Source organism: Tinamus guttatus, unplaced genomic scaffold (assembly GCF_059628265.1).
Source record: "Tinamus guttatus ecotype Peru unplaced genomic scaffold, ASM5962826v1 Tinamus_guttatus_pri_ptg000188l, whole genome shotgun sequence".
NCBI classification, from domain to species: domain Eukaryota; kingdom Metazoa; phylum Chordata; class Aves; order Tinamiformes; family Tinamidae; genus Tinamus; species Tinamus guttatus.
In genome coordinates, this window is record NW_028288722.1 from 1,414,286 (window position 1) to 1,537,877 (window position 123,592).

The 123,592-nt window shown below is 47.8% G+C and overlaps 1 long non-coding RNA gene across 2 annotated transcripts; it reads right to left on the reverse strand.

The window, feature by feature from the left end:
• Nucleotides 1-5,863: 5,863 nt before the first annotated feature.
• Nucleotides 5,864-113,799, reverse strand: LOC148594915 (uncharacterized). Of its 2 annotated transcripts, XR_015913295.1 has the most exons (4): nucleotides 113,694-113,769; nucleotides 104,867-104,964; nucleotides 81,256-81,321; nucleotides 5,864-5,929 (listed from the first exon to the last, which is right to left on the reverse strand). It is a non-coding gene; the product is annotated as an uncharacterized LOC148594915 (long non-coding RNA). The 2 variants fall into 2 exon arrangements; XR_015913294.1 differs by lacking the exon at nucleotides 104,867-104,964 and having other exon boundaries at nucleotides 113,694-113,799.
• Nucleotides 113,800-123,592: the final 9,793 nt, after the last annotated feature.

Below are 123,592 nucleotides of genomic sequence, written 5' to 3' on the forward strand. Positions count from 1 at the left end.
CGCGCGGAGCAGCCACCAAAGAGCGAAGGGGGAAGCCTGGATGTGCTGTGGCACCGGTGGGAGCCACCACCTCCATCACCTGCCTCAGCGAACGCTGCTGCTGACCGATGGTGTTTGTGCAAAGTTGTTCCCACAATTTATCTTCATTAATTGGATTAACTAATTATTTTCCCCCATGAGCAGCAGTGGGAAACTTGGTTGCTATCATGAGCGAGCAAGTTTGAAGGCACGTGCCAAGTCTGCTGCGCTGTGCCAGGTCCCTGCTCCATGTTGCAGGGCTCCTCGGGGTCATCCTCTGGGTTTCGCATCTCAGCATCCCAACCCGGAGGGAGCCGTGTGTTTGCGGGGCCTCGGCTGCCCGCACAGCTTCCCTGCTCCCGCCTGGAGCGGGAGATGGGATAACAGCGTTCCCTGTGCTAACGCAGCGCCCCGGATGGGCTCCGGGAACCAACGGGCTTCCTGGAGGCAACTCACACAACACAAGGAGCCTGTAGCAGAGACGGGAAATCCCGGGGGCTTCCAGGCTCTGCGAACACCCGTGAGAGCCCAAGGCCTTCGTCCTTCCCCAACGCAGAGCGCTGCGCGGACAGGGCCATGCAAGGGCACACACGAGGTCTCCCCTTTGGGGGTACCCGCTCTTTCTCCCCAGCACACGCCTCAGAGCAGGACTGCATCCTCCGTCCCCTCGAGCACCGCAGCCGCCCCTGCACCTTCGTCACGGAAAGCCACAATGTCAAAGGGAGGCCGAGAAGGAAAGGGCCAACAGACAGTTAATAATAGACACCATTTGCAATGTACCTCCTAAAAAATGAATGTCCCGAGGCAAAGGATCTAATTTTGTGTTTCCCTTCAGAACATCCTCTGAACGCGCTCACCGCTGGAGGAGGGGAAGTTTCTGTTCCAGCAATTCGCTTAGGCTTAGGGCGTGTGACACTCATTCACATGCACAGAATTTGAGAAAGAACCTCCCATTAATGCAAACAGGAATTACTCGTGTAATCTTGGGATTAGCAGAGCCCTAGGAATTATTTACATTTCCTAAATGAAGGAAACTGTGTCAAGTGGGTAAGGCAAAGACAGGGAGTGGAGGTGCTGGACCGCGACCCGCCGCCCTAGGAGAGCAGTCACCGCAGTGATTTGTCCTCTTGCGGGGGGTTCAGTAGAGGTTGTGCAGGGTGTTTGGTATCCTCACACAAAAACTCCTGCTGAGGTGCAAGGCAGGCCGACCGCAGGACTCATTTCCAAGCAGGGAGTAATACAAGCTTTGGGCGTTGAATCCGTGCCCACAGAATTCCTGCACAGGTTAAATCACAGGCTCCAACTTGTCACTCCCCACAGAAGGTTCTCTGAGTGGTAGGACTAATTAAGAATAGTTGATTCTCCACCCCACAGCCCGTAACGCTGAAACTTGTAAGACCATCACAATCACTGAGCTCTCCATGAGGCTTTCCAGTCTTGCTCAAATTGCCCAAAGTCTTCAAGGAGAAAGGCAAGGAAGAGAAGCACAAGGGACAGCCCCTCTGTCCGACACAACAGCAGGTTCCTCAGAATTTAATTTCCCTTGGAAAGCAGCCTGGGATCAAGGATATCAAACACACAGCAGCTGCAAAAGCAGCAAACGAGTGATTTTTTTCTCCCAAACACCACTGTACTTTGCAGACTTTGGTCATCAGACACTGCAATGACAGGGAGCAAGGCAGTCAAGACCCCCTCTTTGACCAAATATTATAATAGTAGTAGTAACACCACCAGCAACAACAGCGGTTACTATAAGCCACCATCCTCCACACTCGGGATGATCACGAGTCAGGCTGCATCTCCAAACTAAGACATCTCGTGTGCTATTCTCCCTCCCCTCCAGACTAATAGCGTACAATGTATGCCTTCCACATTAATGATACGGGTTCAAGGGGAAAGAGACTGCTCTCCCGTTTCGCTGACATTACACTCTCCTATGTACCCACCAACATACCCTAAGGCAACAGAACTCGTAATAGGTTCCTCTAACTGCCTCCTGCATCAAATTTGACACCGCGTGCTTTCTTCTCCTTTCCCATCGCTCACCTTATAACTCTGTCATCATCATTGATTTTGACTTAAGGGAGGAAAAAAAAAGGGGGGGAGGGAGGGGGGAACCCAACAACCTCTCCCCATGCTCACGCAGCACCAGGTTAGTGAGCAGGGAAGAGGCAGGCACAGGGCCTTGCTCGTGTTTGGCATCTCTCGTCTCAGTTGTGGAGGGACAGCGGATGCAGGGTGCTTGGTGGCTCTTTTGTGCTCATTTTTCCACTATGGATCTGTCAGTTTTTAGGAGGTGCGGCTACCCCAGAGAAGCAGAGGAGTTTTCTGAGCGGAAATCCGGGGGACAGTGACAGGGTTACAGCCCACAGAGCAGCAGGGGACACTTGTCCATCGATTAAGCTGTCAGGTGGTAACTGCTCTCATTCACCCCCTGCCAGGGAGGGGGGACTGCGGCTGTGACAAGACCCCAGAAGGATTCCCGACATTCCCAGCCTACCGAGGGCTCCTGTTACGGATCCCCGCCCGCAGCTCCGCTGGGTTGTGGGTCTCAGCCAAGTGTCTGTGGGCGGCCGCCTGCCCCATCCCCACAATGGAGCAGAGCCCTGTGGGACGCCGGCGTGGCCGCACTGCGACAGCTCCTCTGTGGCTGCCAGAGGGGCAGGAGCCACGGGCTCGAGCTGCAGACCTGGCGTTGGGCGGGTATCTCCGTGCTGCAGAGCAGGAGCCCTGTCGCGGCCCACCAGCACGGGGCAACGCGGGCTGCCCGTGCGGAGGGGAAAGCGCAGGCTGCTGCCCGCAGTGAATCCCCAGAGCGCGGCTGACCTGCAGCTGGTGCTTTCTTTGACTTATGTCAGAGCCTATTTATGTCCTCTGCTTAAAACAATCCAGCTCGTGGCAGCACTAAATGAAACTGTGTACCAGCCAGCAGCTGTTTGCCTGCTACCTGGAATGAGTTTCACTCCAGTTCTTTAGCAAGCAGAAATCCTTTTAACCATCACCACTGCCGGCGCCTGCTCGGCGCTGCACTGGCCGGTGATTCCGCAGGGAGCAGCGCTCCGCAAGCCGGGGGCGCAGCGGGAGCCCCGCAGTGTTCCTGCAGGGTCACGGCCGCTCCGCATGCAGCAACAAGCCCGAATGAGGGCTCGGGCTGCAGCTGCAACTCGGACACTGCAAACTCCAATGCAGGCTGTAAAGCAGAGCTGGGGGACAGAGGGCTTCAGATGTCCTCGGGCGTTTTTACTGCTGCGTTTCTAGCTGTGGCTCGAGCAGAACCATTACAGTGAAACTGCCACTGGCTGCTTACCTTGAAGCTCTTGCTACTGGTATCACCGATGGAGCAAATTGATCATATCAACAGAGTGAAAGGGGACTTACTCAGGGAAAAGAAAAAAAAAAAAAAAGAGACGGACCCCAAACCCTTCCTGCAGCTCCTACCCTGACAAGCCTCGCAGTGGAGGACAGCTAACGAGGCGGGCTGCGGAGAGCAGGAGCGCTGCACGAGGAGCTGAGAACATTTGCCCAAAGCCATTCGGAATTCATTAAACAGAACAGCGAGCGCTGGGCTGCTCCCCTCGGAGGCTAGGCACGAGGCCACGTGACCTCCTTGTCCCACCAAAAACTGATGATCACAGCTTGACTAGCGAATATCAAACGCTCCCAACTCACTCCTTGCAAACAATCTGCAGGCCAAAAGCAATTTGAAGGACTTATTTGGGAAATAATTCTAAATAATGAATGAATGGAGAAAACTGCAAGCTGCTTACAGATAACTCACCGACAGAAAGCAGCTGAATTTGCCGACTAGATGATTCACTATTGATTATTTCCTCGGCTCCAGCCGTAACCTTATTTAAAGCATTAATTAAGGCAAGCATCCATAGTTCAGCATCTTCTAATCTGCTACAGGAGGAATAGTGCTCTCAAGCTCAGGCTCTCCTTCCCTGCCTCTCTTTGCCATCACCCCTCTGTCTACAGAGGATTCCTGAGCTGCTCTGGGCTCCTGCCTCGCGGTGAGGGGAGGCAGGGGTCAGTGAGCAGACGCCACTCGAGAGCCTGTCTGAAACCCCCTGATGTCCCCGAGAGCTAATGCAAAGGGCTCTGCAGGTGCCACATCGCAGCCCCTGAGCGTGTGGCACAGCAGGGGAGGGCGGCTTCCCGCCCGGCTCTTGGTGGGATTTCAAGCAGACAGCTGCCCCTTGGGATAAACCCTTTAAAGGCAGCCAAGGCCACCTGGCTGTCCCCTCGGACCCCTGTCCTCGAGTGCCCTGCTGCCAAGTCTGCCCACCGTGTCACTCCAGGGGACTGCAGGAGAGGGTGGACAGGAATAAGCGGGAGCCTTATTATAGCACCCGTACTGCTCACTTAGCGGCCTCTGACCCAGGCAGAGGCTTGGGCTGGGAACCCGCTGCCCTTTGGCTATCTGGAAAACGGGTGAATGCCGTGTGGCACCTCAGCATGCCGGAGCTGAAAGCAGTACATAAATGCATGCTCTAAAGAACACCCCAAAACGGCACTATCCATGCAAGGGTCCACCCGACCACTCTGAAAATGCTGCAAAGCTCTGCACTGCCCCGGGGCGCCAGCTCTGACCTGCCTGTGGCAGCCTCCAGCAGCAGGTCCCAAGGCGCAGAAAAGTGCAAAGACCCTGGAGTTACTTTAAGAAAGAGGAACCTCTGTTTCAGTTGGATCAGGAGGCTACAGGTGCATCCACAAACTGGCAGAGCAATGACACGTGCACTTAATTTGAAAAACATCAGCAAGTGCATCCCCCTTCCGCCAGCAGCCTGGGCACACGCGTTGGCGTCACTGAGGAGAGCACAACATGAGCCTGCGCTTGCAGCATGTTACTGAACTCTGGCTAATGAAAGGAAAAACTGCACCTTCTGCAAGGCACAGGCACAAAAACCAGAAGGAAAGCAAAGGCAGCAACATTTTACCTGGCCCTGAACTCCCCTGACTGGATTCTGCCCTCTTGGTGACCACTGTGAGCTGCCCTGTCTTTTCTCCAGAGTCCTCCTCAGCTCCCTGACCCCCAGGCCCTTCTCCCCAGCTCGCACCCTCAGTGCGGTGTCCCCCCTGCACCATGGCACAGGCGAGCTGTCCCCCGGCTGCACGACCCTGCCGAGTCCCAATCCGCACGGCCCATCAAGAATAAAGCAAGATTCCAGTCAAAGCCCTTTCCCCTCACTGCATATAACCAGTCACAAGCTAAATGCATCTCACAGGACTGAAGCTCAAGATAAAGCCAAACTTGATCACAAACCAAGGAAAAATCGTTGGAGCTATATAAAAATGCAAACGAAATACAGCCTTGTCATTTAACTTTTAACAACACCAGTTTTGAACAATTTAAACTCCTCTAAAGATTGTTTTGGCAAGGAGGCACAAAATGAAAATGATTTCAGATCAGTTTTGCAAAAAAAAACTTGTCAAGATTTCAAACATCTGGAATAACGATTTAAAGGATGTGTGCTACAATATTCAGTTTCTCCAAACCCAGGTGTTCAGGCTGAACCCTTCAAGGGTGCCACGCAAACACGATGCTCCTGCAGCACTTGCAGCTGCATTATCTCCATACACAGCAGGTACAGAGACTTGGGAAGGAGCACTTCTCTCTGCCCAGTCTTTGCATTAAAAGCATGCAAGAAGGAGAAGGGCGAGCATGGGTCTTCAATGCCAGCATTTGGGGAGGCAGAGAAATCTGCTTTGAGCTTGTTTTTAGTCGAGCAATGACCGCACTGAGCTGGTCTGTCTCTTCCTGATCAGGTCCCATGGAGATGCACAACTCCTCCTCAAAAACACAAGCAAACATTTCTTACAGACATTGTCCAAAGAGAAATCCCTACCTGCTCGTGACTTCTTCAATGGCTGCTTTCTGGTGCAGGCTTATCTGATGGTTTATTCTTTGCTGAAAGACAGAGAAAACAAAAAACAAAAGCATCTCAAAGAGCAGCTAAGCTAAGAAGGATGTGATGTCCCCTCATAGTGAGCATCAGTGAATTTCATATTTACATTTTTAACTCTCCATTGCATTCAGAACACACTTAAAAGCCTGAATAATTCTCTCTACCCACTTTATATTATTTTTTCATTCAGCAGACTCTTCTCTTGCCATGAGCAAGTGTATTTCTAATTGGCACAAGGGAATAGATTCAGTTAAAATAAGTAGCTCTGCTTCTTGGAGCAGTTGCTTCCCCTGGCTTTCTAAGCCCCCAAACCAATGCAAAGCTTTTTGGGAGTTGAAACAAAGTTTGCACTAACAAGGATATAACAAGTGCCTTGAAAAAGATGCATCAGAATTAGAAACTGTGCAAGGGCAATCAAGGTGGTGAAAGACAAGGAATGGCTTTTGCAAAAGGAGAGAGAAAAAGGGTATATGCATGTGTCACTGCACCCGGCCGCGCACGTGGGTGCATGGTGCAGGTACTGTTTTCCTTAGTTGATTTTCCCTTTGTTGAAATATAAGAGACTTTCCTTTGGGAATAGAGTGATCTGAATCCTCGTCCTTTGTCACTGTGAAGTTCCTATATCTGAATTTCTCGTAATTCATTGTAAAAATTCTCAGCTTTGTTACAAATTCTTTGCATTTCCTGCCAAAGCTAGTTTCGCTTGAGAAGGACAAAGACATCAGGGATCCTGCCTTTATTTCCTGGCTTTTGACACCGTCCCTCACAAGGGGACCAAGGTTTTTGACACCGTCCCTCACAACATCCTCCTGGGCAAGCTCCGGAAGTGTGGGATAGATGAGTGGACAGTGAGGTGGATTAGGAACTGGCTGGATGGCAGGGCCCAGAGAGTGGTGATCAGCGGTGCAGAGTCTAGTTGGAGGCCTGTGGCTAGTGGGGTCCCCCAGGGGTCAGTCCTTGGTCCAGTCCTGTTCAATTTATTCATCAATGACCTGGATGAAGGCACAGAGTGCTCCCTCAGCAAGTTTGCTGATGATACCAAACTGGGAGGAGTAGCCGATACCCCAGAGGGCTGCGCTGCCATCCAGAGGGACCTGGACACACTGGACAACTGGGCCGTGAAAAACCTCATGCAATTCAACAAGGCCAAGTGCAAGGTCCTGCACCTGGGGAGGAATAACCCCAGACACCAGTACAGGCTGGGGACCAACCTTGTGGAGAGCAGCTCTGCAGAGAAAGACCTGGGTGTCATGGTGGATGATAAGTTGACTATGAGGCAGCAGTGTGCCCTCGTGGCCAAGAAGGCCAATGGAATCCTGGGCTGCATTAAGAAGAGCATCTCTAGCAGGTCGAGGGAGGGGATCCTGCCCCTCTACTCAGCCCTGGTGAGGCCACATCTGGAGTACTGTGTCCAGTTCTGGGCTCCACAGGACAAGAGGGATGTGGAGCTGCTGGAGAGAGTCCAGCGCAGGGCTACAAGGATGATCAGGGGCCTGGAACATCTGCCCTATGAGGAGAGGCTGAGGGAGCTGGGCCTGTTCAGCCTGGAGAAGAGAAGGCTGAGAGGGGATCTAATCAGTGTATATAAATACCTCAAGGGAGGGAGTGCAGAGGACGGGGATGGTCTCTTTTCAGTGGTGGCCACTGATAGGACTAGAGGAAATGGCCAGAAACTGAAACATCAAAAATTCCATAGGAACTTAAGGAAAAATTTCTTGCCAGTGAGGGTGCCAGAGCACTGGAACAGGCTGCCCAGAGAGGTTGTAGAGTCTCCTTCTCTGGAGATCTTCAAACCCGCTTGGACGCAGTCCTGTGCCACGTGCTCTAGGTGACCCTGCGTATGCAGGGGGGTTGGACTAGATGATCTCTAGAGGTCCCTTCCAACCCTAAGCATTCTATGATTCTATGATTCTATGATTCCTCCAAATACAGAGTTATCTAGCGGGCGCCTGTGCAATGCCGATGTGCTTGGTGGAGTTCATGGTGATACAGCTCAATGCTCCACCTAAACACCTTTATTTAAAAGGCTTTCTAGGAAGTCTGGACTTCCAAAGCTTTACTGGATCCCACTGGGCTTTATTTGCCCCACTTCTAAACCCTGGCACTGCCATCCAGTTTGATACCATTATTTGGAAGCAGTAGCATAAGGAGACAACATCTTGCACATGTTCCACATATGGAAGCAGTACAGAAAAAAAAACTTCGGCTTCTGGCAGAGGAATATCTTTGCCATCACCCCAAAACATTAAGAAATTTGCCAATGGTTAGTACAACCGTCACAACTGCCAAAGTGAAATTTCTAGGCCTAAAACATGCTGTCCCTCTCACTGAAACAGAAATACTTTGGCAAGGAAGCGAGCTTTTTGTACCAGATGGACCCCCTGGTATCTTGGTAAATCCGGTTCTTAGGCTTTGCCACAAAGAGGCTTAAAATTAATTAGCAGATTTTTTTTTAAGAGTTTTGTGTGCAAGGAGTGTGTGAGAAAGGATGTTTATTAGGAGCTTTTCAGTACTTATAGGCCAGGATGAGGAATTACCATTTGTGAGAGAGTTGCCTTTATAATGGCCATTTGCAAATTGTTAAAGGTTAGGAGCAGACACTTCTGTAGACTTCCAAAGAGGAAAATATTCTGCTGTCCCAGTCAGTCGGGACAAGGGAAGTCCTTGATTTTCTAAAGGTAACCACACTTCCTAAAAAACATCTCTCCCCTTTGGCCTGACCCCCCAGCAGCGCGAGGGAAGTGGCCGGGTGACAAGAGTGGGGACAGGGCAGGATGCCTACACAGACACTTGTTTGGTCTGTAACAGCAGACCACATTGATTGCTCTGCAAGAGCTGCCCCTACAGACACGGTTAAATGTTTTAAAAAAGTCATGCCCAGCAAATACCTCAGTAACATTATTTAAACATTTGCTTCCCTATTGATTCATGTTTGCAGAATTGTTTTTCCAAAAGAGCAAAGGTTGCAGAGCCTTTGGAGGGAGCAGAGTTTTTAATGCAGACACGTGACTCCCCAGCCTGCAATCTGTCCTTATTATAACCTCATCAGGAGCCAAGTAGAGGCCACAAACAAATCACCAAAGCATTAATTTCTTAATAAGTTTGAAGAAAAAAAAAAGACAAATAAAAGAAACACAGATAAAGTGCTAAACTGAGAGGACACATTCACCAGCTACAATTTTCCCTCAGCTCTGGAGAACGAGGTGACATCCCTCAGTTGCTGCAATGGGACCGTATGACACCAGTAGATGTTATTGGCACCAGCAGAGCTCTGGTACCCCCTCAGGAGCTCGCAGTGACAGGACATAAACACACGGCAGTGGAGGAGCAGAATTACAAAATATGAATGAGCAATGGTGCACGGCCTAGGGTTTGTGCATCTTGGTTTTTCGTAAGAATTCACCGGGGAAGGTTTCATTGCACTGGCAACAGCAGTTTTCCAGAAAGAGAAGTCTAAGTTTCTGCCGCTCTAGCAATCCCATCCCCTGACTTCTTTACAATTTTTAATAATTCTTACAAGTGTTAATTGATTTGCTTGCAAATCTCTGGTGACAAATTGCTAGATCTCAACCAGATTAAAGCAGCATGCCGTGTCATAAATCCGTGCCGCGTGCGCAGGCTGCTGACAAGAAACAAATCCCCTCTTTTGCTATAAAACTTTCCTAATTCAACAGTCTTGCCTATATTGTACTACTTTCTTCAGGATTCCTACCCTTGATATTCCTGGGGAAATTTCCGTTGGAAATGGGGCAGTTGTTGATTTTTTACTGATACTTTTGGACGAACTTTGGGCCGCACTGAACAACCCTTGGCGCAGAGCTGTGACAGTCTGCCCACACGTTCACCAGTCTCACAGATCAAGCAGTGCCAAAAATGGGAAATTTAAGGAGAAATAGACTTGATTAAAAATGTTTTTTCAAGGGCTCAGAGGGCTGGGAACACAAGAAATCTTAGGTGAGAAGAACACACTTTGTAAAGGGAAAAGAAGTCTGAGTAAACTGGGCCCCCTCTTAGCTTTCCCAGGCTTGGTTTAAGATGACAGCCTAATTTAAATCTTAGCTTAATTCATTAGAAAGACAAATCATGTCTCAAGATTTTCATAGACATTTGGGAAAAGAAGTTTGGTTGCATGGAAAAGCCAGGTTCCCAGGACAGCCATCATTCCCCTTCCCTACTGCCCAGCCCCTAGGAAAACATTGGGGTCTGCCCAGCAAGGTGCAACGGCAATACTACCCTGCTGAAGCAGGTTTTATTCTGGATATTCTATTTTATCCTAAAAAAGGTGGATTTCATGTGAAGATGGCAGAGCCGGGGTTATTTGCTGGGAGGAAAACATAAGGAAGATAAACTTCCCAGTCTAAACCACACAGAAAGTGTTCAGGGATTAAAGGAATTTTTCACCAACAAGACTGCTATCCAACAGCATGAGAAATAAGCAGGAAAAAATATCCCAAAGCCCGGAATTTTGGTAAAATGCTTTTCTGCCTCGTGTCCTACAAACTGTCAGCACTAGGATGGAGAACTGCAGTCAGTAATTGCAAAGGACACTGCTTCTTTCTTATACCATCTCTGTCTCTAAGGCAGAAGGATGTCAAGTTAATTAATTATCTCCAGCATCAGTTTACTTGAAGATCTCTTTTTCCAGCAGTGCATCAAAGAGACTGATAGAAGCCTTGATTAGAGGGATAATGAAGGAAATCTCTAATAGATTATACCACTTCTACTCTGTCTGCAGCCATTCCCAAACTGGCTGCTTTTGCAGTACTGGGTTTCACGTCTGGAAAATTTAGTAAGTCTGTAAATCCACCTCAAATGCAAAATGTATGGAAAAATTCAAGTAACCGCATGTTTATCATCTTTCTGTCAAAGGTCTGGAAAAAAGAGATCGTACCATATGACTTTCAGCAAAGTGGACATTCTACACGTGTCCTGTCACATCCTCTTACTCCATGCAGCTAATCTGTATTTTGGAGTCAATTCAGAAAATGATTGAGCAAATTTGCTGGACTAATGCACCGCAGTAGCAGGACAAGAACAGGGATGTGGAAGGAGAACACGCAGGGGAAGGATGGGTGTTTCTGTGCCCACGTGGCCATCGGCACCAGCGAGCCTTTCCCTAACGCTGCCCATAAGCAGGGGCCAGGTGCAAGATCTGTTTTTTTTCTCTCTGACCATTCCTGCTTCCCTCTGCAATTCCGCATCCCCCTGAGCCTTGACCAACAATTGCCATCAGAGCCCTCCTCTGTCCCCTGCCATCTCTCTTGCACCGGTTCCCCATGGTTTTTGCCTCCACTTGTGAAGACCTCGGAGGACTTTAATGCCACGTCCCTCTTACCCAGACCGTGCATGCGCTGCCACATCCAGCAGCAAGGAGAAATGAAGTGTCAGGCTCCGATACGCCGGCGCGTGGCTGATTTCTATCTCGTCCAGATAAACCCCAGGCCATCCCCAAGAAATCCCAGTGGCACATTTAAGCAATCTATTACTTTTCAGATGAGACTCCAGATTTTCCCCCCACCACACTCAGCGTTTGGTGCTTAATAAACTCTGGGTGGCAACAGTTGCACTGGCTCAAGGATGCTCAGACACCTCGGAACCGGTACCTGCAGAGACAGGCAGGGCGAACGAACGGGGTGCTAGCAAATTAACTCATTAGCGTCATAAAAGAACCACGGAGAGAGACTATCGTCACTGCCTCACACCTCGGGGACACCCCGCGCTTGTAAACGAGCGCCTGGCACGTTGTGTCCGACAGGGAGCCGGCTCGGCCCAGCTCCGGCTCTCCCGCTGCAAAGGGCGGCCAGGGAGCCCGAGCGAAGGAGGGAAGGGAGCAGAAAGTGTTTTCTGGGGTTAACTGTCCCAGGCTGAAGTAAAAGCAATTTCCTTCGGTCTCCTGCCATTTCCTTGTGGAGGCTTATCATCTCCAGCTGGGACAATATAAAGGCCCATTTAATCGAGATCCATTTAACACTGAATCACGCTAACAAGATTACTTAGCCTGGGCTAATTCTGCATTTGCTGAAGTGCAGTATCCAGGGTGAGTAATCTCTGTGTGCTGGTGGTAGGTTCAGAGACAGGTTAGCCAGTGGCTTAGCATCACAGACAAAACATGGAAAGCACATGGAAGACCATGACAATGAAATTCCAGCCAGTTTAGCCTATCGGGCTATTTCCTTTCCCCTGCTCGGTGTTATTTGAGATCAGTGCAGAGAGGGTTTCCTCATTACCCCACAGGAACCGAAAAGGGGAATTATTTTCTTTGTCCTCACAAGCAGCTGAGCAGGCAATACAGCAAAATCCTCTTCAGTCATTATCTGTTAAGTGCATAGCATCCTTTTGTGAGTTAAATGACACAGTATTTCTTGCATGGGACTGAATTCAAAAGGTTTTGCCTTCCATCAGGAGATAACTCAAGATTTGAGTGCTAATTGAATACATTTATATGCACACAAGTGATAGGCATTCATACAATTTCTTAAAGTAGATTCTCACCATTCAGTCATTTAAAAATATAGCGCTGAGGGCTCTATTATTTATGATTATTAAATCACAAATCTGAGTAGCAAAATACTTCACTCAGGGAAAGTGTGAAGAGGCTGTTTCAGAGAAAAATGTTCTTTTCAGAACTCACAGAACACCGTATCATTGCATGATGATGCTGATAACTAATATTGTTTTACATCTAAGGCTCTCAAAGTGATTTCCTCAGGTAAATGGATTAATCGGCCCTTTGGATGTTCCCAAATCCTCCAGCCAGCCAGGGTTGAGGCCAAGGTGTTGCAGTGGAATATTCACTTCTTCCTACACGCTGGCACGCTGTGCTCGCAGCTCAGGATTTGGGATGTCCTCTGCCATTCACTGCCTTGGGTTTTAGTGAGACGGGAGCAATGCATTTCACTACCGTCACTTCAGGAGGGACTCGTATCGCCTTGTGCCAGAGGTCCGCAAGGAAAGTAACTCCTTGAGTTAGGCTCTTAAATGCGTAAGTGGAAAGAAGTAGGAGTGATTTCTCTGATCCATTTTAAGCACACCCCTTAAGCCGAGAGCAGTTGCCTGCTGGGGCGCCCGTTTCTCTCCACTGCCTGTAAATGAGGTCTGAGCCATCGGTGCAGGTGCCAAGACCTGAGCTCCTCCTCTCCAACCGGGTGAGACGATTCTTACAGTTTTCCTGGGTAACCTTTTGGAAGGAGCTTCACAGTTTTTGCCAGGGAGTTTATTTGAACCATTTGGGGAACTTCCCAACTTTTCACTTCTGTCCAGTAACTTCTTTTTTTTTTTTTTTTCCTCCATTTTTGCAGATAACCCTCCCCGAGGGCTCGGTGGGACACGCTTGGTTCCTGCACGGGACGGCCTGGGCAGGAGGGCAATACCCAGCCCTTCAGCCATGCTGGGCAGGGAGTTTGGGGAAAATTTAAGATAAAATAATGGCACCTATGGAATGCGGGTGACTTTAGGGTATGGCAAGAGCAGGGCAAAAGCCTTCAGTATCATAATTTACGTTCATGCTCTAACCCCCAATTGAATCTAGCACTAAAGGCCTTGGGAGCCTACACTTCATTTTCAAAAGTGATTTAGACACTGCAGAAACTATATAGCACTTGCATATATGCTTTCAGGCCCAGATATGCACAGGCACTCACATACGTAACGCTGCCACAGGTGTGCGATATACCCCATTCCAAAATGAGATTAAATGTTTATATCAGAGCTGGAATCAAGCCCCATGTGATTCTGGCCAAATGGTGAGGTTACTTTTGAAAGAGAGCTTTCTAATGAATTTTTATTTATTTTTCCCCCCTGCAGTACAGAACTGTGCTCTATGCAAGCTTTCCTGTCTTCCCATTGCACTTGGGTTTTTCTACTGCACCCAAATCATGGGCAGGTATCTTGCTGGTAGTCTCTATGCGGGAGATTCGTATTTTTGATGCCCATCTCATCAGCACCAAATGTCCTAGGAACTGCCAACTAACACTGAAGTTCTTTAGAGAAACAGGCACGCGCAGGGCACACACCTGCACAGGGCTTGCTGCTTTAAGAAAGTAAGTGGATCTCTGCCCAAACAAAATATACAGAAAACTTCCCAATTGCCCTTTTGGCTTTATATACAGCATCAGAATGCAGGAAAAATTTTAATCTTTAAAATCAGCCTCAAAAAATAGACCAAGCCACACTAGAAATGCAGGGGGCTACATTCAGCAAGCACTCAGGAGGGTTTCCAGCTATATAAAACCCATCACACATTCCTTCAAACAGCAATCTGCTCGCCAAAGCCCTCCTGCTTGCATCCAGCCAGGCCTGTGCCTTGGATACTACAGGAGGAGCCAAGAGTCTCCAATTCAATCTCTGATCCAGGCAGTCACCGTTTCTTTCTGTCCATCTGTTGCACAGGGGGACCATTTTAGCAAATGACTTGGAGCAACGAAGCCCAGAATCTCCAAGGCAGGAGCTGTCTGACTCTCACTGCAATCAAGGCGTTGAAGACTGCTCAGTGCTTTCCGATCCAACGCGACGCCCGGGGAAACGGCCATAGGGAATGGGGGTGCGTGGGTGCTGCTGGGTGCCCCTCGCAGCGAGGACGAGGGCGAAACGCCTCGCGCCGAGCACCAGCACACGCCATGGGAAACGTTATTAACTTGGCTTTAATTACAAACTAATTTCCTCCTGCGTAGCCAGTAATCTCAAGCTCGGTGGAAGCCACAAGGAAACAATACACTCCATTGGCGAGCGCGGGGAGCAAAAGCAAACAGACAGACCCCAGAGCTTCAAAAGCAGTTGTGTATTTAAATTAGCCAAATGCAAACAACTCAACACATTTGCTTCAAGGCAAGCACAAACAGTCTCCTTTTCCTTCATACTAGGTATTGCATTTTTAAGGCTAACTCAATTTTTACTAGGGAAGCCCTAATAGGTTTTTATAATAGAAACTGGCTGCACCTAAAATATGCAAAGACACCACCGCACCGTAATAAGCTGGTGCTGTAGGTTTCTCACCGACTCGAGCAATGCTGAAACCATATTTAGCAGCTGACAGATTGCAACGAGAACTGGGGGAGCATGAAGGCTTGTTAGCAGCAAGGTTTCCCCAGCTGAGCCTCAGACACTGATTGGCAATTCCGATCGTGGAGCTCGTCCCGGTGGAGCCTCCATATGTTTCTTCCCCTGGAGGAGCGATGAATGTCAATTCACCCCTTGGGGGGCATCAGGCGAAAATCCTCCAGAGGGTGAAACGAGAACTGACAGCGACCGGCCACAGGTGCCCTGCCGAACCTCCAAGCCTTGGCCAATTCTGCTAAGAGTGAGGAAAAACGAAGCTATGTTTGTCCCATTTCCGTATATGTTCCCCTCTCAAAATTATCTATATGGAGACACAAGGACTAACATTCACTCATATACCATGAAACACAAAAATGAATGTCTGCATTGGTAACTCATGAAGATACTCAGGATTTCCCAAGAATTCACGGTAGCGCCCTAAAAATACCACCCAGCGTAGCCCCAGTGAATCAGATTTGTATATTCACACGTGTGTCTGAAGCCAACCACTTCTTCCGAGCACTCTGGCGGCAGCTCTTACAGGGCTTTCCAAATTTTTAATTAATCTTCAAGACACCTCCATGAAGTTGACTAATATAATTAAGTGAATCTTCCATATGAATAAGCTTAGGAAAGGTGAGATAAAATAGCAGAGCAAAGGCAGAAAAATTACCTAATGGTAAAGCAGGTCACAGGACACAGATGCCATCTCTGCTGCGTTTAAAAAATACTGCCTTTCCCTTCCCATCTCTGTAGTTCATCACGCCATTATTTTCTCCTGAAAAGGCTAGTATGGACTCTTTTATTGACTAGAAAATGCAACTTCTTTTGATAAGAAAGTATCAAGGTACAACTGAAACCTCTAGTTCACACAGGAATGTTTTTGTAGGTATTGAGATCTGCTGTGCATATACATGAATTTGACTATTAAAGGGGAACTATAATCCAGAGATTGCTTTTAAATAAATATTCTGAATTTAATGCTCTAAATTTTACCTAAGGCACCCTAAAATTGTCTGAATACCTCCTAAGAACAAACACTGGCTCCTAAGGGAACTGGAAGAAAGATTCAAAAACAAAAGCAGTTGGGCCTTGTTCCTTACTAAGACTCCAAGCTCATCAGGTTTAAAGGGATAATCATGTGCTTGAGGATGAGCAGGTATCCAAATCTCTGCAAAAATGGGGCATTACTTAGGAAGATCTTTTGCTTGGCATTTTTTCCCTGAAAGTCAATGTTTAAAATGGAATTGTAAAGTACTCGGATACAATAGGAATAAAATGGAAGAGTCCCTAGCTTGGAACTGAGCTAGACCTGGGATGTTTCACCTTCACACTAGCACCGACCTTCAAAAGAGCCTTTCCCAGGCTGTTCATCATCAGCTTCTCCATGCCTAAAGAGCTCTTACCAAGGGCATGCTTCATTTTTGCCCGCATCCCAATGACTTCCTGCTGCTCTAGCAGAGCAGTACAGCCCCTCATTGCTTAGGAGCACTATCTTCCGCTCCAGAATTTAACAAGTGCTTGAGAGGAAAACACTGCTGCAACACTCAATTAACTACATCAATTAAGGTTCGATACATCCAGGGCCGCTGCTTGCCCTAGTGAGCTTTCCTACGGGCAGACAGCAGCCACTTGGCTGCATCACTGACCCCTCTCCCACCTAGAGTCTGGTGGAATCACAGCAATTTTGGGATAAATCTGTGAGAGGGGCGAATCCATGCGACTATGGGAAACTTTGTGTGAAAAGGCGTATTTTTTTTTTCATTTTTTGTTTTACTTCATCCATTTTCTCTCTGTTTTTCCAGGTCCCCAGTGACTCTGCCATCAGCCTGTAACATGTAGGAATTCCTGCATTTCATGTTTCGGCTGTACGAGATGTTAGCAGATCCTTGCTGCTTTGGTGCCGTCCCATAACTGAAAGAGCCAGCAATGTATCAAGCTCGGAGCCTGCAAACCCCACCAATAAGCACTTGATTCCTTGGGCATGATTTTCCACCTCCAGCGGGGGCTGGAGGAGCCCATATCAAGGTTATAGTGCTGAAGCCAACACGTAGTGCAAGCTCTTTAGGATAATGCCTACTAAACTACAGTGCACTGTTACAAATTAGTATCTCAGACAGCTTGTGTCTAGCAGAAGTGTACTTAATATGCAGTGCTGTCTGTTTATATGTATTTATCTTCCAGTAAAGCTACTTCAGGGGAAAGAGAACTACAGTCCAAAATGACTACACGGGTTTCTCTCCAAGTCAACATACACAAATCTGTGCCTTCCCCCAGGAAGACATTTTTTCTGTGTCGCCAGCAAGGGATCTTTCGCTTGCCTCAGATTGTACTTTTGGCACATGACAGAGACCTTAACAGCTCCTGCAGAGTTACTGTTTGTGTGAGGCCAGTGTGAGACTCGTCCGGCCTCTCTCTTTAGATTTAATTCTTCACGCTTTGCTGTAGTGCATTAAGAATTAAGCTTTCTGGTCCATTTTAAATAAATAAATACAAACCATCAAATTCCAAGAGCTTTCCCTTTAAATAAATACCAAAGGGTTGAGTTAATTACTTTCTGCCAAATTCCCTCATCAGAAGCAGCTTTGCCAGGCCTGGCCTGAATGTGATCTGGAAACAGGCCTGTGATCTCCACCTCCTTCCATGCCTTCACCCTTTTACATGAAGTCTGTCTCATGCCTGTTGCATCTCCTGCCTAGAGTGCCGTGAGGTGCTCAGACACCTGGATAGTCAACTGTTTATCACATCATCTTGGAAGCTCCTGATACACCTCCCCCGCTGCTGGCACAAAGATGTTGCTGATGATCCAGAGTTATCTGTGTGCATCCCGCGAGTCTCCCCAGTGTGTTTCTTCTTGTTGCACGGAACCACGTTTCTCTTAGTGCTTAGTCTTTGAGGCTCTGCAAAGTTTCCTGGCATCTGCTACTGCTACCTAGAGCAAGCAGCCACCTGTGCAGGGGTTTTTTTGAATTATTAAAATAGAAGCACTAGGCATGGTTTACTTTGCATAAAGGTTATATTAAATTTTGGATGAACGTTCGGATCCTTTGTTACTTTATGTCAACTGGATCAGCCACTTGCTAGTCTAGAAATCGTCTCCTAAGACCCAAAGCAAGTATATTCTCCACAGATCCTCCAAAAACTTAAGTTTAGTGACCTTGATTGAATTACAGAATCATTTGAATGCCTCCAAATACTTCTGGTAAGCCCAACATGACTGAGAAGCAACCCATCCACACTTCTCACTGCACCAGGGAACTCAATTTGTGTCTTTTCACATCCCCACTGATCCCTGCTTCTCTGCCAACCTTCACGTTGGCATTAACTCAAGCACAGTTCACGTTGCTTGAGTGCTCATCTAAAATCTCAGATTGCAGAAGCCGCTGGGGATATGAACTGGAACCCGAAGCACCGGTATTTCTTGCTAGCTCTTTTCAAAGACTGGAAGGACACCACTGCTGACCATACCGATGACTAAACGGGACCGGGGTCTGGCCATTTGCTGTCTTTGCCTTTGCATGGGGCAGGAGTGTTCCTTACCCTGAGCACAGGTGCCCACAGCAATCTGCAGCCCGTTTTGGTACCTTCACGTGCGACGCAGCGCACCAAACTCCACCTCACTGAGAACAAAAGCAAGCTCGGACAGAACAACACACGAAATGCAATAACCATCCATAACTACCCCCAAGGATAGTTTCTAAAGAGGGTAGAGCAATAAACAGCACTTCCCCTCTTCATTACACAACTCCAGCAATAACTATGATGAATGGCAATGAACAACTAGGTTTCATTGCTAGATTTCCAGGCTGCGGTGTCCAACAATAGACACATAATAAAGACAGATGGCAGTGGATTAAGTCTTCTTGCGATGCAGCCATTACTGGTTGTACAACTGCATCTTTCCCACTAAAATACAGGCAGCCCCCAGCCCCATGTGGCCAGCGAGCAAGTGTTCCTCCTTCGGAGAGCTGGGGAGGTTTGTAAAGGATCCGCAAAAAAGGGAGATTTGGTTCAGCTCAGCAGAACCAAATGAGCAAGAGATAGCAATTCTGATGTTTTGTTTTGTTAAATACGTAGAACACTCAAATGACATTCAAGTAGATTTTACACAAAATATTCAGGGTGTCTTTCAACCAATAGCATTAGTTGCTTGACTTCTGCTTTCTTCTACTTCGGAAACATCAATAGGAAAAAGAAAAAACAAAATTGTTACTGTTTTCATGCAGAACAGATTTTTTTTAAGTTGATGTATTTTCCCCACCGTTTACACCCATTTAGCAAAAATAATCAAGATTACTTTACCACAACAAGCCTACCATAAAAAAGTGCGATAATCGGTGTACATTTGATACCATCCTGCCATTGCTGGGAAATGCATTCCAAGTTCTGCTGTTTAGTTCAAACAACAGAAGAAACACGGCCTGGAGGACTGGGCAGGGAGGACAGCTGGGCTCTGCCTGCAGCCTTGGCAGTGATTTGCTGGGTGCAAATTTAGGAAATCCACTCTATTCCTCAGCATTAAATGGGGCGATATCCTGCAAAAACATAACGGGGTGGGGGAGGTGGGGGGGCGGGTCTTACCAGAACTGATTAATGGGATTTGTAAAGCATTTTGAGATCTTCAGATGGAAGGTGCTATACAAAGTCAAAATTATCATTGCTTGGGGTAAGTCAAACTTGTAAGCAAAGCTAGTTCAATTATTCATTGCAAATTCAGGCCTTTCTTCTGTTTATAAGTCCACCGTAACCAAGCTTAATTTCTGCAGATGTATTTGCTATTCAAGAGCATTTGCTTGCTTGAATAATTTTCAGCCTGAGTTTTGGGGAAAAGTGTTTAATTTGCCTATTCATTTTCTGTTACTCCGGATGTGCGATGGGCTACATAAGTCAGCACGTTATTGTTCCCCTTCCCTGACTGAATGGTACAAAGCTTTTCAGATGGGAAAATAATGAATAACCAATAATGAATATTCTTGTTTCCACACGCGAACAGATGAGTGCCTGAACAGCACCAGCTCTCCCACATTCTTGCCAAGAGCTCCTCATTCATGACCATGTTCTCCAGCAGAGAAGAGCAGGCACTGACTCAGCCTAACATCTGGCCATGCACAAATTCCAGTTTTACCATCTTACCAGGACTACCCCCTGGCTGGAAATACAGAGGCGGACGGTCTGTGCTGAGCCAACATCTATACAAAGATGAGGCAGCAAAAAACAGCGAAAGCCCCTATAAAAAGTTCAATTAACCAACTGCAGCTACTGACACACAGCACTTTGGTTTTCTCTACTGTTTATCAGATAGCATCTCCTGGGCGCTGCCGTTTTCCCTGCGGGCTAGGATAAGCCCTGTTCTCATGGAGACTCTTCTATAAACTGTGTCCTATGAGAGAGGTTTGGTCTACAGCAACGCGTTAAGAGCAAAGCCTGTGGGCCTTACAGCACCTCTGCTCCATCCATCCCACAAACACCACGCAGCCTATTGTACCCTCAGGAAACACCACGAAACTGCCTCCTCATGAAACCTTCTTGCCTGCCGAAAAGCGGAAAACTCAAATTTCCACAGAACCGTTCCCTCTTGGCTGTTTTTGCTGACCACGTCACTCCTTTGCATGTAATTATTTTGGTATGCTGGTGTTAATGATGTGTCCGGTTCACTTAGCCTGTTCATCAGTATTGCTGGTCATTTGCTGTTTCTTTGTTTGTTGCCTCCCAAAAGGTCACTACATCATCAGCAAAATCAAGCGTGATTCATCCATTATGTATCCAGCCCCGTTTGCTGCTCACCTGTCCCTGATTTCAAGGCCACACTCCATCCCACATCTCACGCTTATACGCACCTCCGAGCCCACCCCTGCAGATGGAAGCACCTACTGGCATTTCAGATTTATTAGCCAGAAATGATGAATTGCAGAAATGAAGCTCGTTGTGTGACATACAGAGGTTTCACATCTTTTTAAACAACCTGCATTTCTGAACCCGGTCCCATTCATGCTTTGCCTTGTATTGACAGAGCAACTATTTATAAGTAAGTTTACGTGAGGCATGACCTGTCTTTAGCTCCTTGGGCTGAACTGTGGCCTGCTCTAGGCTGACGGTGTGAAGACAGCCTACATCTGCTATTTCCACAGCCTAACCAGTTGTCAAGTGCCCACCAGGGTTTTCTGCTCGATCACATTATTGACCATCTTCCTCAGGAGCACTATTGCAGAATAGCGTCCCCAAGGGCAACCACGCGGATATTGCAAAACGCCCAGTGCAGAATGTGGAGCGCCCATCGCCCCTCTGCCTGGGACACCAGCACCTCTCCAGGACGAGACCGCTGCTGCTGCCGGAGATACGCACAGGCCTAAAGGACCTTCGAGGAGCTGGGGCACAGGTGACGCGGGAGGTTATCAAAGCTCTGTCCGCCCCTGGGGAGCCTTTAAATCGCAGCCCCGGAGAAGAGCAATAACCTTTCAAAGAAAACACGACTCCTCACACAAAAGGGAAGTTCTCACCTAGAAATAAAGGCAATAAAAAGATGCTCCTCTGTGCCCAGAGGGCATCGAGCGGCCTCCGAGCAAGAGGGATGGCCCTGGTTGGCTGCCAAGGGGGCGAGGGCAGTGCCAATGATTCCTGGTGCGGGAACGGTGATTGTCCCGGAGACGCCTTCCCGCGGCACCGGGTCACTTGGGACAGCGCTCATCTCCTGTCACCCAGCGCTGCGGCTCAGCCGGCGATATTCATCATCTCTATTGCTTTTATTGAAAGGAAAGCTGGAAAAGCACCTTCGGCTCGCACGGACCCGTCCGCACAGGAGGAAGCAGGGAGGAGGGAAATGCCACAGCCACGCTGGGCTCCCCCGCTATTTGTCCTGGTTATCAGACTGGAAAAGATCACCAATTACCCTCTTCCCAACCACCACTGCTCCTGCCAACAAAAGATGAAGAGCACATTTATTTCTCTTAAGTGAGATCTTTTTGTGACACGTAAGGACCCTTGTATACATGACAATTATTTGTAAAAAATGTCTCTCTGTCTACAGCACATCGGTAAATGGATTTAAGCCCATATAAAGGACGTAAAAATGGCTATAACCGCCCCAGTGCAGCTCCCTGGAAGCTCTCAATGGTGTTTTTTCCACATATATAAAAGCCAACACAAAACAAAAACGCCTGTCAGCAAAGAAAGGTAGGTTTGCCTGTCCGCACCTAACTAGGAGGACTTAATTTTATTTATTTTTATTGACAGTTCCAACAACTATTTCTCAATCATAAAAGTAAAAAGCACAGGCTCAGCTAGTCAGCCCATCATTCCTATTTAGCTTTTTATTTGTGCTAGGAACTCTTTGGAGAGGCAATATCTTGTTTGCAGAGACACCCTAGTGGCAACGTGACATTACTCAAAGCACCAAATGAGGCTCGTGCAGACAACGCAACCTCCTTCTCCGGCACCTTGAGCTGGTTACAGATGTCCCCATGCAACGTGGAGCCCTGTGTCCCCTCCTCCCCTGTCCCCATGGCTGCTGGCTCCTGCCTTTGGCATTGAGGGAGGGTGAGCAAAGCTTCGCTTCCAAAACAAACCCTGTCAGTGTCTACTGGGTAATTATTGGCCAGTGCATCTTATTATTATTATTTTTACTATTTATTTTTGACAGATGTCCCCTGGGGTTCTGCGCTGCTGTCATCCATCAAGACCTGCTCTACAAGGCACTGCGGGCTCCATCCGTGCCTGAACTGTAGAGGGGCTCCTCGTCCTTCCCTCACAAAGCGGGTTCCAGGAGCCAGGCTGGCGCACGCAGTTGGGAAGCAGAGCATCCTGGAGGGGCTGACACCAGCCCCGGCTGCTCAAATGCTCAGCCCTCAAACCCAAGCCCTCCATGAAGCACAAAGCCCGAGAAACGGCAGCTTGCAGCGATGCATTTGCCCGGCAAAGTGGTGGAATCACTACCCCAGCAGTGCTCAAGACATGTGCAGATGGGGCACTTAGGGACATGGTTCAGCAGGAGGGTGTTGAAAGGCTTACTGTTGGACGTGACGATCTTGAAGGTCTTTTCCAACCATAATGATTCCGTGATTGCTTTTGGGCAAGACTTCTTACTGAAGAGCCCACGCCGGCCCGGCGCCTCCGCGCGCGGGCGAGGAGGCGGCTCCGCTCCTGCCCGCACCGTTGCCCCGGAGCGGCAGGCGTCTGCGAGCGAAACGCGTCCCTGTGCGCGGCGCGGTATTAGAAGCACATGTCCTGCACCTGCACGTCCTGTTCGCACCCCGGCCGCGATCCCGGGCAGGCGGGTTTGCTGTTAACCGTCCTAACGGGCAGCCTGCGAGGCGGCTTGCTGCCCTCGCCTCGCTTGGGCATTATCTGCAAAGATGCAGACTGCCGATTCGCGCGTCTTCCCAGGCGAGAGCTGCCCACACTCAAAAGAAATGGAGAGCAGGCGAGGGAAGGTGCTTTTGGCCCAAGCTCAGGACAGGCCGATTAACCGCATTTAACTCCCCCTGAAGGAATAACTCCCTTTAGCAGCTTTCGGGCAGGGGGAAAAGAACTCATTTCAAGTTAATTACAAATTTACTTCTTTCTCTTTCTTCTCTTCCCACCCCTGCCCCCACCCCCCTGGATAAAACGAGGGTAAAAAGCCCTGCAAATGGCAATATCCAATATTCATTAGTGGCTTGTGAGAGAGCCAGAGAGACACAACTCATTACTGGGTTCTTCACCTTTACCCTTGACAATGGTTATTTACATAATAACCTGACCCTTAGGTTACTGTTCATTAACAAACACATGTGCAAACATAGAAGCAGCTGCCTACGACTCATAAATATATATTGTTAACCTTGGCTTAGAAGACTTACTTTCACTTACTAAAAAAAAAGTGGGGGCAGAGGCACTGTTTTGCATAGCTATTATGTTGTAACCCCGGCAAATGGCACGAGGAGCCGGAGGCAGGGAGCAGAGCGCCGGGCGCGCGGACGCGCGCGCTCAACGTGACGCTGCAGCCAGCTCCGCTCCGGCGGGCCCGTCCTTGCCCCCAGAGCTGCATCTGCTCCTCGGCGCCTTCACAGCCGGGCTCGGCGAGCAGCCCAGGCTCACGGCCCGAACGGAGCCGCTGTGACGTACCGGCTGCGGGGCGACGCGCTGTCCTCATGGCACGGACGGGCGCCCGGACCCCCCGCTTGGCTGGGGTAACTGCTCCCCTTAGGGATGAGCAGGGAGCGTTGGCAGCAGGGGAGATCCAGTCCTGCTCTTACATCCCCCAAATCCTGAACGGGGAGAACGCTACCCGACGGGACCATGGTGCGAGGCTCAACGCCAGCCTGGGATAAGGAAGCAACCCCCAGACCCAACAACCAGGCACGCACACAGGGTTGATGCCCCCCAAAAATTCAGCAGGAGGTTTGCCTTGGATAACAGACACAGAACAGGGAATAGCTGAGGCCTCACAGGCCTATATTGCAAATTCTGCATGCCCGTGGTAGAACTTTAAAAAAAAAAAAACAAAAAACTGATAAATATTTTCTCACAGAGAGAATGGATCGGCCTTAGGTTTGATGCCTGGGAAACAAAGGAATTGGTTTATGAGAACTTAAATGAGGATAAGGTGCAATGGAAACAGAAATTATGTCTAGTGTTTCCTGAGTACAAATGTTAATTGCGTTTATCTATCAGAATTTGAATTAACAACTCAGGCTGCAAAATGTTGCAAGAAAGCTAAACTCCTCCATTATAGACAGTCTGTGTTATCCAGCACAAATCACTCGGATACCTTTTTACCTATTCACTCAGTATCTCCAAACCAATTACTAGCTTACAGTTTGCAAAGCAGACTGACACTTGGGGTTTCAGGCAGGGACTTCCTTCAGTCCCACTACCAATCCAACTATGTTTTAATTTAGTGAAGAGGGAAAGCATATAATTTTTTAGCTCCAGGGAAGCCAGAGGCAATCACAAATATCCCTTGAGCTGAGTCAAATTCTTCAGTTTAAAGCAGCAGCCAATTCTATTGCAATAATTGGACTTTAGTGTCCCTTTCATTTAAAGAAACAATAGCTGATCTGGAGAGCTGATCACTTGGACACAGGGCTTTTCACCTCTGGGACTGGAGTCACGGACCTAACCATAATTGGCTGAACTCAGACTACCAAGTGCTTCATGTGCATGGAAATAATAATAATAATAAGCAAAAGCAGGCCAACACGCTGGAGATTCCTCCCCGCCGCCAGGCTCCTCTTCGTATTCATCATCTGGACAAGGGGACATCAGGACAGACCAGCAAGAACAGCAGCTTCAGGCTGTTAAACAGCAGCCAGGCTAGAGCTGGAGCTGCTGGGTAGGACAACTGCTGCTATGAGCACAAGCGAAGTTGGACATGCAAATCCATACGGCCCTGTATAGCCCTTCAACACTAAAGGAAAAAGACCAAAAACCTCCAGCTGGAAAGACAGGCGAAGAGAGAAGTCCTCGGAGATTAAATGAGCAGATGGAAACTGCTGTCCTAAGATAAGGCTGAGAATACATGTGAGATAGGAAGCGATATCAATTAAGCTTCTTGCAATATTAGGGTAATATCTGAGCACAGACCGCTGCTGACGCCGGCAGCTTCCGAGCCGAGTGGGAAGGACCGAGCGGGATTTATTGTGAGCGCTCGGATCAAGCGGCGACGGGCAGAGCTGCCCAACATGAGGCGCTTTCTGCACGGCTTTCTGGACAGCGACGGGAGCCCTTCGGCCGCTGCCTCTGCAGGGACACGGCGCCCGCCGGAGAGCGCGCGGCTCCCCCGGGCTCTCACCAGCAACCCCGCTTCCCTCGGCGTGTGCAAATGTCAGGCCAAAATTAGACACAGTAGTGGTACTTATAAATCCAAGTTAGAAAATGCCATCATGTATTTTTAATCCGGCCGCCTCGTCACCGCATAATAAAATGAAAGGATTGCCGAGTTTGACTGGCATTTGTAAGTAGCATGTGAAAGGGGCTAATAGAGGGAGAAAATTAGCTGCATTTATCATCTTAACTACATTCATATTACACTCACGATCCAATTGTTTAAAAATTGGGCTTTTAGAACAGGTCCTATTGAAAGTTTAAGCATTCCAAACAACTGCGATTTATTCTCAGAACAAACATTACCTTAAAAAGATTTATTCTGTAGCCTTCATGAATTATAAAAGGAATGGACTGTGCTGTGTGGGTTTCTGGTGAGGATAGCCAACACCGGGCCAGTCAGAACACAGAATTCCTGTTTTAGAGCAAGCTTTGGTGTCACGCTCCAAAAATTGGACTCAGAGCCCATTCAATATTTGAAAATTTCCCACAAAATGTTCCCTTTGCAAAAAAAAAAAAATTAGCTTGACAAATATTTCAAAATGTTTACATTTTAAGAGATCTTTAGAACTTATTTTGTCCTTCTAAGCTTTGCGTTATAAGTCGCAGCAATGACCAGTATGGTTTAATGACATATTAAGACACGAAAGTTAAAACGCTATACTCTTAAAATAGTCAGATCAACTGCTACGCAGTCCTCACTGAAATATATTTGATCGTCTCATCCACAGCATTTCCTGTTTGTAAAGTACTGAAAACTCAGTACTGTCAGTGAAGGAAAATAAAATGAAAATCCTGAATGAAAGAACTTCCAAATTTCCATCACTGTGCCACCGAGAAAAAAACAATCTAGAAAAGCTTAAATTCCAAATAGCACTACATGTCAGGGCTCCATAAGAATGATTACACAATATGCATTAAAGTATCTCGTTTTACATCATACAATGGCACCACAGGCATTGTTCCAGTGTGTTGTCCTTATATGAAGCAATATAAAAATTCAACAATTCTATGCAAATTTAAGGATTCCAGATTGTCATAATTTTCTCAAATAATATTGTGCTTCATGCTAATTTTGCACGGAAAATGGAAGTGAGGCTTCCCAGCATAAAATATAAAAATGTACCTTAACTACAACTTTGACTATGTCAATACGGCACAGACCAGTGAATAAAGACCTGAACATGACCCAGAACCTTCTGGCCGGGCTTTCTGCTCCAGCCTGTGCTTCGGGCACTGCGTGACCTAGGGATGTTGCTCTGACAACTTTGCTCCCCGTGGCCATGTCCCGAGCCCAGGACTCGGTTCACGCTGCACTCGGTTCACTGCACCCGCAGAAGCAGGTACACTCCGCATGCCTCGCTGCAAGCAGGAGAAAGCTCTGCTCTCCTACGTTGTTCATGATCCGATTTTCAGCCTGGCCATAGCTCTGTTAACCCATGAGTGAGAAGACCTGTATTTTAGGATTTAGAAGGGTATGTTGCAGCCGCTGCGGCGGGTAGCAAACTCCAATCCCCTACAATATTTTCCACGGGCAACATGGAAAACCTTACTCCATCAGAATTTCTTGTTGCTACCAAAGGACGGTGGCACGACCCCTCCAAATTGCTGCTCAGTGTCTACCTGAAGACCTCAGTACAGAAATAAAGCAACTGTTCTTTGCTACTGCCCAGCCATGGCATGAACTTTCATGAATCGCTCAAGATCATATGCTTCCACAGAAGATTCCCACTTGCAGAGTCCTGATCGCTGGTCCCCCAACACCAGTCCCTGGGGTGCCTTCCTACCCCAATTAGTTTTTATCATTCCTTTTGATCTTTTGATGACCTAAGAATTTATTCTGCTAGCAAGACGCTTCCTCTGCACATCAGCAGCGGAAAATGGCGTGGGGACGCCGGAGTTTTGCTGCCCGCTCTTATAATATGAGCTCTGGGGACATGTGGGCTGATGCTATCTGTAAACAAGACCAGCAAGTCTGTAATTTTTATCGGTGGATGAGCAGATGCAGAGGCATCTTGACGCTGAATGTGATCCTCTAGAGCAGGTTACTGACGCGTCTACCGAACTTGGGGCTTTCGCGAGTGCAAGGCATCCAGACCTGGCCACTGATCGAGAAGAAACATCCCAACAACTGCATCATGGCTGGGGTAGGGCCACCTCCTGCAGACCTCGCCCGTGACCCTGCCCAAGTCATTCGCCCTCTCCAGGAACAGCATTGCCCTTTCTCACAGGGACACAGAGAAGATCCGTTTACTAGAGGCTGGAAGACCGTTTGGAGAGGGTCAGACCAAGCCAGACTGCTTCAGGAAAGCCACCAACGCAGGCAAGACCCAACTCGGCAGCCCTAGGGCCCCTCAGGCAGCTTCCTGTCCCAGCCAGGATGGCACTTCCTACCTGAGCAGAGCCTGAGGAAACACCTGATTCAAGCAGAGCTTGAGGAAACACCTGATTCCTCTCGCTGTGTGCTAGCAGAGGACAACATCTTAGAGGCGGAGTTGGTCTCTCCTTCAGATCCACCACATTGGGTTCTGCAGGAAGAGGCCCCGCTCCACAGTGCGAGGGGTCCTGCAGCTGCCGAGCGGGGAGGCTCCCCCTTACCCTCTCCCCAACGCCAGCCCCACCGCCCGGCTCTCCCAGCTCTTCATTCACGCTTTGAGGGACCAATCTGCTCCCTAATTAAGCCGCAGCGTACGCCCGGGCGTGAGTGAAAGAGCGCAATTAGCCCTGAGTCATCGCTTGCATTCATTTCCCCGCTGCAAGCTGCCAGGCCTCCCGCAGCAGAGACGTTGCTCGATAAGCAACGCGCTTCCTGCCGGCTTGCTGGGAGGAGCCACTGACCCGCTCCGTAATTACTCATGCTAACAGCTTAACTAACATGCAAATTCCTGAGCTGAATGACAGGTAAACAGTGCCGTGGCCTGCCTCCACTGGGGGGGAATGGAGGGGGGAAAAAATGAATGGGAAAAAAAAAGCGAGGAGGCGGAGTGACACAGATGTAAAAGCTCGTGTCAGCTCCAGATCTAACGTGACTTCAAAGCGCGACATGATTCATTAGCCTTATTTCATGCCCGGGATAACAAAGTTGTGGTTGCTGCGTTAATTGAGGAGGGCGGCAGCGGGGGGACGCGGTGGCAAGGAGCAGCGTGGAGCTCTGGGCCTGTTGTGGGGACGGCTCTGCGCGCCCGGGCTGCCCTGGCCGTGCTTTTCCACGCGAAAGCACCACCTTTGACGGAAAGAGGCCTCCACCATGGGCGCTGCACGCTGCCACCCTCCTGCAACAGGCCCGTGAGCAGCTTCTCTTGGCCACCCACAGTTTGCTTTTACCAGTATGGGGAACCCTCTGAAAGGAGCAAGACAAAGAGGTTGGAGCAGTTTTTAAGCCAAAATCCCCAGCTCTCATCACAGAGACCCTCACAGACATTGCCCGGGTTGTCCCATGTCACCAATAACCCAGGTGCTACAGCCAGCCCCGGGCTTCAAAAGGGGCCTTCTCGGGTTTAAACGAAGAGGCTGATGCGGATGACAGGCTCTATATTGAGGGAGGTGGAAAGGAGGAAATTGCAAGGCTGAGTTTTAGTCGCATGATCTGAAGTACCCACTAAGCCAGACAGCTCCCTCATTTCCTGCCTCTCGCGGAGTTCCTGCCCTGAGGTTTGTTGATGCTGGCCCAGGTCCAGAAGCAGCACAAACCCCCATGCGACACAACACGGCCAAGGGATGCTAACAGGGTTGGAGAAGAGGCAAGGGGGAAGTGCAGGCCCTGCTTAGCACCCCTGAGAGGGGCTGCAGCTGAGGCCGGCGGGGAAACGGCACACAAGGACGCGTGGTTTGGCGGGCGCGGGCCTGAGGGAGAGCGTGACCGTTGCTGACGCGAGGCCTGGCCCGGGGCGAGGGGGCTGCCATGGTGAGACGCCCTGGTCGCTGTGCCCGGCTCCCAGACTGGCCACGCGCGGCGAGCTCCGGTTTGACCAGGAGAGCCGTGCTCGAGGCGGCGGCCTCAGCGCCACCTCGGCTACCGCGAGACCATCCGCCCTGACTCACTAAAATGAGTTGGTAAATAAGGAGCCAGCCTGCGAAGAGCAGGGTGTCGATGTGATCTGTCAATGAGGAATGTCAACAGTGCCCAAGCAAGGGCCAGCAGTGCCACCACGACCGCATGCCTGGAGCTGCCACTGGCCAGCTCACCGCACCCCTTCCCGAGTGGATTTGTCCCTCCCGAGCATCCCTCAAAAGCATCCACCAGCCGTGGAGACCAGCTAGGGCACAGGGAGCCCGGGAGGGGACCCCGGCCGGCGCGGGCTACTGGCCATCAGGGCTGCTGGCAGTTGCATCTTCCTTTCTATTTTAATTTTGGGGAAAACCTCCAGCATCAGCGCTCTGCGCAGAGCCTGCTCGCGGCTCCAAAAAGCACCTCTATTATTCTCAGGCCATTTGGTAGCGGTTGCCATGGAGATCAAAAGCAAAATGGCATGCAAATCAACACGCGCCCCGCGCTCAATAACAACGCTAAAAGGGCAGCCGGATAAGACGGCAAAAAACACTTGAAATGCTTCAGCCCGCGCTGCTGCCTGTGATTACATCAGGAAGGGAAGAAAAATGCCCTAATGGATTACAGTGAGCAGGGTAAAGGACTCAGAAAGACAAGTCGCTTGTGGCCTGCCCGGTGCCTCAACACATCCTCATGCGCATGCTCATGCCCACATACATGCACATGCTAAAGCGGAGCAAAGAATTTATAGTGAATAATTTATGCACCGGCTCCCTCTCTCCTCTTTCTGTTTGCAGAATAGCCATAGGCAGCTGCCAGGTTCCCTGTGCGTGGTGGTAATCAGCAGTATCTATTGCAACCAAAGCTCTTCCCAGCACTTTTTTGCCCCCTTCCTCTCTCCAGGAACTGGTGACACACGCAGCAACTCCAGCCTGTGCTGCTCCACTGCGCGTGGCCCAGGAGGTCGCTCCCAATTCTCTGCTCTGGGTGCAGGGATCTGTCCATGCAACTCACACGAGGCAAGTCCAAAAAGTTACTCCTTCCGCATCTCCCCCAGCAGCAATTCTCCACTGCTCCACAACTTGAGGAAAACAAGCTCTGTGCAGCTCTAGTCGACATGCCAAGATGTTAAAACCGGCACCAATTTATTTGCATTTTTGCGCTCGTGTGTTGCAGACAATAAACAAAGATAAACACAGGGATGCCAAGGCCGGCAGTCAGAAGCAACGCTGTGGCGTGCCCTGGCCAGGGCTGGCTCCTCATGGCTCAGCATTACCTGCTACCAAACAGCCTGTCACTCCACGGGCACACAGGACCCCAGCCCCTGCCAGAACAGGGCAAGCAGATGCTCACTTAACGCACAGCTCTCCAGTATTTTGGTTGATTCTTGTTGTTATCGGGCAGACTTGAGCCTTTGCACAGACAGCACTAAAGACAGAATTACTCACTCCTCACAAGGCCGAGTTGCAACTACAGCACCCCGTGATGCAGAAACATGAATGAACGTGTTCATTCCCCAACACAGCAGGGAATATCAACACAGTGGCCCCTTATTTTTAGAGAAAGGGAACAAAGATTTGAGAAGAGAGTCAGAGCTTTTGGATATCTCATTCTCCTGTTTTTTCCCAGACACACGTTAGCAACAGTGGATATGTCCAAAGGACATCTCCTGCTGGCTTCCAACTTCGGCCAGCAAAGGCCAGCTCCTGACAAATTTCGGAAGCCCTTCCTAAAAATATAGTGGATACGTTTATGCGCAGGGACCTCAGACACTGCTGGATGTGACCCAGCACCAGGAGGTAGCTTGCAAAGGAAGGGCCCAATTCATCCTGCTCGTCTGAAAGATATTTTTTCTTGAAAGAAATTAGAAGAAAACTGGGAAGAACTGGGGAAGGTTGTCTAGGAAGAGCAGGCCTCTGCTGCATTACCCTGTGCATGCAGAAGTGCATGTTTTTGGCATTGCAGTAGGAAAAAAAAGCATGAAAAGGGCAAGCTGAGTGGGTTTAGGCCATTCAGTCTTTCACAATGATGAACGTTTGGCTGGCAGCACTTGAGCCACTTGGGCCGACTGCGACCCGCACCCTCCTGATGGAAAGCCACATGCTGTGGTCTGCTAACCCCTCATTACACAAACTATTCCTGCCCAAAAAGTCTTTAACCTGAGTCGAGCAGCTGTCCTAGCTTGAACGCTGGGCTCTTCGAGGGGCACGAAGCTTTTCTGCGAACCAGGTTCATGCGAACCAGGCTGTGATGCCTCGTGCGGGCAGCTGCAGTCCTCACCAGACCCTTCCACCTCCCTGTGGCATTTTGATGTCCCCGCTTGCGCTGGCCTCTGCGTTACCGAGGGAGCTAATTGGGGAACGTCTCCCTCCCCTTCCCAGCACTGGAGCCCCTTGCTGAAACTCAGCTGCAGCGAGTGAAACACACACCTTCCTAATTACGTTTATTCACAGAAATCAAAAGGAGAGGGAAGCAGTTGAGTAAAGGTCACATTAATAATACAGGCTGAAAGAAAGTCTGCGGGTATATATTTTTCATTAAAGACACATTTGACTGAAGGGGACGGTTCCTTTCAGATTGACAGTGCTTCTCTGGGAGGATCATCAATACAGTCCTCGAGACGCGGCTGTTTTTCTTGTCACAGCTCGCTGTCTGCTGCAAAGCTGCCTCCTTGCAAAGGAACACCAACAGCGTTCCACACACTCCTACATTGCCAAAGTATTTCTTCTCCCCTTACAGCTGAGAAATTTGCATTAACCTCCACTTCTGCACCCAGCGGGGACTCCCATGATGTCCCCCTTCCCGTGCCAGGCCCAGCCACGGCGCCCACGGCCGCTGCTGCAGGGAAAGGCCAGGTCTCGGTGGCACCTTCCTTGGTGGCTATCCCTGTCGCTCAGCTGGGTGCTTCTGTCAAAATATCCACCCACCAAGGAACATCTTGGGCAGGAAGGGGAAGATAACCTGTATCCAGCTGCCAGGTCTGCGCTAAAACAGCAGATCAATAATCTTTTCTTTGCCGTCTTTGAGACCAGCCAGCCCTATAATCAGACCCCTCCACGGCTGACACAGAGTCTCAAGTGAACCGAAAGGACCTAGCGTACGAAAGGTCATTTGTGGCTCATTTTTCTAAGCACAAAATGGCAATAAGCTGAGATTTAGGAAGCTATTTATTGGATTTGGGTGGCTGATACTCATTAATGTCAAGAGGAATCCAGAGGACAGCTCTGCAAAGCTCAAGCTGAATTCTTTATGCCACACATCAACTTTTCAAGGCACTTCAAACACGCACACGAGCAACATGCCTTCCTTGCCTCCTTGTTTGTGTGTTTATTCCAATTCTTTCCCAAAGCAGGCATATTTTCCTCAACCCCACAGTGCATCACCTCAAGACCACTTCAAAGCTGGACGATCCTGAATTGGTGCAGGGAAGCCTAGCAGCCGCAATAGGTGTCGAAAGCTTCCATCAGCTACTTAACCTGACGACTAACGCACACCGTCATCTCTGTCACAGCTGTCTGAACAATACATTTGCCAATTAAGTTAATACAGTCAAATCCCCTGTCTTCACCAGAAAGGGCAGAGCAAATCCAGGTGAAAGGATAGTGGAATCTTACAAGTCTCCTATGTGTCATGCAGCAGAAGAACAAAGGAAAAGAAAAAAAAATAGGAGAAAACCAGTGAAATCCACTACTAATTACTGTAAGGTATTAAGGGCCTTGTTTATACTTTGGTCTGCAACTCTGCAAGGAGGAGAATGGTAGGAACATGTCTAGGAACGGGTGCGTGATCTACCTGCCTGCCACGTGGTTTCGGACGCTGATCTGCTATGAGGCTATGCTGGACTATGTGCATTTAAAGTCCACTTGCAGACCCGATTGGACTTGCTGAAGGGCTTCCCATATGCTGAGCTCTGTGATGCAGGCACGTAGAAGTGCTGCAGCAGCTGTAGAGGACGGCGAATATAAGCAGAGCGACAAATAGCAAAGATGGGCTGCCCTTGAGGTGTAAAAGCTGCTCCTTAAATTAAAAATTACAGAGGCATCCCTCAGAATCTCATTACGACGCAGAGCTGAAATAGTCCTCGGTGTGTTTATCCACTCTCAAGGAATTCGCCTGGAACATTTCAAGAATAAGAGAGAGTCCAGTTCCAGCACTCCAAAACACTCCCACAGTATTGGGCCAACCTCCAGGAAAAATTAAGAACTGATCAGAGAAGAAAAACACACAGGAACTTGCTCTGTACCCAAGTGTCTTTGGGAGCTCCATCAGGGTATTCGTCAATGCTAATTGTGGCAGAGAGCAGCTAGCTTCCCTACTAGCCCTCTAGTGAAGGCGGCAGCTTCTTTCTGGAGTTGCTCCTTGAGAAAAAGGCTGCAGAGCCTGGCCCTCCTGGCATGCACAGAGATGTCTGAGTGATAACCCAGTGTCATTAAGATAGGAACTTTCAGCCACATGCTCTCACGCATGATCCAAGCCTTTCCCAAGACTTCCAGCCGTCCGCCGTGCAGCAGCAGGGACATGGCCTCCTGGCGTCCTATGGAAAGCAAAGCCAGTTGTCCTGACATTTCCTTGCTGTTGCTGGAACACAACCAAAGCCTGCGGGGAGATCAGCAATTGAAGTTAAGACTATATTGTTGAGCCATAGCTGCCAATGACAGGTTATTTCCAAGTCATCACCACAAATCTCTAAACTCCTTTCATTTTGCTAAATGCTCACTTCTTGCCATTCGTGTCACAACAAAACCACATCTCTTAAAACCAGATTTATTTGAAACCCTGGCTGGAAACTCCACAGCTTTTGTGTCTGGGGAATCGAAGTGTCAAGAGAAGTGTTTGCTTCTTCTTTGCGAAAGGAAAGGGCGGCCCTGGCTGCATGGCAGTCCTCAGGGACCCCCCGGGCAGCCCCAGCATGTGCCTCAGCCGCGCACGGAGCCCGTCACTAGTCCCATGGAGGGACACGGGCAGGTCCCTCATGTCGCTGTTGCAGAGCTTTCCGGGCAGCCACAGGCAACATCTCTACTCCCTAATCCCACTGGCAGAGCAGCAGCCAACCCTCCCTGGGGCTCCAGGCCAGATTCTCCACCTTGTCCCTGGGGCAGATCCGTTTTGCTTATACTGAGGAGGCCCTGGCCACACCTGGAAGCCAGAGCATCAGCCTCCCGCTGAGCATCCTGCTCCGCGAGGCATCCTTTGTGGAAGAGGAGCAACGAAAGGTGCTGCCTCCTGCCACCTACCCAAGGGGACACTGTGGGCAGTCCTGGCCCTGCCCAGGCCCCCGCTGCTCCCTCATCCCACAGTTAACAGTATGGGGAAACAGGGTGTTCATTCTTTTCCTTGGCTTCCCATTAAAATAGTCCCCTAAGCCAGCCTACCCCCACAACTGCCCCACAACTAAGATTATTGCTTTTATGCAGTTGCACCTCTGCAGGGGTATCCTACTCATTCCCCTCGTGCTTGGGCTGAGGTAACACACACTAATTCAGACACCAACCACAGCTGCATAAAAAAAGAACAAATTAGGGAGGGACTGGAAAAGAGCAGCAAAAGCAATCAAGAACAGTGGCAAATAATACAACCAGCTGCAACAAGGGGTTGACAGAGATGGCTTTTACTCTACAAAAGACTGAAATGGAATGGGATCATCCAGGTTGCCATAACGAAGCAAGTAGATAACTGTTTTCCATGTCCTGAGGGGTATCACAAAGCCATCACCTTAATTTGCAGAGAAGACTTAGAGATAAATGTGTCTATACAGCACAGATATTCACCTGCCTACTAAAAATATATATAATGACCTTTCACATATATATTAGCTGAATAGTTAATAAATACAAAATACTTTAATAACTCTATGAATAATAAATATTTTAATAAATGCATCTTCGTGTGCACACATACACGTAGGAAGGAAACCCCACTCTACTTAAAGACACTGGTCACGTCCCAGACCCAGCTATGGGACTCACTTCTTGGAAGGCCTCTGAGAGCCGCTCAGACAGACGTCTGCCTTGGTGGCCTCCCCTCCCGCAGGCACCGCTGCAGACTCCTACGAGATTTCTGTTTACGTGAACTACCCATGGCAAGACAGGTCTTCACGCTCAGTTTCAGCCCCTGCCCAAAACCTGGGACACGGCAAACTGCTACACAACCAGCCTCAGCTGAAAGGGTAAAGAAGAAGGGACTGTGGGTGAGCACCAACAGGTCTTGATACAACCAATTATGGCCCTTAGAGGCCAGAGCAAGCCCCTCTGTGGGGCAAGCTGAGCCTGCGGAAGGGATGCTGCAGGTCTGGGGGCACCAGAGCAAGGAGAGGGGCTGGTGACAGGCCCTGCTGACCCACTTGGTGCCAGCAGCGCCGGGGACGTGGACAAGGCAGCAGCTCCCTCAGTTAGGGGCACCCGTGGGGTGAAACCCTCTCTGCTGTCCTCTCTTTTGAGCCAGGGGCAAAACACCCCATAAAGACTCTCAGTAGGGAACAAGATGCAATAAATAATGGAGGCAAAACACATCCAATGGGGGCGGGGGTGGAAATTTCAGTAAAATATCACTAACCTATCTAAGAACTGAAATGGAATGAATTAGGAGGATGGTTAAAACATGGGGCTCATATATAACAGCAGAAGGTCTCATATTTATCAAGAGATGTGACTGATTCGCTGCACGACACAGGGACATCTGTCAGCTCCGTGAGCTGCGATTAGCTGCCACACGCTCCCCAAAAGAGGTCACGGGAAACGGCGGGCTCTGCCCTAGCGAAGGGGGAGCTCCCGGGCTCCGCGCTTCCATCAGGAGCAAGCTGGGTCTTCGACACGACGGAATGATCTTGTGGAGGGATGGCCTTTGCGGGTCCTGTAGCTTGTCTTGTGGAATACCAATTACAGCCATTCCTGAAACACGGCAGGGCACTGCCAGCTCACCTCTCCCCCAAACACCCAGCCTGGCACCAGAGCAAGATTCTTTATATATATATATATATATTTATATAAAGATTATGGCTTATAAAGTTGCTTTGGAGAGTACCAAGACTCTGGACCAAAGCCCACCTGAAGCCTCTGAGAGGATTTTCTCACCAGCCACGGAAGTCAGCCCTGCCAGAGGCATTGCCCTGGGCAGAGGGAACCGCTTCCCGCTTTGAAGCGCTCATGGCAGAGGCAGCGGAGACCACACTCGGAGCACAGGGGCGAAGGCGGCAGGAGATGAACCCGGCTCCACACCTGGCAGCGCTCCCAGATGTGCCGCAGCACCACGGAGCCCCGCGCATCCCTGCACCTCCCTCGCGCCACCTTGGAGAAGCGGAGCTTGCTCCTTCCCGATAAATTGTCACTGCGCACGTTTGCAATATCAAATTAATTCGATTGAATTAATAACAATAATTAATTCATGCATATTAGCATAACACCATGCATCATAGGTGGAGGCTAATAAATGCAATTCTGATTTTCTTAATCGACTTCTTCAGCTGCTGTGTCTTCATCAAAGGGAAGCTGTGGGGTCTTCCCTTCTTTTCCGAATGCAGACGAGGACAAAGCTGAGATAGCTCCAGGCTTTGCTCATCTAGGCTCTACTTCTGCCCTGGCTTCATGCCCTGAACTCCCGGCAGCAGCCGGTGGGGACCCGGCCAGGTCACAGTCACAGCCGGGGATACTGGAAGGTCACACTACAAGTGTCCCCACACAAGGCTTTCTAGCAGGAGTGCTGGCCCTGATGCAGAAAAGGCAACAACAGTGGGCAACAACCACTGTAATAATCATATATCTGGATATTATTTTCTTCCCTCGCACATAGTTATTAAGGGACGATGCAGGTCTTAAAGCTAGAACCTTTTGCTCTGGGAAAATTATATGTGACACTTTACATACGGATTAGATAATTAATGTATGTCCTGATTTCTTTCACCGTAACATAAAGAGGGTGAGAGGAGCGCTATAATTCCAGATAATTAAAGAGTGATGGAGTTACGGCAGCTCTCGCTGCCGTGGGAGCGCTGTCGCCGTCATTAACGCTGCAGAGACCTCTCTGCCCTGCACATCTCGCTGCAAAGCGCGCGCTCGACGGCTGCCCGCGGCCAGGGGACATCCACACGGGGCACCCGCTGGCCCCAGACAGGGTTTGTGCCACCAAACCTGCCCGGAGCCCGTGGCCACCCCACGCGCCCCTGCGGACAGGCTGGTTGGGCCGTTGAGGTGCACAAGGGCTCGTGCTCGCTGCACCCTTCCTATCGGAGGGCTTAAGGGTATGAGCAGTGCCAACCCGCGGGGCTGCGCGAGCCCAGGAGGACCAGAGGAGCTGGCAGGCAGGACATGCAGTAACCAACAGGACAGGACTATGGGGCAGTGCTAGAGCCAAGTGCAGGGTCCCAGGTCTGGGACAGAGCCCTGGTCCCTCCAGCACGGTGCCAGCGACCGCCGGGACCGCAGGGCCCTGCACAGCAGGACACAAACACAAGGGCAGGGCAAGCATTCCTGTATGAGCAGTAGACCGAGGCATTGGGGAAGCAACAGAATGAGACAGGTTTCCATGAGCACCAGCATGTGGCTAATGCTCACACAGAGCTGGGCTTACACAGTGCTAAACCCAGCTGCTCCAAGAGGGCAGGAAAGATGTGCCCATTTTACATGAAGACGCGTTGGTGCACGGGCTTGGAGGATCTTTCAAAAGCTGGTCGGGACCTCCCTGAGCGCTGTGATCAAACATGAAAATCTAGTGGTGCTGCTGAGCAAACCCAGCGCACGCTGCCCGCTGCTCCCGCAAGGAAGCCCCCAGCCTGGGTTTGCTGCCAGCCGGGCACGGGACACAGAGGAAGCAGCCCCAGACACCCATGTGCCCAGGACAGGGCTCGAGGGCCAGGGGGTTCCTGGCTTGGTCTTGCACCAGCTCTCCGTGGGTTCAGAGCTTTATAGGTCTCTGCCCTTTGCAGGATGGCCATTCCCCTTCGTTCTTATCCACAGACAGAAAATACAAGCAAGTGCACAGCTGCACGCGCAGCAGGGCTTGCAGGGTAGTGTCCCGAGTCGCTTGGGGCCTCGGTGCCAAACCTCCTTTTTCCTGTGCGGCAGAGCTGCATTCCCGGAGCGAAAAAAGGAAGAAGAAAACAACCCCAACAGCAGCGCTCTCAGACACGCTCGTTTCATTTGCTGTGGCTGGAGCGCAAACGAGCACAAATTCACTATGGAGCAAAAACCACGGGCTGCAGGTGAATAATTTCCTGTGCCCGGCTCCCCGCGCACGCGGCTCGGCACCGCGCGGCTCCGCTTGCCCGAAGCGCAGAGCCCCCCCGTCCCCCGCAGCCCGGCTCCCCAGCATCTTAGCGGTTCTTTATTTAAAATACCACTAATAATAATCAAGACGTGTTATTGTTTCTCCTCCTGCAGGCTCTCCTACGGCTGCCAAGGTCTCAGACGCCTGACCGCAAGCCTGATAAATGCTTGCCTTCAGCTATGCGCTTTCTTGTGCCACCTTTGAAATATGTATGCACATGTTATGCAGTGTGGATGCATATCAATGCCACATCTACCTTTGCATATTAAATCATCGCCACATCTTCTCTGGCAGTAAAATATGCAGAGCATATGCTAAGGAAAGCATCTTCCCTGCTTAACCAGAAGAGTCCCCCCCTGCTCGCCCCACCGGGGCTGCTCATCCCGAGTATTTTAGCCCCCGTCCTTTGTTCTTCAACTAGGAGAGGTGATTTTTCACCCCCGCGGGGGCCTTCATGGTTTTAAAGCCTTCACACTTACTGCTTCCTTACAAATAAATTGTAGACAGAGCTGCACCCCAACCCTCGTTTCCAACCTAATTCCAGCGCAAGGGGATTTAACAAAAACCGCAGCCTGGCTTTTAACTGCAGCACGGGCAGGAGGGCCTGCGCCTGGCCAGGCCCTTGGTGTCCCTTGCTCTAGCTGTGCCTCGAGCTGTCGCAGTGCACAGGTCACCGGCATATCGGGAGTACCACAGAGCAGGCCTACGTGGCCTTGGGAAAGGGCCTGGAGCAGCTGTGACAGGGCATGGGTTAGAGAGGAGAGAAATAAGGGAGACCACGGGAAGGGCACTTGGAATAGCAAACTGACCGGGGCAGCGGACCAGCTTTCCCCACATTTATCCTCTCTTGTTGCACAGGAGGGAGGAGGTGATCAAGAGCAGAGGAGCAGCAGATTTCCAGAGAACAGAAAGTCCTGTCACCACCACAGCCTCTGATCACTCTCTCATTTATTTAAACACCTGAACAGTCAAACTCAGCTGACAGAAGTCACAAAAAAGAGAGTAAGATATTTCTGATGGAGACTGGGAAGACATTCACCAAGATAAAAACAAGAAATAGGGTGCAAGGCAACTCTCAGGCACCAGGCAGAAACCCGCTACTGTCAGGATCCGCTGTAGCTGCCCCTTCCCAGGAGCCCTGTTCCTTCCCCAGAGGACTCGGTGGCTGCAGAATTGTTACGCTAGGATAAAAACCCAGAGCCTCTTCCAGCTTGGAGCTGCTCGTTTTGCTGTGTTAATATAAAGGCTTAAATGTACAACTCTGCCAAAGCTCCCTTAGGGGTCTCTGTGTCCAGGCAGGCAGCCCAGCCCGAGGCTTCACGGCCTCTCTCCTGGCGGCGGATCATCCTCCCTCCCCATTTCTCATCTCCTAATTCTCCTCTGCCTGGAGGCTCCTGTATTTCTCAGTCTTTTGTCTTCTGGAATAACTTACTCTGTTCCTCACCTACACCTTTGCTCACCCTAATTCTGCCCGGTTCAGAGAAGGGGTGAGAGAAGCTGAGCGCCCCACAAGAGGTGGCGACCGCGTCCCCGGCGCAGCGTAACCTTAGGTGTGATGAGCGGTGCAGGGTATCAGTTGCTGAGCGCACGCCCCTCTGCTCGCTCCCCTGCTCCGCTGCTGCTAACAACTTGTCTTAATAAAAGAGGCCGTGAAACAGAGCGCCGCGAGGCGCCGCTGGGCGCAGAGGAGTTCCTCCCTCCGGGCTGTCACGACCGCAGTTTGCCGGCAGCGGAGGGACCGCTGTGTTTAGTGCTCTGTGCTCGGTTCTACCTACAGCCTCATTCGTTTCAATTACCGCCTGCCCCGGCCAGGGGAGGCCTGGCCCCCTCGTCGCACAGCGCTGGCTCTTGCTGCGCTCCCGGCCTTCCCCTCACTGCCTGCGCCGGCCACGTCCTTTGCGGTTGCCACCGGCTCCGCTGTCCCTCCGTGGGCCAAATTTCCAGCCCGTGGCGCAGGGGCGAGATTCTGCATTCGGGCTTGTGTCGCTTGCCATCCTTCAGGATGAGTCATTGCTGTTTTAAGCACACGGCCAAGATTTATGCAGTAATAGAGGTGGGGAATAGCTCTGGCTCTGGGATCTCAGAACAATAATACATAATTCAGAAATTAATCCAGGCTAGCAAAGACAATGGGATTTGAAACGAGCAGCACCGGCCAAAGCAAAAGGAGAACCCAGCAGACTCATCATGTGCAGATGCTTCCACTATACACACACCCAATTATAACTTTAGCAGTTACAAAGGAACTGACTTAAACCATTAAATCTTTATTATTTTTTTTCTCCTCCCCGTGGTGGGAGTGGGAGTACAGATTCCTTAAAGATAGAGAGTTTAAATTAAGCTTTAAAACTGTGACTGAGCAAGATTTAATACTGACAATTAGCCTGGACAAACAGTTAATCGTCCTGCAGGCATAATTTATATATTCTCTGTGCAACAGGGAGAGAATGTCAGCACATCGCACTGCAAATTAGTGCAATAAAAGAATCTCATCACCCCGAACGGCTCGGCGCTCTGACAAAGAGCGATCATTCCTCCGCTGCCGACGCCGTTGCCTGGCCGCGGCCGCAGCACCCCAAGCTGCCGCGCTCGCGACTTCATTTCCCAACCGCGTCCCGTGCCCTGGGCCTCCTTCCTGGACCAAGAGCTGTGCTGCATCCCTTGGGATGAGCCAGGTTGGAAGCTGAGTGAGAGGAAAATAAAGGGAAAAAGGGTTGTGGGAGGCACTGATAGCTGCAGGCTGAGGTGATAGGTCGGGTTCTGGATTAGCCCCGCGCTCAAGCCCAAACTCGGGTGTACGGATGGATTTTAGTGGCACTTTAGGGCTTGGCTAGACCAACCTGTGCTCAAAAGCTAAATTCAGATGCAGACTTTCCAAATTGGGCTTTAACGAGCTCTGATGTGAGCCAGGAGTGGTTGTGAGGAGGTTTCTGCTCTTGCAACCCTGACCTTTAGGTAAAGCACACAATTGAGGTGGATGGCATGCAAATAACCACAACTTGTCTGGCATTGATCTGAAGAGCAGTGTCAACGCCCATGAGTTTGGGTCAAACTCTATGGTGAGTAACAGTTATCCCCCATAAAGACCTATCTGTATATTTTTGTTTGATAGGACATACAGATTGGAGCCCTTTTGAGCAGTCCTTCCGCTATACTTATTTCCATGTGTTATATCCCCTTCAGAGAGAACTAGATGCACATTATATTTTCCCTGGGGGTACATTGATCATTGCTCCAACTTAGATATCACACAGAATCCCAGAATGATTGAGGTCGGAAGGGACCTCTAGAGAACATCTAGTCCAACCCCCTGCTCAAGCCATATCACTACAAAAAGAAAATAGGAGACCGTGATGAAGAAGAGAACAGATTTCCAAAAGATAATCTCTCACAAGATAGTCCACATCCAAAACTATATTTCAAGGGTATGACTTCAATGGAGGCTTTCACAGCCACTGACCTAAACTATTAAATAATATCAATTGTCTGCAATGGAAGAGATGAAGCACTCCAGAAATAGCTACAATTTAATGATACATGTATTATACACTCTGCAATTTTGTTGAGGAACTTTTATGATAAAAGAGCTAATAGAAAATGAAACTAATTATTAATAAAAATCAGCAATATCTTTTCCCTCATCTGCTAACAATATCTTACAGGTGGCATGCACTGCTCATCTTTTCTTCTATACAAATTCTTTTCCCTGCTAAAATGCTTTGCCTTTCCATGCCAGAGGAGCCTGTGGGAGGCTTCTGTATGCAAAGAATTTGTTTTAAGAAAAGCAAGATTTTAGATCCCTCAAAACTAGTTACTAACCAGTGGGAGACACTGAAATATTGGCAAAAAAAAATCATCTTATTCAAGCATATTCTTATTTCCCGTGAAATTAAATTTGCATTTCTTTCAGGATTGGAAAGAAAGGAAGTTGGGAATTAAACTCCAGAGAATGCTAGTGCAAGAATAAAACACAAAACTGTACTGGGACTTGCAGCTCTTGGGCACAGCAGGAAACTCAATACAGATTTACTTAAAATAGGTTAAAAAGGCAGTTTGCCATCATCTTTTAGCACTAGAGGCCTCTGCTTTGAAAGGACACAACTAAGGAAAAGAACCAAGAACCACAGCTCCACAGTGCAACTGCAGCACCAGCACTGACTTCTGCCATACTTAGAGCAAATAATGTTGTTCTGCTTCATTTTGCATATAAAAAAAGAAAAAAAAATCGTTAGTTACTAGGTTCCTTTAGAACATGCCTATCAGGGCTCAGCAGCTAACAAAAATAACACCAACTAAACCAAAGGGCGAGTTTTATGGGGTGTTGGTAGCCCAAACTATTTGCCTTCCACCAGGATGCGCTGGCGGTGCCAAGGCACACAAGCTCTGGCTTTCAAAAGATTCATGCTCCATGACGTGCTGTTCTTTGCAAAAAAACACGTCTACCTAAGATGCTTAAAAGGCAACAGGTCTCTAAAGATAGCAAGAGCGCGTTTAAAACACGTGCACACAGGTCAACTTCAGTGCAGACACGTGAATAAAGGTCAGCTCAGCTGTACACCTGCATTAAAACATGTGCCAAAGTGCATTTTAATATGCAATTTAAACAGAGCTTCAGTGGAAAAAAACAATCTACAAAACAAAATGCTTCTTAAAGAGCTCTTTCTTAATGTCACTAAAACCTTTACGTTGCTGTAAGCTCAGCCCAAGACATTTATGTCTCCCCTCACCTGCCTGTACTCAGAATTCATACCAACTTTAAAAAAGGATTATTGTTTCCTTTAGCACAAACCTTTGACCTTACCACGTATGGGAATAAAAGCTATATTGGAGGAATATAATACATAACTTTGTAAGGTCATTCATTTCTGCCCCAACTTAGCACCTCTAGTGTCTCAGTCTTCAGAATATGCAGGACAAATTGAAACGTGGAGCTGAAGGGAAGCAGTTGCAACAAGTATTTCCTTGGCAATTCCCTCTCCTCTCTGCGTAGCTTTCCTCTGTGCAGATCCTCCCCATCCCGGACCTGCAGGACTTTGGCTACCGAGGGAAGGATTGGACCTAGAATCATTATGGTTGGAAAAGACATTCAAGACCATCAACCGTGAACCCACCACTAACATGTCTGCTAAACCATGTCCCTAAGTGCCTCATCTACACATTTCTTGAACTTTGAGACAACCTTTGATAGCACCAGCCCAGTGGAGGTCTCTACTTGTTGTTGAAGAAGCGAATGTCCTTTCCATTCACAGCAGGTTGAACTATTGCAATATGACCAAGGCAATAGGAAGAGCACATTAAGATATTATTGAAGAGTTTCCTAACGTGTAGACCTCTGCTCCTCCATGAAGTCATGGCATAGAATCTACAAACTTGTATCATAATTGTGTATTATTTTGTCTATTGTCACTGGTGCTAACATACCACGTTAATGCTCCAAATCCTACTTTTTTTTCTCTCTTTTACTTTTTGAAATTAATGATTCCTTGCTACCTGCTGATCAGTAGCCACTGACCAAAACATTTTCTTGTCATCTGTGACAAGTGTCTTCTAACACAGACATCTGCCACTCTAACAAGGGATGGGAAAAAAGAGAGATCACGAGAAAAATAATGAAGGCATAAAGGCAATCAAAATGAACTTTCTGAATTCCAATATTTCACTTTGAAATTGGAAACAGCTTTTTCAGCACATAAACTTCATGAGGAATTTTGCAAAATAAAATATTTCCCAAGAGGAAACCAATGAAAGAATGAAACCTCCACTTGGAAAAGCTCCTTTCCTAGTGAAATGGAAAGCAAAACTTTAACAAATTGCAAAGTCAGCCTTGAAAGCTACCGAAGTTTTACTGTGCAACTGTGAAAGACCAACTTTTCTTCCAGCAGTTTTGAAACAGCTGTCACTTTTCCTGGCAAAGACCTGAGCTAGCATTATGGAGTTGAAAGTACTTGATTATCACCTGCCAACGAGAGAGCTGACGGCCTGGCAAAGCGCGACTCCTCACAGGATGGCTGCGGTGCTGCTAATTAAGTCCAGAAGCGCTGCCTGCATGTGCAAAGCGGCGTGCGCAAAGGAAGCGCCTTTCACACCTAGTCACTGCGCATTATAAATTTGTTCTAACAAAATTATCCCTTAATCATCCTTTTGATGAATAAGGTTTCACATTCGTCATCCCCAAAATAGAAGCCAGTGAATGCTCCTTATCCATTTAACGAGGGTGGTAATCGCTTTGTTCCAATGGGGACAGCCTGCAGCCCGCGTAGGCACTTTATAGTACGGTACGAAAAGGATCAAGGATCCTTCTCACAGGAAGCTCACTGCGAACTTCCAGCGCTGCTTTAACGAGCTCAAGGAAAAGCCGCTCACTTCTTGGAAAGGCCTGACTTTTTAACCCCCCTTTGCTTTTCTTACAGTTTATTGCAATCCTCTCCCCCCAAAATATCTTTTTCTACAAGTACATTCCCACCCTTTTTATCTGCCATTGGTTAGTAGTTGATTATTTCGTTAATCTGGTAAAGAGGTTCTCTAAAAGCAGGGCTGGTCATCCCAAACCACGACACCAAAGAGAGGCTGAGCTGACCTTCTATCACTGATTTCTTCTCTAGTGAAGCAAATGTTCTGAAAGGGTTTTTTTTTTTTTCTTTTTTTCTTTTTTTGGCAGGAGGGAGGGCATGGGGAGAGTCATGCAACATTTGGGCCTGTTTTTGGGCAGCTTCCTTATTTTGCTCAAGGCAATTGGTCTGTCAGGGACTGAGGCAGGATGAGAGCATACGGAGATGCACAGCATGGAATTTGCAGGGAGATGAGAAGAACATAGGTCACATTTTAGGCTTACTAACGTTAAAGGTGCCCCTTTAAGGGCTTAGCGCTAAAGAGCCCGCAAATTATTGCGATGGAGTCAAAACTAGCTGCCTGGTTCTTCAGAGTCGAAGAACCAATCTGGAGGTGCCCAAGTGGAAAATGATGTGGTTTGTTGAGGTCAGTATTTCAGGTCAGTGTTTGTGAGGGCTGCCTGGGAGAGCAAAGACTTCCCACAAATATATCAGAGCTGAAGTCATGATTCATAACAAGTGGGCACGACCTTTGCTAAGATTACGAAGAGACAGGCTGGGGAATGGCGTGTGAATTCCGCACAGCGCCGGCGGCACGGCCCGGTCCTGCCATCGACGTGTCCGTGCCCAAGGTGGAGCGGACACCATCCACCCTGGAAAGCTGCTTCCCTGCCAGCAGGTAAACCAGCAAATGTACAACACGTGCAAGGACAGGCAAACGGCAAGAGCTGGGATCGAGGGCCGCCTTTTCAGTGACTGTCTCCAAGGGGACAGCTGGAAACGGAGCCTCCTACAACGAAGGCGCTGGAGGCAGCGTTGCTTTGAAAACTACATCCTGCTTTGCTTCTCATTAGTACACACATGGCTCTTTTTCTTCGTTAGCATTTTACACCCCACTGGAAATCCATATTTTACACTGGTTGTCTCTGTATTTTGTCTCCTACGTTTGCCAGTCTGAGTTTCCTGCCTTTTTCCCCGTCTTGTCAAGTCCCTTCACATCTGCTATGGTTTATGAAGCACCTCTGAATTTAGCAAAACTGGCAAGGAGGGAGGCTGGCAGAATAAGGCAGCCATTAACGTAAAGGCCACCGTGTCAGCGGCAGCGGGAAGGAAAGGCTTACGGCACCCCTGGAAGGGGGGTCCTTTGGCAACAAGGAAAGGGATATGTGGGAGCCGAGGAAACCAGGAGGTCCACCAATGGGGGGTCCACCAATGCCCATTTCAGAGGCACCTTGGAGAAAGAACAAGCAGAAATCTCTCCTTCCCCGAGCACGGGAGACCCCTGACCATGTGCATTATGTCCCATAACAGGAGCCGGGGGGCTGGAGCCGGGCGGCGACACAGTGGAAACTGAGATACAATTAATTACCTGTTAACTGAAAATGAAAGACCTTCTGCTCCCGGTATCTAACCTAGTTTAATTACAGGTGTCTGGAGCTCGGGAGAGTGGGTACGCACGTGTGCTAGGAGGTGGTAATAGGCAGCTCCCCCCGCAGCAATGCTGCCTGGAACCTCTCGCTGTACCTGCCTCTGATATGTGCAATAAGCATGAAGAAGGGCCCTGGATTACAAAGAGAGACCTCCCCCCCACCTTGTAATTACCAAATTAACACATTCTAATGGGTGAAGTACTCCAGCAGCAGACTATGATTAATGCACAAGTCCAATTAGCTGCAGATTCTTTCCCTCTAATTTTAGCCCACTTAAATAGCGTGAGACAATCTGCAGTGTCTCTGGGGTGAACCTCCCCTCTACACAAGCTCCCTCCTCTGCCATTTAATGAAATCTCTGGTGCTTAACGCGAAAGGCAGCTCAACTCTGCCACTCCACTGGAAACCTTGATCCAGCGCCACGGCGGCATTCCTGAGACAGGGACAGGGAAAACCCGCCTCCCATTAAAGGCAAAAAGAATATCTCTGTTCAGAGCTGGCAGCAGAAACCATGGGCTCGGCTGCCACATCAGGTGGAAAGGCATGGATAACTACGGATAACTATAAAAAGGCCCCGTTTAAGCTTCCCAAGAACAGCGCTCACACGCCAAACCTTCCGCCCACGAAGAGACTCGCTGGCAGCAGCCTGAATATTTCTGAAAATGAGTACTCAGTCACGAGGGTTCCCAGTCTGGCCCTAATATTTAAACACGAGTCCATTACTCTAACAGCTGCAGAGTTATACCAGTCATTAGAGCACTCATTTCTGTCGTTTCTCTAACAAAAATACTTGGTTTCTTTTACATTAAAGTAAAGCAGGGCAAATTCCTGAAAAAGTGGCCTTTGCTGAGCGCTATTTTCAGGGTAAGAGTGGTCACCAGTTGACCCCCTGGTGATTTCACTAGTTTAACATTGAATGAACCCAGACACAGAGGAAGTGGAGACAGCGAATCAACAAGAAGCTCCAAACGCAGAGCGGTCTGACTCACCCTACAAAGGAAAAGCAAAAATAATCCTTTGCGCAGAAGCTGGACAAAAGCTTAACCTATTATTGCAAGAAGCCGAGGTCCACACATGAACAGCCCTCTTTCCAGCAAAAGCCTTGCCTTGAGCGCAGGCCTTAGCAAGGAGGGATGCTGGAGGGCCTTCACGTTCGTTGTTTGAGTTGGGTCTAGGGGCGAGAATGCAGCTGTCCGGATGAAACCTCCATGGGAAGCCTATACAGAAGGGAGCATGTTATCCCAGTTGGAAAAGTTTAAGTCACTAAGCGACCTCTAGAACGCATCCTGCACCTCCTTTGTCCACATAAACCTGTGCAAATATCAGGTGCTTGCCAATAACTTAGCAAACTTCTGAAGGGGCAGTCATCGCCGAACTAGACTGCTTGCACTGAATGAAAAGGATGAAGAAAAGTTTGCAAGAAGGTAAGCTGCAACATCTGTATTAAACAGAACCCTGAGCATCAAGAGACAGAGTTACTCCGAAGAATCTCTTTCTGGATATGGACATTCCTGCTAGTTGTATTTGCTGTTGTGGCAAGGGCTGGGCAATGCACAGCATCTCTCAAGGCTTATTCCTGCTGCCTCCGTGTCGCCTTTGGCATCTTCTTGGCTAGTTCCACCCTGCAGTGACATCCCATTCTGCAGCAGCCAACAGGACAAACCAGGAGCTTCTTTTCTTCTCCCCAGCACAACAGCAGTACCCAGGCTCTCGGGAGGAAGCAGCACGCAGCGACGCGCAGCCACGCAGGGAACCCGTGCAGGCCCCAGCGCTGCAGCGACAGCCACAGCACGTGCAAGACCCTCCCAGCTTCCCAAAGCCACGGGAGTTCAGGCATCTCCCACCGCACAAACCTTGCTACTTTACAGGGGACAAAAAGAGCTCTCTGCCACAACTGTGCACTTTCCAACTTGTTGGTTTTTGTTTTGTTTCGGTGTTTTTGCACAAAGTTCTCTGAAAACTGAACAGGCACAAGCGGGAAACCATTCCCACAAGTTTAGATGATCCCTTACACACATGCAGTACATCTAAACCTGGAGGTTCCTAAGGTTCCTAAACACTTCAGCTGGTTAATTAACAGAGAGGAGGACAGAGATTTTGGGCCTGGAAAACGTGAGCACGGGTTGATGATGCAGGTTGACGTGGTCGGATAACAGGTCTGAGACGAGGATAAAACATCCTCCTAGTGCGCAGAGAATGTCCTCTCCACCTCACCCAAGGAAAAACCATCTTGCCACCAGGCACATAGGTGTCTTTTGGACAGCCTTATTATTTTTACTTTAAATTTAACCTCACATTTTCACTGAGAAAATTTACTGAAACTGCAGCAGCAGCTCATCCTACAGAGCGCCTCCCAGAACTGCCCTTTTTTGCCACTGCTTTCTTTTTCTAACATGTAAAGAAATGTAGCCAGGCATTCTAAGCAGATGATGTTGTGTACAAAATATTAATGCTGCTTATCCCTAAATTGATATTTCTTTGAAGACTTCTAATAAAGCCCAGTTCCTCCAGAGCCTTAACCATGACAAACGTCAATAAATGTTATGAGTCCCTGAGGCTGAATTTTAAAAGAGCATTAAAGATTAAAGAATGCACAGGTCAATTACTGAAACAAGCAAATGACTTTAGGAATAATTACACATAATTTTGCCTTGTTTATTTTGCATTAGTTATAAGTGTCCATAATCCCGTGTCCCCCCTGGGGTCTCTTATGGTTTGGGTTGAAAAATTCCTTCATCTTTCATTTGCTTTTAAGTGCAGTTGTTAGGACCAAAAAGGGGCTTTAAAAATGGTCTTCTGGCACCTCATATATGTCATGCGTGTGTGTGCATCTGCCCATCCAAAGTCCTCCTGGAGCCCTTTGTCGCTACAGTCCCACGTGCACAGCCCCTTCAGCTACACTTGGGCAAGCTGTTCTCCGTTTCAGCACACGCATAAACGACTGAAGCTGTTAAGTGAACTTTTAAGGTTTGCATTATTCATAGGTGAAGTGCTGGTATGCCTATGTTAAAAAAAAAAAAAAAAAAAACAGGATGGAGAAATGGAGCTAAAAGCTTGGGCTGCTCTTCTGCCCCACAGTTCATGTCCCTGCAACCCAGCTCACACTGGCCTAAACTTTAATGCCTCGAGATCCCGGGATTTGGGATAGGCCTTCCCCTGCCTGGGCTCGAGGCTGCCACCGCCTTGGCTCACACATTAACTGTTAGCCAGGGGCTGCCGCCGGAGAGAGACCCGCGGACACGGCCCGATTCCCCACGGCGGGAACGGGACCCGCGGGAGATGAGAGCTGCTCGGGGCTTCCACCCGCTCCTCCTTGCTGTTGTGCTCTCCCGTGGTCCTAGATTAGCAGATGATTTACATACCCCGTATGAAGTACATTCGATGTTCAGGGCAGACTCAGCATCTCTCCTGTGGCTGTTCTGCCTCTAATGCCATTTTATAGCGTACCTACTTATAACACGGGTAATAAAATAAAGTTGGGGGGTGTGAAGGAGGTTGGGGAACACATTATGCAGGAATCTGGACCTCTCTGCAGCCAGCACGGGAAGCCAGCTCAGTAATGGACATGTCATAATCTTTCTGTGCCAGCTAATATACGCCCAGCGTTACACTGATGTTTTATTGCACTCCACACATCCAGCAGAAGCCCATTTCTTTTAAGTGATTTTGATAAGCTGATGGATGCAGCCCCTGTTTTTCTCATATGTGTATGTTTGTAAGAACCCGTCTGCCTGATGCCATGGGCTTCTATCTAATAAAGGACCTATAATGTACTTATTTTCCTCGACCATGACTTTCCTCCACTTTCCCCTGCAATTTACTACTTTAGAAAAATTTAATCTGCTGCTGAAATTCACTGTATTATTAATGGAGAGTCAGCGCACAGCCTCACTGTAATTAAACTACGCACCAAGGCAAAAAAAATCTCAACCTACCCAATGCTCAAATAGCATCAAGGGTTTCGCAGGAACGACTCGGAGCCAAGAAATGCAGGGGCAGGAGGAATAGCTTCTGCAGTTCCCGAGCTGTTTGCAGGCTATTGCGCACATGAGGTGATGTGCAGATTTCCTGTCTTCACAGCTCCCGGGAGATTTAATAAAATTCGCATACTGCAGGTGTCACACATGCAAATTCTAGGCTGAAAGAGGGGCAGGCTCCCTCGTTTGGGTTAAAGAAACACCTTGGCCTGGGGCATGTAGTGAGGCTGAGAACTCGCTGCCACAAGAGGCTGTGGAGGCCACCAGTATCATAGACATGAATTTGCCCATTTGTGCATGGTTTGAATTCACTGCTGGTTGGATGCTCCTCCTCAGCGCAGGAACTGCTGAGTGCAGAGAGGGAGGGGAAGATCCGTGCTGCCGTGGTGGGACCAGCACTGCCCAGGCACGGAGCCTCCACAATCACTTTTCCAGGCTCATTCTGATTGTCCGAGGCCAAGAACATTCCCTGCATCTGCCCAGAGCTGCTCGGGTTCAAGAGTCCAAGTGACCGCCACAGCCAGGCACGAACGAGCTCTCCCTGACACCAAGACCCTCTTCCTTGGACACCACCCTAACGCGCTCGAGCCCAAACGTCACCCACAGCCGGGCTCCAGCACAGCGCTGCGCTAAGGCAACATCACATCACACAGGCCCGGGGAGCCCAAGAGTTATCACAGAATCACTATGGTTGGAAAAGACCTTCAAGGCCAACTGCAAAGTTCCTTGGCTAAACTTGCGCAGACCCCAACCCAAGAAGGGCTCTCCAGGAGGCCGGCCTGGTGCCTTCAGAGCCCTGTGCGAGGAGGCAGCCAAGCTGTGAGACTCTGGGCTTGCTGTCAGTCGCAGCGTCGGGTCATGAACCAAACTCCAGAGAACTGAGTAGGGCTTGGTATTGATCTCAGCACGTAGCTGCTGCTGACATGCAAAAGGGCAGGATGTGACACGTTTTCACTGGGAGCAGGTGGCATTCGGAAGCCACAGAGGCTCACCAGGCCATCCTTTGAAGTACTCCCATCTTAAAGCATTTTGAGAAAACAGAGCTATTCATTTTTATTTTGGGGCCTCCTTGTTTTTGTCAAACCTCCATAGCAGGATTAAGCTACAAAGAGGATAGTTGGCACGACACAGGCGGAAGCACGGGATGGAGAGACAGAGTTTATTGGGAAGAATGGAAACAGCTTGGAATGTAAAAGGAAAACAAGGAAACGGTATCTCTGCTCCTTTCATCTGGTCTCTGCTGCTTCATTCTCCGCCGCTCCGCACGCCCGCGTAACCCACCTGTGAAAACAGCAGCTGGGCTGCGAGCGCTGCACCCCGCGGCAGCGAGCCCGGCGGGAAGGGCTGAGCGAGAGCGACCACGGGAGCACGGCAGCCAAAGGACAACTGCCCGCTGCTCTATGCTAGCAGTCTGAAGAGCTGAGAAATGGCCTGTCGTTGCAAACCCAGCAAACCTTTGAAATTTCCAGGAAAAAAAAATCTGTGCTGACTGCTTTTATACAACTTCTACAGCGACTCGCGTGTAACTCCAAGTTGGAAGGGAAAACGCAGTGCTTCAAACTGAAATCTAGGCTAAGCTGAACAAGGGAAGAGTGACTGGGGCATCACTCTTAGGATTACATAGATGCTCACAAATACCCCCAGCAACACCAAAACTACATTAAAAATACCAACTTACAAAGCTCAGGCAACCTTAGCAAGGACAATATCCCAGCAGCCTTTTGCTGTTCGACAACAACGTCTTCACTAAGTTTGCAAACTTAGTTTTGCAAACTTAGGTTTTCAGAGCCAAGAAAAGTGCAAAGACAGTAGATTTCTGCAGGGAGCCGAGAGGCAGGGAGACCACAGAGCCACCCCCTCCTTGGAGCAGACAAGGCGGGTCAGAGAAATCAGTCACTGCTATTTGCTGCCCATTTTTTTCCCTCAATGGGTTAAGCAAACAAGTCTCCGAGAGGTAGGTGAACAATTTTGCCTCAGGCTACAGCATACCCACCCATCTGATAGGAGTTAGAGCCTGCATGACTGCAGCCCAAGATTGCACACCCAAAACAGAGCAACTGTCAGCAGTCACCTTAATGACAGCTTGCTCAGCAGACCTGCCCGCGACACCCCAGTCATTACCAAGCAGAAGACACGTTGCAGGCATCATCTTTAGCAGAGTTCATCACTATGCCCCCTTTGAAATAGTCGACTGGTGATGGCAGCGGACGTGCGGGGAGCAGCACCACAAGCAATAACCCAACATCACTGCACGTGCCTCTCCACATCCCTCCTGGAAGAGCTCCAAATCCCAGTCTAAAACTACATGAAGGCTGAAAGGGAAAAGAGTAGCGAACTAAAAACAAAATCCTCATTTCTCTCAGGAACAAAAAGAGAAGGAAATTCCCTCATTATGGATGGGGCCATGAATTTGCCTTGGCCTATTGGTATTTATTTGCCAGTGGCTTGTCCCTGTGCTTCTCCTCAGTCACTGGGAAGATTTTATACAGTGTATTTGTGAAGGATGATTGACTACAGGGAGTCTTTGTTGTACTATCTGCTGTAATTATTTTAATTCAAGCACATTCCCTTATAGGACTGACATCATAAACGCTGTTTTCTATAACAAATAGCTGTCAAGGCTGTCAAGCAGATCTGCTTACTGTTTTATATCATTACGATATTTAATTTCAACTCTGCGTTCTTTGTCAAGTGTTCACAAGATTTCCTTTCTCTGCAAGCAGATCAGACAGACGCCTTCAGTTCCAAACAGATCATTTTTTTAGGGTGAGGGCAGCAGAGACGCAGGGAATTTGCAGTAAGATGCACATGTCCCAGGGGGAACTCATGGCCTGTCTTAACTTTCCTACAGCGCATTACTGTACATATGGGTGCTATTAACTGCCAAGCTGGTTGGGTTTTATGACATGCTCAGACTCAAACCTTCCTAGTAATAAAAACGCAGAGAAACCTTTCTACTATCAGGCTTTAAACAAGATCAGGAGCTGATAGATAAAGGTAGCAATTAATTCCCAGCCTCTTCCCATATTTCTCATGTATCTGATTCCCAGTCTTCCTTGCTGAAGAAGAACCGTGGCTCAAAAATAACACTTGGTAGTCCCAAAGAGGCAGACCTTGGCATGGTTCATGGACACTACCATGCAACTGAATTACTGGAGCATTCAGAGTTTGCCTTAGAGCATAGTGCATTTTGCTCCCCCAAAAGGGCCGTCCCCGTGTACGTCACTGCGGGCAGCAGCATGCTCTGACCCCCCAGCTCATGCAGCCAGGTCCAGGACCAGGGCCTGCTCTCTTCTCGGCGCTCCCTCCAAGTTTGTTCCAGCAACTGAAGGAATTCTCTGCTCATAGCTGATACTTGAAATCACCTGATGAGAAAAGGTACCAAGAGCCCCAGATACCAAGTTTCTATTACTGCTAATTGAAATGCAAAGGAAGAGCCAGCTCTGTTTTTGTAGAGATTGGGAACCACGTGTCTTCTCTCATATATAGCTTTTGACAACAGTTGACATTACTGATCCTTCTTGATTTGTTTGAAAGAGAAAGCATAGGGAGCATTTCAGCCTCCCCATCTACGGTGTTCCCTGGCAAACTGAAAACCCCTAATGGAAATATAGTGAATGCAGAGCTAATCCTACTTCTGCGTTGCTGAAGATAGATGCACTAAACCCATTTTTCTGTGGGCTGGCATGTGACACCCTTAACTGGTGGTGTATCTTCTGGGTGCTGCCAAATCATTTTCTCAAGGTCTTAGAAAACATGTCCTCAAGAAGGTTTCCGGAAGCCAGCCCAATAACTTGCATAGTGGTTGGGCACCCTTCACGCATGCAGGCCCATATCAGGAGTCCCAAACATCCATCCATCTGCTCCTATCTTCTCGCAGCAGTGCCACATATCAGCGTGGCACAGGGCCCGGGCGACCCGCAGAGGTGGCCGTGCACAACGTGCCGATCCCAGCGGAGCTACTGACACTGCTGTATCTCGTGACAGCTCCCCGCGGGTGGAATCGGCCCCATGGCACTGCTGCCCTCCGATATCAAGGCAATGGAAGGGCTGCGACAAGACTTGCCATGCCCAGGCACTTAAGAATGAGGCTTGAGGCAGTGAGTAGGGGAACACAAAAAGCTGGGCTACTGTGCTGGTAACCTCCACTAAAGCAGCAGGATGCTCCTCCTGGATCGCAGGAGTGTTTGGAACTTATCATTTAATTAAAAAGACCACACAGGTTTGGGGGATCAAGCCAACAATGTTCACCAATCCGTCCTTCTTTCCCTATTCCTATCTTCCTCTAACCCTTTGTGCCTGCCACGTACAGGCCTTGCTTTCTGGTACAAAAGTGCTATAAACCATCAATAAATTTTAACTGACTTTCCACTGACCTTCACAAGGCCTGAAAGAGCCACATCTCCCACCAAAAACGGAGCTGTCTATTTTATTGGTGTAGTAAACACAGTGCCAAGAGAGGCAACTTACTCCCATCACAGGGACTGCGCCGCGCGCGATGCCAAGATGGGGATCTACCTGCGGCTCCGAGCGGGATCGGGGCACCAGCGCGGGGCAGCTCACGGAGGAAGCCGTCCCAGTTCCCGCAGGTTCGTGCCACCAGGAACAGCTCCTGCCTCGTCACAGAGCAATTCCCCGGCTTTTTGAGAGGGGTGAGAGGACGAGAGCCAGGCTGGGCTGGAGGCAGAGGCGCTCGCTGCTGCTTCAGCGAGGCCCTGACCCAGCACAGGATTCAAACGTGCTGCAGTTTAATGACATGAATTTTTCCCTGCTGCTGTGGGGTTTATAAGACCTGAGGGTTATTCCTTTACCACCTCTGAAATTAAGGTTTATCAGGAGGGGTTTGAGATGATCATTAATTCACTTTTCCCCCCAGCGTTATAGATTTTCTATAAATCTAAGAGTAGTCATCCTTAACCAATTTCCTCACTTTTTAGAGACACGAACAGGCCAACCCAACAGTGGCAGCAAAGGATACTACCCTTAATAATTTTGTCAGTCACCTATATTCTATATACACAATAGCTACAGTCTTTCCTACTGCCGAGCGTGGCTCAGCAGAATTTGGTGCTCCCAGATTCATGCTGGCCTGGGTCTCGGTGTCCTCGCAGGAGCAGAGCCAGCACCTCCTTGGTTCTCCTTGCTATTAAGCTGTAGATCTCCTCTTTGGCACCTGCCACTGAGAAATGGGGCCTTGGTGTCTAATGGCATCATCTGAGCCTGATGCCAACTTGCCCAAATCCCATTGGATTAACAAGGCTGCTTCCAGAAGTGCTCTTCACCAGTGACATTTGGAGACTGTGCAAAGGGTTTTGCAGCTACTTTGCACTTTTGAACTGGATGCAGAATGACTTTCTCCAGATACTGTTAAAAACTACATGAAATGGCTCTTTTCCATCCAGTTTTAACCACTTAACACACTCTAGGTACTTAGTCTTTTAAACCACTGTCACTTGCCTGGATCTCCAAAGGGCAGGTGATTTGTCATCATGATAGCCAAAGCGCCCCTAAAGGAGCAAAACACCCCTCAAGGGTCTTGTTTTACCATGCTATAACGTGCCATTCTAGCCCAACAAGCACAGCCACCCTTCTGCATGGGATCTGGATCCAGCATTAACTCGCCTTAACTTGGACATGTTGTTGTCTGATGATATTTCTTAGGGCAAAAACACATCTATCAGACAGCCCCCAAGGACATTGCTTTGTTTTCCAGCACATTCCACCAGCAGACATGCGTGTGAAATACCCGCTGTTACCACTGTGCCAAGAACCAGCCTGCAAGGGCTCAGCTGATGCAGCTTTCCACACTGCCTTCCCTGGCCCCATCACCTCCTGCTGCCGACAGGGGTTGAGACCACTGGAAAACTTGCTGGAGGATAAGTGAGGAAGGTGGGATGCTGCCTTGGCTGCCATCTCTCACATCCAGTTTCAAAGATATCGACTCCTATTGACTACCTCTGGTCCTAAATCTTCAGCCTTCTCCTCAAGGAACACAGGAGGCAGTTAGCCTCCTCCTGCCCTGGACTATCATAGAATCCTAGAATCCTTAAGGTTGGAAGGGACCTCTCGAGGTCATCTAGTCCAACCCCTGCACACGCAGGGTCACCTAGAACACGTGGCACAGGACTGTGTCCAAAAGGATTTTGAAGATCTCCAGAGAAGGAGACTCCACAACCTCTCTGGGCATCCTGTTCCAGTGCTCTGGCACCCTCACTGTCAAAAAATTTTTCCTTAAGTTCCTGTGGAACTTTTGGTGCTTCAGTTTGTGGCCGTTTCCTCTAGTTCTGTCGGTGGCCACCAGTGAAAAGAGGCCAGCCCCACCCTCCTCACTGCCTCCCTTGAGGTACTTCTAGACACTGCTCAGGTCCCCTCTCAGCCTTCTCTTCTCCAGGCTGAACAGGCCCAGCTCCCTCAGCCTCTCCTCATAGGGCAGATGTTCCAGGCCCCTGATCATCCTCGTAGCCCTGCGCTGGACTCTCTCCAGCAGCTCCACATCCCTCTTGTACTGTGGAGCCCAGAACTGCACACAATACTCCAGATGTGGCCTCACCAGGGCTGAGTAGAGGGGCAGGATCCCCTCCCTCGACCTACTGGAGACGCTCTTCTTAACGCACCCCAGGACCCCATTGGCCTTCTTGGTCACTATCCCTGTGGAAGGATCCAAACCTTCCTCCCCATTCTCCTCCCTCCTGGTAAGTGCTCTGCGACTCCCAGCTCCTCTAGTGGCTTCAGAGGTCAGGAACATCCCAAGGGAGGCTGCTGGGCTCAAGGCAGCAGCCTCTTTGGGGCTCTTTGCCTATCCAAAAAGCCCCTGACACACAAAGAGACCGCAGCGTTGCGGCTAGTACACCGTGCTCTGCTTGCAAAGGGTTAGTTTGTGAGAATAAAGGGTTAGTTTTGTCTGGAAAAAGCTCCCAACAGCCACCCCCCTCCCGATTTATTTCTGCAATTGTAATTAAGGCCCTGACAAAGTGGTTTAGCTGCCTGAGTCTTTTGTTCAATTTATTGATTAGCTATTTCTCAGAAGTTCATTACCATCCAGAGGCTGGGAATTGGGAATTGGGTCTATGTGGTTTTTCAAGGCTTCATCTCTGCTTCAGATGATTAAATGCAGCCACAACACATCCATCCTGCATTGAACAGTTCTGCCCAAGGTCAAACATTCATGCAAAACAGGAGTGCATATCTGCATGTCTAAATATCATCTGCATGAATTTCCAGGAGGTGTTTTTAAAGCCTTTCGAGCAAGTAAGAAAAAAAAAAAAAAAAAAAGGTATTTATGCAGGTAAGGCAGGTCATGTTAAAGTCTCCAATACAATATGCTTTAACTATAAACTATTAAAAAAAAAACCCAAACAAAAGATGATTTCTGTCGAAGTGGGAATGGGGGCACGGCTGAAATTGCCATTGGCACAGACTGGCAGCATCTGCTCAGAAGCCAAAGGCTGAATGGCAGGGTGGACAATTCCCACGAAATAGGGAGCACGCTGAAAATATGGAGGAAAATTGAATATCATCATCCATCTGGCGATACTCAGGAAACAAAGGAATCCAGTACACAACAACGTCCATCAGCACTCTTCACTTACACAATATTTCTCCCAAGGACAACGCCCCCTCCACAGCCCATCTCTTTTTACCAAGCACAACTTGCTATTTTTCACAGAAAGATTTTCTAGACAAATGAGATGTTGCATGGAAATCTTGATGAAACCTGCTGCATTTCTCATTAGTTAAGCTTGAGACTATCACACAAATGAGAACTTCTGCTCAACCCTGTCTTCTCAACAGATGCTAGTGAGGGTGGGACATTAGGGCACACAGCACAGAGAGGAAGGAAATTCCCAACAGAGATCCTGCAAAACTCATCTTAGTCAATGCTTTTGGGGAACTGCCCATAGCACAAGAAAACGTGCATCAAGGACACAGTGGGGACCCCAACGTGGTGGGTTTGGCAGGAGGGTAGAGAATTGGAAATGGCATGGGATGAGAAAGAGCATCAATCTCCAACAGAAATGGGGACGTGTGGCACCCTGTATGCAGGGAATAGCCCTGCAACTGCTCACTGGTGTTCAGGAATGTCACATCACCCTTAAAATGAAGGGAGCAGGTTAAGAGGGTGCCAGAGAAAGTGCAAAGGCTGCCTTAGAGGAGAAGATGCAGGTTGGAGTATGCAGCCTATCAAAGCAAAAGCCAAGAGAAAAAATGAAGACGACTGCTGACTATAAATATATCAAGGCCATAAACATTTGGGGGAAGAAAAAGCTATTCGAGCTCGCATACAATGCTGGCATACAATCAAATGGGCTTGAACTTCTGTAAATCCACTTCCAGCACTCAATGGATCTAAAATAATTATGCAAACAGGCCCTCTCAGTAGCTTTCCTGAGCTGCTTTTGGGAAGTCCTGCAGCCTGTGCTCTTGTGTTGTTCTGAAATATTGGCACGATTTTTTTTTTTTTTTTTGAGCATCAAGAGAGCTGAGCCTGGCACATCTGGGATGAAGTTTTGAAGCTGTTTTGGGTACAAATCACCCTCCAGCTCCTGGCACTGACCCCTTTTCCTTCCCTGTCCTCCCAATACCAAGCCACGTCCCTCCTCCCGCACCCTCAACGCCCTCCGCCTCGCGCGGCCTAACGCTGCGGCAGGCGCCGCGTCCTCGGGGGCCGCATCGAGGCGTGCCGGGAGCCTCGCGGGGCCAACGGAGCGCGGCCACGCGCACGGCGAGAGGAGAAGCAACGGAAAACCCCATCAGTGCCGTAGGAACTGCCAGAGAAAGGACTGGGCTCAGCACGCCGCTCTTGGATACGATGCTCGCTTTTCCAGTTTGCCCCAGTGTAAAAAAGGCCCTTACATATATATATAATAATAATCACTTTGAGCTCAGGGATAGGAGATGGATACTTTGCTCAATCTGTTTGATTTCAGTTTGATGCATTGTTTTTCTTTCCAATAATTCACATCTAAAAAAATAAATTCATATTCAAACGAGGCCATTTCCTGCTCCCCTTTTGAGACAGCACCTGTGTTTGTAGCACTACAATTATGTCTGTGGAGACAGCCTTGTGGTCTTAGTTGTGCTGTATACGGGGTTTGCATGCCAGCTGGATAACCAAGGAAGTAACGCCCTTGTGGAGAGATAAAACGCTGGCGATTGGTAACGGGGTAAGAGAGAAGGGAATGCTTGTCCCTCCACCCCCTGCGTCCTTCCCTCTGGAAATTTTGTCTCCCATTTTCTCCCCTTGCCTTAGGGTCCCTTTCTAGCGGATGTAATTGATATACTCACTGAAAATAGAATTTATAGCCCAGACTCAACACTATAAATTTAGCTATTACGCTCCTGATGGGAAAATGAAGAACAAAATGAATAGAGACAGAGTATTTGTCTTAATAATTGTCTCTTTTCTATGGTGTATGTGTTTAATATGTCTATATGTGTATGTGTGAATATACATACACAACCACATCCTTATATGTATATTTAAGGAGCTGTTTTTTTGTTTTTGTTTTTCAGTAGCCACATCGGTATGAACCCATGGGCACGCAAGCACGTTAAGAACCCGTCTGCAGTAGGTTAGCAAGGTGAATTCCCACGGCGGAGCTGTTTCCTGGGGAAGAGCCGCACTCCTGCGAAATCCAACCATAGCAACAATCAACTGCTCCACGTTGCACAGGGTAAACAGCAGCTTCTAGAGCACTTGGCTGCTTCACAGATTAATTTCTCATTTAGCCAGGAAAGCAGGGGCTGAGGTAGCATTTCTTTGCCCGCAGATGCCGGTGTAATTTCCACCAAAACCTCCCCTCTTCTCTCCTCTTTCCAACCCCAGGGCAGTTCCTGCTCTTCCAGCTTGGGCTACTACAGTATTATCCCATCCCACTGGCAACAAACCACCAAAAAAAAAAAAAAATAGTGCATGTCCAGGCTGTGATCATTTGTCATTTAGATAGACTCTATGATATGAACCATGGCAAACACTGTAATGACTAATTTCAAACATTTATTACAACACTTGAGAGACTTGAAAGCTCTCCCTGCTCTTGATTTTAATAAATGCAGTCTTGAAGCAGCCGCTTATCAAAGTGACACAAATTGTGTGGTAAATAGATTATGGCACAGCTGAAATACTGGAAAATGAGATCAGAAATGCTACTATCTTCCAGTTAAGGCTTTGTAAGATGCTCCGATCAAGCAGATTCCAGAAAAGTGGCATGTGCAGATCTGGTGGAAGTGAGAAGCAGCCAAAATGCCAGGGGATCAGTGCGGCACCAGCCTGGCTGCTTATCATCCACTTATTTGCATATGTACTTTTTTTTTTCACACATTAACTAGTTAGTACACTAAGGGACTGGGGAAGAGATACCAACAGTCCTTGAAGTCATGATTTTAGTGCCAAACCGAGATATAAGACAGGCTGCATCTGCAAAGGAGTTATCAGAGCAGCAGCAAGGCTGGCTCATGCTGTTTGGGGCTCCAGCATTGCATCGTCTTCACAGAGCAGAAATAGCTCTCAGCAAAACTTGCCACCAGCACTGACAGGATATTTAGGTTTTTGGTAAACAATGATTTCAATATGCAGATAAATTAAAAGCTGATAAAAAAAATAAAGAGCTCTAAAAATGAAGATGAGAACTGGGAGATTTCTTTGTTTGACCCAGAAATTTTTAACAATTTCCAGAACCATATTCCTAATATTGCCAAAAGGCACAAAAAAGGGAACAGCAATCCACATTTTTCAGCTAGTCACATGGGGACTTTGACTTCTAATACAGTCCAGATTTTGAAGAAGCTCATACACAGGAGCCAGTGGAATTCGCTTGCAAAAGAATAAATACTATTTTGCCAAAACAGGATTTTTCCAATCAACTGCTACTAATTGTTTTTTAAGTATAAGAGAGAAAAGAGGTATCAGTTATCTGATATTACAGGATTTTGCACTCAGTATAGAAAACACTGTGGGGCCAGATTATCCCTGTATTTATAATTCAATTCCTACTGAGGCCACTAGGCCAAATTAAACACACGTTTATAATGAAATGGGAAGTGCTGAATTTGGAAGCTCAGCTAAAGCAAGGGGCAAGGCTACCCCCGAGGTCACCAGAGCAACCTGGCATCGCACAGGAAGACACGTGGGATCACGGGGCAGGATATTTCCCAAACCCAAAGCATCTCTAGGCCACATTTGTGTGTTCTGCAGAGCCACTGGGCAGAGGCAGAGCGCTCGGTTGGGTGCACGAGCTGTCCTGGCGAGGATCTCTCGACTACGGCAGGAGCCTGGCTCCCAATTGAGTTATCTGACTTCAGTGACTTAAATTTGATGGAGCGAATGCCCCCCACAGCATTAATAATTTGGGGAGATCTTTCCGTAAATCCCCTGGGCAACGCTTCTTTGCCTCTTTATGGTCCATTCCTTTGGAAAAAAAGGTTGCCTAAGAATAAGGCTGCAAGTTTTGAATATGCAAAGCAGGAATATTCAGCATCAGATATGCTTTTGCTTTATTCAAATGACTGAGACTCTTGCTATGGTTCTTGCAAATCCAAGGAAATGTGTTTACAGACTCATCAGCTGAAAAGAACTGGATTCCCACATTGCGGCTCAGGGGATTTTCTGGGTTTTCTATCAAACACAGCAACTCTGGCACTAGAAGGCCACTTCAATAAGCAGATATATTGCAGTTTCATATTAGAATACACAATTAAAACCAGAAGAAGAAAACGCACACAGTCTCAGCCTCTCTTCAGGAGAGGCTCCAGAAAACCAAGGGAAAAAGACATTTTTCCCTACCACCCTGCAAGTTTGCTCTTACATTTCTTTTGTCCTTCCTGATGGAGAAATTTCAGTGCTAGCCTCAAAAGACTCCTCCAGCTCTCCCACGATTAGGGAGCTCCCTATGGCACCAGACCTGCATGCCCTTCATGGTGCTTCTTCGCCTCTATCATTGCTTTTAGCAAGCGAAGCAGACAGTGGAGAGAAACAACCCCTTGCCCTGCAGGGCCAGGAACACCAGTGCCACTCACATCTCTCCGGGAGATAAAGCTAATCCAGCAAGCAGCTGCTTGGAGTGCGCACAAAGCGGCCTCAGCTCCAGCGTTTCATCTCTTCTGTCCTGCAAAAGCAGGAAACGGAGGAGAGGCTGGACCAACACGGAGCTGCGCGGAACAAAACCCATCAGCTTTTACTCTGCACCAGGAGCAGCCGGGTCACAAGCAGGTAGGCAGGAGCATCCAGCATTAACACGAGGTTTGCATGACACGCCAACGAGCAGCTGAGCCCATTTTCCATCTGTCTCACCTCCTGGCAAGGCAAACCCTTCTGCACTGCCTAGGGAGAAGGAGCCAAGGCCAAGGCCCCTCCTAATTCAGTCACCACAAGCACTAACGAGCGGCCAGAGGGATGCAGGCATTAGCAAAGCGGGTGCATGCATCTAATGGCAGGTGCAAAAGCGTAGCCAGGGCGGCCTGGCTGGGACAACCTCTTTCTGCTACACCTGGTTCCTTCAGGTGACTCAAGGAGTTGCTGCGTTCGAGACAGATGCCTCCAAGCAAAGTAACACGTGTTCAGCATGAGGGCTGGGAGGATGAGGGTGCTGGGATTAAGCAGGGCAAACGCAACGGACGCTGTGAACACTCCTGGAAGATGAGGAATTCTGCTTCCAGTCAGACCTGTCTTCCGGTGGAGCAGCAGGATTCTCTAAAGCCAGCCTGGGGGGCCTTCCCGTCCCCTCCGAGCGCTCCCGCAGCCCTGACGCACACGGGGCTGCTGCAGGGCAGTGCTGCACTGCAAACACCCACCAAGGGCCTGGGAGCTGCCCTGGCTTTCTGCTTTGCAGCCAGGAAACCACAGGCCTGTGTGCGACAGAACCCCCTCTTGCTGTGGGGTGGAGAAGCTGCTTTCAGAGCAAGTGCAGCTCGGCCTAGGATGCAGTTCCAGCACCTTCCATCTATAAATCAGCAGCTACCTGAAGCAGCCTGGTAAACATCACCCTGTCGACAGTGGGGGATTGGGCATCCCGAGATGGGGTGAAGTTGCTGCCTGTCAGCAAGACGCAGACAGCGGCTCTCGGACTCCTCTGTACAATCAGCCCCAGCTGCCTTTGCTTTCACTGCTCCTGAGCCACAAAGACACCGTATTTTTGACAGGTATCTCCAGCTTTGGATGGGTTCACGTTTCCCATTTACAGTGTCTCTGGCAACAGCTCACCCACCTCCAAGGCAGCCAAGAACGCGGTTCGCTGCCCGCTGCCCTGGGCCCGCGCGCCGCCCGGCCCGCTTCCGAGCGCGGGGAGACCCTGGCACGAGGAAAAGCAGCTGCACGAGGAGAGAGGCGCTCGCACGGAGACGTAGCCATGGCAACGTGCTCCTCGGAGCAGCAGGCGTATCTGCCAAGGCTCAGAGATTTGCCATTTGATCGCATGGATTTCCATGCTCTGGATGCGATCGCATCACACAAAATCCAGGTCAGGCTTGATGCCTTGAATAATTTTTTTTACCCTCAGGGGCACTGAACTGATGTAGGAAGCTGCATCTCAGGGAGGCTATGGAAGGATTAAACATTTTATCTTTTTGGACAAAAATAAAGGTGAGCTCTGCAAATGAGGGGACACCCAGATTCCCTTTGCTTGCCTGGGAGGGAACAGGGGAAGTGTCAGAACTGCACATGGAAATCCAATCACTAGCATGAGATAAAGTTTTCAGACTAGGAAGAATTCTGCCCAGGCTAAAAAAGCACTTTCAACCCTCCCCTTCAGCTTACCACTTTTATCCAAAGCTAAAATAACCACATTTCCAAAATTAGAGCACCTAAAAATAGTGGGTTTTAGGTCTTTCACCCAGAGTTGCCAACAAGCAAGCTCCAGAGCAGGCAGCAGAGTGATAAATCCCTCCTGAGTTCTGCCGCAGACCTACACCTGCAGCCTGGCAGGAGCTCGGATATGTATGTGTGCAAATTACAAAAGCCATGTCAGAAACCAGGAAGAAACAGGAGGCTCAGAAAGAAAAGGCAGAATCACAGCAGAAAAAGCTGTGATTCTAGGAAGTCTGCAAGCCCTGCTGTAAACACCACACACTTCTCCACATCATGGAGAGCAAAGAGTTAGGAGGGCTGAGCTCCCCACGCCTTTGCTCTGGTGTGTTTTGTGTTTTCTTTCACCTGGTCCCGTGGCAGGATGGTACTAGAAGAAACCGCAGCTCCACGGAGCTTCCACCCTGCCTGTGATCATGTGTGGGCTATAGTCAGGAGGGAAGGACCATGAGAAAAATGTCAGACCCAAGTAGAAATAAGTCTACGATGAGTCACAAGTGAGCTGCATCTGAACGAAAGCTACTGCCAGACCAGCAGATTATTTTATATTGTGAACATTTTGCTTCCAGACTGCTCTGAACTCATCTTGCATGTCAGGCCCCCGGGGAGACTAGGTGCTTTGCCTGTCTACGGGGACATGGGGCACCTTTCACAGCATGGCCCTCCCACCCCGCTGTGGCTCTTGGCTTTAAGCCTTTAAAAACAACAGGTCCGGAGACCTGAAAAGGAGAAGTCAGCAAGTCCGAAATCAGCAAGTCCAGCAGAGCAGGAAGAGGGAGGGAGCGAGGGGGGATTTATCCAAATGATAGCAGCCTTTCCAAGAGCTTTAATTCATCCTCCGAGCAGGTCTTTTCCTTCCTCCCCACCCCCAGCTCCCTCTGAACCAGTCTTCCCATCCCTTGCTTTTCACCTCTGTAGGTTTGAGCATGAGATAAACATGCCCTAATTATTTTCCTCTTGCACAGCTGAGCCCTGCAGCCCTTCATTTCCTTACCTGAATGCTCTCGCTTCGAGAGGGTTATATACGACAAAGCCTTTCGAGTGTATTTGTTGTGCAGCACACTCTGGTGTCACACAAGCATCTCAAAACCCCCTCTTTTCCCTGGCGCAGACTGTAATAAAGGACGTGAATTACTCACACTTCCTACAGTCCAGAGGGCCAAAAGATTGAAGGAGGTAAAAAGAAATAAGGTCACAGAGCCTCTTGCCTCTGGACAAGCAGCACGGATACCTCTGTGCACGGTAGAGATGGAGATTGCCCGCGGTTCTGTGCTGTTGTGCAAAGGGAGATGACAGGCTTGGTTACACTGCAGCCGTCTGAACACAACCGTAACATCTGCCACCTCAGCAGGCATCTTGTTGGCAGCTCCTGCCGAGGGCAAGGGCCAGTGGATGCAGGCACGCGACCGCAGAGCTCTCCGAGGAGCCTAGAACGGGGCAGCGCAGGCAAACGGGCACGGAGCCGCACACCGATACCGCAAACACGGCAGGAACATCAGCTTCGTCTCCAAAACATTTTACAGAGCAACAAGCGTCAGCAGTCATGGCTTCTACCTCGTCGTACCAAGCAGAGATCATAGAATCACAGAATACTCAAGGTTGGAAGGCACCTCTAGAGATCATCTAGTCCAACCCCCCTGCACACGCAGGGTCACCTAGAGCACGTGGCACAGGACTGCATCCAAGCAGGTTTTGAAGATCTCCAGAGAAGGAGACTCCACAACCTCTCTGTGCAGCCTGTTCCAGTGCTCTGGCACCCTCACTGGCAAGAAATTTTTCCTTAAGTTCCTATGGAATTTTTGGTGTTTCAGTTTCCGGCCATTTCCTCTAGTCCTATCAGTGGCCACCACTGAAAAGAGACCATCACCGTCCTCTGCACTCCCTCCCTTGATGAAGCTCCACGAGGTGAAGACCCCATCTTGCCTTTCACATACAAACGCCCAACGCAGCACGCAGAGAGGAGGATGCTCAAGATCAGTGCACGCCGGTACCTTGTTTTTTATGGGCAAAGTACAGCAGCAAAAATTACCCAGCTTATACAGTTTAATCCAGGTCTCCAGACCATTTACCATGTAGGCAGAGCTCATGAAAAGGCCAGAAATATTGGTCAACATAGAGAAAGCCTCTTCCAAAAACCTCAAGATGCTCAGGAATCCTCAGAAGCAAATAACCTACTTTTTCTTGCCATCTTACAGCAAGTAGAAACACACAAACCTCCCAGAGTGATTCACTAACCCTGCACAGCCTTGGGAGACCTGTTTCACCGTAACTTCATCCTGGGATCGCTGCAGAGGGTCACACCAGAGACACATAAGTCCCACCAATATTTCTGCATAAAGCAGGACACCTGGGAGTCGATCGCTGCCTGCTGTGATCCGTGACCTGCAGCAGACTTCATAACTGTAAGCTGGTAATGGCAATATAATTTCATGAGAAGTTTGCAAGAAGTGGGGACGCGTGAAAGCCGTGTGGTGTCGGAGGGGTGAGCGCTAAAAGATCAATAGCGCTGCTCAGGACAGTGTGGATGTGCAACGAAACTGCAAGAAGGAACACCCAGAAAAGCTTGGCTGCTGCATCCCTTCTGCATCAGCGATGCTAGCAGTGATATCTCATCCTGCATGTTACCAACAGATTAATTCCGTGGCACAGAGCAAGGGACAGGAGGCCAAGCTCTTGGGCCCCAGGTAGCTAATTGGTAACTGGAGGTCTGGAACAGCAACGTACGCGTAGGCAGAGAGGAACACGCCGGCAACCAGGGCTGCCAGGGAGGGCGGCGGGAGCAGGGACGTGAGGGAAACCTGCCGCTGCCCCAGCTCTGCCCAGACAGCTCCCCTTCCACAGCCCGTTTCTCCCATCTCCATTGGGATTCTGCAAGATCAAAAAGGTTGGCTGGGCTTGGACTTAATTCCTCTGTCTGCTCTGAAGTCTGAGTTGCTTTGTTAATTCGGAGCCTGGCATTAAGCTGCTCCAAGAACACCTAAAACCTTCCCCGCAAAAATAAATAATGCCACACTGCAAAATGCTTCTCCTGATCAACCCCCCAGTGAGATGTGCTCTAACCTCTCCCAGTAACCAAGAGCAGGACTTATCTAGTCGCTTGCAATTAAGCTCCCTGAGCTAATGAAACTGCTTTAAAAAGGACACCAAAAAAAAAAAAAAAAAAAAGAAACAGCGTAAGCCCAACAACCTCAGGTCAGTCTAATTAAGAAATGTTGTACCTTGCAGTCCCAGTGTATCTTGTGACAAACAGCTGTGCATGTTTTCAGCTTTGACAGCAGAAAAAGTGTGATTACTTATTTATTACATGAATGTGTAGAAGCTTCAGGAGTCCTAGACTCCTGTGCTGCAAGGGAGCGGAAGGTATAGGAATAAAGGAGTGACATTCAGCTGGAACCTGTAATTATAAGAGGGGACGCTGCCCATATAAAATGCAATTTTGTAATGAATACTTATGGGTTAGCTTTTCTTCGAGATTAAAAGTACACAATCAAATCAAGGCCAAAGTGGAGCTTGCCCTCAAGGAAAGACAGTTTGGAAGACAAATGCAATTACACCACTGCCGTTTGCAACGCTACAGAAAGCAGCTGAGGAAACCTCTTGGAAAAATCTTGGGAAAAAAAACAAACCACCACTCTATTTGGGAGCAATTCAATCTGGATTCAGCTCTCCCCCTTCCCTTAACGAGTCTTTTTTCGCTGCTAGCTACATATTTGTGTAAACAGGATCTTGCGAGCTAATGTCTCCCATCTGTTCCTGAGGCACATTACCTATCTCAGATCAGGAAACGACCATTTTCTGCATGTTTTTCTTTTGTCTGAATAATCCCTGTGCTGCAAGAACTAGATCTGATGCACAAGACCAAATTTTGAGCAAGTGCCTCACAAGACCAACTCCCAGGATTTAAGGGATACACTGAGCACAGCCTCCTACTTCCTTACCTGCTTGTTCCATCTCTCGGAATGGTCCCCCAGCCACATTTATCAAAATGCTACAGCTGGAATACATCACCAGTACCCAAAATAGTGAATTCAAGGGTTTAATGCTCTTTAATAAAGAAGCAAAAAGTGACAAGGTGTTAAGCAACAGGACTTGTATTTAAACCTCTCTTTCTTGGCCAGTTATACCAATTTTACAACCTCTAGAAGATGCAGAGGGTAGGGGGGACCTGCCAGCACTGCTGGGGCACTGCTCATCCTGATCAGTTATTAAAACCTGCTTGTCAGCTGCTGAGAAGACACACACCCAAATGGCCAACAAGCCCCCGGCCCGTTTTGGCAGAGCCTGAATAAGCCTTTTGCACATCAGCTCTCCCCCAAAACCCCTCTCTCCCCGATTATACCGCAGATCACCCGAGGCCACAGTCAGTGGCGAGCGTGAGTCTTTGGTTCGTAGTTCCAGCTTTCCATGAACAAGCCCCAGACACTTAGTGCTTCAGCGGGCAGTCCCTGCTTGGACAGGGAGTGGAGGATGTGCTCAGAGAAGCATTCCCAAAGCAACTGTCCGGGAACAGCGCGCGCACCGCTGTGCTTCCGAGCGGCCCCGGAACAGCAAACCCGTGAGCGCAGAGCGGGCGCGCGGGGCTCGGGCTGCCGGCTGGCACCAAGGATGGCACCACCGGACTGTGGAAGCCCCCCGGGCTGCAGCCCCGACCGTGGCAGCCGGCCCCTGTGAGCTGCCAAGCTGGGTGAACAGGAGAGAGCCCCAGATTCCCTGCGAGCAAGAGCGCCCTGAGGGACTGGCACGGGGAAAAGGAGCAGGCAGGGGACAGGATCCCAAACCGAGACATGGAGGAGGGAGGAAGGAGCGTGGCAGGGGGAAGAGAGGTGAGGGGGAAAGCTATGGACCTGGGAGAAAGGATTTAAAGAGAGGGGAAAAAAATCTCAAGAGTATCCACTTAAGCTTTGAATTGCCTGGCTTTGTCTCTGCTTCACACAATGGAAACGCACAGCAGCAACAGACAGATGCTGAGAGCTGGTTTGCTTCTCATCTGCAATTCCAAACACCCTGTCAGGAACAAATATTTGAAAAGACATCTATCCAGCCATTACTGTATCGAGTGGGGCTTTCTTTTTATATGTATATATAAAAAAAGGAAAAATAATTCTGCATTCATCACAGAAATGTTCATGCACAGAGATGCCAACAGAAGCACCGGAGGGATAAGCAAAGTTTCAGCCCTTTCTTTGGGGTTGAAGACAGGTTGCTACGGAGCAGCTGGTTAAGTATTTGTAGTACCAGGAAAGGGTGGGGGAGAAGAAAAAAATAATAATAATAAAAAAAGCAGACAGCTGTATTTTTAACTGATCATGTGCTTGCTTCTGTGTCAAAAGATTTATTCCCTCATTAATCACTGCCTTCCCTTCATTCATGTTAAATATAAAAATGATTAGGAAAGATCCTCATCATGGTTAAAAAAATAATTAGCTGCTACATCATGTTGCACACATTCAGACAGAAAGGAGTGATTAAATTAGGAATATTAAAACCCCATTAATCTGTGCTCAACTTAAGCTCTGCTTGTTCATCTCACTGTGGCACTTATTATTTCTGACACTGAAAGATATTTGAATTACTAGCCGAAACAAGGTCACTATCAGAAAGATGTCAGGTCAGCAATTAGTCAAAGGTGGGAGAAGCTACCAGAGCTGAGCTACGCTTGACATGCCGCAAACGCATCGAGAAGTCGCCACTTCCCGGTGTCACCGGGACGAGCGGGGCGATGGCAGGACCTAGCGGCACCCGCGCGCGGCCCCGTCCTGCTGCCGCACACCCACTTGTAGGGCACAGGCCAAAGGCAGAGGGACAGAGCCCCTGCAAGGAGCACTGGGCTTTAAGCATGGGCAAGTAGCAGTGATGTCACTTAGTTAACTAGTTTGTTCACCACCTGCACTAATGCCCGCGGGCAGGAGCACGCAGCGTTCACATAAAGCCTCTCACTAGGATGTTTTCTCCTTCTCAAGGAACCAATAACCTCACTTCGGTTTTGGCTCATGAAGCAGCAGCAGTAACCCCAGCAGGAGAGAGGTGGCGATAGATGCAGCAGACTGAAAAAAAAAAAAAAAAAAAAAAAAAAAAAAACCCACCCTTTTCCAGAGGAAATGTGCCAGAATTCTGCATTCAGTGTCAGCCAGGGAAGGTGCCCAGATGCCTGGGATTCATGGACTTACAACACAGTGAGTATAGCTCTGCAAAGTGCTCTTCCCTCCAAACCACGTCTGAGATGGGTTTGCCATCACCCTGTGCTAAGTCAGGAACGTTACCAGAGCAGTACGCTGCTCCTAACACTTCCCCAGCAGTGAATCGAGGACCAGCATCTCCAGCGCTTGCGGCTCCCCGTTCAAGAGAGCAGCAGCTCCCGTCTGCGCAGCGCACGGCACAGGCACAAGAAGCTGCACCTCCCAAAGAGCTGTATTAGTGTTAACTGCAAATTCCTATCTTCAAAGTCCAGAATGAAAAAGTCAGCGATGGAATTACTAGCTAAACTTTCCGGAAAGTCCTTCAAATGTGTATGGGGACTTCCAGTTGAATCTTACTCATCTACAAGAGGTCTTTGTGATGGCCACAGGCCCTGTGCTTCACTTAAACCACGCTGAGCAAAACGCTTTGAAATTTGTTGTTACTTGGAGCCAGGTGTTACCTGCTGCCACACACAGATAAGGGAAGACACAAGGACAGAGGGACAAAGGGAGAGCTGATTGCGAGACCTGGCTGCTCAGACAACTTCTTCAGCACCTTCTCCAGTCACCGTGGACTCAGGTGCTTTGCAGTTGATCGCTTTGATATGTTTGTTCACTGGCTCTCATTAAAGCAGACACAAGCACACAAGTTTTCATCCCCAGATTCCCCAAATTCTCTGCTAAGCACAGTATTCTAGTACACAACCTATTTGCTGTAGGCTTCCTTCTGCCCTGACAGAGCCGCCTCTGAGCCTCTTTAAAAAGGAAAGCAATAATAAAAAAACCTAGCAAGCCAATACTCTAATTGACAACAGAGAAAAAAGGGAAGATGATGCATCTATCTGGAAGTGCAGGAAGAACTTCAGGGAAGCAGTATATAATTAATCAAGTTGGGATTTCACTAAGATCTCCTGGCCTTATAAAAAAGGCCACAAGATACTTAATGACCACAGGTGAAGAAAATCTTGGGTTTGCATTTCATTTAAAATGGAGCAAGCAGAAGACAAAACAATCCCCCTCTGAGAAAAATAAGCCCAACCAAAACAAAAAAAGCATCCTATCCTTCCCGCTTTACCACTAGCCTTTGCCCAGCCCTCGCAGGGTTCCTTCCACAAGCTGTGGGACCTCATGTTGAGGGGGGCAAACAAAACGGTGCCTTCCAAGCGACCCACGATCTACTCAGCAGAAAGTTTAACCGAACAGAAATCTCTGCACCATTTTACTGCTACATCCTTTTAGAGAAATGCTGGAATGGGAAACAATAACAAACTGGATGGCCAGCAGAATTCCTGGGATTTGCTTGGTGATTATACTTATTTCACAGGGGTAGTTGCAGATCTACCCTTTTGTCCATTGGAGTCTTGATGGCAGAGCCCTAGCCAGATTTAAGAGCATTATTTTTCATACCAAGACGCTTGTTTGGGCATGAGGAAGAGGGACGCAGTAAATCTGTGGATACTGATGTTCATTTACCCAGGTCCTTCACATTTGACAACCTGAGTACTGCGTTGTGTCCAAGTCATGGTTCCCATAAAAAAAAACATATTTTTAAACCTTAAATAACACCCCAGTGCCGACAGCAGAGAAGACTTTAAAAACACCTGCAGATAGAGGGAGTTACTGCAGCCACCAGGAGAGGGTGAGAACTCCCCCTGCCCCAAGCTCTGCTGAATAAAGGCACCCATAAATCATAGCCCAGCAAGCCCTGAAGAAATGAAAGCAGCTTTAAATATAACCTGGCCTACCACTTCATATGGAGGAAGCGAGAGCAAGCAGAGATCAGCAGAGGGGAGGACAAACATAATTGCTGGAGTCAAACAGAGAAAATCACAGGGAAATAGCTGCTAGATGCAATTCCGAAAACTTCCCCGAAGGCCAGGATGGATCAATGGTTAACACCTGGACACGCCAGCACTGAGGAAGGCACTGCTCTCCAAGAGCTGTAGGTCAAGCAGAGCTGTAAAAGGCATAGCTAAATGCGCAGTAACTCGTTAATCGGAGCCTTGCCCCTGCGACACCATTCCTGGAGAAGCTTTTATACAGCTTTGACACTTAAGAACAGCGTTAAGAGATGAAGAACTTGTCAGTTCTTCAGGACTTATGCCAGCATGGTGAATGGCATCCATAGCAGCTCTTCCAGCTTGCTGGCACAACATTGTGCCTCACATTCCCACGTGGATCCCGTGCAGAAACCTGGGGAGCAGAGGCTCAAAGTGCCAGATCTGGTGGGGGCGCAGGGGGGACGGGGAGGAAATCTAGCAGAGCTGGAGGAAGCATAAACAAACTATCTAGGAGCACCTGCAGCCGTGCTACCCACCTCCTGCTTCCCAGGCCTGCCCTACGGCTCCCTCGCGACAGCGCTCCTGCCCCAGCTGCTTGGAAAGGGCATTTGTGGGGCAAGAAAGGGCATTTGAAGAGCAGTCTCAACACGAGAGCTTTATGTTGTCAGGGAAACAGTTTACTTGGCAATGGAAGCATCACTCTGAGGTTGTTTTTTCCTCCTGGTTGTTTTCGTATCCCCATAGCACCAGCTAATCTAATCAAGCCGCGACAGCAGAGCAGCGGCCCCAGCACACGAAGCAACGTGCAGCAGCGCAACGCGAGCGGGGAGGCGAGCGGCATGGGCCAGGGCTCCAGGTACTCGAGACAAAACCATGCCAAAAAAAAAAAAAAAATCCATCCACACTAAGCCCTCCTCCCAAAAAGGGGGCACAGGCTCCCAAGCACCCAGCCCCCTACAGGCAAAGAAAACCCTATCCTCTTAGCAGGGCATCTCTAGGGATGGAGAGGCCTCCAGGCCCCTTTGCAGCATCTCCCATCCCTGTTGCCTCATGCAAATAAAGGCTCTGTTACACTCACACCTCTCCAAACGTGCTTTTTTGCATTTAAACGTGACATTATAAACTGTTATGGTTGCAAAAACCACATCAAGATTGGGAGCACAAACAGCAGAGAGCGATACTGCAAGGCTGGAGTGGAGGGGCAACCAGAACCTGATGTCTTGATCGGGTATTTAACCAGATGCCTGGGGTGCCACAGGGTATAGGAAGGAATTTGCACAGATCTGAGCAAGCTGGCATGAGCAGATGCAACCTGGGGCAACATCTGAGAAACACACCGCATCTCATCTCATTGCAAATAGCACAAAATCGAAGGAACTCAGCCCAGAGCCTCAGCAAGGGACAAGTGAACACAAGGAGTTACCTGCGTTAGAGTTACATGGTGCAGTATGAGCACAGGAAGAGCAGCAGCATCTTCACCCTAATGACCAGCTGAGCTGAAGGTGTTCTGCTGGCAGAGCCCAAGAAGGTCATTTCTGCACTGCTCCCCCTCTGATGCCTGTACAGTTTCCCATCAATGGGCCATAAGGAGCTCCCTGCAGGGAAGCTCAGTGCTGACCAGGAAGGATGCCCAAGACATCAACCACCCCTCAGCAACCTGAGTGCTTCAAACCTGCAGGGCCTGCAACTAATCAAGGACCAATCCTGAGAAAATACAACAGAAAAGACAAAGGGACAAGTAAAATTCACTTATTCTTCCTAATACCTTGCTTGGCTCCCAGCACACAGTGCAATGGGAGAGACCATTGCAGTCTAAATCACTCGGTTTGAAGGATTTTGAGTATCAGAATGAGTGTTGTTTAAAGAGAAGTTATTTTTCCCGCCCAGAGGTCAACATTCAGGGATTTCCAGGAATTTTTTGATTGAGGCATTGCTGAGCAAGCGGGAGACAGCAAGACAGGAAAGGGTTCTGACCTTTCTTGCTACCTCTAGATTACATAAAAATAATCCTGGCTCTCACCTGGCCAAGGCCAGCTCAGCTGCAGGGGCTCAAGTCACTAGAGCCATGCTGGGAACATGATTACTGCTGGTCCTGCAGCCTCAGGGGAGCTCAGGGGCTCCCAGTGACTCAAGCAACGAGGTTCGGGGTTCTCTTCTGCACGAGGAGCTCTCTGCAAGGCCTCCCGGGCAGGAGGTTGGCCCGGGTTGCGAGGCCAACCACATCCTGGCGCAGCCTGCGCGTAGCCCCAGCACCCGGGCAGCAAAGCCACAGCGCAGGCCACGCCGCCAAGGGACCAAAACGCCGTCCCCGGGGCCTCGGCGCGGGCCATCGACCGGATCCCGCTGACTCGGCGCAGGGGCCCTGCTGCAGGCTCCCGATTGCATTCCAGCAACATCCAGAAGGTGCAAATCTGCATGTTTCAGACAGGAAAGTAATTTCCCTCCCTGATGTATTTTATTACCCAACAGAAGGAAACCCGTATTTTTGGAAATTGAATTACACTTTCTTGAATATTAAGACAAAAAGTTATTAATATGGCTTGGGGAGGGGAATAACACCCATGTTTTACAGCTTGAAGAGGGGGAATAAAGTAAATTTTCTAATACCAGTAGTGACTTTCCATTTGCAAGTTAAAACCCAAAGTGTTGATCTTCTCCCAACCCAAGTGGGCTGCTTGAAGAGGTTATACTTGACACCCCAGAGCACAAGCACCCAGGGCACATTGAGACACATCAGATGAGGTGGCCACTACCCTTTGAACCAGTAACACAAGGACCATTTGAACCCAAGGGCTATGGTCAGAGTTAACTTCTTAAAGAAGAAACAAACGTGTTCCCAAAGCAATTTCAAGGTTTTGCATGGGAAAATGCTCTTTGTCTTTATGCAAGACCCATCAGGAGCCTCAAAGCTAGGCTGCTGAGGCTTGCAAAGTACAAGGGCATTTCCTGCAGCAGCAGCAACAAAACTATTTATTTGAATGAAGCATCCTAACTTAAATCAGTTTCTGGAATTTCAGCTTGATTTCAAACACCTCCTGCCTATGCCATCCAGCAGGACAGGAAACCCACCAAGTCTTATCAAGGAAATGGGGTCCCCAGACAGAGGTCTTTATCTGTGATCTTATTTTTTTTTTTCCTAAGGCCAAAATTTCTCGAATCATGACTTTTATTAAACCCCAGCATGGTGCGGATCACAGCCATAATTCTTTTTCCCCCACCTTCCCACCACAAATCCATTCAAAGTGAGTGACATTTGCAAAGTGTATTTTCACGGCCCTCCATAATCCCTTCAGAATATTAAGACTGCATTACTTTGTCTTTGGTTACATTAACTTCAATTTTCCTTATGAGTAAGTATTTGGCTAAAAATTAATATAGTGAAGTTGAAAAGAATCTTATGATAGGAAAAAGACTAATTTCATCTCTGGCTGCTCAGATACCAGAGTACACTGGGGTTAATGTAATTAACTTACAATTTTAGCCTAGGTTGTGTACATACACTGAATCTCCCTGCTGGAAACAAGATTAGATTTTATTACACTATATATCCTGGTTATCTTCACCATGCCTCCAATATTACTTCCCTCAATGACTTCAAGGCTCTCTGCTGCAATGAAAATGCAGAACCATCTGGTATTGAGCCCATGCAGTTTATTTAAGGATTTAATTAAATGCTCTAAATGGAGAGCTTCTTTGAATTAACATTTTAAATGTGACTTATTGCAGGTTTAATATTGTCTTAATGCCAACCTGGGAAACTCCATAGCCAAGTTGTTGACGTTTAAATTGAATTCATTTGGGTGGCTCCAGGGGGACTCATTAATTAATCTAAACAACTAATGGGGATTGGTTCTGACTTTTGATGAAGATTATTTACAGAGACAATTTGCAGTGAATAAAGAGTCACAGTAGGCAAATGTTTAATTGATTTTTTTTTTTTTTAAAAAAGGACATCTCATTGTGTTCAGTATCAAGGATGTATCTTGTGAGCAAGCTTTGAAATACCAAGAAAAGGACGATTGCTTGAAGCTTCCTAGCTGCACACTAATAACAAAGAGAATGGGTAATTACATTTGCCTGGGTAATTTGCAGCTTGTAAGAGGACAACAGGTCTGTCTGGCTTACTCTACACACAGCATTTCCTGGTACAGTCTTTCTATGTTGCAAAGAGCGAGTTGCTCCACTCAGTTTCACTTACATACATGAAAATGAGATTTTCCAACCAACCCTCAGCTGGGCAGATGGAGCCAAGTTCTCTCTTAGTTACTTTTCCAAAACCCAGGTCATTTTTTAACGAGCTCAGGAGAGCTGGTTTAATTTGTAGCAGCCTAATTTATACTATCCCGTCCTCCTTTGCCTTTGGAGCACGCTGCCTTTCAGAGCCGTGTTCTGCACCCGACCGCACTAACATCTCGCTGTGCGGTTGGTTTTCAGGAAGCCACAGCAGCAAAACAAAACCCATGTCCCCACACTTCTGTACTCCTTACAGCAAAGCATTTGGTAGCGTACTCTGCTATTAACACGAGCACCCTGAAGCCTCCAGCAGCGCCAGAGGCTGCTACCAAAGCGAGGAAACCATTTGCAGGCAGCACACCAGGCACATGCAGGAGAACACAGCTCCTGCCCAGCAACCCCAGGGCCAGCACACGTTTAAATACTTGTGACTTCAAGTGCAAATTCCTGAATTAGTCACATGCTCAGCTCAGGACACATTTCTTAGAGGTATGAATCCCAGGGAAGAGGGGCAGACCGAGGAAAGAGAGCCCAAGCCCATGGGGCAGGTTGGGGCCCTCTTGCCTGGAGAACTCTCTCCTTTATTACCTTTGCTCTTGTTTAGCCTTGGCTTACCTTACCCTCAAATGGGCTTGGCTTTAAAAACACAGAATTAATGAACAGAGGGAGAGAAGGAAGACAGAGCTGAACAGGAAAGGAAGAAACAAGCGCTACGAGTGCTGCCCAGCTATAGCCCGGCTGTTAGCACAAAGAGGAGACACTGAAATCTTATGCAGAAACCAGTCAGCACCTTAAACAGCCACGTAGGTGGGAAACGCATTTATGACCAGAGAGGCCCAACAGGGATTCAGTCAGGATGCAGTCTCAGCTCTTCACACAACGCAGCTCTCCAAAGGGCGCAGGTCACTTGGGAGATTCAGATCTCTCCGTCTACTTTGAAAGTCTCTCTCTTTTTTCAAAAGGACTTTAGATGCGGTCGAGTGGCTCAGGGAGGCTTATTCCTTCAGAACAGACCGTATTTCACAGCAGGCACCCAGAAGCCTTTAAGAGGTAGCCGTCATTGATCGCTACTGATTTTATCACCCACGCAAGTCAATCCAAATGTTTGATGTTTTTAACTAAACCATTCTATGTCCAGCTCTAAAAAACTAATTGCACATCGACGAGTTCATTGCCGCTTCACAGCCTTTGCCAGCAGGGTACGGCAGGAGCCCTGCTTCTTGCTGGCAATACCCAGTTGGCCAAAGAGTCTCCAGGGACCCTTATCAGGAAGCAGCAGCATGATAAAAATGCCCCGATTTCACCTCATGCCAGAGGCAAAGCTGAATCCAAGCTGGACCTATGAGGTGAGGCAGAGCCATCGTCTTCCTCCCAGGCTCCGGTCTGCGCTCAGCCAGAGCCTCAGACCGAGCCCATTCTCTCATCCCCCTGTCAATGCAGGATTTGCATTTTATTTTCAATATCATCAAAACCTGTCTTGTCTGAAATGAAGAGGTTCCAAACTTCTTTTCTTTCCCAGGCCGGACATATCGTGAATGCTAATGTAGCAGGCAATTGAGGGGGAGGGTACATTAAGAAAACGCACATAGTCATTAAGGCAGGGAGACTAAAGCATCCTGCCTCCATCAGCACTGCTGGATACTGTCTAGAGCATCGCCAGCTGCCCTCATACCTCCAGCAGAGCTCTTTTATGCAAACACCTCCAGTAACTGCCTTTGTGGATCTGACAGACGGAATGGTTAAAAATTAGACATTCTCTGGATATCCAGTGGAGAGAGATTGTACAGCACATCTGAAGCAGGGAGTCAAACTCGGAGAGAAAATGTTGAATTCTCTGAAGGGAAAAGGCCGTCCAGGCAGGGAGGACAAAGCTGAATGACAAATCAATTGGTATCGCCAGTACTGCCAATATAATTTCATCCTGCCTTCCCCGAGAAGGGATTTCGGCTCCCAGCAATGTATATCCATAGACAGGAGAGAGAAGTGTTCCAAAAGAACCAACAGGAGCAGATTTTCACTGTGGGTGGGACAGAGAGCATATGGCAGTTTTCCATCAGCATAGCTCCTCAATTTTTCTACAGAAAACTTATTGCCACTTATTTTTAAGTCACCACTCCACCTCCTAAGGCCTCTCTCAAGAGACTGTGGCAGTTTAATATATTTTATTTGCCCTAATATTGCTCTCCTTCAGTGTTAAAAGTATTGGTTATTTTGGGAACTCTGAAACTGAGTGGATGAGTGGAGGAATTCTTCATGAGGACACTGTCAGGAAGATTACCCTCCTTCACCCCAAAGGGAGGCAGATGGGCCAGGCACAGCTCTAATTATGGGCAAAATGATGAAGTTTCTGCCCGCTGTAGTCCGCGTGGTGCCCCCGAAGATGAATTTACCAGGAAAGGCAAAGCGGGCCCATGGCTGGGGCAGCACAGGGAGCTGTGGGGGCTCCTTCCAGCACTGTTCAGCTACCAGCTAGTGCAATCAAGCTCTCACTGCAGTTCCCAGCAGGTTTCAGTACCCCAAGGACATCCTGCTGGCTGCTTGCATAGAGCCCCCGGGGCTCTGCTTCGTGCTCCGCACACGAGGACACCCTCCACTTTCACCACGCAGCCCTGTGAACTCAGGCTTCCCTCGTGCTAGTAAGACAGAAGTGGCGTTTTTGGTAATTCTTGTCTCTGGAAGTCTCTTAAACGCGTGACCATTTTTATGCTTGGAACAGCCAACCCAATGTACACCAGCCCACAAGTGGTTCACTTGACAAAAATCATCTTCGTAAAAGGTGCTGAGGTTACATTCAGGTATATAGACATGAGAGCTTCACTAAAAATGTCCTTAAGAACCTTGAGAAGTGAAAATAGTCCTTCAACAGCACAGATGTGCCTCAGCTCTGCCCTTAGGCAAAGGCAACATCAATAGGCACAAAACCACCTATTTTTTTTTCCTCCCTTACACCAATGGAGCAGACAGCTTTGACTCCATCCATGATGGCAAGGGCAGTGAGTGACAGCAAAGTCACCTACTCAGCAGAGGCTACTAGCTATAGATAAGGTTTCCTTTGTGACAGGTACAGGACCTTTCTGGGCAATCCTGCTGTGTAGTTATTATAGCCTTCATATATATTTTTTTCTACTTCCCCTATTATCACATCTAAACCTCACAAACTCCCATGGATTTTAGTACCACCAATTACAAGAGTGCCCTGGATGCTCCCACCCAGGTCAGGAACCAAACAGCCAGGCTGGAGAGCTGGCAGAACTGGAATTGCTCTTTAAGCTACCACAAAGTACATGGCCTAGAGGGAAAGTATAGCCTATCATATAACCTATATATTAATATAATAGATTCATACATACACATATATATCCACATACACTTAAAAAAGGAAAACTTCGAATGTCATCCAGTGGTACTATGAAGAATTCTAGTATGATAGCATATTTTAATTGAAGACTGGTCAAATACTAGTGCATCTGTCAAACTTTACCACAACATCCAACAGGCTTTATAGGGAAACAGAGTTGATTATTGCTGCGTATTTTAAGTCAGGGGAGAAGGGGGTGATAGAGGGTATGACGCACAAATACATTTTTCCCCCCCTCTCATTTACATTCCACTGTTGCAAACTCGGTTGTTGGAAAAAAACAACAAAAAAAAAAAAAACACAACACTTTATGTAAAATCTCATTATGCTGCAATCTTGGATGGCAAAGCCACCACCTTTGTCAGTGCTTGTATTAAAATGCATCTTTTCACATCCCACATACAAGTGGAATAAAAATGATGAAAACAGTATATTCAAACAAATATTTGCAGGACTTTTTGTTTGCTTTTAAACACTTTCTGCTTCAGAAGGAATCCATAGACCACACAGTTTCATATAATCTCTCTTCCAAAAAAGGAACAGCAAAACCTGCACTATTAAGAAACATCTGGATAAATGCAGAAAGAAAGAGTCAGGTGCATAGGTGAGATCTACCTATTTTCAGCATTAAATTATTAGATGTCCCTTTTTATATCTTGCACTAAACTGTTGCACAGAAAGTAGGTAACAGAGACCAACCTGACCCTGAATTTCAAGTAATCCTTAACACTGCTTTCACATTTGGGGCTAGTACCAAAACTTCCAATCCAGTTTCCTTACCTCTCTTTTGCAGTTTGTGTAAGCAACGATAAGAACTAAATTTATGCAAACCAGCATGCACAATTTTCATTTGTAGCCCAGAAAATACCAACTTCCCTCCCCCCACACACAGTATCAAGAATCCAACTCATGATTTACATTTTGATTCAAAAAAGTTACAAGACTGACCTTCTGTCTCTCACCAAGATCTTGACTGTCTTTGGTTTTAAATTCACTGGCAGAAGCTTCCATACCCTAGGAAAAAAATAAAATTAGCGTTTCATTACTCTTAAGTTTTCTACTGAAGTTTGTAGTATCAGTGTTTACACGGCACAACATGACAACTTAGCTCTGTGCTGAGTGTTTCTAAGAGCTCAAGAGCAGGACAGACCAGAAACAAAAAGTTGCCAGTTCTCAGCACTGAGATACACACAGTAAAAGAGAGTCAGGTTATTATATATTTGAGACAAGCATATAGGAAGAAAAAGCTTAAAAGACTATACTCTTGTCTAATATTCCTCCTTTAAAAAAAAAAAAAAAAAAAGAAAAGAGAGAGAGAGTTTAGAGATACGTGGTTGTAAGAAGAAGGATTTTTCCTTCCCTCAAACACTGGGGGTTTCCTGAATTTCATCAAAACTGGAGTGACCTCTAGCAGCTGGGAATGTTCGGTCAATCTGCAGCACCTCTTCTCCCCGCACTTTCACCTCTGCCTCCTGGGCAGAGCTCCAGCCCATGAGCCTGCCCCCTCACATGGGGCATTTCCCTGCTGGGACATCCTCCAACACCGAGAGGGGACAGAAGGTGACAGCAGAAAAGCTCCAGGAAAGGTGACGGAATTAAATCTGCTATACCAACAACATCTCCATAGAGCATTCTCGGGATAAAAAGCCAGCACAGCGCTAAAAAACACTGAGCTTTACATTGTTACCAAGAGCATGAAATACCGTCCCCACCGAGAATCACAGGCTCATAAAGCACAACTGAGAGTCTTGAACGGGATTTCCAAAGGTATCCAAACGCTCCTCGCTAAGGCTCGGCTCCTAAACTACTGAGGCACTGTTGAAAATACCACTTCATAGAAGGAAATCCTCAAGATACCAGTATCTGTGTCAGCCCTGGCAGACGTTGTGGTTAGGGAATAAACTTCTAACAAAATACCAGCTGGTAAGTGTCTTTGGGAAAAGCTGATGCCCAAGGAAGATTTCAGGAGGGTGGCCAGGTTTTCCTCACTCAATTCTTCATTCTGCCTTTCAAAAGATCAACAAGCAGACTCCAGGGTCAGCTTAACTTCTGTACAATTTGTGTAGGCCTCATGTTTGTTCAGCATATTCCTCAGGCACAAAAAGGAAAGGTACTAGGAGAACATGAGGTAGACTTTCAAAAATAATCCAAGTCTAGTGTGAAATAGTTTATCCTGCAAGCAGGTGTATCCCTAGCTGTGGTACTGCTGCTGTGGATGGACATCTGTTTTGCAGGCCGTACGGACGGCAGCACGAGGCACCTCCCAGGCTCAGGGTTCGTGCAAGGGACGTGCTGCTCTCCTGGCCAACTTGAGCAGGACTGAGGACATCCACTGACTGCTTACGTATGGAAGACTCAACCACAAGAGGCTCGCTGCAAATAGAGTGAGACAACTTAAACACTGGATTGAGTTCAGCAGTTTTGTTGCTTGGGGATTAATGCTGGGCTGGCAGACACAGGGCTGGCTCACTTTTGGCTCTACTAAAAGCTTAGAAATCCAGACCAGAAGGACCTATTTCACATACAGACCAGCTTGAGCCTTGCAGCATGGCTAACTGCACACAGGAACTAGTAAAATCACATCTGTGCTTATATTGTTTAGTGACTAAATTATCACGCACTCCATTTTCAGCCTTCCGTGCTCAATTACCCAGAGCAGCAGATTAAAGGAAGGAGAACCTGCTGGAGAAGACAACCAAAAGATGTAAAGGCAGAATTAGAAAGAAGGAGACCCAAAAAAGAAAGCCTAACAAGATGAACACCTCTTTTCTAATAGTTTGGTCTACTATTTTCTTAGCAACATAAACCACCTGGATTAATTTTCTGAAAGAAGAGCCTGTCTCAACAGCAGCTTGATGGCCTCAACAATTCACTTTACAATTACTCACTAAACTACCATGATTTAATTATTGAAGAATTTCACCACTACTGATAACTGCTTAATTAAAAACACAACTTTAGAGCAATAAGCAAGTCACATTATATTGTATGTGAGATATACTTCCTAAAAAACACACACAGTTCATTTTAACTGTCTTAGTGTACCAATACATTTAGAGGTCCAAGGACTTTAGGAATAGCTAGAGCAATAACACTAGTCAGGAAGCTACAAACAACCTTCAGAAGCTTCTTCTCTTTTGAAGCCAGTGCAATTTCAGCAAAAAATCAAATTACAAGAAGCACCACTATAGCAGAACTAAAGCCTAGCCAAGCCTTGCTTTGAGAGAGATCAGAAACAAAGCAACCTAGAAAATCACTTACCTGCTCCACCTTTCCTTGCACAGTGAAACCAAAACCCTATCCATCACCCACCAACCTCCACTCCACAAGAGGGCAAGAAACCTCCAGATAGGAGCAGAACACCCTACCTGGAGCTTGCAATCCCCTCAAGCAGCCACAGCTGTTGGCCCAAGAGTCCGCATTCCCCTTCCACCTGGTACAAATTAAGGCAATCACAGTCTTCCCACCACCTGCTCCCCAGAGTTGGTCTGGGGCTCCAGTGCAGCCCCATTACAGCCAGAGGAGGAACCTTCCCCTCATTCTGCAAAAGGGACCCTGACAACTCCTTCCAATTTGACATTTGGCTCAAAGCAGTGCAAAGCTGTGAATTGGTAGCTGGCACCTACAACCACAAAACTGGTTAAGGGCAAGTGCTCCACAACCACCCCCTGCCCTACGTGGATCCAGGTTCTCAGCATCTCCAGCTCTGCCCTTGCTCCAGCCTGGGCACAGTCTGCACTTTACCAGCAGACCAAGCCTGGGCAAGCAGTAATGACCACAACCACCTCCCTCCCCTTTTGAAATACATGTGTTTTTATGAATTCAGCACTGTTGTGGGTAACAAGTTGGAGGAAAAAAATAAGTTGAGGTTCCTTTAATCTTTGCAAGAGTCAAGACCAGCCTTCAGTTACCTGGTTTCTTAACCTGTGCCACATGGTTATGGATTAACTGGCCCAACAGCCTGCCTGATATAGATGGAGACAGTCTTTGGGGGGAATAAGAGCTATTAGATATCTGTTAAGATAAAGCAGGTGCAAACAGGGGTAACTGCAGACACCAGCATGATTCACACAGCACTTTCTGTAAGCACTAGCTAGATTTAAACTATACCAAGCAATGTAGTAAAGGCTCTCAAATTACTAGCATGCCATTTACTATTTAGTTATTTTAAACATCTCTCCTTCCCCTTTAGAAGAATGTACTAACTCCTTTGGTTTTAATGCAATTTCAATACTACTGAAATGATAGATGTATTTATATGTGGAAAAATAAAAAAAAGAATGCCTTCTTGAACATTATCTTCCCAGTTTATTGTGTGCCCTCTCTCCCCTTCTCTTCCCAGAGAGACCAACCATCACATGAAAATGCTTTTCATCATCTGCAAAATTTGATGCCCAAAATAGCCCCATGGTTGCCCTAGCAACTAGCATTTATTCCCCCTCCCCCAGCATCCCCCCCTTTGCATATTGCTGCATATTTCTATCATCTCTTTCCAGGCACAGTTCATAAACACGGCTGCATAATAAAGAATGTTATCACCAATGACTTACAGCCCAGCTGCTGCAAATAAGATATGAAGTGGCAGGGAAATACAATTTCATGCAGCTAGGACAACAGATTGATTGGGTGCCCTTCAAATTTGATGCCACTTCTTTAAGTCTGTCCAAATTCAAAAAAAAAAAAAAAAAAAAAAAAAAAGTTAGTTCCCCACCTCCCCATCTTTCCATGGTGGCAACAGACAATAAAAGTGGGAGATAATTCACTAGGACACTCATTATGTCTGCAGCAACCTTGCCCCGAGAGACTGCCAATTTAAAGGGATGTGCTTCTTTTCCTGCCACCTCCTCTACTTTTCCCCAGCCACCCACCTTCACCAAAAGTCTTATTCCTCTAGTTTTGTTGCCCGTTTAATTTTCTTCCATTTTTAATTATTATTTCTGTTCAGATTACTAGCCAGAAGGCTGTTATAGACACAAGCCAAAACCTTAATTTTGCCACCACCAAACTGCTCTTCTTTATTTTTGGTAGCACAATATGAAATGCCTTCCAAAGCATTTAGGTCAAAGAACACATCAGCAAGGATGAAGAGAGGGGCCTTTCTAGATGCTTCTTTCCCCACTGTCACGGACGGCTTGGCCTTTAAGAACGGGAGCTCTGCTCTGGAGGCTGATCGGAACGTGGAGAGGGCACCGGGTGATCACCAAGGCACGAGTGGGTACAACAAGGCCCAGCCAGCTGCTAGATGGGCTCTGCTGACGTACACGGGTTGTCTCTGCTTCTGCCCAGGAGAAATTCCTCAGGTGCACATGGACACAGCCCCATACACATCGGAGCACTTGAGAATTTCTTTCCCATATCCAGCTCTCTTTCCTTTCCCTTATCTCTAATTTATTCATAGGGACCTACTGGATTCATTTTTGCCTCCTTGTTTGTTGCTTGTGAAGATACCGAGTGCACTACGACTGCCTCCTTCTTGGAGATGGTTCTTGTGCTCTCTCTTGTGTAGCTTCCCCTAGCACCTCACGCATGGGAGATGCCTTCACACGTGCAGGACACACTGAGCCGAGCTAGCAAGGAAGGGGGTCATGCTCTTATGGCGATCGAGGCATTACAGTCCTATAACCCTGGAAATATCAGCGACAGGACAACAGACAAAATGCACAAGTGGTGCACAGAGTCCTCGCTGCTCTGAATTTTGCTGAGAAAAAAAATCTGTTTTGTTCCCACTTAACAGAGAGGAGACACGTTGTATGTGCTCTGAGACCTCCAGCCCCAGCTCATTGCTAGCCTCCAAACAACAGCCTCCAAATCCACTAAAGAGAAGAGAACGTGTTGCTAACAGAAGCTGTTATCCTGGTGCTCAACAGCAGCAACAAATCCACATTTCTCCTGAATTGACTATGATGCATCTTCCAGCGACACAAAGCTTGTCATCTTTTCAGCATCTCCAGTGAGCATTTCCCTTAGCTAGACAGCATGACATCTGTCAGGTTGAGCTATAACCATCCCTTCCTGCGCAGGATGATCCTGAGTAGGTACTAAGCCGTGGCAGTGATACTCTCTGCAGAGGATTCATTATCATGTCTATCACCTGGATAGTACCTGCGTATCAATCCGTGAGACAGGCCATCTCTTACAGCCTTCGCATAGATGTTCATGTTCAATTGCTAGGTTGCAGAGGGAATATTTTCCAGTTTCTATCACGTTTCTTCAACAAGAGTATCTGAAAGAGGAAATGAAATGTCTGTCTGCTACTTTAACAGACAGAGCAAGGAACCTGAAGATAATAGGATTTGTGTTGTTCTTGGATCTGGTAATATCTAATGCTTATTTAATACATAATTCTGTGAGGTTCCACTGTCTCTCAGTTCCCACCTGGAAATTCCAATGATGATTCTATAACGAGTCTTCAAATACAAATTGCTCCAAATTTTGCAGTATTTATGAACTGGATCTTAATTTCAGTTAGCCTTCATCAGTCCTAGAATGTTGTGATCCTTAAACCTATATGACATTTGTCATCTTGAGATGAAAACATGAGTCCAGTTCAGAGTAGAATTGGTATTAAAATGAGAGTTAAGACTTCAAGTTTCAGACTTGCAGCTACACATCGGGAAGCAACAGCTGCCTTCAGCTTCCATCTTGACATATGTCCATTGATGAAAAGCTGGAACCGCAGCTGACACAGTATGCATGGGTCACAGAGGAGTGCAAAAACTCCTTACAAACTCATTACAAAAACGAGCAGAAGATATCAGAACCAAGAACCACATCAGTAGGGAGTGTTTCTGTTCCTTCTTTCTTATTTTTAATGGTGCTTCTCCGTATAGTTGAGAAAAGTAGAGATGGGGAAATGTAAAAAAAAATATGAGAAGGAAAAAAATTAATCTACTAATTGCTAAAATCTCCTTTGAGGCATGCACAGCTTTGTAATCTAAGAAGGGTCATTTCTGTGCCAGTTTCTGCAAGAAGGGGAAGCCAAGTTCAAGACGACTGTGCTCCTTTTAATTTCCTCTGGATACAAGCACTTGGATAAAGATTCACATTCATCTTTCTTGCCTCAAGTAAATAAATAATAGAAAAAACCTTAACGTATCCTATAAATGCCCCATAATATACAGAATCCAACATCACTTTTTTTTTGCACCTAAAACCTTAAACCCTGCTGACACCATAAAACATCAGTGTTCCACATCCCATGATTGTTTCCCATAATCTAGGAGAACATTAAAGAGAGAAAAAACGTGCTGAAAAATGACATCTTATCTATTTCCTTCCTGCCTACCAGCACTCCATGTTTTTGTCATTGCAGGTCAGACACCTGCTCCCCACTTCATAATCCATGGAAGTGATAAATGCTTGTCGGCAGTGATTACGAGTGGCCGGATTCGCTCTGTGTCAATCTGGAAGCCAGCACATTCACCCAGTTGCCATTCTTTGTCCTGCCACCAGGGCAAAAAGAAAGAAAGAAAGAAAAAAAGGTAAAGAAAAAAGACCTGGCAAGGGGGAATTTCTGTTTTCTGTTTTTCTCCTGTCACTACAGAGAGTTGGTGTCAGCCTAGATGTCCAGCGAGCCCCCATGTCAAGCAGGGGATGCAGCAGCTAGGGGCACTCTTACAGAGCGGAGCGTGGGAGGACAATTTACATGGCTGGGATCTTCTGGAGTTGGCCGTGACCTCCACGTGGCTACTGATAAATATGTGAAGTGGCAAGATAGATGGGTGGAAAGCCAAATTGCAGCATAACGTGGCAAAGCACAGCTCAATCACTGGTGCGGCAGCGAGCGGGCAGCCCCCGATTGACTGACCTTTGCTGCTCCAGGGCTCTATCATCTCCTCGTTCAGACAGACCTTGGGCCACCCCAGCTGGCTTGAATAGGCCAATAAAGAAGAATCTGTTTTGGCTTTTCCCTGCCCAGGGGCAACAAGACCCATTGCTGCAAAGGCCTGAGCAGATATCCACTATTTCAGGCTAACTGATGGCTAATACGGCAATTTTCCAAGGGTTTGGTTACACTGCATCATTGGATAGGTGATAATAAAGGTGTGAGCGGGCCACAGGCCTTGTCCAAAGCACATGGCTTCCTAGACTGTTTTCTGGTTGAAGGAGATATTACTACTGCTCATCAGGCAAGTTATATTTATTATCTTACCACAACACACATTTTGCTCCAACAACCTTACACGACAATTTTAAGTAGCTGGAAAAAAGCTTTACAAAACTGTTCTTATGTCAAGAAATGTAACCGCATCTTCATGGCAAGAAGCAACGCTTCTGGAGCACACTCTCTGGAGGCTTAAAAAAAGTCCTGGTATACTTACACTCAGCACTGCAAGCAGAAGACAGGAGAAGGCAAGGTACTTCACCAGGCTAGGAATTTGGCATTGTATACTTGTTCTCAGTAGAAATGGGCAGGAACATAAGCCCCGCCAATATATGACATATGAGGAAAGGTAGAAGGGCACTGTGGAGATCCACAACGAGCTGGCTCATTGGAGGTGGGCTCTAGGAATGCCACATAGTTTTGTTTAGAGAAATCAGCAAGTAAAAAGTGACTTCATATTCCTGAGCTGGGGTGAGGGACAGTGATGGTGGCACCTCCAGGGAGGTGAACCTTTCACTGAACCTTTCATAGGCAAAACAGACTTCTTGGGGCCACTTCCTTTTTATATTTGAACTCATGAACTGGGAGCAAAGCCCTTAACACAGCAGCTGCCAACTCCCCCAGTCACTGCACAGGTACAGAAGACATATCCCAAGAACAGGATTTCTAGTTGTCAATTATTCTGTGGCTGCACCGTGCAATTATTCATAAATATTTATACACACGTGCACACACACACATACGTATTCTTTGTTCTCCTCTTCAGTGACATACAGGAGAATTTAGGCTCTGTTCTCTCTCCCTCACCTGAATTTACTCTGCCCTTTCTGCTAGATACAAGGGATTTGATTAAATTAACTTAATTGGCAAATGTATTGTTCAGACAGCTGTGACAGAAATGACTTCGCGCATTAGTCAGAAGGTTAAGTAGCTCGTGGCAGCCCCCAGCACCTCTTTTGCTGCTGGATCCCTTGGTGCTGATTCTGAATCGTTGTGTTTCGGAGCAGGCTCAGAGGGCAGGTGCACTGTGGTGCGCATCGTGTCTGGGTGCGAAGAGGCAGCATGGTCAGAGATGCGTGTATCTGGCAGTCGAGCCAGGCAAGCTCTCAGCTATTTGCCATATAAAGTGCATTTAAAAGTGTATCTGCATAGCGTTTTTATTTTAAAAGAGTGGGTCTGGAAAGAGAAAACAGTCTTGCAAGCCAGCGTTTCTTCCTTGTCTTTATCCCACATGCCACAGCTCAATCTGAGGCTGGCTGGGCTGGCAACACTCACCAAGTCTGCCCAGAGGTGTCGTGCACCTGCGCTCTGCTTCCAGGACACCGGCCTTGCCAGTTACTTGTTGTATGTAACACAAGACAATCTGATGGGTTGGAAACCCAGTACATGCATGAGATCTTCCAGTAGAGTATCAGGGCTTTGCCCTCCTTTGGATCATGCAACTTGAGGGGAAGCCCAACAAGACATATAGGCAGCGTAGGGAAGCAGAGGGGACTGAAACTGTCAGGGACGGCCCCTTTGGCCTGAGATTGCCAGCTGTATCCAGCTCCCGAGCACCCTGCAGGCCACTCAGCAGCCTCCACGCCTGCAGCCTTTGCTGCTTTCCAGCACCAGGAGCCAAGCACCACAGCACCAAGCACCTCCAGCCTGGGGAGCCTCGTGTCCCAGTGCCAACCTGGCAGAAACCCAGTGCTTGCAGCACCACCAAGCAGCAGTGACCTCAGGGTGTGGAGAGAACTGGGCCACTAACCCTGATGTCACCAGACAAGCAGCTCTGTGCCAGCCCTCACCCCCACCAGGCATCAGCAGCACTTAGTGACTTGGAGGTCTCCTCTAGGTCACCGGCAGAGCAAGATGTGACCAAAGCTTGTATTTACCACCACTTCAGACCACAGCATCCTCCGGACAAGCAAAGGTCCATCCCTGTCAGGTCAGTCCCCTCAATAGCATTGCAAGCACTTGAAAAATACAATTAAAAGCTTATTCTTTGCATATACAGGCATAGAGAAAAGGGGAAATTTTCATAACCACTTTGATTTCTACTAACTGAAGCTGATGTAAATCTCCCTGTTTTTTATGAATCTCACTTACATTTCGTGCCTGACTTGTGCATAAAACTTCCTAGATTTATACAAGCTAACTCCATAAGTCATCCCTTTCCCAATCGGGCCCTATATCTTGATGACCTTTTAGAAACCAATGACTGCTTTCCTGTTGTTATCCATAATTGGAAAAGCACTGGAGATAAGAAAATTTATAGCACTGAGCGATCTACCTGTGAGAGACAATAAAGAACGCTGAGCGGTGAAAAGAAAGGGGAAGAAAAATCCCACACATGGAGATGCACATGTACAGGCACATGCGCACACACAGTTCAAGAAAAACTTTCCATACCTTTACTAAATCTCTCTGAATTCCCCCCACCTGGAGCCCTTGTCTCTCCCCACCCATGCAGCCTACGTCTCTGCAGGAGAAAAAAAAATACTCCTGTCAAGCATCTGCTCCAGTTTCAGTCTGCTACCAGCTTACTTCCAAATATTCAGTTTTAATATGAAGCATAACACAGGATGGTGGATGCTTCTCCGTCTCCTGGTGATCCTTGCAATTCCCCCTTTCACTCCCAAGTGAATTATCCTATCACACAACACTGAGTCCTCTGGAAAAGCAGGCCAGGACTGCAATGTGTACGCTACAACATGCAGAGTGCACTGCAGGTGGGCAGGGTGGCCTCAGTGCTCATCGCACGCACTCCACTTTGGCAGAAATCGGTGTGTGATGGCCAGCTGATTAGTGTGTCTTTGTGACTAACTCCAGCGGGAATGATTCCACATGATAGGATCACTGAACTAATCAGACACCCAAAAAAACATTCTCAGATTGATTTTTATTTTATTTTGAAACAAAGGTCATGCAAAGCAGGGGGGTTGCACTAGATGATCTCTAGAGGTCCCTTCCAACCTCAACCATTTTGTGATTCTGTGATTCTTTTTCTGGGATTGAAGCAATAGATTGGGAGGCATCACTGCTATTTCTATTATATTTACATTATCTCTGGTCCATATGAACCAGAAAGGTAACAGGGTGCTATGCCAAAAGGAAAGGAAAAGGAATGCTTCCTAGTTCAAGTGTAAGAAGTATTGAAAAGGCTGGGTGGAATGTCTACGGTTTACAAAGCAAAGGGATGAAGATTTGCATGTTAAATAATCTATTCAACCTTATAGCACATCTTGCATTCCCATTTAGAAGAGCAGGGGGCTCCTTCAAGGACTGGTCAGCACCCCGTGGCCCTGTATTCAAGTGCCTAGCGCAGGGATGAAACTCTGGACTCCTTTACGAGACACAGCGCAAGCGAGCAACCTTCAGGAAACTGCTGACTTCTTACGGTCACCGTGTCTTCTACGGGGAATTGGAAGGAAAGAAGGCAAATACTCAGCTGCTACCACTGGAACATCTTCAGACAGTTAGATAAAAGCTGCTACAGTAGAACAAGTGGCTTTCAAATCAGAATGGTTAAGCTTGGAAGGGACCTCTAGAGATCATCTAGTCCAAAAATCTACAGCTGTCATTGGAGAATCGGAGATGTGTGCCCACCTGCACCCTCGCACATCCTGTACAAGCATTTTTATACACCTCTGAAAATGAGATGGTGGCATCTCAGCCCAAAGTTGAAAACTGCCCTTGCTAAGGCCTTGTCCAGCTTTTCTCCCTCTGTTCTGGTGTTTTCATTCTGTGCTGGGGCCATCTCACACCGACATCTGTATTTTCAGATTATTCATTATGAATTGATTAGTGCAGCTCACAGTCACCCTGATCATATTCTTGCTATGTACTAACATCTCAATGAATGAGCAGTCAAGTAGAAAATGAATGCATTAGTGCCTGATTGTATTACTAATCTCCTGTATATGCTAACGTATGCTGCAGTGTTTAATTCGGCCAAACAACAAACAGGTAGTTAAGCAGCCCAGGTGTCCAAACAAGAGCATAACATCTAAAAAGCTCTAAGATCAGGTTTAACGTTCAAAATGGCTTTGGACATGAGTGTTTTTTGAAGAATGTTTTGTCTGGTTATAGAGGTATTTTCTTCCTAGTATTCTCAGGGTTGTGACAGATCTAGCCACTTTAAACCCTGCTAGGGCAGAACTGATTACAAACAAAACCAGCTAATTAGAACAGCAACTAATATTAGGACTCACTTTTTGGCACACACACAAAAAAATGCTCATAAAATTATTGCTCATAATTGTACTGGATTTTGTGTTTACAGCCCAGTATGCAATATAAAGTTTCCAGTTCTCTGCTGGGAACAGAGAAATGCAACCTTTCATTTTTCAGTCAGACACTATATGGTCAAATTTCACATTTTCATCCACAATTAACTGAAACTGAATATATCAAAAATGCAAATAAAGCACACTCACTTCTTAAAAGGAATGGGTCTATTTTCTTAATAAGTTGGCCAGTTAGGAACTTAGCTCTTATTCCTTTGACTTAGTGCATGATATGGAAAATCGTTAACTCTCTGGATCCTGGTATATTCCTGAAAACTTTACAAGTAACATCTTAAGAATTTCAGAAAGTTCCCACACAGATGAAGCCTCAAGCTGGATTCCTTTGTTTACAGTGGCCTGCTACTTCTGCAAACACCTAAAGCCACCCAGTCTGCAAGCACACACTGCTACTGCATTCAGTCAACAGCCAGCCCACAGGGCTGCTCGTGTTCTCAAACTCCCAAGGATATTTATTCAAGGAGCATTTTATAAAGGCTGGCAGACAGGCTCAGGTTATGCAGGCTACTAACATTCTAGCAAGGTTTAGGTTATGCTTATCAGCTAGTTAACTGTTAAAAGGCAATAGGAGGAATACTGGCAAGATCTGCGCTGCCTTCTTTAGCCAGGAAGGCAGCTCCAGCATTCCCTGCACTACAATAGCTGTCAGCACAAGGCCTGGGCAGCCTTCCCCTTCATGAGGACACTGGCACTGACCTCTCTGGAGTGCATCAGGGTGACGATCCAGAAGAAAGCAGCTGTGTCCAACATGACCTGAATACAGCAACATGCCTCAGCTGAGAGGCTGCATATCTTAAGCATATTCTGAGACAGGCAAAGGGCTTGTTGACTTACTGGCTTGCACAAAAATTCCTAAGAAATCCCTCATGGCTTTTCTCTCCCTTGATGTTTTTCAGAATGGGCCATCTTAAGTATTCAACAGCGATTTCAGATCCCTGCACCACAGAGGCTCCAGATGTTTGCTGAACAAAATCTGCCTGCAGTGCTAGAAGTCTGACTTGCAGGGACAGCAAACTGACCTATGGAGCTCCAACCACGTGTACCCTGGGCTCCCGAGGCCTTCTCACCCAAGAAGCCAGGATTTGCACTTACAAACGCTTGGCTACATGATGTTCCTCAGTTACTGATCCAGTGCCAAATTCCGTCTGAGGAAAGGCTTCTAGTACCAGGAATTTTAATTCAAAGACAGACAGTTCTCCTAGATGTAAAATAAGGAAGATTTTAAGTTCCCTTCTCCACGAAGCCTCTAATGGACTGGAGCTGCCAGACTATGTTAAGATGGCGAGATTAAATATCAGACGACTTATCTTTCTTAGAACAGTAGGATAATTTCAGCCAAAATCCATTAGACAAATAAGAGCTTGCAAGAAGTACCTGTAATAACCTGAGCTGAGGAGACTACTCATCCCTGTTTTTCCCCAGCACAGTCTTTATCTGTTTAGAAACAGATCAAGGAAAAATGACAATAACAACTTGCCAGAGCCCAGCAAATCTCCTCTTTTACTGCCAGTGTTGTCAACTTCCAAGAGAAAATTGGCTTTGCTGTTATCCATAGAGTGGGCATCATTCTCATGTCTAAAATTGGCTCCCTTGTTTTCTTAACAGGCAAAGAGGAGGAGGAGTTGGTCTGCTATAACATTGTAAAAACCTTTCTGAGCGCCGATCAATTCTCTGCAGCAGCCCTGAGTCCTCTCAATCCCTAGGAAGACATGCAGGCTTTGCCTCGAGATCCCTCAGAGCGCAGCCAAGGATTCCGGAGGTTCAGCCATAGGTCCTGCCTTGACAAGTGGGAGTCCTGCTGACTGAGCCCAACTTGAAGGGAAGACTTTAGTACTTGAAGTACTTTACAGGTGAGAGACCTGAGAGAGGCATGAGACAAAAGACTGCCAGAAATACTGTGTTCACCATCCTTTCTGTATTCATCAGAGAGATGTGCAGGCTTAAAAAAATAGATAGTAATAGTCTGACTTAAGCACAGACGAAAGCCTCAGGACTCCTAGTCTTGGGAGTGCTCTGCAGGAACAGCAAAGACAGAAGCAATGCAAGCTCCCCTAAGGGCCTCTCAACTTTAAATTGGAAAAACTGCCCCAGGAAAGGACGCCAGGGCTGCTGCTTCTCCTCACTGCTTGAGGCAAAACTAGTCATGAAAATGGGGTGTTATTCACCCTCAGTCTCTGCTGCACCAGTTAACCCTAATGTTTGGCCAGCAGAAATCTCAGATTTGCAATTTGGTTGCGCTTCCACTAAGAACCACAGTGAGACCATTCACTCTTTCTACACAACCCACTAAAGAGGCATCAGCGATAATGACCAAACCTGGCTTCATCTTAAAAAACCTTTAATAGGTTTCTGTATATTACTGGGGTTTTAACGGAACTAGTTGGGAAAAAAAATAAAAATAAAAACAAGGGAAAAAAGTAACATTTAATAGCAGTAAGGTGGTTCTGACTGTCTGTAGCCAAAATAAACCACTTCTGATTTTTTCCATCAATATTTCCTATGCTTCCCCTCTCCTTCACAGAACTTTCTTTAGTGTTTCAGGTTTTCCATCTTTTTTTTTTCTCCTCTTTATTTTTCTTTCTTTTTCCTTTCACAAAAAGCAATAAAATAAGGGGGAAAATAAGGGAAGATGACCCTATTAGCCATTCTCCCAGCAGTTACAAGTCCTCACAAGCCTGTCCTCTTGTTCTCTAACCGAAGAGGGCAAAGAGCTGTAGGAGGCAGCACGCACAAGCCCCAGGCAAAGTGCGGGGTGCAGTTCACGAGCTGTGTGACAGATAAAGGAATTCATGTGATGGGTATGAAAGGAAGACCCTTGTGGTCTTTCTAAACTAAGGATTAGAAGCAGGACATGTATTACTAGAGGCAGATGAGCAAGATTGGTTCATTTGCCTTCCCTTGAGAGATACTGTTCTGCCTTCCTGGATAAGGCGACTACGGGAGAGGGGGATCTTTTAGCCTCTGTGACTGCCAACAGACCCCAGGACGGGGGAAAGCAGGACCACCCAGTGCTACTCATCACAGCACAGGAAGACAGCAGTAATGCTTTTGCCATCCAAGAAATTTTACTTGAACAAACAACAGTACCTATCTGGTAATTCTATAGTCCCAGGACTTGTCCTGCACAAATAGGATAAGCCTCACCATAGAAATTATCTTCTACACATTAGATGGGTATTCCTGAGCTGGAGGAACAAGCTCCCTTGAGAACAGTGATAAGACCTCTCCAACAGCAAGGAATGGCCGGGTTATCAAGTGTTTATGGTAATCAAAAGAGGAGGTGATTATATTCAACCCCAACGGGTTAGCTTGAATATCAGGCAACATAGGCACAAGTACTCATGATTATGAGCTTCTGGTGTAATAAAGCAGATTAGATATAAACAGAGGCATCAGTGGCAAATGAAACTAGAACCTCTGTTCTCAAATACAGCTCTACTAGGTGACTGAATTAGATCTAAAAGCCAGGAGCAGCAGGTATCAGTGTATAGCAGAACTACTTTAAGCAAACATGTTTGAGGAATACATTTGACAAATACACATTTCACTTAACACAGGCATCTGAGAAGACCTCTAGTTTTACTCTGTGCATCCCAGGGAAGAGAAAAACTATTTATTTGTATTTATTTTAACTCTAATGCCAAGCTTGGGAACCAAACATTGAAGGACCTTTCCATGGTGATTGGAAGTTAGGTTCATATGGCATAAGTAGTGGTCGGACAGACTCTTTAAAACACAGGAGGCCCTAGCCCAACAGTGTCTTGTTTCACTAGGCAACCAAGTACCTGAGCAAGATACCTTGTAAAATCTGCAGGAATAGTCCATGGAGGTCAGAAAAGTCATGAGAGAAAGAACAGAACTTCAGTCTGTTTAAGATATGAAAGGGACAGTATGATCTACAAAAATTCTCCTCAAGATTGCTTTAAAGAGCATCTCTGCAAGTATCCATACACAACTGTTTGGTCCTGAAGGCAGCAGATTCTACTCCAGAGCTCTTTAGCCAACTTACTAAGCTCTCTAACCTAGTTTCATCCGTGAGAAGCTGATGAGCAGTCATACAGATACAAAAACTACTCCTGCCTTGATATGGCATTGTTCAAAGCAAGAAGGCCACCCTAAACCTTACGTAGAGAAAATAGCTCTATATTGTTCTCAATAGATGAACAGCTTTAAAAGGACTTCATTCTTTATTATCAACCATACTTGCACTCCAGAGGGACCTTCCCCAACCCCTGGTAGCTCATGTGCAAAGGAGAGCCTTCAGCTGAGAAGCTCTCAGGTCCATAGATGCTACAGAAGGCAGTGGAAAGGGCCCGCAGGGATGGCTGATCACAGTGAGACGGAAGCAAAAAGTCCCGTGATGGATCCCTTGGCCACACTTGGGAAAGGGGAGGGGCGCAGCTGGGGACACCACTGTTATTCAGAGCCAAAAATCAGGGCCTGGGCTAGCTAGACACTGCCAGCCTCTGCCCTGTGGCACTTCCAGTGCACACAGACAACCTGGACAGCTGCAAGGAGCGGGAAATTGTAGGGAAACTCCTCTGAGGGCAAGAACCCTGCAGAAGGGGACGGTGTTAAGAGCACTCCCCTCCACGCTGCTCATCATGGGGCACCAGGACAGGCAGCCCAAGCCCTCCTGAGCCCCTGCCCTGAGCAGCAGATGTGCTCCCAGCTCGCACAGAAGCCCTTTGCGAGCCTGGTAGACCTCAAACATCCAACTGAACCGAATGTGCCAGCAGGCAGCCTTCAAAGCAAGATGTTTTCCACTCTTCTCTGTACAGGAGCCTGCCCAGGTAGCCTCAAAAGCACAGGGCTCAAGCTGGGGAAAAGGGGGCCAAGACTGGGGGTTGGGGGAAGAGCAGAGTGTTTCTGTGAGGAGCTGTGGTGTCACCTGGTTTTATTCCTGACCCTGCAGGCCCTTGGCAGGATGACGGGGTTGCCACGGAAACGTCCGCAAGGGGCCAGGGGCTGCTGCCCACAGGGCCGAGCGCCAGCGCCACCAACGGCTTCGGCGCTCCCGTGGGAAGGCTGCGGGTCACGGCCGCCCGGCCGGGCCACCAGCAGGGACCAGAACGGCCAGCAAGCCACACACGGGCACCCAGGGCAGGGACTAACTGGGGTCACCTGGCCCAGGGGAGCTACAGGGGAGGTGGAGGACGTTCGGCCCTGCCTGCAGCTAAGGATGGGTTAGCAAAGTGCCTAATAAAAGCTTTTATTTTTCTTTTTTAATCACTGCCATTAGGAGAATTATGTTATGGTTGGCATTTTGCAATAATCAATTTGAAATCACAGTTTGGATAGTTAATGCACTTGCTGCTCATTTCCCCTCATAATTTGATTGGGAAGGCAGAGGCAGCTGCTCTGCTCCGTAGCTTTGCTGCAGCCCGTGTGCGTGGTCACCACGCTCCTGTCCTTCCCTAATTCCCAGGCTGTGACACCAGCCTGGTGTGGCCCTTCGGGGCCCGTGGGACAGTATAGCTTCCTGCTGAGCACCCTGAGCTCCCCTGGGGCTACCAAAGGCAGCCACCCCATCCCCATGCACCCTGTGCGCCAGGGTGAGGGACCAGGCAGTCCCCTCTGCTGCCTCGCGTGAAGGGCTGCAGTCAGCTGAGAGCTCCAGGGAGCTCTGGAGCATGAAGAAAAGCTGAATGTCAGCCTCCAAAATATCTGTAATACACAATCGCATCTGAAATAAACTCCAAGCAGGTAAAAACCCTCCACTGATCTTCACACTTGCAGGTAATATTTTACTTTCCTGAAGGTTCTCACTTCAGTGCATACACATCCTTCCCAGCAACCATCAACAGCAGATACTGCAGCAGAGCACACAAAGGTAGGGAGAAGAAGAAAAAAAAGAAAGGAAACAGCATATTTTTCTCTCATGGTAAACTTAGACTCAAATAGCTCTTTATAATCCAGATTTTTTCATGACACATCCCAAACCCACTAAAGCAGTGCAGAAAGCACCAAGCAGCTGGTCAGCCCTGGCAAGGGGTTCGCATGGATTTTCATGCGTCCATGCTAAATTGTGAACATCTCCTTTCCAGGGTATAACATGCCCTTGTTGAAACTCCACACAGAGCTGCGTCACGTTTGGGTTCCACGGGGTGGGTCCCTCCACAGGGCCCTTCCAGCCCGAGTCCCTGCCGCAGGATGCTAACGCTGTATCTAACAGCTCCCACTGCGGACACAGCAGATCCGACAAAGCAGCCGGCAGCTGGGACTCCCAGAGACACAGCAGATGCCACAACCACAATAACATCCAGAAGAGCTAACGATCACCATGACCTGAGCAGATCCACGGGCTCCCTATCTTCAGGGACCACATTTTTCCTTTGAAAAGACCTTTTTGCCTCAGATATGATGCAATCTTGACACAACGTATCTTCTCCTACTCCTTTTGCCAAAGTAAATCATCACTTCAAAAAAAATAATCCTTTGCACTTCCTATTTTAGAAGTCAAACTAATCTCCCGTAGACTTGCATGCTCCAAATTGGACAGAGTGGACTTCAGAACATCCATTAGGAACTGTGCTGGCACTATTAATTCCATAGAAAAGGTGCCAAGCTACCTCTGTGGTAGGAGAGAACGTAAATCCCAAATCAGACTGACAGAAACAGAGAGGCTGGCAGAGAGCCAAGGTGGGATATTTCCATCTGATGCCCTTTGCTGCCTTTGTGGACGTGGCTACAGCCAAGAGGATCCTGAACCTTCCCCCCAGAGCAAACCCTGTGACTTCTAAGGGTCAGCTGGGGACACCCTCCTCAGTGTTATTTTCTGTTCCTTGTCATCCACAAGGAACAAGTTTCTCGTAGCTCTCCATTCCTTATCTCTTATCTTATCTTATTCCTTTCTCTTTCCGCTCACACTATTCCCACACCCACCAGCTTCCTCTGCCTGCCTCTCCCCAATCTCGAATCTCTACATTTAATACTCCCTTATCTCCTTGTTTATTTTCTTCACCTCAAGCTGTGCATGAACTACCTCTATAAGAGATTTCAGCAGCAAAACCAGGCACAGAGCAAGTCCCCGTGTCACTCCTGGCTCATTCTGCCAACCAGGATACTGGCTGCAGGCATCTCCATGGATATGTTGGATACGCAGCAGCACCCAGACCTTGCCAACAGTGACCCTGCGGCTGCGTCCCCACTTCAGCAGACCATGTGGCACGAGCCTAGCTGCTCGACACCGACGTCTTAGAGACTTCCCAGTGCCAGCCTGCCTGCAGAGCACCCTTCAGAGGAGTCTGGATTGGTGCGATTCACATTACCTGGTGCAGTAATTAGAAGCTGTATTTACAGCCTTGATACCATTTTAATGCTGTTTTGCATCTGTTATACTTCCACTTAGAGAATAAATGTAGTGGGAAACATCTGTTTTCTACCACTATCTAATACAACATTCCCCGGCCAGTGATTTCCCCTCCCTTACAGTAGGCTTTAATTATTTCAATTACCATAGCAGGGCCATCTCTCTGCAGCAACGGGTCCAAGCTGTGGCCTGGCTTTCTGAGCAGATGACATTACCTAATGCTGCTCGTTTTTATTTCAGTCATTACAGTAACATGTGGAAGAAATAAAGAGCTCCCAATGCAGATGTCATCTGCACTTTGCAGAGACGAGCGGCCAGGGAAGGGACACCAGACTGGGAGTGGGGGGCCACGACCCAGGCCTCATTCCAACTCACAACAGGAAGTACAAGGGGAGATGACAACCCCTCGCAAAAGGACAGCAGCCCCAAGGGGTCTGTCAACCTTGCTAACAAATAAGACCTGTATAGAAACCTATCACAGGCTTTTGGCCAAAACAGGTGGACACACAGAATTGTCCTCTCTCACTTTCCCAGCTCTGGGTAGAAGTTGCTCCCACTTGAGGGGGGGCTCATGCACTGAAAGGTCAGATCTGGGCCATATATTCAGCCAACACGTTGTCCAGCTCTTCTCCCGCTCTCCTGGAAAGCCCTGGGGGGCCCGAGATGTTCCCTGAGAGAATGTTGCCATGAGGTCTCCAAGCCACACTGCAAAGGACTCTGATAAACCCCTTAAAGCCCATGAGGGCTTCACTTGTCCTTCTTTACCCTGATTACTCTGACTCTTGTACTGAGGTCACAGGCTATTAAGCAAATCTCACCTCAAGCTCTCCGTTTTCTAGACGTCAGTCCCCACCCGAGAAATAGCCTGGAACCACATTTGAACAAGACCTGGGGCTGACCTGTAAGTCCCAGACCACCTCTGTTGACATCCTTTCTCTTCCTCCCCATATTAATAAATAGAGTAACTCTGACCAAAACAGTGTTCACTCACCTGGCTGGAGCTCCTAGCAGCCCTTTATCCCATGCTACTCTGACTATTTGTGACAACAGATACTTCAGTGGTGTTTATGGTACAAGCCAAAGCAGAGGCAGAAGCAGCCTTGAAGGTTCCCAACATCCCTTTGCTCTAACACCAACACCCAACACCCTGCAAGGCATCTATTAACCCAGATAGTCAGTGCACATGGACCTCCTCCTCCCAAAGGTGCCCCTAGTATTCCTGATTTACCAGGAGGTGAAGTATGTCAGCCCACCCACAGCAGGTAGGATCACAAATCAGTAATCAGTGGTGTTAGAAGAAACAGATGCTGCATTACAGGGTCAGGCCCTTCCCACTTCTGTCCATGCAGGTTTGGCCTCAGAGTGCATTGCGCTGCCAGTCAGATCATCTCAAATCTTTTCCCAGCAAGTTCAGAAGAGGTGCACTGTTAATTCTTTATAGTATTAAACTTCCTCAGAATGAAGCAACATCATTTGCTGCTGTTGCACTAGAAGACTTCAAACAGCAACAGGGTGTTGAAGGGCTTATTCCCAAAGATGCAGGTACACATTTTTAAAATCAAGGTTGTTTTCTGACCATACATCCAAGCAAATATTTTTATGAACATCTCAGGCACATTTAATATTTGCCACAAGAGGGCTCCCACTGCAAGACTGCAGGAAGCTGCTCTGCTCTTCCCACGAGCCCAGGGAACACGCAGCCTTCTACCCTGCCCTTGCACCTCTTGTTCTTGCAAATTGTCTAAAGAGGAGAGGTTGCACTGACGGGGGGAAGAGTTAGTAAAATAATCTCAGACCCAGGCATCCTGGTGTTTTGTATTTCAATTTGTGATCTGGCCATCTTCTTATTTTGAATTCCACTCTTCCATTACATAATCTAAAAAGTATAAAATAGGGAAATAGTATTTACAAACCCCCAAGTGTCTATTACTAGAACCATTTCACAAGAGGAAAACTGCAGCACGGGGAAGGGAAGTGGCTAAACCCTGTCTGACCTAGTTCATAGGACGGGTTACCAACAGACTGGAAAGGAAAACAAAGGTCTCCAAACTCCTGTGCACATCTAGTCCCTTGGATCATGGTGCCTCTGCTCCTTGTGCATCTCCACAGCCAACTTTCCAAGGGGCCCAGGGATGCATCTAGATTAGAAAAACAGCAAGACTGCACTTAAAAATTCTCTATGCAGATATGGGTATAGGCACAATCCTAGTCATTCTGCTTGCAGCCAGTTTGGCTAGTAATGAATCGAGCTAACCTGGTACCAGAGTGTGTGCTCGGTGGTTGCCTGGGTAGTCGGCTAGGTGGCCGCACCAGGATGCTCTTCTCCAGGCAGAGCTCAGTGTCCCCAGGGTCAAAATGGCATGTGAGAGGACAGTCCGAGGTACATCCTCAGGTGTTGAAAGTGGAAGCAGGGAGATAACCTTTATGCTCAGTGATACTATCTCTGATCTTCAAGGTCAGGCTTGGGAAGCATTAGAAAAAACTAGTAGCTTTTGCAAGGCCAGCCCCAGCCGGAGCGCAGATCTTCTCCAGACTAGACAGCCCTTGCTTTCATGACAGCCCTGCTTTAAACCTGCCTTTGTCAAGCCTCAAACACAGCATGTTAAGGGAGGAAACCTGGCTGCAAAAGGCTCAGCCGTGTGTCTGCCTAGAGCGTTAAAGCCAAAGCAAGGAGACCTTTCTGTAGCTCTGGGGCTTACTTTCCATATAGCTACATATAGCTAAAGCCAGGGCAGTTTCTGATCTTTTTTTCCTCCCTATTCTTGCCCAATTTTCCTGCTGAAACCAAGCTTGTTCAGGCTGTACCCTTGTCTCTGCACCAACTGCAGACAAGCACTCTCATCGGAGAGCTCTCTAGACAGCAGTGCACCACCAGGAACTATAGCAGCTCAAAACTGCACCAGGAAAAACATTTTGCTTCACAGCCTGCTTAAGGAGGAGAGCTAGGGTTACGCTGCCTGTTCCATAAAGCCAACAGAAGGCTCTTAGTTTATTTAGGTCAATTAACTTCAGCTTTCAAATTAAGTTCTCATCTCATTTTACAGACAAGCTGTAAGCAAAGCATAAAAAAGGTCAGTTGAGGAGAACATAGACCAGGATTTTTAAACTGTTAAGCAATTTAAACCCACAGAGTAAAAACAAATTGAGATGAGAGAACAGACCACCTGAAAAGTGCTGCTGCTGCTGCTTCAGATACTTGTGTTTCCTCTGCTCCGTGCACTGAGCTTGCAGGCCAGCAAGAAAGAAAAAACACCGATATGAAGAGCTGCACAGAGGAAGCCATTTGTGGTACATAACAACACATTTTATTGGCCTCACACACTTGGGAATGGTGCTCCATATTCTTGAGTGCCATCTACTGGCATTTTTATCTCTTCGCTATATATAAAATCAAAACCCAGTGTTAAAAGAGCAGTCAGGTTGCAGAGTCAAGCACTTGGAAGCAGAGAAATGCCAGAATCCAGACTGCACATGTAACCCAAATCCAGTCTCCCTGCATAGATGCATCGCAATACACTTGATAACAATATTATCGTGCACTATTTTTTTTCTGCAGAAAAAAAGCTTCCTTTTGTGCACCAGATGGATAGTGCTCTCTTAATGAGCAGCTATTCAATATTTTTCTTTATCCTCATCATTCAATATGTAGCTCCATGTCCTCTGTATGGCACGCTATCCAAGTCCTGCTCTAAATAACGAGCTATTAATTTTCTCCTGGGCTTTCACAGCATTTATTATCATAGCATCCAAGTGGTTTGCAAACATTAATTTGCCTTACAACAGCCCTGCAAGGAAAGATGGAGTTATTCTCCTCACATACATGGGAAACTGAGGCACAGACATTAAAATTGGAAGGGGACTAGAGTGGGGTGCTTAATTTGAGAAGCTCAGGGGCCTGTTTCTCAGAGCCCGTAGCACATCAAGGCTTCCTGTACATCCAGGACACAAGTTTGATGGAAAATCAAGCTCCAGCTGCCACACCAGGAGCAGATCAATGATGGCCTTCATTTCATCTAAGTTTTCTCTGCATTTGGCATCTAGTTTGATGATTCTACTGCAGGCCTCCACACTGCCTTACTGTCCCCCTCAAAAAGAAGGGCATGCATAGAGGCCACGCCACCCATCTCATGGGTGCATCTCATGGGTGTCATTAACCAGGACAGGAAAGGACAAACACCTTCTTGACACCGAAAGCCCTGCCCGGGGAGCTGCCCAGGGAGCCCAGGAGAAGAGGAACACAGCTCCTGAACACACAGGTCAGAGCAACCCAACATCCCCACAGACTTTTTGATAGAGCTGCACTTTAGAGCCCCTCCTCTGGGGCTGCTCTATCACCCCCAGCTTGGAGCTTTGTAAAAGCCACCTCTAATTCTGCCCTTTTAACAGGATTTCCCACAGCCCCCATCCCTATTTTCACTCTGCTCTGAACGCCCAACAGAAATGCAAAGCCATTTTGAGGAAGCAGCAATTTTTTTTTATGTTGTACTCAGAAAAGGCAGCACTACCCATTTATATCATGATAATATTACATTTTCTTATTACTTTCCATCCTCTCCCACTTCTCCTAAGATCCTATTTGCATTTTTGATCAGAGCCGTATACTGAGGAGATGCCTTCAGGGAGCTGGCTGTAACAGTGTCCAGGTCTTTTTCCTGGGCTGAATCAATTAATTTACACCTCTGGGAATAAAGTGAATTTCGTCCTGCAATGTGTACAATTACTCCTAGTTTTCATCTGAAAGGGGGCGAGGGGGAGCGTCAGGCTTTGAAATGCAAAGTCATGTGTGCAAATCATAATATCCAGCAGTGAGAGGCACATCAGGGTGCTGCAGTCCTGGGTTATGCAGCGTCTTACCTGCCCGGGAAGGAGCAGAGCCTCTTCTGCGCTGCTGTGCCCACACTGAGCCATTCAGACTCATCCTCTCCCCAGGTCCCTGCAGGTCAGTAACGGCCCTGTCGGAGCAGAAGGACACAGGGAAGGTTCAGTGGGACACTAAAGCAGAAGCAGGACATCCCATAAACGAGCCACATCACTCGCTTTCCCCATACAAGTCTCTCTCCAAAAGGTTACCCAGCTTACCTCTCCCTCAGCTCCAACTTTTCATTTAACTTTGCTCTCAAGTCTTGATTCTGGAAGGTGCTTAGCCACATCTCCGAAGCAAAGCACAACAGCAGGAAAAAAGGCTGATGCAGGGGCTGTCTGCAGGTTTTAAAATTCTGTATTTTGCTAAATAGAGGTTCTGAAGCCCCGGGGTCCCCCTGTGTCATTACAATGTTCAGAGCCACTATTTGTTTTCTCCCCTCAATTGTTAACCACAGCCAAACTCTACTCCATGCTTGCACCATGTTACACAGTGAGTATCAGCCGTGTAGAAATACATTCACTCACTGAGGGCCAGGGCGTAGCTGCGAATGCATCCTCATGCCTGGTATGCTCCAATATCCTCTCTAGGTGCCAAATGGTGCTGTATCTTCCCCTAAAATGCTACTTGTAAGACACTTCGCTTAACTGCTTTTCCAGTCCTAGCCATATATCAGTTTTGGTCTGAAGCATGAGCCAAGAATGTCCCCCTCTATAGCTCATGGACACAGAATTGCTTTTAAAAATGGCCAAATTATGCTTTAAAAACCTAATACAGAACAGGAATGATAATCCAAAAATGCAAATTCTGCCAGGTAACCAAATATAGTCACTTCTTTTCTTGCCAGTTAAGCTCCTCCTGCATCCTGGCTCCTCTGCTCTTCCTCCTTCCCATCTCGTGCTGCTCTCTGAGGCTTCCCGCTGACCCTCTCCCCCAGCAGCGCCAGGGAAGGTGCTGAAGGCTGCCTGTGGATTTCTGCCTGCGCTTGCCCTGCTCTCCACCCAAGGGCTCCCCTCCACCCCCACGCTCTCACGCGCCACCACACGCGGCCTGCCGGCGGGCGCTGCCCAGGCCGCAGGTCTCGGGAGGCCAACAAGGACGGCCAGGAAACATCAATGCAAAATCCAAAGGCGAGTGCTGGAGATTCCCAGCAGCTTTTCTCTTATTCAAGGCATGAAGAAGCAGGCTTTTCAGGATCCCTCGGCTCGCTAGGGAAATGGAGGACTCCTCCGGAATACCAGGCATGCTCTGCTGCTAGGAGGGCATTTCCCAGCACCTCCGCTCCGCTTGCAAGCTACGTGGCTGTCCCCAGTGCGCTGCAAAAGGCTGGGAAACCTCTGGTGGGCCACAGCCCTCTTGGCCTCAAGCTTTAAACCAAGGAGGATCACTTGGAAAGTCAAGTTGTCCTCCTCAGACCAACTCAAGACCCAGTGCCCAACGCCTAGGTTGAACTCCATAGAAAACAGTTAATTAATCTCCCTTGCTGTGGCCTAATTCTCTTTTCAACATGTGGCTGTCACTTCCCTGTCATCACAGCTGATTTACAATGGGGTTTAATTAAATCCTCCGTACGTTATTCAGCATTCTCTGAAGACAACACCAAAGCAGCCAAGGGTATTTAAAATGTCACCTGCTGAGACGTATCATCTCCTCCTAAATAAATATGACAGTGATCAAACTTTGGCTAATTACAGCGACTTCGTTATTTGTTTGTATGTTTTAATATTTAATTGCTTTCGTGTTCATCCAATTACAAAGCAACAGCAAATAGAAATTAACTTTTTATCAGCATGTTCCCAGCCCAGCTAATCAGCACTTCAAAGGCCAGACACAATAGGAGGCCATCCAACCTGAGAGCGCTTTACAATATATTCTCTGCTGAATGGACCGTTCTATTAAATTAAGGGAGAATTGTGTTTGTCCGTGTATTCGCAGCTCCCACCCAGATCCCCTTTATGTTGCCGTTTATGGGCCTTGTTGTAGCAGCCTTGCAGGAGGACAGTAAATTGTTTGGATTGCTCCTGCCTGCACTCGGGCAGTGCCTCTAAATGCTCTGTGCCTGCCCGAGGTGACGGCGCGTTGCTCTGTCAGCAAGAAATAGGGGGAAACTGCTTCCGTTTCTAGCTTACAGCTGGCCACAGAGAGGCGAGAAGCCAAATATAAGAGCTAAGGCCCCTGTGGACATCAAGCGGCACAGCCAGAGTCAGCCTGGACGCAAGCAGCAGCCCATGACACAAAGCCAGTGCTGGTCCCATAGTTTAAGAAGGGCCTTTTCTGCTCATAAACAACACATATGGGAAAATAGGTCCATCAGCATCTCCCATGGAGCCACCCTCCCTCAGCAAATATTCTCCCATCTTTCCTTTTGGCTCACTTGACAAAGTGATCCGACGATTCTTGCATGACCTGAGGCCAGGTGCCAAAATTCTCCTTCGAATTCAGCTACTTCTGCTTATCTTCCTGCATCAGCCAGTACAGGAGAGTGAAAAGAATACAGCCACCACAATGTCCACCCGTGTCTTCGTGAGCAGAGCCCGGCCGCGGGCATTCAGGTGCAATATTAGCATAGGCAGGCAGAGAGGCTATACCTGCCTTGCTCTCCCTTCTCTGAATTTCAGACCCGGGCAGCACCCGTGCAGCCAGGCAGAGGTTGGACACACAGTGCTAACGAGGCACCAGTCTGCAACCACTTTATTTTCATGATGGATCGCATGTGTCTGCTGTGATTAGGCTCAGATCTGCAACGTGGGCAGTTGTACGGACTCCTGTCTCTGCTAGGGCCATCTGCACCCATTTTAGCAACTGTCAGGAGGGAAAAGATCAGCAAAAAATGCTTCAGGACTCAACCTATATCAGCAAGATTATTTTTACCAGCAAAACCACCTGGCCACTGACCAGCAGACCCTTTACATTGTCAGAGTTTGACATAAAGAGGAAAGGTTAACAGGAGCTGGTTTCCCACCACAAATCTCCCAGTAGACGTAGAAACCAGCTACAGAAAAAGAGTGATTTAGGATCAAAGAAAACAGATAAACTGCACATAAACCAAACATAAGAGAAGAAATACAGCCAGACAAGTACATGCATAAATGACCTACATTAAAGGGAATTGATCTGTGTTCAATCTGTCCTGTATTTCATTGCATTGTCCTATTATTCCTTCTCCAAAAAAAGCCATGCCTTTTAGTTGCCACAATAAGAGTCTAGACAAGAGATCAGGAATTGTGTCACAAGTGAATCATGATTTTAGGGCATCTACATAACGGTAATAATAAAGCCCCACCTCCTTGTTTTAAGGATTCAAGCAGACAAATGTGTGCATACATAAAGGCAGGCCAGGTGTTGGGGGCCTTGAAAGTACACACAGAAATTATGACATGATCCCACCAACCTTGCCTCGTCTTTCAGAGTTCATAAACCTCTTTTTCATGTAAGCACAAAAAAAGAGAATAAAGAAAAACATTTGCACAGCTGAAGGTTAGGGAAATCTGTGTGGTTTCTTTCGTAAAGAGCAGTATGTGACAAGTTACACTCAGACCCAGCCCTAGATCCTCCATGCAAATTCTCCACCCACAAGTCATCAGCAGCGGTCCCTGTCTTGGAGGTGGCTGCTCCAAAAACAGAGGCAAGACTGTGCACAATACGGGCAAACACTGCCCTAAAAATTCTCTTGGTTAAAAGGTATTCTGGCAACATAGATTAAGTCATCACTAGGAAGATGCTATACAAAAGCACTTGCAGCGTGAGAAAAGTTTCATTTTGAAAAAAGTACTTTCATGAGATGGAAACAATTGTTCACAAAACATCCTGGGGAATTTTCCACTGAGAAACTACTGTGTATTTAATTTTAGGTTCTTCTCATAAATATTTTAACAAAAAAATAAAAATTGATTGAAATTCTTTGATTTCATTGGAATTAAATATTTAACGTGACCCAAAATCCTTTTCAGAATTTTATTTCTTCCTTTAAAAAAAAAATGCAGAGTTGGTCATGCAATGGGTAACCTAGCTTCACTAGGGACTTCTCTACTACATTGACATCCTATCCCTTTGGTTTCCATCAAAAGGTTCATTAAAATACATATACATGGGGCTCAAAAGCAGAGGCAGTCACCAAGAATCAAGATGGAATAGCTTGGATGAGATACTTTGAAACCGCCCAGTGATCAATGCAGTGGTGCTGGAGCAGAGGTTCAGGGTTAGGAGGAAAAGAAGAAATGTAGATATATGCATATGGAGAAAAACAGACACTTCCCTCTTCTCAGAGTGGATTTTGAAGTCTATGCACAAAGAGTTTGTCAAAATAGTCTGCCAATGACATGAAGAGCGGCAAAGAAAATAGTTATAACAATATATGTGGCATCACAGAAGAACTGTTTTTCCTAAGAGCGAGACCATCTTAGCCTAAGGGCTTAAAAAAAACAGCTGGGATCAAATCGAAGGTTTCAACTGGCACTGCCCATGCACATTGCAATTCACTGCAATTTACGATTCTGATTTATCACCCGGATCTTGGCCCCAGGATTTACTATTATTGCTGAATCTATACCCTGAACTTTTTCTAGTGTAGTAAAACATTATCTCCAACTCATCTTCATTAATTTCTGCTATGTAACACCAGAGGTGGCCAAGTTGTGGGCATGGAGAGACTTCTGAAACTATCTTGTCATCAAGACTCAAGAAACAGGACAGGATGAAAGCAAAGTTCCCCCTTTAACTTTCCTCCTTTCTCATCCCATCTTCTTATTACAAAGTTGTTAACTTTGAAGAGAAGGAAAACCACGACCCGAATGAACATACCTACCTTTCCCTAGGTAGTTTATTCACTCTGCATTTCTCTCTTCAAATTGAAACTTTACCTGGTCTTGTGTTCAGCTCATATCCCAGAACCATGGGTTGGACTAGAAAAACCTTTCAGCTCATAATTGCAGACCCCCTAAAGCCTGTTGAGATAGATGATGTGATCCTAGGAGATGGCATGCAACCCCAGCATCAACTCATCACAAAGTTCAAACTTGAGGGAAAGGTTCAAGAACCTCAGACATCTTCCAGGCAGCCCATCAGCACCTTCTATAAACTAGAGCCAAGACCAACTACCAAGACTTTCAGAAACAAAATTTCCCAGCAAAGCCACAATTCAAGACACGGAAGAAACCAAATCATCCTCCAATGTACATGCAGAAAAAAAGAGAAATCCAAGCGAGTGCTTTGCACACAAGCATTTCATTTGCAATTCTGATTCTCTAATAGGAAATGTCTCCCAGCTGGGGGAGGGGTAGACAGGAAATATTACAGCAATGTTATTTTGTTACACTAATTACCAATAATGGCACATACTAGGGTACAAACCACAGACAATTCATTTTAAAAGCTATATAATAATGTTTAGGATAAGGAATTAATTTTTATAGCCACTGAAGCAGATTTACTCGAACGGTAATGCAGATTTATTACAAGTTTCCTAATTCAAATGGTTGACTTGGAGAGGATCAGCAGGATTTGAGGGGAGACAACTTGTTATGGGGGGTGGGGGGGTGGAAATCAGAGTCAAGTCTCCTTTGGTAGAGAGTGTGTCCGGGCGTTGTCACCTCCCATCCCAGTCTCCTTTTCCTCCCCAGACCAGCTCATTTCTAATTAGTGTTCCTCTGTTTTAGGGGAAAGTAGACACTCAAATGGGCAGGCTGGAGACTGTACGCAGGTCACAGACACGCTTCCCCTCTTCCTGGAGGATTTGACAGCCCAGAGGACAAAAAACAGTGGAAAAACATGGATCTCAATTACTACTGCCTTACAGCCTAAAGGTATTTACAGAGGTAAGAAAATCTTGTGGTAGATAACACTATCCAGACACAGCTGGCCCTGTTTCCCATTCTGACCTTCCAACTTGCATAACTTGTTTTCCACAAGCACCAGCACAGTTGCTTTCCAGGGCAGTCTTCACCTGCTCCGTATTAGTGCTCCAACTAGGTCAGATACACCACCTCCACCAGTGTGAAGCATGGCAAAGGAGACCAGGGCCACCCCAGGTGATCTTCATTTAGTCAGCTGCTTGTGAAAGGCTTTAATTGTAAGATTTTAAACAGGTAAAGTCTTAATAACAGGTTCCTTCCACCTTGCAAAAAGAGAATTCCAAAAGAGATCCATAAAGCAAAGGCTTTGAAGTGTAGCCAAGAAGACAGAAAACACAGACAGTCTGTGGTGTCAATCACTGAATATGGAACAGTCCAAATCATGTCTTCTGCTTCCTGCACAAGATGCTCTGGATCAGAGGGGCTGCCACTCAGGGAGCTAGAAGCAGGGTTGGGCCTAAGGACACCTGAACAGCACAAGTCCATGGGTGCGCAGAACTTCACAGGCAGCCCCCACAAGGGCAGATGTTGATCATCTCTAATTAGGACCAACATTCAAACTTGAGCCCCACTGAGTTATCACTTACGAAATTATTTGGTTAAATTTAGTTTCTTTGCTTGCCAAGGTCTGGGTTCAAAGTCATCAACACCTTGAGGAGAAAGTCCAAGATTTGTTCCTGGGGGTGCACAAATCATATTGACATAAAATGGGCAATTCTGCAAAGGGAGATCTGGCAGGAGCTTCCCACAAAACTGGTCCCCAAGGATGAGCTGGAGTTCGGTAAACAAAGATGGGAACTCAGCAGGCTGCAGAGCCAGGAGGCAAGCTCCGATCTCAGGGTGACAGGAACACTGCAAACATAGAAAGAGCTCGGCCTCCAAAGACAAGAAGGCATCAGGCCTTTCTTTTCCTCCACTCAGGGGGAATAAAGAACTGCCACACACCGAAGTGCTCACAAACCTGTTTAGGAAACAGGGTCTTCACCCCACTGGCAAACATTTCTGCTATCTAATGAGGCAAGTAAAATATCCTAATCAGATCAGAGAGATGGACATCTGCTAGAATGGCTTCAGTGCATAGGACAAGGACTGCACGGTGCTCAGTACAAGAACTGGAGTCTCCCCGCCAACTCTCAGGACATCTTACGGCTATTCTGGCACTTTCAGGTGCCTTCATTGACATGCTGGACAGGCAGGAAGGTGGCCAGACACAGAAATCCTTGCTTTTTTGCTGTGCACTTCCCATTTCCACGTGCTAGTAGTGAGCTTCTCCGTGAGACTTTCCTGCTACTGCCTGCACCTTGGGAAAGAAGCTCCAATTTGCCAAGGCAACTCTTGACATTATTGGGATTACCCACCTCTGCGACCCTCCCGCCTTCTCCCCCTGCCCCTCCCCCCCCCCCCAAAAAAAAAAAAAAAACACACACACCAGATATGAACACACACACACAAAAACAAACAAGAAAACCCACATTCAACTCAAATTTTGCTTTTACCATCATTGACCACCAGCAGTCAAGCACAGCATCCAAAAAAGGCAGTGAGAGATTTGCAGGGTTTTTTAAAAACCATCTCTGTACTGACCTGTTCTACATAGGCACCAAACAAAAGCTCTGCTCTAATTGCTTAGGAGAAAGAGCGACTGGGCTGGAGCAGCTCCAAATTCCCCTCTTGCCCAAAAAGGAACACGGCCAGGGCTCTGCAGCCTTGCCCAGGCCTCACGCAGAGGTGCACGCACAGCCTTACAAAGGGAATTTGACCAATACTGTTTCACATTGTTTTTTAATGTGAGATCTCATCACATTAAGCTTCATCCAAGGAGAAAGACACAGAGGGAGGAGAGTCATTAGCTTAGCCAGACAGCCCTGAAAAGGGAAGGAGGGAAGGAGGAGTGGTTTCTTATGCTAATGCTGCAGAGACTGAGCTCCCACTGATGTTCTCCAGTGCTCCAGGATAAATGAGACTTTCCTAAATCTTTCCCCACTGCAAATAAACAGCCAGGGAGCCTGCACCATGCAGCTTGCATGGCCCCATTCATCACAGCATCCTGACTGTAGGTACCAGTGATTACAGCTAATTATTGGCAATTACCACTGCTGAGCTTGTAGGTGTGTTTCCTCAATAACTTCCAGCAGCTACAGCTCTTTGTGGGCTTCTCGCTGCAGAAGCACACAAGGAGATCAACTCCCCTTTGATTGACAGTGGGACCCTGTTCCCGGTAGATGTTTCCATCGGGCACCAAGGCATGACACAAGGAAAATAAAAATTCCAAGCCCGTAAGCCCATTGCATCGTTGATGACCCAGTCTCTGTGGTCTTGGTATGGCAGGCTGGCGAGGAACCTCTTGGCTCAGGAGGACTCCTTTCCCTCTGCCTCTTGCGAAAACCTCACCGTGCAGTCAAGCCCAGATCCCCCCCTCCTCCTTCAAACACATATATATACAAACACATATAATTCAATTCAAGCAAAACAAAAAACACACACACGAAAAGCATATGTACAGTCAGTGCTTTTCCCCATATATAAAGTAATACAGCAGCGGGCTGAAGGATGGACCCTTTGAGAAATTCGTATGCCAGCCTTCCCAGTATAGTAATTTCATTCTGCCTTTGTAATTGTCTGATATTACATTGTTCCCTGCCGGAAGATTAATTAGCTAGTCTTACCCTCAAACATACCATCCCTCTGAAACCCTCAAGGAAGCTGGAGCGGTGCCAAGCCTCGCGTATTAGCTATGCTGGCTGGCAGCTGCTACTGTATCCAAGAAAGGCTCCTTTTGTCCCCTAACAACAGTTGCTGTGCCAACTGACCCCGGTCCCCCCTTCCGAGCCCACCGCCAAGGAGGTGCCGAGCTTGCACGGGGAGGGGGACACACGGGAGTCGCGAAGGGGAAGGATTGAAAGAAAGAGACAAAACCCAACCCCACACACGCCCCACACAAACCAACCCTCCGCCTGGCATAATTACTCACACTCATTAAGTATGGCTGCATTGCATATGCAAATCAAGCGAGTCAAGTGCACGGGGCGCGTCAGGCTGCCGCAGCGCCAATGATGCCTTGGTCCCGGCTAGCGGTGGGAAGGACGCGAGCGAGATGGCATCTCACCGGCCGGCACGCCGAGGCGACAGAGCGCAGCCGGCGCATCCGCGCTCAGGGCCGCTGGCACTCGCGCCGAGAGCCTCGACCAGGGAGCGAGCGGGCAGCGGGGAGCGAGCGCGCAGGAGGCAGCGCGTGGGGAACGGCACCGGCAGGTGGGGGGTGGCAGCAGGGAGCGCCGGCGGCCATTTTGGCTGGCGGGGAGAGGCAGCGGGGCAGGCGCGAGGAGCCACCACAGCCGCCCCCAACAGCGGGGCTCGTCCCCAACGGGGCGCCCGCGTCACCGCCGCCCTGTTCGGCAGCTGCTGCGGGCCGCCACGGCTCTTTGTGCCTCTCTTGGCACCGAGCCCGGCTCACTGCCAAGCGTGCGCGCCCCGCCGGAGACACATGGCTTTTGTTCCCCTGCCGCCGTGCCCGAGCCTCCTCACACAAGTGTGTTTCATCGCCCAGGCTGACTGTAAACGCAGCAAGCAGCCAGGCAGAGTTTGGCAGTTGCCAAAGGGACAAGAAGCACAGGACACTGCGGTTCCCGCTTTGCTTCGAGGGCGGGTGGCTCTCAGCAGAGCCGGCAGATATCCCGCTCACTGTGGCACCCATTTTGGCGAGCGCGCTCAGCTGCTGCTGGGAAGCCGGCCCTTGGCATGCGCTGGAGCTGTCCCAGCCTCAGCCTCCTGCACAGCAAGGCGCAGAGCGGGAGCCAGGGGCACAGCGACTGTGCCTCAAAAACACCAGGTCACTTTTAGAAAGTGTAGTGGATTCATTACGACCCAACTAAATTTTTGCTCCTGCATACAACACAGCTGCCCATTTCCAGCCTTGAAAGCCGTAACTGCCCCGGAGCGGGCAAGGGCGAGCGCTGCGGCGCTTGCCGGGAGCCAGCTGCACACTAGGGCGCAGTAGAACGTCTCTGCCGCCGGGCGCTGCAGGAAGCCATCTGGGATCGTCATGGGGACTCGTCCAGACCCACCCCTAGGTGGATGGATCTGGACCGTCTCCCTGCCCTCCTTATCAATCAGCACCTCCCTCCCTCTTCCTCGCAGTTCTTGGCTGCTACAGAGACAGGATTTAAGCACGGATCAGTTAAAGGACATAACACGCACAGGGGAGTCTTTGCCCTGCGGCAGTTACCTGGATAGGGGTAGCTGTAAATTTATCTGTCATTGGTTTACCTTACCAGAAGGTGCAAAAGGAACCCAAAGAACCACCAAAGGAGGGCTCAGCAGGTGTGACTAACCTGCCAGCACGAGAAGCAGGGCAAGAGATTTAGAGCCATCTGTCCTATACCCTTGAGACATACAGCAGGAATGGAAATACATCATGGAAATAAAGTCCTAGAGAGAGGAGGGAAGGAAGAGGTGCCTCAGCGCTGCCATCTTCTTCCAAGGGCCAGCGCCACGCAATGCCGACACCAGAGAGATGCAACTTTTTGGTTTGGGGAAAAAAATAAAAACAAAAAACAAAAAAAATAAAAACAAATACATGTATGTGCACACACCAGCTCCCTTGCTGCCACATAAGGGCACCTTCTTTACTCCATTGCACCTGCTTGCAGGATAAGCCCCCTGCCAAGCATCACAGCTGCCATTATACCAGCAACCTTGTTGTTATTCTTTCCCTAATTCCCCCTAATTTTCTCCCGAGAGGTGTTATTTATATAAAGTCTTTTAAACATTGACTTTTTCAACATACTCTTTCCCCCCCTTTTTTTTTTTAATTACTTGCATTTAAAATAAAAACACCAACCTATATGAGTGACTGCCCTCATAACAGTTCTAGGCCTCTTGCTAATTAATATGTGTTAGCTTTGGCTTATACACCAGGATGCCTAAATCCAAAATACACCAGACTGCCAAGTTACTTTGCAAACAATAAAAGCTTGCCTTGAAGAAAGAATGACATTATCCAATTCCCTACTAGGCAATCTTTGAGATACCCTTATTTTCAAGGTCTCAGACTTAATCACTTTCGAGGTGGACAAGCTGCAGCCTTGATTCACTTATGAAGAAACAGAAGAAACCCAGAGAAAAACCAAAGGAAATGAGAAGAGAAATAAAGAGATCTCCAAAAGACAGACAGAAGCACTATTAAGTGTAAGGCATGCTCTCCCCATTTCCTTTGATACACTCACCCCCAAAAAGACAGCTCTCACCAGCTTAAGCACACGTCTCCAAGCAGCCCCTGGACAGGCTCTTCTAGAAGCACATGCCCTTCTCTATCCCAGAAGGAAGGAGAGTGAGCTCCAAGATGGGTGCTGGTCACATCACTCAATACACCCCTTCTCTTACAGCAGCACATCAGAGGAGCACTCATAGGACAAAATAACCCTGGAAAGCTCTAGATTGCTTATTCAGCAGGGTCATAAACAGAGGAGACACAATATCAGTGTACAAAAGAACTGACAAGGTGGAAAGGTGGATCCAGCGTTCCTATAGATCCCCCCCCACCCCTCCTAGTGCCGAGTGTCAGGACATTCGACACATCTGAAGGCAGCAAGTTGAAAACTGATTAAAAAAGGAAAAGCCTTATGTAAACTTAATGCATAATTAACCTGGGAAACGCACTCACAGAAGATATTGAGGTCACAAGAGCATTAGAGCCATGAAAACAACTACATCATTATATGAAGAATGAGAACATCCACTGTTATTTGAATACTCATTTAATTAAAAGGATATAACCCACTGTGTTCTAGCCAGTGAGAGCTTCCTCTCCAGAGAGGGACCATGAGAGGTTTCTCACATATTCCTCCAAAACATTTGGCACCACCACAATCAAAGGAGCCCGGACAAGAGCCTCGCTAAAGCTTTCCATGCAGGATCAGGTCTGAAGGGCTCATGTGCACTGCTGGGGACATCTGCACGGGAGAGGTGGAGCTCTGCACCAGCTACCCATGGCTGCCTTTACAGTCAGTTGAGACAAGACTTTGCAGGGAAGGATTGACGCTACCCTAAGTGGGATCCATTGACCCGTCCTCTTGGGATGAGCAATTCCAGACAGATGTTACAGCTTTGGGGATTTTCATGCCTTTGCAAGTCCTGGTGAGAATATGCAATAGTCTCATATGCCTGTGATCAGTAACTTCTCCTGCAGCCCTTTCAAAGCCCTGGAATCTCGTATATCTTTTCATGGCCTAATGCTGACTCCAAAGTTTCCCTTTGGAGAGGCACCTTTCCCACGCACCATTCAGGCTTATTCAGCTCTCCTGCTTTATGCTTGGGATCCTAAAATCTCCTTCCTGATGCCAAATCAAAAAGAGAAAAGCAAAACAAAAATGTCTCCTATTTACTACTGTCCAAGTGTAACACCCACAGGCCTTCCCCTTTTCTATGTTTCTGGCTTGCTTACAACCACAGCAGCTGTTTTGCATTTCCCACCTCTAAACCTTTATGTTCAACTGAGGTCTCTTTTGCCAAAATCCAGCGAGAGACACAGACTTCATAAAATTTTTCGAAGAATATAAGCTGTCTCTCCCCCAGGCTACTCCCCGCTCAGTAAATCATATATCATAAATCCTAAGTGATTGGAAGGCACCCTTTGAAGGAAGCTATCCGTAGCACTGACAGTACATTTCCAGCCACCCAATGCACAGCTCTGCATGCCCCATTTATCTGCCGTTGCTCACACCCACGTGTCCCATACGCACAGTGCCTTCTTTGGCATCAGTGCAGTGCTGGGCACAGAAGGCTCAGGCATGAGCACTCCAAGGTCCATGCCCGAGCTACCTCTGCAGGGCCAGAGGAGAGGGAGGTTGCTCTGATGGTTTGCCTAAGATGACACCTCATATTCCTGCTCATGCAGCAAGCAAAGTTGTTCCTCATAATGCTCAAACTACAGACCTCCCTGCAGCAACCAAGAGGCATTGGCAGAGCAGCACAAGGTTCTGCCTGCGGCTCGAAACACTCCAAGGCAGTAAATCAGAGTCTTCAAATACTTGATTGTACAGCTGTATTTCATGGCATTTTTATACCATGATATTGATCGATAATACTGCTTTGTTAACCAACCTGAACTTCTCGTTATTTGCTCTCTGCAAATATTTGCAAGCCCTAGGGTTTGCCTTTTGATGCTACTGTCTGCCACGCCAAGGACTAGATGAGCTTACTAAAGAAGGAGGGATGCTATTAGATCACCAAGGAAGACAGGGGCTTAAAAAAAAAATAATAATAAAAAAAAGCTAGTCACAAAACCTACAGAAAACCTAGGGGGAATTAGGATGACATGGTGCTTGTTCAGGGCTCATGCAATCAAACCAATCCAAGTTCAAATCCACCTCCCTCTAGTGCATCCTCTAGTTCAATGAGGAAGGTGGGCTCTCTCACTTTTCTCGGAGACTTTAAGGACTTCAGTTTCAGCCACACAGAGTATTTCCCCACATAGATCTGCAAGTCAAACATGAAGTTTCAGTGCTGGATGTCAGCAGGGGCCAGTTGGGAGGAGGCAGCCCTGCACCCACACAGCTGTACTGCAAGGGAGGCTTTGAGCAAAGGGAGAAAGAGGGAGCACCTGAAATCCAGACCTGCAGTAATCATGGCCTCCAGGAAAGCTGATTTTTCATTTGCTGATGTTACTCTTGGAGTCTGGGCTTTCACTGTAGGAAGTGAAAACGTGGAGTGACCTGGTTAGTGTGTGGAGACCCGTATAAGCAGAATGGTCTTCATGCACTTCATCTTTGTTTCCTTCCTGGGCTTTTAAAGGTAACAGTCAGTACCGTGTAAGTAACTTGCATGGAATAATAGTGTGATCTAAACATTCATTACAAGAAATGGGGAGTCCTGCCAAGTACTCAGCCTTCTATGCCTCTCCATTTTGCTAAGAGGAAAAACTGAATGAGAGAGGCATGGGGGCATAACATAAGCACTCAATTACCATGGCCATTAAAAAAGAACAGAGGGAAACAAGCCTCCCTCTGCCCCCCTCAAAAAACAAAAAACAACAACAACAAAAAAAAACACCAAAAAACCCACCACATACACACACACACAAAAAAAAACATAAAATGTCCTCCTCGATTCACAGAAGTGCTGCAGTTCTTCAGTGATATTTGTGGTGTGCATTGGCAACACGGTGAACACTGCAGTGCTGGACAAAACATGAAGCTGCACATTACCCTTAGCAATGGAGGCAGCTTTGCCACCTCACTGTAGCCATATGCAGCAAGCTATTACCACCAACTCACTCTGCAAGCAAAATAGAGGAGGGAATTTAATTTCTTTGTCTTGCTTCTCAAATGGCATCTTACACACCCGCTGAACAGAGAAGTCACACTGTTGTCAGGTCACCATAAAAATCTAAGTCCTTAGGGGTATATTTCTTTCTATTATTTTAAATAGCACTACATATATGCTGTAAGCATTTTTCCTTGTATGCATGGAGGAGAAAAAAAATGCTTATTGAACAACACAGAGGTCATTCATCTTTAGAACTTAAAAGCAAGGAAGAAAAAAAGAGAAAGTAACAGTCCACATTTCTTACATGGCTCCAGTTGGCCTCATGTTGAAGGACCGATTTTCCAGAGCCCAGGATGCACCATCATTCCACACTGTCTGTCTACCTATAGGTGAGCCTAGTTTCACGGGCTCCCCATAATATGCCACGTACTCAGGTTCTGCAAGATCCTAACCCGCTTACTACAGGACACTGTCCACAGAATGGAACACTCATATTTGTAAACCTCTTCGGAATTCCACTCATTTCTCTGGCTCCAGCTTTTCTGCAATATTCCTTTGGTAGGATCATCCATATCATCCCCTCATAGACCTTTAGACCCAGCAGCACTACATCCATGAAAAAAGATGCCCCTAAGCATCCTAGGAGGAAAACTGCATCCGTTTTCAGTGTTCCAGTTCTGAAATATCTCTGTATTTATGGATCACTTCCAAAGGGCAGTGGAATTGCCAAAGCAAACAGACCTCCCTACTTTGAAGAGCTTCTGGAAATCAAGTCCTTGTACTTGAGCCAATGCAAGCAGCATAGACACCTCACCCAAATAACAAATGCCTACATACACATTCCTATCTCCACTCCATCGCTCTACACTTCTCGCAGGTTTAGATCAGCTCCCTCCAAGGCTTTCTGCCCTACTCCTCCTTTCTTGTTCAGCATAGGAAACTTGTATTTTACATGCGGTTTCTTCTTAAGCTTTCTCAGAAGCAACCAGTGAGACACTCCTTTTCCTAAGGCCTAGCACCCTAAGACATGCAACTCCACATAAGTCTTTGCTAGCTCATCTGTTGAGTCCTCAGCCCAGACAAACTTAAAAATTCCTTGTTCCAAGCTGTAGCCACAGCTCAGCACCACTAAATATCCACACTGATGTCAGATCATTCATGTTGCCCAGGGAAGTGGTGGGGTCACCGTCCCTGGCAGTGTTCGAGAAACATGTAGAGGTGCTCAGGGACACAGTTTAGCAGGCATGGTGGTGATGGGTTTACGGTTGGACTCGATCATCTTGAAGGTCTTTTCCAACCATTATGATTCTGTGTTTCAGTAATCCTTTATTGACAGCCCTACGTCAAAGTTCCTTGAAGTGTCAGTTCACCACAGCAGGAAAGACACAGAGGAGGCAGAGTCCCACATTCAGAACAGAGTTTGCTGGATGACAGGGTTATGTAAGAAGTCCCTCCGGAATAATAGCAACAAGATTTGGGGACTAGCAGGGATGAGACAACCCAGGGAAGATATTTATATATTCTTTGTGCTTGCTTTACCTAGAGAGGTAGCAATTCTCATTTACATTTCTCATTACCCTTTCGCTCCTGAGGATCCTCTAGCCTTTTAAGTTCAGGTTGTTCCAACTCAGGCCCATATTACTAACTATTCTTGTAGAGCCTCCAGTTTGCTTTTGCTGCCGTTGAAGTCCTGATTTTATAGTTGCCATTCTTGTACAGAATAAAAAGCAGGCACAGGAATGGCAAGCTGCCCCCCTGCAGCCACAGCCAGGCTCAGGGCTTATGTCCCAACGTGGCACCACCTCTTTTCCAGAGCACTCTCTAACCCACCAGCTGTGCTGCAACCAGCTGAGGAAGCAAAGGAAGGTTTGGACCAATATCTCCTCCCTGCAGAAAGTATGAACACTGTTAAAGCAGCCTCCTTTCAGGCAGGAATCTGCAGATCCACCAAGGTCCTTGTTCCCTCATCAGAGAAGGGCTTAAACTCACTTAGATCAAGGTCCCTTTCATTATTTGTTCATGAAAGCCAAGAAGCTGCAGATATACTATGAGCACTTAGGAGAAAAAAAATACAGCATCTAAAGGCGCTTTAAATGATTTAGATACAAACTTGCCTATAATAAGACATCTATTTTGGTTAATCTCTTAGTTGCAAATCTTGAAACTCTTGAACCTGCCTCAGGCTACTGTCAGCAGCACTTCATTTAACACTGCTTATTGGGAATAACTGCTATTTCCCACTGTAACCTCCAAACCTCTTAAAGTCTCTCTTATTGCTTTGCCCAAATATACTTGCCTTGAGGATACAGAAGGTTTTTCTCTCTCTCTTCCTCCTCCCCTCCCCAACTAAGAACTGTTAAGATGGTTTGAACAAGGCGAATCAGAAGAGACTGTTTCCCAGGCGAAGTGGCCAAGACTCAGAGTATCTTCCCCCGTAATATTTAGAGTGATTTTTTTAAAGCACTTACTAGGGTTATGAAATTGAATGGCTGGGCTTTGATCACTCAGCATGAGCAAAGGATTCAAAGAGATGGGTAGGTTTTCAGCCTCCCAGAGAGCCACTTAGTGACGGTCTTTCCTGCCCTCACCTGAAGGAAGGGAGCTCTGGAAGCAGAAAGACAACGGCAGCCGTTGGCGCTTTCCTATGTTCAAAGCTTTGTGGAGGCACATGAGAGAGTTCAGATCACCAGCTCCAGAGCTCCTGCTTTAAGGTTGATCAGGGTTTTTATTTTGATTGGAAAAAGCAGCACAGCAGGCAATAAACTCACTGCCCCAAGGGCCTCCAAGGGCTGGGCATTCTATCAATAGTTCCTCAAAGAGCCCCCTCCAAATCCTTGCCTGCCCTTCTTGGCAACATGAGCTTTACTTCAATGGGGCATGTTTAATTTCAATGCAACCACCTGATTTACAGACCCTAAAAATATATAAGAATTGCTACATCACCAGGTCAGCACATCTTTAGCTCTGAACGGTTTATAGGACAAGCAATATTTTTGTCCCCAGGACAGAGGTGGTGACTATGGGAATGACTGGGAATACTGCAGGAAGCAGCACTGAACCTTGCTCCCATGCAAAGTCATGCCAGGTAGAAGGAACAGCAATAGAGCAAGCCAACATTAAAGAGCCTTCCAAGCACATCTTTTAAAAAGTGGCATCTTCAAGTGGGATATGGGATTATCCAGCATAGCTCTGTATCAGAGAGACTGATGAGGCTTCGGAGAGCTCCATCTCTAACATCCTTCTGCTTTTACCCAGGCTCAGATTTGGTTTGCATTTCCAGATATAAGCACAGACCTTATTGTCACAGCTACCAGACCCCACCACAGCTAGCCACCACCCACATCTCCCTCCAGACTAAAATATTTATCAAACTTGGGACATGCAGCTTTAGCACACCTCAGCTGTTGGAGACATCTAAACTGTACTGCTCAAGCTAGTGCTCAGAGATGCTCTGTGCGCTAGGACTGCCCTGCAGCTAGTCCTTTACCTGATCTCAGTTTGCAAATATGGAGGATGCAGCTGGATTTAAAACAAATATCTATTCTCCTTCCCCTCTGTAAGAAATCCCACTGCATAATCAAACCCAAATGCTCAAGAACAGCTCCATTCCTCTTCAACCTATGGTGCATGCAGCAAACTGCCTGCACAGCCCTGAGCCATTGCAGAAAGCTGAGCCATACCTGGGGAAAAACACCCTTACTTTTAAAACAGAATAGAAGCTCACTATACCTACTCCTTCATCAATGAGTGAAGGGAATCCCAGCAGCAATTCCAGCACTCCCAGAAGTTACCAGCAAGGAACTCAAGCCCTTCAGGTGACTCCAAGCCAAGCCAGGTACACACTCTATGAGCCAAAGCAACACTGCCCCACTCATCCCTGCCCTAGATGCTCCCAACCACATCACCCCTATAGGGCCCAGCTGCTGCTCCCTTGGAGCCCTTAGAAGCGTGGAGGAGCACCTGCCCCAGCAGCTGCTGCTCCTCAATTCTGCTCGTTTTGTACAAGGTGGAGAGCCAGCTACAAGAGTGCTCGTCTGGCCACCTCCTGTTCCCCAGTCCTTACGTGGTGCATTTGGGCGCTGCCTGCTGAGCACGCGGAGCCCCTGCTTGCCCAAGGAGCCTTGCAGGGGGACAGTGCTGTCACCTGGGCTTGGCAGGAGCCTCGGGGACCAGCTGCTCCCTAGCAGCATCGCTGGATGAAGCATCCCTGGGCTTCCTGCCACAGCACAGCTGCCATTTTCATGTTCTCCCTCCCTCCAGAATCTCATATGGGCCAGCAAGCTTCAGATTATATGCCCAGGTGCAGAGAACTGCTTGAAGGGAGCTCTGTTCAGCGTCCATAATTCTCCATAGCAGGAAAGATGGTCATTAGAGATGCTAGTTCAACCTCCTTTCAGATGCTTTGTATCTTAATCTATCAGACAGCTTTCTCCTCTGCTAGATAAGCTCCTTTCCATTTTGGAGAGTTTCAGAAATCATTTGCAGGCATTTCAGATTTCTCAATAGTTTTGTTCCTTATTAAATATTAGTGGTAGATAGCAGACTCACTGCCATACATCCACTTTCTGTTATAGTATAAATTGTAGCCTGTCTTCCACCTCCTGT